The sequence below is a fragment of the Megalops cyprinoides genome, chromosome 10 (genome assembly GCF_013368585.1).
Source record: "Megalops cyprinoides isolate fMegCyp1 chromosome 10, fMegCyp1.pri, whole genome shotgun sequence".
In the NCBI taxonomy this organism is placed as follows: Eukaryota; Metazoa; Chordata; class Actinopteri; order Elopiformes; family Megalopidae; genus Megalops; species Megalops cyprinoides.
This window is the reverse complement of record NC_050592.1, coordinates 6,273,688-6,395,000: the sequence shown is the minus strand read 5'-3', so window position 1 is coordinate 6,395,000 and position 121,313 is coordinate 6,273,688. Positions and strand designations below refer to the sequence as shown.

At 46.3% G+C, this 121,313-nt stretch overlaps 3 protein-coding genes across 3 annotated transcripts in view; 2 read left to right on the top strand and 1 right to left on the bottom strand.

Moving 5' to 3' along the window:
* The window catches only part of zmp:0000001114 (suppressor of tumorigenicity 14 protein homolog), a 36,893-nt gene extending 32,113 nt beyond the window's left edge, over positions 1-4,780 (top strand). The window contains exons 17-19 of the mRNA XM_036538029.1: positions 1,282-1,550; positions 2,265-2,401; positions 2,775-4,780. Coding sequence (XP_036393922.1) covers positions 1,282-1,550; positions 2,265-2,401; positions 2,775-2,936 — 568 coding nt within the window. The 3' untranslated portion in view covers positions 2,937-4,780. The remainder of the gene's footprint in view (positions 1-1,281; positions 1,551-2,264; positions 2,402-2,774) is intronic.
* Positions 4,781-6,990: 2,210 nt separating this feature from the next.
* Positions 6,991-52,515, bottom strand: kirrel3l (kirre like nephrin family adhesion molecule 3, like). The gene is made up of 16 exons (XM_036538787.1): positions 52,498-52,515; positions 38,616-39,263; positions 18,185-18,334; positions 17,600-17,749; positions 15,542-15,699; positions 13,275-13,425; positions 12,821-12,926; positions 12,483-12,631; positions 12,152-12,279; positions 11,280-11,406; positions 10,753-10,853; positions 9,876-10,074; positions 9,030-9,137; positions 8,505-8,614; positions 7,948-8,037; positions 6,991-7,597 (listed from the first exon to the last, which is right to left on the bottom strand). The coding sequence occupies exons 2-16, from the start codon at positions 38,653-38,655 to the stop codon at positions 7,103-7,105; spliced, it is 2,262 nt and encodes a 753-aa protein (XP_036394680.1). The 5' UTR covers positions 38,656-39,263; positions 52,498-52,515; the 3' UTR covers positions 6,991-7,102.
* A 7,530-nt stretch (positions 52,516-60,045) lies between these two features.
* Positions 60,046-116,878, top strand: nphs1 (NPHS1 adhesion molecule, nephrin). The gene is made up of 28 exons (XM_036538578.1): positions 60,046-60,086; positions 89,352-89,356; positions 89,687-89,881; positions 90,540-90,662; positions 96,532-96,654; positions 97,502-97,583; positions 98,451-98,554; positions 99,286-99,407; positions 99,963-100,134; positions 101,078-101,235; positions 102,139-102,280; positions 102,895-103,019; positions 104,023-104,188; positions 105,221-105,350; positions 106,668-106,840; positions 107,645-107,785; positions 108,222-108,368; positions 109,319-109,440; positions 109,829-109,988; positions 110,656-110,812; positions 111,201-111,352; positions 113,302-113,413; positions 113,565-113,746; positions 114,515-114,686; positions 115,632-115,755; positions 116,000-116,078; positions 116,410-116,453; positions 116,744-116,878. The coding sequence occupies exons 1-28, from the start codon at positions 60,046-60,048 to the stop codon at positions 116,876-116,878; spliced, it is 3,588 nt and encodes a 1,195-aa protein (XP_036394471.1).
* Positions 116,879-121,313: the final 4,435 nt, after the last annotated feature.

Here is a 121,313-nt window from a genome sequence, read left to right as displayed (position 1 = left end):
CTGCCCTCCACCCTCCTCCCCCCCTACTCCTCCCCCATCCTGAGGGCTGCCAGTGCAGGACGATGGAATCCAGGAACATCCCATTTGGTCACAGCACTCCTAACCAAATGCTGAACATTTTACAAATGCTGCAGATGGTTTTTTTTTTTTTTTTTGGTCACCACACCCACAGGCCAAATGTGAGAACTCTTTATCAGGTGTGTTCGCATTTGCGTGTGCACCTGTGCGTGTGTGCGTGCGCACGTGTGTGTGTGTGTGTGTGTGCGTGTGCGCATGTGTGTATGTGTGTAGGTGTATGTGTGCGTGTGTGCCCCCTTTTCCACATACTGTCATGAAGGCAGCCTCTCTCCGATCTGCATACTTGCCTCTCTTGCAGGCTCTGCAGCTGCGTTGTCTGTTCTGGTTGTTCTTTCTGGTGGTAATGTGTCGGCATTTCTTCACCTTTTAGGCCCTGAATTTGGGCTTATCATTTCCTGATCAAATGAATTTGTTACAGTTTGATATCTATAGTCACTGGGCTTTTTCCCCCATTGTCATCATATAAAACGACCTGGATGACAATCAGGATTAAAGTCTTTTCTGTGGCATTTGTTGACATGAACCATCCAGTTGAGCATTTTACTGGAAAACGTGACTTATTTATTTACGTTTGCGGTCATGTTCAGCTCCAGCTTGCGGAACACAAAGCCGGAGCTGAACTGTCAGGGCTGACGTCTTCCTTGGCACGGTGTCCTCTCTGTGAGGATGTTCAGCCCTTGCCTTTAATGTGGGTGCTCGCGTTTCTAAGAGCGTGCCAGTAGGTGGAAGCACTTCCCCTGTAATTGAGGGAGATGCCCTTTCCATCTGCTTTGATGCCTCTCTCCTCCTTTGAGTGGTAATCAGTGCGGGTAGCACTGTGCAATATGGGTGTGAATGATGTGAATCCAGATATATAACAGATGCGCGTGAAGTACAAACGGCTGTTTGGACCTTGAATGATATGTACGAAGTATAAATGGCTGTTTAAGATGAAAGTAGATTAACTAAATTTTACATCTTTAATCTTTAGTCTTTAAATATGCTATGCAGCATTTGTGAAAGGTTATACTTGTGAATTTTTACCTTTGTTTCTGTCTTTTGTTTGCATCAGTAAGGTGATTCTGGGTTTATTTTCTTTGCACCCTATGCAGTTTAATACTATACAAACACAATTATGCAATTATGGTGCCTGTGGGTCCATCAAGGACTGTCATAAAGCAATAAACATGATAAACTCCTCCCTCTCGTGCCCCTTCATTTCAGCTACCACGATGCCAACAACTGGCAGACCTACAGTGGCATGCACGACCAGTACAACCTGGACGAAGTTCAGATGCGCAAGCTCAAGACTGTCATCACCCACCCGGACTACAACCAGATGACCTTCGACTACGACATATCCCTGCTGGAGCTGAGTGAGCCACTGGAGTTCACCAACACCATCCACCCCATTTGCCTGCCTGCCAGCACCCACGTCTTCCCCGCGGGCATGCCCTGCTGGGTTACCGGCTGGGGGACGCTCCGAGAGGGAGGTGGGTGGTCCCCCGGACGCCGGCCCGGACACACCCCTGGAGCTGTCCCAGAATGCACACTTTCATCCATGGCCGTTAATCCCTTACACTCTGCTGTGGCTTTTCATTATTGTTTTGATTGTTGGTGGCAGTGTAGCATAGTGGAACAGGGCAGAGCTCGTAGCCAAAAGGTTGCTGGTTCGATTCTCAGCTGGGGCACTGCTGCTGTACCCTTACGCAAGGGACTTAACCCAGAAGTGCCTCAGTAAATACCCAGCTGTACAAATGGATAACGTAAACATTGTTTAAAAAAAAAAATCATTCTGGATAAGTGTCTGCTAACTGACAATAATGTAATGTCATGTTTTCAGATCTCCTCATCTAGATTAGCCACGCTCCATGTCCTGATGTCTCTTTTACCAACCCCACATGGCTCCGCCTATATTCTTCCCTAAAACCACTCCACCACATGTGCCCTCAGCCCTGGCTCTCTCTGTGTAGATGAACTATGGGCGGTTAGCGATGGTGCCTCTTCAACTACACATAACATTAGCCTCTTTTTGTGTTTAAAAAAAAAAAAAAAACTCGCAGCCTAGTTATTTTTGAATTTTTAACTGTATGCATGATTGACACCTCTATAATCACTTTCTTTGATCTTTTCTGGAACAATTGCATTAAAAGCACAGTGTGATGCCTATCTCTCCCCCTCCTCCCCTCCCCCCCGTCCCCCCCCAGGTCGTACTGCCAGGATCCTGCAGAAGGCGGAGGTAAAGATCATCAACGACACCATTTGCAACGTGGTAACCGAGGGCCAGGTCACCTCCAGGATGCTCTGCAGTGGCTTCCTGGCCGGAGGAGTGGACGCTTGTCAGGTGAGACACGCCCATCTGAGTGTGCTTGAGATCTGTATGAAGGGACTGTGTGTTGGGGCTTTTCGGGTGTGATAGATTTTGGCTGTGATAAATTATTCTGTATTTTTGTCTCTCTCTTATTTTTCACCTGCAGGCAAGTGTCATTATTAGTATGCATTTCTCTGCTCACTTTCTCTCTTGGTTTTCTTTTTTTTCTCTCCTGTTTCTTTCTCTCCCTTCCCGCCCCCTCTTTCCTTCTCTTCCTTTTTCTCGGGCTGTCTGTGATCTGTTTCCTCCCTCTCCTCTCCTCCCCTCTCCAACTCTCGTTCCCTCCATTCCTCGGCCCGTCTCGTGTCACATCCTGTCTCTCTCCCTCTCTCTATCTCTCATACAGGGGGACTCTGGGGGGCCGCTGGTGTGCCGGGAGGAGAGCGGGAAGTGGTTCCAGTCGGGCATCGTGAGCTGGGGTGAGGGGTGCGCCCGCCGGAACAAGCCGGGCGTCTACACACGTGTCACCAAACTCCGACAATGGGTCAAGGACACCACGGGTATATAGAGGGGGATGCAGAGGAAGAGAAGACCAGCACAGGGGGGTTAGGTGTCGAATTATGAGGAATGGGGACTGACTCTTAGAGTGATTTACAAAGGGAAAGTGGGGCTGCCAGGCTACTGCCAACGTGAGATTTAACAGCAAGGGCTTGGAGAAAGGAGCTACGGTGTGACACAGGTTCACTTTCCAGCCCAAATTAGATTAAAACGGAGATTCAGCACTGCAAATATGCAGGACTTTTTAAATATGTCACTACTCCACAGCAGGTTCCAGAAGATAATCTGGAGTCTCAAAACTTATGCACATGTTGAGCTACCCGATACAGATGATACCTCTACTATACAAATGCAGTGTTTTACGTATTTGCACTGCTGGATCTCAGATATTCCAAACCAAAGACAATCAGGCTCTCAATGCAGAATATGAACGGATGAACTTGATTTTCATATTTTGGGGGGAAAAAAAAACAGATTTATGGGGAAAAACAAATTCAAGTTTCTTTATGTGGTCAAGCTTCCTGGAATAGCTGTTTAAATAGCTGTTTGTGTAAAGTGATGGATATAAAGTATTAAGATGAATTCAGAAGATTCCGATGTCCTATGACTAGTGACTGCAGAGCCAGTCTAAACAAACAAGGAGCATGGACTTTGAAGTACACAAAAGGCTTCGCATCAGTTTTCAAGTACCATGTTGGTAAACTTGAACAGGGATTTGGTGGGGTGATTGTAAAGATCCATGAAGGGGCCAGAGTATGAATATTTTTTGTTTGTTTCTCTCCCTGTTGTTTTAGATGTCTCTTGTGGCCTCTAAAATGTTGAGTCATGAACTGCGATATTGAATTATTTATGAGTGACCAAAGTATGTTTGGAGAAACGGGTTTGGGTCCAAACTTTTTAACCTGAGGGACTAGAGTGTCTCACTCGACACTGCTCTGCTGACTGGGATTTTGTGCAGAATTTTAAAAAATTATTTTTGGGATATTTTACACTTGAATCTACATCAGTTTCATCTTCAGTAAAGAGAAGTTGTGGATTTTTTTGACGGCATAAATCCAGAACCCAGTAGACATTTTTCCCCACATTGTTAAGATTTAATAGACACCACTGTGAACATAAAACCCAACTTGGAGATTTCTGTTGAGATGTGCTGCAACATTAGTCATTGTCAGGTTGCAATCGGTAACACACTCTTGCTGTGCAAAGCAGAAAGAAACCGTGGATCTTCCAGTCCAATAAGAGTTATGTTTTGCCTCTCGCTAGTCATCCCCCTAGCAGGTCAGTTTCCCCTTGGTGAATCAGTTAGCGGGAAACATCCAACAGAAAGTTATTCCCATCCATTCCCCTCATCCCAGGCTCTTTGTTATTAGAGAACAATGTAGAATTTGTCTGATTTTTTCTCCTCTTTAAACCTTTGTTCTTCTACTGTATTATTTAAAACATTATAAAAGTCTATCAGCGCCTGTTCTCAAATTGTGTGCTCAAATAGCACATTTGAGACGTCTCCGATGTATCCAGCTGCATTACAAATAATTGGCTGAATTGTGCCAGAACTAAATGGCTCCAAAGTACAGGTCCATGGTATTGACCCACACATACACTAAAGGCAGCTGGATACATCAAAGGCACCTATGTGTGCATTCCAGCAAATTATTTTTGAAAACAGCTGCTGATGGACTGGGTCTCTTGTAAATATTGATTTGTTGTATAAATATTTTAATGACGTGGACTGGTACAATGTGTTTATCGCATCGTGGACATAATTCTGATGTTTGCTTTTTATGTTTGTATGTGACATATTTTTTTTTAACAAAGATCTACGTATTGTACGCAATAAACTGAACTTTATTCTGACTGATGATGTTTTAAAGGTTTACCTCCCCGCCCATCACAGCAACGGTGAGTTTTGGATTATACGCCCATATGGTTTACCTAGCAACACTGTCCTTTTTTACGACATTTTGCCTTTTTCCCCCCTCCCCCTCCTAAACATGTCTAAATGAAGCTGTGTTGGGAATACCGAAATGACAGAGCTGACATGACAGGCTGACGCTGTCACGTAATACCTTCCTTTGTTAGAGCAATTTCTCAGTCACACAAGGGATAGCCGGTGACTGTTCTGTACTTAATTTGCCGACAGAGAAATATTCATATCTCATCTGTCTTCATCAAAATGAACGCAGTGCCTGGGGACGGCGTGCATCAAAATAGACAGCGCTGCTAATTTGTGTGCTCATCGGCTTGGGTGTGCATACGCTGCTTTGTTTTCTGTCAATCCCAGGCGTCATTCTCCGCAGCACACCTTGTGCTCGTCAAGTCAATCAAACCAGACAGAAAGTTTATCTGAAATGGATTTATTTAAATATAAATATGTGTACAAAGTTACAAGCAACAATAGCTCCTTTTTAGCAAATAAAATTCTTAATACATTATTTAAAAAAAAAAATTAAAGAAAATAAAAGAAAATGGCAATTAGTTGTGTTCCAGAAAAAGCATTTTCTTTCTGTTTCTCGGTGATGGACAAGTGGGGCAAGGGAGAAATGGTGTACTGATAAAATCAATTAAGTTTATATATATCTATATATGTATATGTAATAAAAAGATACTTTACAATAGAGCAGCTTACACGCTGTACATTAAGGCTTATATAAAATATAAAAATAAAGACAAGCAATGTTTTTTTTTTTTCACTTCTTACTTCATAACGTTCTTTTTCCAATCAGGCTGACTGGGAACAGCTCAGAGATAAATGGCAGTACAAAGTTCCTGTCCTTCGAAAACCTGTATCCAGTAGGGTCGGGTACACTAGCAATCTCTCACACCAGTAATGGAAATGGAAAAAGTTGAATTATTTCACTTCGACACATCATCTGCATGCAACAGATAGAAATTGTTTTTTTCCCCTTTGTACAGTTATCTAGTGTTTCTGGGTAGTATAGTGTCTGTAAACATATCGGAGCTACTGCATGTATAAAAATTGAAATCTCGAGGATCCTCCGGGAGAGGGCTCATTGATCGTATCGAGTTAATAATCTACCTACTTCATGAGGAAGCCTGGCTAAATCAAGGCCTCATCTCGAAAACATCTTCCCGCAGCCATATAGTGAATGACCCGGCCTGGGAATGGTAATACTCAATTCATTCGGAATTGATCTTGAGAAGGCCTGATTTTTATATATTTTTTTGGCTGCTAAACAGAACACTAAGCATATAGTGCTCCAAGGAAAGGGGCAGCCCCCCCTGTCCTTTACCCTTATACATGCCCCACCATCTTTGGGTGTTCATTTCCTTCACCATTGAAGAACAAAATGATTGATACAAAGTCTAATCTTTGCCCTAAAGATGCAGGCAGGTTCTTTCCACACCTCTTATCTTGTTTCCCTTCAAGTTGCCTGCACTGGTCCCTCAGGCCAACAGCATTTAAAAAAAAAAAAAAAACTTCTTAAAAGCATAAATATGTCATTAAAACTTCCCCCTCCAAATGGTTTGGGAAGGGCCCACTGATACAGCAATCCCACAAATCCTAGTGAATGGAGCACCTCCTGGCGGTTCCTCTCTTCACGGCTTCGTTTGTGAGTCTTTCTATGTGGCTCAGTCCTCTTGTAATGGAGAGACACGAATGTGCTTAGAATTCCTTTGCATGCCGACAAACACCAAATGACGACAATGTGTTTCTTTTTTTTTTTTTATGTCCGCATTTTGTTTTGCTGGATACAAGTCCTTCAATCCAGCTTGTCACCCAACCCAACCCAGGATAGAAGTCTGATGCTTTCCAAAGTAAACCCTCCCTCCCCACTGAACAATAGTCCAGATTGATGAGCAAATGGCGTCTATGGACATGATGCAACTTTTAATCAATTGCATTCCTTCCAAAAAATGAACATCTTGCAATGCACCTCATTGAGGACAATGATTGATTGGAATCTTAGTGATGTACCACAATTGGAAAGCTTCATGAGCACGCCAAGAACGCGTAAAAACCTATTCAATGACAACAAGACGAAACGAATTAAGAGCGGAACCCCCCCTAACTTAAGCCCCCCTCCCAAAATGTGTCTGTGGAAGGGGAGGTTTGACAAGGGAGACCACCTTCTGTCGTTCCTTTTTGGGATGGATGCCCGTTCAGGTCACAGAGGCTTTCCTTCGGCCTCCCTCGCTGGCGTCCGCCCCGCCTCGTCAAACGTGCGTCTGCATACGCTGGTGCGAGGGCCTCCCGTAGTCGGACTGCTGCGAGGACACTTGGGACGAGGCATAGGAGAAGCGCGAGGAGCTGGACACCTTGCTGGCCTGGTCCGAGTGGTCATAGGCATCCACCTTCTCGTAGGTGGCAGGCTTGACGTAGCTGGTGAAGGCGCGGCCGTATGTGGCGGGCAGGTAGGCGGAGCCCCCGTAGAGGGGCTCGGGAGGGTAGATGCCCTGGTGCTGCTGCTGCTGCTGCTGTTGCTGCTGCTGCTGCTGCTCGTAGCTGGAGCGGGCACCCGTGGTGGTGGCATAGCGGTGAGAGAAGTCGTAGATGCGCGGCTGGGCCGTGTGCTGGCCGTACAGGGGGCTGGGCGAGGGCAGCTGGGATGGGGTGTAGACAGGCCGCGGGTTGGGAACATACTCGGAGAAGCCGCTGCGGATGTGACGGTCCTCGTGGGCGCGCACGTTGTAGTAGCCATTGGTGGGGTCCTGGAATGAGAGGGTGGCAGTGTAGCATAGTGGTTAAGGAGCAGGACTCGTAACCAAAAGGTTGTTGGTTTGCTTCCCCACTGGGGTACTGCTGCTGTACTCTTGGGCAAGGTACTTAACCCACAATTTCCTCATTAAAATACCCAGCTGTATAAATGGGTAACATTGCAACAAAACTATAACCGATGCAAGTCATACTGGATAAGAACATCTGCTAAATGCCAATAATGTAATGTAATGAGGGCAGGTGAGTGGCCAAGTTTGCCTTTACATCAGGAACATCTTTTACCCAAACAGGCTTTCCATGGTGTGATAGGAGCGATGTTTGTTTCTTTGCTTTAAGGTCTTACCTTCAAGTCGGAACGTTCATCTTCCTCTTCCTCCAGAAGGTCGCTGTGCTCTGTACGGGATGTTCCAGGAGACTCGCTGCTATTTGGAGCCTGGGGGTTAAGACATTTCTTAACATAATGTCATCAAACGTATCCCATCTACCAGATAAAGTCCTGCCCCTCAGTTCTGTTTACAGATCTGAGCCTAATGCTCTGTTTTTCAGTTTGCCAATCGTATCAACTATTCTCTAAGCCAACTATCTTCCCTAAGCTGCCAAGAAAAAATGAACATATCAGGAAGATGTTAAGATCTGGCTTAAACTCTAAATGCTAAAGCCTGGATTCAATCAGCATTTGTCCTTGACTCAATTAAATTTTTATTCTTCCGAATCAGTTTGGGGAGATCAGCAGTCTCCGGAACTAATGAAAAAAAAAATGCCATCGGAAAAGTGTCACTTGCATAGATTTGTTTGTCAAAGTTTATGACAGATGTTGATAGACTCCAGGCTGAAGTCCACACATGGGGATCAGAAAATGCAGTATTCCTTTGGGTGGTGGGAAAGGAAGAATCATTTTACCATTGGCTCTTTCACGTCCTCTTCATCATCGTTGCCTCGGGCGGCATTGTGGTCACTGTGCACAATCTGTACCCTGATGTCACTTTTGGAGAGACGTGTGCCCTTTTTACCTAGAGAATGATAACAGAGAAGGGAGATCAGATAGGGAACACACATCAGAATGAGACTTGTATCTTGTGATGGCAGATATATTCTGCAAAATTGTCTGGTTTGTGGTGGATGATTTTTACTGGTAACAGCACTGACATATCTCCGTATTGAACTCATTTCTCTAATTGAGCATTGTATAAACTTTGTCTTTGGTAACCCAACAGTTGTAGCTCAGTCTTGTCTTATGACCCATCCTCAATAAATCCGGGATAATTGCACGATTACAGATGAGCGGTACAGTGGAGCGAAGAACAGTGTAATTGCTCTGCATTATGTTAGTCATAAATCACAATCACGACGCTGTCTGCACATTATCGCAACCCAATTTTTTTTTTTTTTTGGTTGGGGACCCGTGGTGGTGTAATCTGCACTCACCTTTCCCAGAATTCCTACAGCAGATGGAGACCAGGGTGATGACGCAGATGAGGAGGACACACCCGCCCCCTACCGAAGCTCCCACGATCACCAGCATGGGGAGGGCCTCTGTTTTCGGGGCAGAAAAGTTCAGATTCAGTTAGACGTTCGGGGCAGGGGTTGGGCAGCGTGGGCAGCTGTGACGGCAGGCTATCAGTTTGTTTGACTATAATCGGCTCTTCCGTAAACAGCGATACAATTAAAAATTCATCAGGAGCGCGCCGGGGCCTCAAACGCCTCTTTCTCTGTGTCCTCAGCCCCTGCGGTTGCGTCTAATCTCTCCCGGGGTAGGGTAACAAGGCCTGACACACAATGAAGCAACAGACAGCAATCTAATTAGAGATTCCAGGAGATAACCGCAGCCTGGGTCTCCAGGGACGACTCCGGCACATTGACGGAAATTGCCGGTGAGGACCTTATTTTTGGTGTCTCCTATAACAAAGGGGTAGCGTGAGCTTCGAGTTAGCCTTACTTAAGCGTGAGCCGAGGCATTAAAATGTGCCTTGCGTGCCACAGAGTGGAACGCCACTGAGTTTTTGAAACACCTGTATTTTCAAATTGATTTCAGCTTGCAATCAATATCAGTAATGTGCCATGTGTATTAATTAAGGCCACCATCTACTGATTAGATTATATTGATCGCAAATATATAATTAAGATTATGGCTGGATTTGAAAATTTGTTTGACCCAAACCCTGCCCTCCTCGGCAGCGCTGATTGAAATTATCCCTCTTGCCATTGTTTTTTTGTTGTTTGTGCAGAATTTGATGTGTTGTGAGATAAAAGACCCCCCACACACACACACACCTTGCTCCTTGAGGGTGACCAGCGCGGTGCCTGAGCCGAAGCGGTTCCAGGCGGTGCAGTTGTATCGCAGCTGGAAGTCCTGGGCCAGCGTCTCGGAGAGGACGAGGGAGGACAGGACCCCGCGATCACTGGTGACCGTCTGGACAGTGAAGCGGCCCGAGGTTCCGCTGGCCAGGCTCACGTCACCAAAGGTCCAAACCTGGGGGGGGGGGGGGGGGGGAATGAAGGAACGAGAGATGAGTCACGCTGGTAAGCGGATTCATGTCCCACAGCATTGCCCAGGCCACGACTGCATGTGACTCTGAGTCTCTGTCACTGGGGTACAAAACATCCAAAAGGGTCCCCCTCAGGAAATGTCTAAGATCTCAGATTCCACTGCCCTAAATATGCGAGACATTGCCTTCCTCATCCCAGCTTCTACAGCTCATACAGAACAGCGGTCACGTTGGATGAGGCATCCAGTGACCACCGGGGGGAGGTTCAAATAAGTTATTTTCTCAGTTTAAGGCCGTTCGAGTTTTCAAGGGCTGCGCAGACTGTCCGGCCAGCTCCCCTCCTCAGATCTTAATTATCTGCTTGCAGACCTCGCATGTACGGGAGGTCACAGTGGTCGTTATCCGGGGTCTCCATCAGGCGCTAATTGAAAGGCATCTTGGAGAACCTGCAGGAAGCGAGCCTCAGACGGCCGCGGCGGCCTTGCTCTGCCTTCGATTAAATAGCACGACTGGCCAAGGCAAGATGGGGGCGTGGGAGGGGGTGGAGGTTGGGGGGTGGGGGGGGGGGGCACGCTGTGGTGGATGCGCAGTCCCTCATGGGGAATTCAGAAAGCACACCCACGCTAGCCCACAGAGAAGTGAGGCATGAGTGGTTCACTCACAATCTTGTCAGGAGGGGGGCTGCTGCCCACCAGGCACTCCAGCTTGCCCTTGGAGTTCTTGACTGCGTGCTGCATGGCGTCTGCTGTGATGATGGGGGGCCCTGGAGTGACAGATCGAGAAGAGAGGGGGGAGGGGGGGGGGGGAGAGAGAGAGAGAGAGAGAAAAAGAGGAGCGAAGGCACAGTGAGTCAGGGATCAGAGGGCCAGAGAAGTAGACCGCAAGAGGCAGATGCACTGTGACAAAACAAGAGCACGCAAAGAAAAAAAAAAAACGAAGACAGAGCGCCGCACAGAAAACCGATAAAAACCGGAGAAATTAGGAGAGAGTGCTGGAAGTGGAGGCACAAGCTGAAAACCAGAGGAGGCAATTTTTCTACACAAGTAAGCAGACCCACAAAGACACTTAGGGACACTTAAGGCAGAGGAACGGACGAAGACTAAACCCAGATTAACTTCAAGAGATGCAGGCATTGCGGCTGGAAAGGACTGGAACACAGCCATGAAGCCGGACGGGGGCACGTGCTTACCATTGACAGTGAGGGTGACGTCCCTCTCAGCCACTCCGATTCTGGGGACGATGGCTTTGCAGGTGTAGGTGCCAGCGTCCTCTTGGGTGACCGCCTTCAACTGCAGAGTGTTCCCATTGCTCAGGACCTGAAGATGGAGGACACAATCTAGTCATCCATTGCATTGCATTCCATTATTGTCATTTAGCAGACGGTCTTTTCCAGAGCAACTTACATAGGTTATAGTTTCTACATGTTATCCATTTGTGTAAACATACTCTTTAAACAGAGGCAGAGGAAAAACAAAGGGTTTCCCGAACAAGAACACGTTGGGTCTTTGGATCCGGTGTGTTCGGTCACTTGTTAGCTCATTGATCCCGGAATTCCATCAAGCTGTGATTAATCCATTTAGCCCCCCGCCGAGACGCTTGTTGAATTACCCAATTAATCCATATCTTGTGGCGACGAGAGGCACCGTCAGTGGATTAGAATGGCCCCATTTTCCAGCGTGAGTCACACGGGGCTCATGGAAGAGCCAAAGGGCTCTCCCGCTCTGAAAACACGCAGCTGCTTTAACATCCCTGGGCCTTTGAAATAACATTCTGAAGCTCGGAACGAAATCTGCTTAAACGCCAGCCGAGAGTGCGACCCCCTCAGAGATTGACTGTTGATCGTGCTTAATACAATCGGGGGTGGGAGGGGGTTTAGTGCTAAAGATAATGACAGGGATCAGGGCTAGAGGTGAAGAGGACCGGCTTTACACATTAGACCCCGAGTTCAAAAGGGTACTTGATGCTATTCCTGGCTCTGCCGAGTTGCTTCAGATGGCTTTCTGTAGCGTCTCTGTGTCTTTGGCTCTTGGGGGAGGAGTTCGGACGAGACCTTGCACTTACCACGCTTGAACCCTGCTTGGTCCAGGCGAGAGTCAGAGGAGGGTTCCCAGTCCAGGCACAGGTGAAGGCAGCGTCCATCCCGATGTCCACCGCCATGGGCTTGGGCTCTGACAGTAACCTGGGGCCAACTGCCGGAGGAGACAACACACAACCCATCAACACAGTCCAGATATTCAATTAAAAATGCAATGTTTCAAGACATGGCACTTATATTCAGCAAAGTCATATGGCAGATGCACTCATCCAGAGCGACTTGCAGAACAAAGAAATATAAGTGGGACATGTGGGAGACTCGAAGCAGTTATAATGGCCCTGGATTTTCAGGACTTACACTGGACATCCACCAGGGTGCTGACGTTGGTGCTTCCCACTGAGTTGGACACCTCACAGGACACGGGGTCGGTGAAGTAGGAGTGATCAACCGTCACCTCCAAGCTGTCTCCATTGGCTTCTGAGATGGGGATCCCGCCTTTTGACCACCTGATTGGTTGAGGAGAACATCACATGACTTGGAGAAAAGCTAAGACAATTACATCATTGTTAACAAAGCCGTAACACATAACTGGGCTCCATGGTAGTGTGAGCCAAAGAAATGCTTAATTAAGTCGGAACACATGTGAGGTGTTATGAGCAAACAGCAGGTAACTGAGAAAATAAGCGTTTAACTACCTGTATCCTGTGATTTCGGGGTTTGCGGATGCTGAGCAGATGAACAGGACCTTGGCTCCCTCCATGACCGTCTGAGGCTGGACGGACAGCGTCACCGCAGGGGGGTCTGCAACCAAACCCATTTATTAACCCAAGGCGTCTGCACTCATTCAGCTCAGGCTCGGGGTTTTGATTAGTTCCTCTGCTATTCTGATTTCCCACTGCTTTTAAATCAGCTAATATCCTTTTCTCTAAGTGTGAATCACTCGTCTCTGTACTCTGCCCCACATCAAAGGCTACACGCAGTCCTCAGTGTTCCTCCTCCGTCAATTAAAATTCAGGCTCGCCTGTGAAGCAGACGCTTCCGAACGCGGGCTGAGCGCAGAAAGCCAGTCAGACGTCTCTACCGCGGGGCTGCTCTCTCCGGGACCACCCCCCACCCCCCAATGGGAGGGGCTCGGCGCTTTCCACTTACGCTGGACGTTGATGGTGACGGACGTCTGCCGGCCGGCGGGGGCGGCGGGGTTGACCACCCGGCAGGTGTAGGTACGCCCTGAATCCTTGTCTTCGGGGATCACCGGGAGCATGCTCACCGCCAGCTCCCGCTTCCCGTCCTCCATGAAAGTCTGGGGGTGCGAGGGAGAAATGACACCCTGTTAGCGACGCCTCCAGCTACACCTGCTGTCATGCTACGGTGAACCTTAAGCCTGACCTTGAAATGTATCACCTTGAAACAGAACAAAGGGCTGTTTCTGTTCAAAATTTTAGAACACAGCATGGTTTTAAAAAATAACCAAATCCAAGTCTGAAACACCTGCACGGAAAAAAGGGCATAGCTGTGAAGGCATACAGGGGGGTACTAATGGGTGAGTGAGGCTTCATGAACCCCAGAATATGCGTAGCTCCATGTCCATTTGTGCAGCTGTCAGTCACTGCCTCATATTAACCAATGAGGAGGCTGTGGTTGCAGTTGAAAAGCACTTGGAATGCAAATGATGGCTCCACCCATTTTAGGGTCTGTGAGGCACAGTAGACCCTGTCTGCTCAGACATAGCCAACGAGAAGTGCGAATTGCAAATAGCTCCCCAGACAAAAAAATAAATAAAATAATGCCTTCAGAAAAATATTGGTTTCCTGAATATGATGAATATTCCTGAATATGAATACAATCATTTCTTCTCCATCCATGAATTAAGTTGAAATACTTTTCTAACTTTTGAGGTCGCCTAGGGCTTTCAAATTTTGCTTGTGTTTTCTGTGTGGTGGTGGCATTTAAATTACTAGCATACTGAACACTGAATATTCAGTAGGACCTGGACTTCTTAATATCTTCCTGATTATTATCATAACCATGTTATTAGTCAGTAATAATGTTCATGCATTTCCTGTTATCCTCTGCACAATAAACTTGGAAGACCAAACAGAGAGCCATTAAATGGTACGGTATCTGCTGTTGCTTCTTCCTGCTGAGAGGGCCGGCAGGCAGTGGAGAGCTGTCCTTGTGTTTTTCCAGAGCTTTTTTTTAAAGCCACGGATGTCAATTTATTGTTGGCAGAAATCAATAGAGTTAAGTGAGGAAATGTGTAGATTTGAGAGGCATTGCTTGCTGTCACAGATGACAGTAAGCAGTGATGGCAGAGACAGTGCCCACGTTTTTCTGCACTGTCCAAAGGAAGGAGAGTTGCTGCGCGGTCCTCTGAACTGAAGGGTAAACCCGAACACGCTCCCAGAGTGGCTGAATCAATGCACAGGCCGCCCCGCTCCCTCGGTCGGACACAAAAAAGCGTTTTTACGGTAAATCGAGTCGCATCACTCCAGGACACCACGGCCCTCTCCCTCCCCACCAACCTCTCTGTATCTCTCTCTCTCTATCTCTCTCCCTCTCTCTCTGTGTCTCTCTCCCTCCCTCCCTCCCTCTCGCCTTCCTCTCGCTCTCCTCTCCTGGCTTTTACCCTTAAACGTGTCGTTTAGTGTCGTTTAGCGTGGTCAGGGAGCATGACAAATGTGGCACTTTGGCGGCGGCGGCGGATGCTTCACGCTCTGCCACATTCTCATTGTGTTTCTGCATTGTGTTGTTGGGTGATTTCTCCCTCTCTGCTCCTCCACGGCAATTCCAGTGTATCAGCAGCTCATGCCTGTCTGAGCATTGGCATGCTCCAGTTATGCCGCGCTGCCGGTGCATTAGAGATGGGGGTGGGGGTGGGGAGGGGGAGATAGGTGAGTGGAGGAGGGGAGGATCAAGAGGTGGGTACAGTGTGCAAAGTGCATACAGTAAAGTAGGGATGCTGGTGTAGGACGGACAGTGGACTGACTAATCACTGTTCTTTTCCAAAAGGAAAATTAGCTCCCTCTCCTCAGACTGATCTTGGACGGTTAGCTCCATCCCTCCCTGGGGCGGCAGTGTAGCATAGTGGTAAGGAGTGGGGCTTGTAACCGAAAGGTTGCCAGTTCAATTCTTGGCTGGGGCACTGTTGCTGTACCCTTGGTCAAGGTGTCTAACCCACAATTGCCTCATTGGATATCCAGCTGTATAAATGGTTAACAGGTGAAAACTGTAAGCTATGTAAGTCTCTCGCAGAGCATCTGCTAAATGACAATAATAATGCAATGTAATCCATTTGAAATGACGCAGAGAGCAGCAGCCTGCTGTCGATGCGGTGGGTCACATGATTTGGTCACATGTTTTGACTTGTGCAGTAGAACAACACAGGGCCTTAATCAGCGCTGTGTTGTCGCCCATACCTTGGAGTATATGGCGGTGTCTTGTATCTCTCCGTCTCTGTACCAGGTGATTTCGGCCGCTGGTTTGGCCCCCGATGCTCTGCAGGTGAGGTTGTGGGGTGTGTGGGCCTTCAGCTTCACAATGGGACCACCCTCAACCACGGGGTCGGTCGGGGGCACTGCAGAACAGGGTGGAAAAACATCTCAACATCAAGGGGCTCTCAAAACGGCTTTTGTCTCTTAAAGCAATATCCCACTGCTGCCCTTCATGACACAGCTACTGTCTATCGCCTTCTGTGACTATCTGCTTGGACTTCGCCCCTGACGGAATGCAAAAACTCTAATTATACACCTGTTTAAGCATTGCGGTTTGCCGCATACGGCACCGCGCAGTTCACAGTGCAGGCTAAAGTGGATTTGGGATTTGCCGAGGCGACACTCAATCTGTCCAAATTTTCTTTTTTTTTTTACACTTTCTTTTAAACTTCGGGACTCCGGCATTATCGCTCTATTTGCGACCCGCTGCTCGCGCGCTAATGTTTCGTCCGCCTCGCTTATTTGTTCATTTGTTTGTGTCGCTTGTTCGCACGTCTGGCAGGCAAGAGCGCGCCGCCACCCCTGATGAAGGCGTCCCGTCTCCCAAGCCGGCAAATGAAGAAATAAACAGCGCGCCTTCGCCGTCCTCCCCGAACCAATTTCTGTGTTTGTATCTGAATTGTCAGAGGTCCCTCCGCCGCCGCGCCCGGACGCTAATGGAATCCTAGCGCTGGGTGATTTTAATTTCCAAGCGGATTCCCTTGACTGCGCTCCCGTCGCCAAAACTTTTTCTTGGCTGCGGATTGCTTCGGTCTCATCCCAGCGCATTGATTTCCCCCACGCCTAACCCCCCCCCCCCCCCCCTTTCCCCTCCCCCAGCTCTTGCATGCTCCATGCTCCATGTGATTCTGTTCCTGCAGGTCGGGGGAATTTTATCCAAAGGAGAGGAGCGAGAGCCGAGGCCCTTATGTCCACGACGGATATTATTCTGGAGGAGGCTATCTCTCACCCTCCTTCTTTGCTGTCGTGCAGACGTCTTCGCTCAGCGTGGGAGTGAACTCTATTGGCCGTGCTCGTTTGAAACGAGACAGTTTGAAGGGAGGGATGGGGGGGAGAAAGATGGTGGCCTTACAGTAACTCTCCCTCATTAGAACTGTGTTACTCATTATAGCACCATAATAATGCTCAACTTGTATTGTTTTCCTCTCTCCTCTCCCCGTGCGCTGTACCGCAGAAGTGTGAAAACAGTAACGAGCTGGGTTATGAGGGGAGGCCGGGCCTCCTCTCGATGAATAAGCAGGTGATCAGCAAGCCTTCGGGGGATGCGCTTAATTCCATCAGATCCTCTTATTGTTCTCGCCTTCCTGAGTATCTTCAAGCCACTTTGGTCCTCAAAACGAATGCATAATTGCGCTAATAAAGGAGGAACTCTTGACACGCTCTTGCAATACCCGGAGTGCCCACAGGGTGGCAGCGGTGCTACGCTTCCCCCCGCAGCTCCGCTGTGACCCAGCACAGAAGGCCCGGTGAATATGTAGATCACTCGCATTGCGTTAATGTAAAAGCCGCCCGCGGTTGACAGATTGGGTGACTCACTGCGAAATGTGCTAACTGTGCAGAGCTTGAGTTTTCAGCGTCCACGCAAGTCATTTGTGACTGCGGCAATCACATTATCCTGGACTTTCACAGTCTTGATTATCGGTACAGAGGGAAAGGCTTCTGCCTCCGTCGGCTCATTTTTGCGAGGTTTCTGAAAAACGCCGTCAAGGTATGATTTAGAACTGAGAGGCGAGAATGCCAGATTGACACAGTTGCGGAGAAAATGGAGTAAGAAATTAAAAAGAGCCCGTTTAATACAGATGTTTTGCTGCAGCAATTCAGTTGTGAATATTGCGACAATACCGTGACATTGGGAAATATGATCTACGCCATCCCTCACCCCCCCCCCCCCCCCCCCAAGCCCCCATATGTTATCTTTCATTCAAAACTCGACATCGCTCGGTTGTGTCCCCCCCGGTTTGGGGATGGAGCGCTCCCTCTTACCCAGCACGGTGAGTTTGGCACGGTGCGAGCGCAGCGCCGCCTGCGTGGCCTGGCACTCGTACACGGCGTCGTCGGCCAGCTCCGCCGAATCGATCAGCAAGCTGTGCTCCCCTGATAGCGCGTCGCCCATTAAGGAGTACCGCGACCAACCTGCGTGAAGTTGCACAAGGAACATTGTCAAGGCGCAAAGCTGACAAAGGCAACAAAAAAAAAAAAACACCGACTGAAAGGCTCCAGAATGAATATTTCAATAGAGCGGCTCCACTGCATTCAAAATCCCCGCTGTGCTAATGGGGACTTTACCGCCAGCAAGCAGGCCTTCAAATTTGGTTAAACAGCACAAAGTATTAAAAGGCCACTGTGTGAGATTGCTTTTCTGTGGCGTCTGGGCTCAGGTCAGGCAAATACCTCATTGCAAACTTCAATATAGCTAACCACCACTTAAATATAAAGTATGGTCAGATTTCTCTCTTTGACATAAAGAGGGGGTAAATAAAAGAGGAAGAGGTGGAAAAACGAGGACAGATTCCCCACACATCACACAGGCCACTCTCGATTTGACACCTGCGGCTTTCCCCCTCTCACCTGGTAGGTCCCTTTCCCCTCCCAGGGCTAGGCCGTCTTTGGTCCACTGCACCATGCCACGGTATCCCACAATGACGCAGGGCAGCGTCACCGACTGGCCGGACACCACCACCTGGTCCTGGGGCTGCTGGGAGAAGTAGGCCGCTTCAGCTGCTTTTTTTTGGGGGGGGGGGGGGGGGGGGGGGGGGGGGAGAGAGATGGAGGAGAGGGAGTGAGTGAGGTGACCACACAACAGACATCGCCATCCCTTCACCTGATGTGGGTTCGAATAGGCTTTGCTGTGCATCAGGACCAATGCAGTTCAACCACTTGCATCTACAAAGTATGCGGTGTATTATATACAGTATGTATATGGTTGGTTGGTCAAATAATATACATAACATATCTGTATGTGCATTTACACATGTATGCATGGCCACCATCTTGCTCTCTCTCCCTCTCTCTAAAAAAGAACAGTGAGACTACAATCATTGTCTTTGCTGTTTATACTGTGTCTCTTCACTGTGTTCAAAAAAACCTGGTGTTGGACATAATTTGAAGCATTGTACATTTCACCAAACATGAGATAAAACATCAACTGATGATCATTTATTTAACACTTCCTTTCTCAAGACCATATGGCAGCCAGTATACAGACACGAGATGCGACTTGCAAGTGAAAACCTGCCACTCTCTCTTCCGTTTATGGGGGGAAAATGGATGTTAAACACTCAAAACACCATTAGCTCTCTCCAGGGACCCATCGTTCTGGCTCGTGGATGGCAGTGGAGGCGCTTGGCAGGGCTTCGCTGTTGTTGTAAGGAACAGCTCGGACCTGCAACTGCTGCAGCACACGGGGGACCAACATGGATGCCTCCACCTGACAGCAAGACCCACACAATTCAACCCAAGCCGCTGCAAGCTTTTACCCCAGTAGGAGAATATGGCAAACGTCTGGAGGTAAGTAATCCTTGTGTTGATGGGGGAGAGAGAGTAGCATGAAGGAGGGGTTGGGGGGGGGGGGGGGTGGTGGTTACTCCTTTCAAAGAAAAAAACCTTCCCTCGTTTTTTTTTTTTTCCCTCTCCCTTTCTTTGTGGTTAAATAGGAGAATGGGGGCCAGGGAAAGATAAAGAGGGGCCTATTCAGCCGGCGCTAAACCCCCCGAAATTATTCTCTGGGCGAAGAGTGCTTAAACAGAGCGCGTAGGGGGCCTCCCCGGGAAGAAAGCTGGTGAAAGAAGGACAACATACGGCGGCCAGAGATGCCCCATTGTCCCCTTGTCCCTCTCTTTTAATAGGCCTCTTCATTTCCAATCAATCCTGCTAAATGCGAGTTTAATAGCTTTTCAATAGCGGCCTTTTCCCCAGAGGGGAACGAGGATTTTCTCTCTCTCTCTCACTCTCTCTCTTCTGTTTTTTCTTTCAAAGGTGCTCCATTGAAAAGGCGCTTCCGAGCTCAGTTGGCACCGTTTGTTCCATACTCAATTATCCACTTCATCTGGGGTACATGGCTCAACCCCCCCCCCAACCCTCCCACCCCCGCCCTCGCTCAGCCTTTCTCTGGTTTAATCTACCCGCCAAACGGTCCCAATCACAAACGTGAGCTCTCCGCGGCTCAGGCCGGTCCAGCTCTCGGCTCTATTAAAAACCCATTTCTGCCCAATATATATTTCCCTGCTCTCCTTTCGCCCCTGCGCTCTGGGAGATTGTTCTATCTCATCGCGCTTAAACACTGAGTGCTCCCCCCTTCCAGCCCCCCCCCGCAAACCCCACACACACACACACACACACACACACACACCAGAACTGCCACTACCCTCTCCCCACTCTCGCCTATGCTAAAAAACCTTTTCATGTTCCAGGCGCAAGGTGTGTGTATGCGTGCGTGTGTATGCGTGTGTGTGTGTGTCATGCATGGCGGATCAAACGAAGTTGAATTTGATTGTGCCAATGAGAGCCGAAACTCTCTTGCCTAGGCTATTAGGTATTCAGCGGTGGGGTTTTCAAGTGGTGCCTTAAACCTCACTTTTATTGGTTGGCCATCACTAATGTTCCAGTTTTATGAGGTATTGAAGTTTTCATAGGCCTTTTAATTGTACTATCCTTTGAAATTTTCTTTTATGTAAGGTACTGCATAAACATCCATTATAATAAAGTATCTTTCCCCAGTATCTAAATGTTTACAGCAGACATTAAGTCATGCATTGGTGATTATTGAAAGGGATGATATGCATGCATTCGTTATGCTTGTTTGTTTTTTCTTGCTTGCTCTCTCTCTCCCTCTCTCTCTCTCTCTCTCTCTCTCTCTCTCTCTCTCTCTCTCTCTCTCTCTCTCTCTCTCTCTCTCTCTCTCTCTCTCTCCCCCTCTCTCCATCTCACTTTCATACACACACATGCACGCACGCATACATGTACACGCACACACACACACAGAAACACACAGAAACACACACATACACATCCACACACATCTGCACGCGCCCTCACACAAGCCTGTGTGCTGTAGACTGAAAAATGAGTTCACACCATCAGAGATTCAGTGCACTCCAATTCTTATTGAAAATGCTCAACAAAACATCTCAGCTGGCTAATGAGTCATTTAAAATTCTTTTAATTCCTCCTTGCTGAATTAGCCAATTCTTTGACGGTGTATTAGCAGCTTAATTACATGAATACATTTCTAATGGGGAAAAAAATATATTAAAAAACCCAGGAAATCCAGACAAGCCAGCGCAAAGGGGTGTACATAAGGGGTGCTGTGACTCGTCCTTTCTTGTCGCAGTGTTCCAGAGGTTTCTGCAGAGAGGCTGTTGTCACTCCTGCCAGCCTCAAGACACCAGAGGCAGGGAGGCAGGGGGGCGGAGAGAGAGGGCCGCTGCCGCCTATCCATCCCCCCCGTTTTAATTTAGCAATCCGCGCAGAAATGAAAGTTATGCGCGCCGCGCCACGGTGGGCGATGTCGGCGCTCTCGGAGACGGCAGCATTCACTCTGTGTTTTTTCCTCCCCTAGTAACAAGGTCAAAACACACTTGGCCTGATATGCTTTAATCCGGATTTCATAAAATGGAATATCATTTCACGGCGCTAGATGCGGGGAGGGGGGGGCTTATATAGGGCAGGCAAGTTGTCGGGGATTGTGCCGCACATTTACCAGTTACTTTAGCACAGTGACTTTGCTTTTTGCGGCGTGCGGTCAGAGTTAAGTGCAGCGAGATGGGCTGCCTCTTCCTGAGCATCATATATTAAAGAGCTTTTTCCCCTGTCATGTTTTTTTTTTTGGTTTTCTGCATTGATATGGATGTGTTTGCATCGCTTGGAAATGGATGGACAGATGTTTTCAATGATCCGGGCCTGGGCATCTGCACAGGGGACTAAAGTAAGCATTAATGGCATTATGGGGGGGTTGGGGTTGGGGTGGGGGGGGGGGGTGAAAAATGTTGTCACCCACTACTCCAGCACCAGCCTACTGTGCCCTCCTGCACAAACGCTACCCCCTTGAACACACTTCAGTGTTTGTGTAGGTATCAGGCTGCTTGGCTGATCTCACCGAAGCAGCACTACCGAACACCAACGGAGCACACCACATAAACAGTTTCCGCTTGCAGTTCCTGAACGCACTAAAGCGCGTCACTGAATCACTAGCTTTCCGCACAAAAGAAGCGCGTTACAAACACGGTGCTGCTGAACTCTCTCTAGGCACAATTTTTGAATGGCTGTCTTTGCTTCAGTCACAGAGTGCCAACATTCAATTCAATCACAATTCAGAAATGCTGTTTTTATTCTGTGGCATAGACGGGCACTATTTTAAGGCCAACGGAGCACCATTATTTCTTCCACTCACTCAAGGGCAATTTTAGAGCACTCGCAAGGTCCCTTAGCATGAGGACTTGAGAGTTGACTGGGCAATTTAGTACATGCAGTAATAATTCAAAATGTTAAAAAATAGAAACTAGTATCTGGACACATTTTCCCTGCTGGCTGTGCTCCCTGCTGTGCTGCTTGGGTTTTTCTTGTGCAGATTTTTCCCTGTATGTTGAACAAGCCCACAGTACGCGACACAAAATAAGAAATAAGAAAACTGGCAAAGTGCACTGCCCAAAATAAACAACCGCGCTCCCCGAATGCCATCCATTGTGCCACGTCTAGATAAGGCCGGTAAATCAGGTTGGCAATGGCAGCTATATTTCTCTGTGCGGAATTATTATCCTTTTGTTTCGTGTGGGCTCTTTGTCTTGCTCTCATTGTGGGTGTCTGTATGTGAGAACGTGTGTGTGTGAGTGTGTTGAGCTCAAAGCGTTTGTTATAAAGAGGCCGGGCGCCCATCTTGGGCCCGATTTTGGAGAGCTCCTGTCTAATCTCATTACTGCAACTCCTGGAGGAGTTCTGTGGGTTTGGGGAACGAGGGAGTGTGTGAGAGAGAGAGAGCGAGAGAGAGCGAGAGAGAGAGAGTGAGAGAGTTCAACACACCTCTGAATAAGAAGGATCTGAGGGAATACCAGAAGTATTGAACCCGCAACCACCTGCGCTTGGCACTGCAGTCAAGAGGCCTGGTGTTATTGGGCTGGCTTTAGTCTTGCCATTCATCCCCATCCTCCCTCGGATTCCAGTCGATCGCGCTCCCACTATCCCATTCTCTTTTTTTGTCTCTAAATTGCAGCCTAACAGCTTTTTAAGAGCTGTTTAATCCTCCTAGCCTCGCCTTTCCCTCTTTCTTCCTTTGTGAGAAACTTGGCTCGGACCAAGACCCTTTTATTGGGAAGGGCAGCTCACCCAACCCCAGCCCCCCACTACCCTCAACCATCCTCCTTCTTCTCCTCCTCCACCACTCTCAACACTCTACCCTCTCCACCTCCACCCCCCACCCCCACACCCACCCACCTCATCCTCCTCTCCCCCCGTCTCCCTATCACTCATACTTTGGGAGTCAGTCAGCCATGATCCTTGAAATCAATGCCTTGCAGCCCCTTTCAGAGTTATATAAGGTGTTACTAATTGTTGATTTTCCTTTACCATGGCTGTTTGGCTGCTTCACTCCTCACTCCCCAGCAGCCGCTGATGTCATCAGCTCTTCGGCTTCCTCCATCCTACCCGTGACAATCGGAGGGGTTTGTGTCAGCTTGTCAACACGCGCAAAAAGCAGAAAGGCTGCAGCAAAAAATATATATAATAGAGCAAAGCTTTGGGGTGGGGGGAGTGGGGGGGGGGGACGAGGCAGTCTGTGCCCAGAAAAAGCCGGACTCTGTCAGATTGTGGCTGAGGATGGGAGGGGCCTGTGATGGGTACCGATAGGAGACAGTAATCAGGCCGTCTGGTTGTGCTGTCACTGGGAGTTTTGAACAAGCTGTGAATTTCCATCACGCTCTGGTGTCAGAGAGCTGATCACATCAGGGCTCAGTGCTCATTTCATTTCCAGCACCTGCCACGGATACGGTAGATAAAGTTCTACAGAGGTGTGTGTGTACGTGTGAGCATGCTCGTGTGCATGAGTGTGTGCAAGCACGCGCCTGTATGTGTGTGGGGGTGGAGTGTAAGTGAAATGCTGTCAGTCTCCGTGGACTCCATGCACGGACAATCCAGTGTGCTGCAGTGGCTGTCACTGTGGTCTCTGGAGTTTCTCAGAGCGTTAGAACTTTTCCAAGCGCTGTTCCAGAACTCCCATTTCCCCCTCCCTTCAGTGTCTGTGAGCTACTGTTCTTATAAGGATAGGAAGCAACTTGAGGAGAAAAAAAGGCCCGAAAAAGGAAAAAACAGTTGTCTGTACACATCAGCCAACTGTCTTGACAAGATGTTGATTGAGCCAATGTTGTCATTTCGTTCTTGCTTGCCCCCTGGTGTTTTATGTACAAGATGGTTGCTTGCTGGCTCTGATTGCCCCCCCCCCCCCCCACACACACACACACACACACACACACACACAAACACCCCCTTTCTTCTTCTCTCTCTCTCACTCTCTCTCTCATGCTTGGCAGGGCTTTCAGTATAATTTACTGTGCTTTTAAATCATTAACTTCTTGTGCCGTTTGCAAAAGCCAGGGTTTAGTGTATGCACAGCAGCTGACATGCTGGATAAAGCACTGCTGGTGTTCAACATGCAACGGGGTTTCTGTTTAGAGATGCGACAAAATAAATAAATAAGGCGGGGTGTAAATATATCCCCGCTCAGTCCCAAGCCGCAACAACAAGTAAACAAAATCCAGCAAATAAATAAAAAATAGATTAAAAATCCATAAAGACAATGAAAAGATAATGTTAAAAAGTGCTCCCCCCCCTCTCGCTTTCTCTCAGAGGGAAAGGAAATGAAAACAAAGGAATTCTCCACTTAGACTGCACCAGTGGGATTCTGGGCCCAATGCCCTGGGGCCTCAATTAATTTAGTCTGGGGATTTGCGGCCTACACTTCCTAATTGAGCCCAGTGGAGGCCCCTGTGGCTCAGCTCGATAGGAAGCAGCGCGTTTCATAATTAATACTTTTTTCTTTATTATTATTATTTTTTAATGAGGGTAGTAATGTTGTAAATGTATGCATCTCATTAGAACAGAGGCGGCCTTCAATGGTATTGTTCTCTATAGCTGCCTGTGTTGGTACAAACGTTTAAAAGAGAGGCAGCCCCTGTTGGTTGCAGTGTATTGAGGCTGAAGCTATTTATGTTTTTTGTGGGAATAAAGAAAGACGGGTTCAATGAGTGTCTCATTAGTGCTGCTTAATGTGTATGCTTTTTAAAGCTTAGAGGTTAATGTGGAATTGGCATCAATTCCATTGAAGCTCTCTCTAATTTGATACATTTTTTGTTTTACATTTGACTGCGTTCTACACGGTGGAGTTGAGTGCTAGAGTGTGAGGTTGTTTTCAAGTGACTACAAATGAGAAAATGAAATTTTCTTTTAATCCTGCTTCCCTAACAGTATTACTCTTCATTTAGCTATTCATATTGCGGAATTTTTTTTGCGCTTACCTCTGTGACAATCAAATGCTCTGCACGGAACTCCCAGCGATTAAACAAATTGCTTCTGAACCTCCCGAGAGGGCCATGGATCAGGCAGAAACAATGGCCAACTTCTCAACAATCGAGGCCTGTCTGCTCCTACAAATGGCCTTCAAACCACCATTTATTAATCAATGTCCAAGGTTTCGGCAGTAGAATTTCTATTCCCTTTTAGAAGCAAAAAAAGAGCTAAGTTTTAATTAACGGCAAACTTTATTCTGTTCATCAGATTACCCCTGACTTGAAACGCTCTTTAAAATTACTGATGACTAAGACCTTCCAGAACAAAAAAAAAGGAAAAAATGTTACCTGCCGACCTCAATACATCCTGCTTTGTGTTGAGGAAAAGAAGTGGAGGGGAAAAAAACCTCATTTCCTGAAACTCCATTTCTTTACCGTTGATTAGCAAAGGAACGTAATTAGAGTGAAATGTAAAGTCAGGGCTTTTTTCGGATTCCGCTGCTTCCTCTAGAAAAATCAGGCCGTGATTAATGAATAAATGATTAATGAGCGAACTAATTAATCAATTAATTATTAAGCAAGCACTCTGAATGAGGGGGGAAGAATAGAATAAAGAAAAGAGAGAAGGGATGGCCCGGATTTATAATAATAAAGGGATATTGAAAAAACTGCGAAGGTGTTTGTTCAATCCGCCTTCCCTCTGTTGTATCTAGGGGGGGTGGGGGGGGGGGGGGGGGGGTGTTGGGGGGAAATTCCTTCCTCCATTAATGTTTATTCAGTTCGTACTCAATTTCAAACACAAAGTCATGAGTCAGCCGGCTTTGTTTTTAGCGTGATGAAAGCAATTCGTCTCGAAACCTGGCATTTACTGCTTTCGAATCGCGTGGGGTCACATGGTTATGAGACAGAACACTGAGGCTGAACCCCCGACTGTCTCCTTTGACCAGCCTATCACCAGGGTTTTTTTATTTATTATTTTTTTTATTTTTCCTGGTCACCGTTAGAGTTCCACAGCTCCGGTGTGTGTGTGTGTGTGTGTGTGTGTGGAGCTGCAAGCCACCTTAACTAGGACAACCATCAATCATTTATAATGTGCCACAGAGACCGATACAGCGTGACCACGTTTGATGAGACATCGCACCTGATGTATGAAATGTGGGCCGTGACTGTAACTGTGATATAGTATTACATTCCTAGTCAAGTTTGACCTTTTTTCCCCAATATTAATCGCTGCAGTGAAAGAATATATATGCGATCTATTCCTCCCCCAGGATCACTCTGCACTTTACTTAGCAGTAGGGGGGGTGTGTGTGTGTGGAGGGGGGGAGAGATGTTTTATACCTTAAGGTTGGTTTTCGGCCTCAAATGGTAGCCACAGCTCAGCTACACAGCAGGATAACAACATTCAGAATGTTATTTAATAGCTGGGGCGGTTTATCGAGCCCATTAAAATGCAAAAATGTTCCCTTATATGTCTCCCATATAAACAGCTCCGAGCTTGCTCTTGAAAGGACTTGTTTCATCCTTCGATATATTGCTTGGCAGTTTACCTCTGGCATCGGCAGCGCACCCTTAAGCGAGAGAAACAAGGAGCCGAATTCTCCAGGGCTCTTCAAAAGGGTTGCCTGTTGAACGGCGGTCAACGCAACAGGAAACTCCTAACTTGCGCACGTCTGTCTCGGGTTTCTTTTTTTCGCGCGTCACATGTTGTGTGCGGGTCTGGTGTCTTTCCCAGATGCCTAACTGGTGCCGTGTTCTGTCTCGGGTGGTGGCGTGGAATCAGTGATTTCCTCAGACTTCAGTGGGCTTGAATGGGGCATTGTCCCCCCGGTGAGGCTGGCCCATTGACTCCCGCACCCCGGACATATGGTGCCTGTAAGGCAGGCCGTACTCCCGACAGAATGCCATGGGCCGGTCCCTTGACCCCGGCCCTTTCTTAACACCTCGCCTGCCTGAACCGGGCTTGTGGCTTGATGAACTTAAACACTTCAGTGTGGGACTATTCTGCGCTTTATTAAAAAGGGAGGGGGGTGGGTGGTGGGGGGCAGATGGAAATGAACCCCCCCCCCCCAACACACACACATGGACACATGCCCACGTCCCATCTACGTTCCGATCATTATGCTGACCAAGACACTGCTATATGGGAGGCCCTACCCCGATCACCCACTTTGTTGCAGTTGGGAGGCCCTCAACCCAAGAGCGTGTGCTGTCCGACTCCCGAACTGAGCACCTCGGTGTGATAAGACTTTTAATCGACTGCGTAACAGGGAGCATCTGCTGCAGTGACCGAGCCCATCATTTATCACCCAATCAGCACGTCAGCGTTTCCCCGCCTATCCAGCCTGCGTGTCTGTGTCTGCAAGCAAGGAGTTTCCCGGCTACCGGTAGCAACGCCCGCCACCTCCACCAAATAAACTTTTCCGAGACGCTTTTGTCGCGCTGAGGCCTCGGTTTGAACCAGATAAACAAGTGAGGCATTATGGCCTCTTAAACCCATTCGGCAAGATTATCGATCATTAGATGGAGCGTAGAGATAACCCCTTCAGATTGCCTGCCGGCTGGCGCTGATCCGATATCGTCTTCACAGGATATGGTATGAATCACAGGAAGTGAGATCAATCTGTATAGATTGCGCGCTGATTACGGAAAAATCCCATTTAGCTTGCCCACCCCGATGCCCACAAGTCACGCTGTGAGCCTCGATTCTATCCGTTTTATTTCGTTATTCGGTGACTTAGTGCATTTCTTTTTTTTCCCCCCCTGCGCAATCTGTCCCATCCCACCTCTACTCATTTGCTTTCCCTGACTCTGTCCTGCAGATAGTCTTCGCCTTAAACTACTCAATCTCCTTTCTTGAGGGACGCTTCTTTTAAATCTTAATTAAAACGGACTCCAAACCCCCTCTTCCCATGGGCCGGCTGAAAGCGGCTTAGAACAATCAGGCGGATGGATTAGAAGAGAGAGAAGAAAAGAGGAGGAGGAAAAAAAACAGAGGGAATCAAGTAGAGGAGAAAATATTGAGAGCAAAATACCCCCCCTTCTCCTTCTCCTCCTCCTCCTCCTCCTCTCCGCTTGGTCCAAAGTCTTGAATGACCTATTGACATTAAGCTTCTCGCAAGATTAAGCTGAGAATGGAGCCTCTAGACTGGGTAAATACAGAGTGAGAACAATGGAAAACAGGCATGAACCTTATTGGATTTTAATTAAGCGCGGGGGTGAGCCTGTTGGGGGGGTGTGTGTGTGTTAAAAAGTGCAGTGGGACAGGATTGGAGCTGTTAGCACTTATGTGGCCAAGATGCTCCCCCCCCCCCCCCCCCCCACCAGTACCATTCCATCTCTCCCTCACCATCTCTCTCTTTCCGTTTCTCAATCTGTTTGCAGAGCCTTCACATACGGGCTGTGAGAACTGCAAACAGTTCTCTCCATGCGCTCCTCTGAGAGCTATTTGTCATCCCCCTTTCTTGGGTTATCTCTCTTTTCCCCTTCTCTTTTAACAAGGTGGAACTCGACTCATCCCTCAGGGGAAGGTGTCTGAGCGATAAGGTTAAAATCGGCTGAAAAATAGGGGAAGATTATTTGATATTGGACAGATTGAATTATGCCAGGGAGAGGAGGAATCATTTTTTTTCTGCTGCGTCCCAGTAAAAGGCCTTGCTCGTGCTAATGGCTGCTGAGCTCAAGGTACGTCATACTGTGGAAAAACAAAAGAAATAAGTTCATGAAAGCCTGGCCAATCAACAAACTGCTAATTTGATAAAGGAGCCTTTTTGAGCTTGACTGCTTCCGTGTGAACTTTCACACTTTGCGCAGCCCCCTCTCGGACCATCCCTCCAAATAAACTTTGGTCTTTGCAGCTTTCCTTTCCTTACGCCATTCCCTGGCCCTTGGCGCTAATTAATGTGTAAAGTAATTAATGGAAAGTGTCATAGCGAGCCGTTACATCACAAGAGCCCAATCTGAAGAGAGCCATCAACACCCCAGTAAGCTCAGAGAGCCGTTCATTAATTGGTGTGAAAACATCCATGCACTCTCATGTTCTCAAGCAAACACACACACATACACACGGGGGGGGTCTTGGTATTCAAAATGGCTATCGCTTGTTAACACACTGCCGATGATCAGAGGGAGAGGGTGTCTGCTTGGAGGAGGAAAATCGCAGCTTGATGTTGTCTCCATCCTTTGGTCCCAAGCCTCTTCGCAGGCACACGTTGTTCCGCAGAAAATGGCAGGGCCCCCTTCTTCCACCGTCTTTGTAAAGGGGGGGTGTGTAAAGCATGATGCCTTTGATCAAGGCTGGAGGAGAAAATTACAGCTGTGGCGTCTTCAGAGCCAGGCCCCGAGGACTGACATGACCGGAACACTTTCTCCACGCCATAATAGCCGAGTTGTAGTGCGATGTTCAAAACTTTCCGGTCTACTTTTTTTTTTCTTCCTTTCCCCACCCATGAAAAAAAAAGAAATGCATTCCACATTCCACATGCCTCAGCTCATTAATACAATAAAAAGGCTTGACTTTGTCACCATTTGGGTTTTGGAGGGAACTAAACAACAGAATGACTTTGGTGGCCTTTTGAAGAGTGTCCAGACAATTGGGCCCTTTTTAAATACAGTTCAGATCTCATGCCTTTGGACAGCTCTTTTAAATGGCCAGTCAATACGAGTTAGCCAGTGGCCTGCAGTAACTGAATGACTAATCCCTAACCGTGAAAATGTTCCCTGTGCCTCCTCCGGGCCAGCTGAATGGACCCTTGAGCCTGCCTGATTGCTCCAAGGCTTTAGCCAGCTTTATAAGTAGCCTGTGATTGAGTGGGTCCATTAAGGTCCTATTCATCTTCCTTCTGACCAGTGTAGTGGAGGACCCATGACGGACACACACACACACACACACACACACACAGAAATTGTGACTGGAAGAGTGGGCCCCTTGGATGTGGAAACCAGTGTCTGGTTTCTCGGCGGCTGCAGCATTGCCGCCTGTGTATCTGCAGCATGAAACAGGCTACCACGACAGGCCCGAGGAGCGTCCACTTTGAAAAGCAGACCAAAGAGGAACCTCAAGCCAGGGTTCGCCCAGGTGGGGAAACTATCAAGAGAGGGGGAGGCCCCCCGTTCGGGAAGCGTGGCAGCCATCTGACAACCCCACGCATGGCGCCTGCCTTCAGTCCCTCGGTCGCACGCGCACACACACACACACACACATACTTTTGGTAGGCGCGCTTTCATCCTCGCATTTGTTATTCTTTCTGTTTCTCCGTTTCGCAGCCACCGCACGTGCCCCCCCTGGCAGCCCTGGATGTAAAATTGAGGAGGTCCTGTCGATCTTGATCTATGCATCTGTATCTATCTCTCTATGTATCTCTGCCTTTGTCTGTTTATCTATATGTCTAATTATCCTGTCCCTCCGCGTAATTAGCCCAGAAATAAATGGCTCTCCTTCGCAACCTCCCTCCCTTTCGCGAGTCCTGAAAAAACAAATTAGGGAGAACAATGGCTACAAATGGCTTCCGCGAGGAACCGCATGATGGATGTATGCTGGTGCTCTCAGCATTCTTTTCCCCCTCTCCACCATTATCTCCCGCTCAATCTGTCTGCGTCTGGAAAGTACTGTAACCCCGAGGATTCTTGCCTCCCCCAAACCCCCCCCCCCCCCCCCCCCCCCCCCGCTACCCCCATCGTCCGCCCAGTTTCTGCCGTTCGTCTTTCCCCTTCCTGAGTCAGATACCGGGGCCTTGCTGAAGTCCACCTCAGCTGGGATCCGACAGGGTACTGTTTTTGTGTTTGACGCAGATTCCCTGCCCTCCCCCTCCACCCCGCACCCCCTGCCATTCCCCGGATCATTTCACGCGCTGCAGCGGTAAAACAAGCGCCTGGGACTCAAAAGCAAACAGCCCGCCGTCCTGTGGAGCGCTGCTGCTGGCCCCATCTGCGGAGCTTCTGTAAACAATGGCCTCCCTTTGTCCCCGGAGACCGGCGGGGCATCGGGGTCCTCTGAAACGGACAAGTGCAACACGGTGGAAGGAGGTCTGTGGCGGGCCGGCTTCTCGCCCTAATAACGTTAACGTTCAGCTTTGCGTGTTCTTGTGTTCCGATGGAACGCTTTGAGAAGACCCTGGTGTTGCGTGACTGCGTTAGCTGACAGGCCAAAAGGTTCTAAACGGGGATCAGATGTTACAACCTCCCCCACCCCCACCCCTCTCCCGCCCCCCCAACACACACACACACACACACACACGCAAGCCCACATATGCCCCATCTCACCCTGACACAGCTCAAATCCGTCTAAAAGCGATACCTCCGTTTGCGCCTGGAGCCTTGAAACTGACCCCCCTATTCACGCGCCTTTGATTTCTGACATTTCTCCGCTACCTCTTCCCTTTACATTGTCTCACCCACAGTAAAACAGTCAAAAAAAAGGGAGTTTCTCCCACACCAGTACAAGGATATCCATTACCTTTACTGCTAAGCTTCTGAAAGTTAATCCCCTGACCTGGCCCCCCCCTGCCTCCCCTCACAGTAATATGCTGTTCCGTCATGCTGCATAGCTATGCTATTGTCAGGATTTTCAAACGTTTCCTACAGTTCTTGTTTTGTTTCTTCCCACCAACTGATTTTGAAGCTACACCTTGCCCCCCAACCCCTTTGCTTTACATCTCAAAGCCGTTTGATGAAATGACCATGTTTGGACACTGAAGGAACTGTAGTTAAAGGAAAGATCAATACACTTTGACTGACATCCCTTCTCTTGATGGCAAATCGGTCTGCTTCACTCTCAGAGTCTCCCAGGGTGAATTTCAAAGCATCATTCCGAACTCCCACAGAAAAGAAAACCTGCAACACTTTTCCTCAACCGCGAATCCTCTCTGTCTGTCTTAAAAACAAAACAAAGCTGCCATTCACTGCAATGCCTCCCCCAAGTTTGAGTATCGCTTACTCTGCCACAGTGCTCATTATTATGGTTAACGGTTGAGTCATAAGCACAATATTTGCACTTGCGTTCCAGTTGGTTTAGAGTAGCAGGAGGTGGTCCCCGTTTAAAATAAAGGGGTTCTTCAGGCGCAGGGGAAAGAACAGAATTTTCCAGTTCTGGATGCACGGCCCCTTTAAGTGTTGCCAAGTGAGCCCTGGTTTCCTTGAACGCGTCCCTTTCTTGTTGAGTAAGTACATGACATGTCCTGTGAGATGGTGCATCATTAATTAGACAGTTCTGCTTTGACTAATCACTTGGTAAAGGGCACATAGCCTGGAAGACAGAAAACGTTCATCTCAACTCATCAGCCTCAGCCGAACTGTGCGACCTTGACCCTGTGTGCGCAAGCAGTGCCGAAGATAAGTGCGTTGCTGGGTTAAGCTTTGCTCTCTGAGACTCATACGCGTGTGCAGAACACACACACACACACACTCATACAAAAAGCACAGATGTGCAGAAATACACAACATGCTCAAACACACAAAATGTATACTGCATATTCTGCATGTATAATTCATATATATGGCACTGACAGAGACGCCAGCCATGCTTAAGATTGACTTACGCTTGACCGGAGCCTCTGAATGCTTGACAGAATTTGTAGACACCAGATAGAAAAAAATAACACTCAGAGGAAAAAAATAATGATGGTAATAATAACCATAATCACAGTAATAATCATAATGGTGGCTAATGCGTTTCATAACTGGCTGGGGTGTTTCCTCTCCTGTCTGCATGCTCCTGCCAGAGACTTCCTGTTGCAAAGCCATCTTTAATGTAAGGTTGAGGAAGCTAGACTTGGGAAGATACCAGGGGCAGAAATATTGCTCCAATGCAGAAGATAAATTTCAATTTGCTGTTGGTTTCACTGTCCTGGCTTTAGATATGAAATTCTTGTCTTGGGAGGACAAGAATTGATTGGAAAATAGAAACGACAGTGGTCTACCACAGTGGTGCCTTTCATTGTATGTGGTTTTGGGCTTGCGGTCTGGGCAAATTGTCATCCATCTCTTTCAGTGCAGGTGACATTTTGCATTTGGTCAGGGAAAAATAAAAAGAATTCCATTTATCTAAAAATAGCAGTTGTGGTTTTAAGCACACATCTCTTTCCGGGGGGGGGGTTGTTTTGCTAATTTCCATAGAATTAACCCCACTGGGGGACAAAACAAAACAAAATTGTTAACACCAACTGCATTCAAAATTGAGTCAATACACCCATACAATGCACTTGCAGTTGATGGATGTGGCAAACACAATTCTCCATTGTCCTGCTATCTCTTTGCCATGTCCCCTGAAAGCCATCTCCCCAGGAAGATTGGAGGTGGGTTGATGTAGATAAAAAAAAACAGTGGTGGAAGCGGCCAACCGTTCTATGCAGGATCCCACAGCAGGCTTCCCTTATTTACTTATGCCATAAACCCCACATCCACTGAGGTCTACAACAGATGATAACAAGGCACAAGACTCAGTGCCAAGTTCTTTATCTCTGTTTACCCGAATGGCAAAGCTGATTAGAGACAAATTTAACCCCATTGTCTTTTTTTTTTCTCCCCCTCTGCCTTAGCTCGTGTACCAGATCACATGCAGAAAAGCAAAGTTTGGAGGGCCAAGTGGGGCACAGACAAACACGGAGGCCCCCGGGGGAATAAGACAATGTAAGACTGCTTGGTCTGTCTTGAAGGAGCACAGAGGACCCCATTGTTGTAAGCGCTTGCCCTGCCCCTGTCCCTCTCTCTGTCTTATCATGGGCACGTTTTTGAAATTTCGGGAGGGAAAATCAGAGCGCGGGAAAAAAAGATTGAAAGCGGTCCCATGAAAGGAGGTTAACTGTCCAGTTGGCAGGGAAGGATTATAAAAAGAAATTGGGAATTACAGACTTGATTTTGATGTGATGCATCATGCATTAGTAGTGTGGCAACTACAAATTGATGCTTTGACAGTTTAAGTAGAGCTGTGATGTCTGAGTGCAGTTTTCTCAATGAAAAATGAAAATGCACATTTCCAGATGATGAACAACCTTTTTGCAACACGGACCTGTCTCAAGGTCGAAGCCTTCCCATCCACTTTCTGCCACAGACTAAACCAACCTCTCACTTTGATTTGGTTTTCCTCGCCCTTGCCTTTTCCCTGTCGAGTTTGGGAGAATATATTTACTCAAATACTTAAGTCAATTGCATTCTGAATTTGGAGTGCGAGAATCAAAGTAGGGCAATATCCTTCCACATCTATGCCATGAGTATCAGGCTTGTAAATAATGCACAAGACTTGCCCAGATTCTGCTGTGTCTGCGCTATTGTCTGCCTGGTGGAGTGTCAAAAGCCCATCAACCCTGGATCATCTATGGGTAAGTTATGTTCTCATGCCAACTTCCCTGCATCTTCTGGGGCTGGGAGGAAGGAGGGGGAGCACTTAACATAATACCATAAGTAAGATCATGCTGGTCATTACTGGATCTTGTCTTGTCTCCCAAACCAGGTCTTCATAAATTCAAAGGCACTGACTTATGAAATATGTAAGAAGCCTAAAACACAACCCCCCCCCCCCCCCCCCCCCAACTCGCTACTCAGGCGTGGGGCCTCGGTGTTGTGAAATACTTCCTACATTAAGCATGGATTGAGCCTTGGACAAATTTCCACTAATGGTGAAAAGTGGTAAAGATATCTGTTTGGCGATGGAAGAACCATGTATAAAAGGACCAGGAAGAGGAGGATGCATGTGTTTGTCATCCCCGATGCTCATTAGCTGGATTCCCCCACATTTGGAGCTGGGGGAGGTTAAGAAGCCAGAAAGAAGACAGTGATGATTTTTAGGGTACTTAGTTTGCGGTGACACAGACTAGAGTGGCAACAGGACTTAGTGAAAAAAAAAAAAACCTGTGATCTTGGCACACTCCCTTTGAACTTGGCCCTATGAGACTCGGCTACCCAAAGCTAAAGGTTCCAGAAAGAGCTCATTGAAGATTACTCAGAATTTTGATGTGGGTGCAATCGAAATCTGCTGGGAACCTCAGGACATTCAGAGAAAGCAAATTATGGATGGAAGCCGCAGAACGGAGCATAAATATGGATATGTGCGAGTGGAGCGTGCGGATGCGCCCGTCCGCAGGTCGGTCTGTCTGGCGGTTCTGTCGCCGGGTGCCACACTCCATCATTTTCCCACCTCTTTGTTTGTGCCTGCGTGTATGTCAATCAGCGCCCACCTGCCTCCGTCTATGACTGTCAACCGCCCAATGAGTTTCTGACTCGGCTCCCGGCTTTCATGGCTTTCATTGGTCAGAGCGAGAAGGAGAGAGAGAGAGAGAGAGGGAGCACATCGGTAGATTCTGGGTAAATGAGTAGGGGGGGAGCCATCTGGAGAAGTCTGGGAGCTATCGTTTCCTCACACAGTACCTCCCAAACCAGCTGCTATCAGTCTGTCAAAGAATGATTGTGGCAGTGTGCAACACCCCCCCCCCCCCCCCCCCCACCACCACCACTACCACTACCCCTCCTCCTCTGTTGTAGATTGTCCACTGAAATATTATACACCTCACACGAATCTACCATAATGGCAACCTTACTGTGGATTACCTTCCACGGTTTCTTATTAATTAGTCATCTCAGCAAACGTGGCTGTGCTGGATAGAGGCTAGTTTTAAGGACCCAAGTGATAAAAACGGATATCGTCTCTGAGACAGACAGACAGGATACACACAGATGATGGAGCTGCTGCTAATACACAAAACAATGGGCAAAGGAAGACAGAGGAAAATCAGAAGGAGGAGAAAAAAAAAGTTTGCTGACGGAAATTTGCTTTCCGCTGTGTTCGCAAACAGTCCCAATAGGACGACGTGTCGTTTCCCTTAGAGAATTGTCGCCTTGGCTTTTTTTCCCTTAACTGCATTTCCAATTTAGTTCCAGCAGGCATTTCATTAACATTTCCTCTTTTCTCTTCTCCGTGGAAGTGTGGGTGTTGGTGTGACGGCGTTGTGTATTCTGATTTAACATTTAAATTTAATTACTGCCTCTCTACGTGTCAATACCCTGTTCTCATTTATCAACGAGTGAGAGAGAGAGCAGAAGAAGAAGAAAAAAAAACACTGCTTAACAGCCAATAAACATTTGTTTTTAATTCATTTACTGAAGCGTTGACCGAAAGCGCTTTGCTTTACTCCTGGTTGCTCAATGTTAATTGGAAGAAAAAGAAGCGCTTTTTGAGTCTGAAGGGTCGGGGGATTTGAAGCCTTCATCTACAGCCGAATTAAAGCCGCCGTTAATAACAAACCAAATATAAAACATCAGTTTAAAGGGGTGGAAAACACGCGCACGCGTGAATAGGGTTTAATGATTTGAACACGCGGGCGTAGCGCAGTGCGTTCGTTAACCTGGTGAAACAGACGACGAAATAAAAGGGACGTGAGGGGTTGATACTGCAAAACCTCCAGCAAATGCTTTACTTAAGTCGCCTCTGTCTGTCGTGATGAAAATGTTCTGGAGGCCTGTACAGTTCGTGGGGTGCAAATAATCCCAAATATTTTTCGAAGTCGCCTCCCTCAGATATTAATTCCGTGTGACTGGCGAACATCTTTTAACGTCAGGTTGCCGTGTGCTCCCCATGAGAACATGTTCACGCAACAGCTTATAGTTTTGTTTTTTTTTTTCCCCGATGATAAACTATTTACGTAAGGACAGTGTTTCTTCACGCAGAATATTACTGAAACCGTGCTTTCCCATCTCCCATCGCATACACTGAAAGTGTCGCACAGTAACCTTGCTTGTACTGCAGTATGCTTCGCTCCTGTTGGTAAAAGCTAGATATCAGCTTTGCAAGTTACCACTGATGCGCAAAACAGTTACTAACAAGGAAAGCTCCAACTGACAGCCTTAATGCATATGCTGAACACGTCGAAATATCGTGAGAAACATATACGTGATATAGTAAACTGAATGAACAAACAGATACTGGTATAAGCAAGTCGATAAGATATTGCGGATACTTTTTTTTCTTCACAGGCGGGTCAACCTACGCTGCCGGTCCTCAGAATGAAACGATAGCGGCACCTTGGGCGCTGACAACATCTTAACCAGTGATTCAGTCCGCCCAAACAAAAATATCATCGCGCTGTACGATTTTGTGTAACCCTTAAACGTTTATATTTATTTTATGCGATGATCTATTCGTTTGGTTACATCACGGAGCGGCAAGAACCAGAGCCTACCTATCTGACTGCAGTGACTGTAAAACAACGATATTGTAGTGGGGAATATTCTTTTTAGACATTGTACACTAAGCGAATTTGTCACATTTATCCCATGGCTCTTAATGCGCTTAAATGACTCCCCCATCGCTCTCGTTCTAGATTAGGTGTACCGAATGGGGGGTGTAGAATAAACTAGTGGCTGTGTAAACATTTGCCCTTAGTTGCTTTAACTACACAGATGAAAAAACTGATACAAATTACACATTGAACTAATAGTGTTCAGTTTAGTTCGTTCGTTCCAGTGGAGTGAACTACAGCCCCCTTGAAAGTTCACAAATTTTTGGAAGTCGGGGAGTGCAACATCAGTCACACTTGTGAAATTATGTGTGTGAGCGTGTGTGTGCGCGCGTGTTTGCGCGGGGGGGTGTAGGGGGGTAGGGGTTGGGGTGGAGAGTTGTGCCATAGTGCACCTCAGAGCTGCCTCGCTGCGTGAACTAGCGAGCAACTGTTCCACAGCTTATCTCCCGGGCTCCGCGTGCCGTTCGTTTCAGCAGAAATGACAGGAGTTTTTCTGCGTTTTAGTAGCAATTGTGCCGTGAACCGTGAAACCTGCGCGGTCAACTTCTTAAAAAAAACCCCATGGCTGGTGGATTTAAAAAACCGATAGCCACTGTCATAATAGCGTGTATATATGATGTGTCCCGCGCCTGAAAAATGCCACCAAAGACCCAAGTGTTGCGAAAGTGTTCTGGTACACTGCCAACTGCATTCACTCCGTTATTACACGCCCAATGCCAGCATATAGGGGCTATTGCCCTTTGCCACTGGCCATCCTAGAAGTGCGTGGACTTGTAGAATGACAACGTTTAAAAGCACCAACTGGAACAACAGCACATATCATCCGATTGGATATTATGATATCATAGCGCCAACAACACAAAAATATTACCGTTATTTATAATGTCAGCGTCGTACCACTGAGTCGAAGGACGATAAATGCGAAGGAAACACCAATACACGACATTTAAATAACACATGGCAACAGCACCCTCCCTGCTTTTCAGTCGTCTTTGGCGCAGTGCCACTCAACATATAAGTACTTCTCTGTAACCTTTTGGTGCCTATGCAAGCCCGTAACTTTTCTTCGACAGACATGTAAGCACTTAATAAAATTATTGGTCGTATAGCTTAAGTGCACCTGAGATCCATGGGTATCATCCCATAATATCTGTTCAACACGTCGCAACTGGTTTGACGCAGCGCGTTTTGTAATGAAAACCCAGCATCTACTGCCTTTTAGCGTTAACAACTTCGCACACTACTACATTTAAAGAGCGATAAAACTGTTTTTTTTCTTACCTGCTCCAATAAGGCAAAGGACAGCATAAAGCGCGAACATTTTCTCCAGCTCCTGGTCCCGTTGGTTTCGGTCTCCGCGAAAGTACGACAGATTGACTTGCTCTTGCGATGCGGCTGGTGTGAAAGTAAGCTTGCTAGTTATCGCACAGCACGGTGCATAAAAATTACCCCGAGAGTAATCTAAAACGGCAGTTCTTGAAATGCAGTATTTTTTCTACAGTTAACGCACAGGACCATTAAAGGGGGTGTTTTGGGGAATTTGATAAATGCCGGTTCCCTTCGTTCTTACTGGAGTTGACAACTTTTTAAAATGACTCTAACACCGTCCGTTGTAGGCTATTCCCTAGTCAGTCTGTCCGTTTTGGACAAGGTTCTGTCTTTGACCGTTTCTGGACGCTGAATATCTCAGTCCCCGTCAAGGTATATTTCTGCTTCCGTGGAAGTAAGTCCTCATCCCCTCGTGATTGGAATAGCCAGGGGATTTCGCTTTTTTTGTAGATTTTCCTCGCAGCAGTTCAACCTGTTCCGTCGGCAATAATGCTCGGCACTGAACTGTGCTCAGCCTCGCTCCACCTCACTTGCGCTGTTTCAGTGTAAATCTCTCCGAAGTTGATCCTTGCGGTCCTCTCTCTCTCTCTCTCTCTCTCTCTCTCTCTCTCTCTCTCTCACACACACACACACTCCCTCGCTCCGGCAGAAACACTCGCTCCCTCTTTCGCTCTCTCACTCTCGCTTGCGCTCTCGTTGCGTCCTGCTAAGGGAGATAATCCTCACTGGCAATCATCTCCTTTGAATCCTTAGGATGTAGACATGTCAGAAAACCGAAAGGGGGAGGTGGCCTTTAGTGGGGAGTAAAGAACTCCACTTTCTCATTCAGAAGAAGGCAAACTCCTGATAGGGGTCCGTTGGACGCCGCCCCTAGGGGACAACTATTGGTCAAAATAAAAAAAGCTGATGGGGGGGGGGGGGGGGGGGGGGGTTGGGGTAGACGGACGGACGGACCCCGATGTGTAATAAAGAGAGCGCCGGTATTTGTTCTTTTTCTCCTTACTTTTTTTTCTGGGGGCGGGCTCATTCAGAAGCTGTAGGCAATACCTATTTATGTCACTGGTGGTACGGAAAAATCCCTGTATTACTTTATTTAGTAAGTATAAAAAACAAGTTGCTCATACTTGTATACATACTGTAAGTACGTATACAAGTATGACATCATAAATGCAAAATTTGTTCGTGTTATCTTGAAAAAGTGTCGTAGTCTCTGGGGTGTGATTTTACTTTAGCTGGTCTTTTATTCAGGAAATGGAATATCTTCATTTTTTCATATTATTGCCACTTAAACATCTGCAATAAATCTTTAAGATTCGCATTGTGATTTATGGCAAAACATTGAATATTTCAGTTTGTTTCATCTTCACTTCATAAAACGTTGAGTAGTCAAGGAACAGTGACACGTTGGGTTGTTGCAATCATTAATATTTTCGATTAGCAAGTGGCCAAGTGGTTTCGACTGCCGTATATTTTTTTACATGTTAAACCTCTCTTTTGCAAAAATATCGTTACGCTATGACTTTCTTCACTGTTAGATGTAGGCTAACCTAAACAAGGCTCTAAAGTGACGCGTCGCTTTATTACACCTCATGCGTTTTATTGCGGTTTCAACAGGGCAAAACTACTCTTTCTCTTGTCCAAACACATGCTGATGTCAGAAACAGATTGCGCACATGCCCGCGTGGAACGGCGCAAATTATAGCGTCCCTTACCTACTAGCCGGGGTGCCGGGCAGAGAAGAGAGCGGAGCTGGAAGGTGGGTGGGGGGGCGGAGATGGACCCCGACATGGGGGTGGGGGACACCAGCTGTGCCAACACAGTAAACATCAACACCGTTTGTGTGAAGTCTGTCACATCTTGACAGGTTGTGTTGGACATGTTTGGATGTGCCTTTCTTTCAGACGTGGAAATGCACTCGCCTGAGAAGAAAGTGGAAGCGTTTCCTAATTAGACTAATATTCAACGCGTTTTAATTACATTGGCGCCTCGATATCAAACGAGGGGTGCCCACTTCCCCAAAGCTTTTGAGTGCCTAAATTATTTATATATAAAAAAGAGGGTATTTCGGCTGTAGGTTTATTAATAATGAATACAGTTTGATATTTACTAAACTGTTCCACGGGAGGAAACGGGTGACAGTTAAGACGTCGTTTGCATGGTAATTGTAAGAAGGGTTATAAATAAGGCATGAAGTGAAGTTTTATGGAAATGCGATTCCCGGGGAAATGAGAATAATATAACAAAATATTATCTCAGTCCTCGTTTGACCTGAGGTCAATTAAAAAAGAAAACGTCACTGTCTGGGAATGCTTGGAAGGATTTAGTATAAATTACAATTAGGGCTTTCTTTCTAGTTGTAGTTGAAAAAAGATTTATGCATCATATTTATAGTGAAGCAAACAATAGCTACACGTGAATGGATAATGAATTCATATGAGTGGATTGTGATGTAGGCCTAGGACTCTGAATTATTGACCAATATGGTAGAAATAAACAAGGCAGTCCTTCAAAAAGGCCTTATTTTAAAAACTATTTCATCTTTTGTTAAACATTTTCTTAGTGTTCCTGCACTCACACAGCAATGGTGTCCATCTATTCATTTCCCAATTAAGGCAGTATGTATCCTATATATTTACTCTATAGGAGGTATATAACATTCTTTCAGACCATTGGGTGATTGTTAGAATTCAATTCATAACTGGAATGTAATCATTGGATTGGAGTGAACTGCAGCACAGCTTTTGCAACCTGCACATGGCTTCATGTTTAGGATTCTGCTCAAATGGAAGCCTAGAAATGTGAAATTAGGGACGTAATTAGGGTAAGCGGCCTGCCTGTTTGGGGGTTCACCGCCTATTGTGATGGACAGATGTGGTTGGGGACTGGTTTGGACATAATGGCTATGGGTCTCAGTGCTAAACATGTGGAAAAGATTACAACAGCTCTTAGTGTAATTGTGATATTGAGTGCAATGTTGATCTGTGTCAACCATAACTCCGCTACAGGGTAATAATTCACCTTGCCTCACTTTTATCAGGCAATACATGCCACTGAATCCACCTCACATTGTCATGCATGTTCTTTTAATTTGTTCCCCTGTGCAAGTTCCAGGGACATGATGTCACTCCAAAGCATAGGCACAGACTCCCATTAAATCACCGCATTGCAGTTTTTAATCAATAAGCAAAATATGGTTGTGCAGTGCACCACGGACCTTGAATAGATTTCTCGACTATTTGTGGACTTCTGTCAATGATGCGTTCTCCATCTTAATATCAAAACGCAATTTTGTACCACCCCTGAAACCTCTTACTCTGTAACTGTACACTCCCGCGGGATGTGGTTGAGGGATAATCTTCCGATGGGTCAAGGTGAGGTTGAGAATTCTGGTTCCATCTGTGCTTTTGATAGCGTGTGGATTACGGATATCTGACCAAGATGGAGTAGATTTTCATAGATTTATGAATCAGAGTTTGCTGCAGTGTATTAATTATCGGCTGCCTCTGTAGTTGGTCAGGTATATGGCATTTCTTCTATGATGGGATGAAGTGAACGGCCCACTCAACCACAAGGTAAACGGCACTATCAGTGACGTTTGACCATGCCCTTCAAAGGGCCAACATCTCTGATTTAGGTGTCTCAGAAGCTGCAAAAGGGGTGAAGTGGACTTTTTTCCTGGACCTACATTCCAAAGGAACCCCTTTGCTCCTTGGGTCAGAGCACCCCCAACCTTGATTACTTTCATTAATGAGCAGCCACTGTATACCAGCAGAATCTCTCTGCAGTGCCTCTGTCAAACTGAGAGCATGCTCACAGTTATTGGATTTGAAGTGCGCATTAAAGATAGACACTGCTTCCACATTCCTCTCAGATCAGAGAGGGACGGCTGCCGGGAGACGTCGGTGGGCAGCGTAGTTACCGGCATGGCTACGGCCCGGCGAACTTCCTCGGGAATCGGCCGTGACTAGCTGTTTGTCTTGTGCCATGATCCTTCACTGCACACGGCAGAGAAAAATAAATAACCCAGCGATGTGGCCATGAATAATGGATGACTTGTCCGCTGTCACTTCCCATCCCGTGTCAAGCCGGGGCCCGATCATTATTAGGGTCTTTCCTTCCCCCCCCCCCCCTCTCTCCCGCTCTCTCCGGTTTCGGTTTTGTTATGGTCGGCTTGTCCGCTCACCTCCGTTGCGAGCCACCTGTCAGTCCCTCTCGGGGGCCCTGAGGTTTGAAGGTTGCACCTGTGAAATAAATGCTGCTTTGGGTTCTTATGTGAAGATGTTTGAGCTCCGTGAAAAGAGAAAAAAAATTTCCAATCTGGGTAGGCAAGCAGTTTCAGCGAAAAGGTCATCTCTCCGCCTGCGTCAGATAACCTGCACCGAAGGCTTGGGGAGTGGAAGGATGAGTCAGGTCGACCCTATCAGCTTGAAACATTTCGCAGGTTGTTTTCACATTTGTATTGAATCCATTCAACTATGATTTGAACCACTGGGTGAGTTTGATGAGGCGATATCGCTGGCACTGGAGGAGAGTCACACACATAGCTCGCAGACAATATGCCCAGATCTACCCATCAACAGGAGAGTTCATGGATTATTTAGACACGCAGCTGCACTTGAGAAAAATTAATGAAGAACAGCTGTCTGCAAAGGGATGTGCGGATGTTAGGGTTTGCTTTCCAGTGAAGAAACAGGAAGGCTTGCTGAGAAATTAGAGGATGTTTTCGAGTTATAGGGATGCTGAAAAAAAATTAGGCTGATTGCGGATGAAAACATTTAGGTGGATTTGAAGCTTCCCTCCAAAAACTTGTATTGTAAGAGCTTGTAAGAGCTCCTCACTGCCTTGATGGCAGCCTCAAGGCGAGCTAGCTGAAGTTCCGAGCGGCGGGGGTGATCGCTCCGACACAAGCTAGCGGGTACGTAATCTGCAAAATAATAGTGTCAAATCAAGTCGCGGGAAAATAAACCCTGACAGATCCTTTCATTAGGAATTCACGGCGGGATGGTTGTGGCGCGGTCCAGGAGGGGGACGAGAGGGGCGGACGCGGGTGTCCGTAATGTATGCGGTATGCCTGCGTGTCCTCTGTGACAGCGACACGAGTGCTTGTCACAGGAGACATCAGTTCTACTTAGTCACAGTGCTGCAAGGCAATCCAAATGACTGCTATGCCTGTGCGAACTCTATTAATAGTTAGCTACCTTTCAGGGGGCATTATGCTGAGCCGGGAACAGCAGAACAATAGAACAGAATAGAAGTGGTTCGGATGGGGACTTGGGCTGGGGAAAGGTGGCTTCCAAACCCCCCCCCCCCCTTGTATCCGTACCCCTGCTTTGTAGAACCCCAGGTTCTCCCTCATTTTTCCCTGTGGCCTGCCCCTGTTGGCGATTCGGGCGGTCGGCACAGGAGATTTATGTGAGAGGCATAATAAAAATTTGTTGAGGAAAGGGTGAGGCCGGTTTAAATCAAGGTCTTGCGTTGTGGCGCTTAATTTTTCATCAGCCTCCTAAATTAAAAATGTGAACGGTCATCACTTATTTGTCAAGCCGTCTCACCGCAAAAGGCGAATGTCACAGCGGGTTTACGTAAGGCTGAGGGAGCCAGAGAGGAGGCGAAAGATGTCTGTGGATCGCAGAGTGCTGATCCCAGTCAAAATTTACACTCATGCCCCCATGGTGTGCTTGTGTGACAGGGAGGGTTATCATGGGAAACAATTCCTGGATTACTATCATCTACAGGACAAGCAAAGGTCAAAAATCCCTGATGTATGTGTTAAAGTTAGTCCTCCAAATACATCCTCTCAATTTGATAGCTTAATGCAAATTCCACAGCTAATCCCAAATGTTAAAGCGAAATCAGTGCCGTTCCTCAGTTTAACCACAAATTTAAACCTTTCCCTCATTCATCCCTGTCCTTCATCTTTCCTGTTACTATCCAACCCAAACTTGACTTTAGTCATACATATATATATATATATACAATGCCTCAATGAAGGAATGTGCCAATATGTACATTTCATTTTCCATTTTCCATTTCATTGCCATTTTAAAGGAAGACTAAGTACTAAAACCGTTGAAATTATTTAAATTGCCAATACTATGGAATCGATTATAGATCCATCTCATCTGATTATACTTTGAACAATAAATACTAGCAAAAAGTAAAAAGTACGAAATATATTACCTTTTAGGTGAAATATAATTATAATAGCTGCAAAGCTCAGACTCCTAATTTGTCCAACTAAAAGTTCCACAGCCAACCTCAAGCTTGAAAGAAACTAATTCAACCATCCTATTTAGAATGAAAACTGAGGAGATGATCTTCCATTTAAAATGATGGACAATGTTATCAGTTAAATGATACTTGTCAGAACCTACTTATCTGTGCCAAATGTCGATAACAACCATTACACTTTTTCCTTATTTTTCATATTTGTGTGGTGACTCCCATTTCTAATGGATCCACCCAGGAGCGGAGGGATGTGTGTTTCTGTCTACGTGTTCGCACCAGGAGTGTGAAATGTGCACAGGCATACACTCAGTCCCGTCACACACTCCCCAGGCAACAGAAACACCTCTTAACAGGTGCAATGACGCATGTGTGGATGCTGCAGAATGGACATTGCATGAGAGGAAAACCTCGCCGTCACCTCAAAATGGTTTTGAGTCTCTCTCCCTCCCCACCACCTCACCCCCAAGTGACCAGTCACCCTCACAGCTGCCAGTGAGAGAGAGAGGGAGGGAAGGTTTCTTACAAAAGCCCCCCTGTGTACCAGCAGACAGAAGGGAGAAAGGAGGGGGACAAGAAAAGCTTGGCTATTTTTAGTCGGCTCTTTCAAGGGTCAAGGGCCGCTTTCCCTTTTACCAAACCTCTAGCCACGGCAGTCACGGTAGGGGCACACGTGTTGTTTGGAGCTCCAGAGTGCCAGGCCGTGCACTTATTGACTCCCCGCACTCCCTGGCCCCCTCGCCTCCGCCGAAGACGCCTGTCTCCACTTCTCCCCTGGAAAACACAGCCCTTGTTTTCGGGGCCGTGTTGTTTCCTGCTTGAAGCCTTGCTGGGAATAAAAGGCAGGTTGGAGTCGTTTAAGGTTGACAGAAGCCCAGGAGTTGGAGGCGGACGCCCTTCAAGACTTGACTTTCAAATTATGCTCTTGTTTTATTTTTAACATCTGGAGGAGTGGTTTCCTTCATTGAGTCATTGCCGCTCCGTTTTTTTTTTTTTCTATTCTATTACCATGCCCAAGAAGAGCATCTGCTATTCCTGGACATCTTAGGTGAGAGGGCAGCAAAACAGATTGTGTTTGAGGATGAGGTAGAGGTTGTTTTTTAAAAGAGAGGTACAATACATCACGCACACTTCCTTTTGGCTCTGTGACCCTTTGCTTTGAAGACACAGGAACAGATTGTACATTTGAAAGCGGATAACAAGCCCAGATTTAAGAAGATCAAAGTCAATCTTTGGGATTTTGAGCGCCTGTCTTGTTCAATATGTTGTAGTGACACGTTGTTATGTAGAATTTTGACAAAGATCCGAATGTTTTCCTGCTTCTAAGGATGTTATGCATTTTTTCTGCACGTTGAACCATTTGGTTTTAGTCTAATTTTGAAGTTTCTTCCAGAAAACAATTTAAATACGCTCAAGATGAGGAGTGGGCTAAATAAGAAAGCGTCTTGAAATAGTTTCCTTCCTGACCAAAAGTAGAGCAGGCACCGGTGACGAGCAAAAGGCCCTTGGAAATCATTCCACAAAACGTCAAAAATGCTGGCTCCCGTATTTTTGTTTTGGCACTGCAGATGATGATGCTATTTTCCTTGCTCTCTTATCGGTAGCCTATTTATAGCGGGCCCACGTCTTGACAGCATCTTCCTTCCTGCGTTTCCCCATCGCGTTTTTCATCCTCTCCGGCACGCGGGTCGCCTCGTCTCGCCGAGCTTTCCCCCCCCCCCTCCCCACACCCCTCCCACACAACTCCCCCAATCCCCTCCACCCCCCATCCACCCTTCCAACTCTACATCCTCCTCGCCGTGGTTTCCTTCAGAGAATACGGTCCCTGATTAGACAGAGTGACCCGCAGGAACTCCCCTGTTTTCGTCACACCGTGGAGCAGAGCCTCCTGGTTTCCTCCAGGACTCGCTCCACTTACTCCTGTGACTTAATTACATTTTACACCGCTGAGGTATGTCGCATACCCGCAGTAAAAAAAAAAAAAAGGCACGCAGCCGTAATAGAACGGCTCATTGCTGCTTTCGCCCGGTCAAAGCCATTTTTCCTCTGCACAAGTCGTCCCTTGTACGGCACAGTGGAAGGAAAAAGAGGAGTTGAGCCCTTATATAAATATTAGTATTATTCATTCTTTTGGCTCCGGCTCTCATCCCAAGTGGCTTACGAATTCTGGAACCCATTTGTACGGCTGGGTATTCCACTGGAGCAATGCAGGTAAAGTACATGGCTGAAGGGTACAACCGTTCCACCAAATATGCACTGTATTAAGTGTGGCGTGCACAAATTAAGGGCCCCGTGAATTAAAATGAGAACGGCACTGACATTGAATGTGAAATAGATGTTATCTGATAAACAATCCACACAAATGTTTATGTGACATGAATAAATGAATATTAACTAGCTATTCTATAGCAGGGGTTCTCTATTAGGGCCTGTAGAAGTCCCCTGAGAGGTAGGAATGGGGGTCCTAAAAATGAAATAAATAAAGTGATTGCTTGCCTTTTAACTATTGGCAATATTTCAGTGAATTTATGATATCATCATAGCTGTGTAATTTCTGATTATGGCATTACAAAATATAACTGTATTGTATTGTATATATAATTGTACATTTTATGCCACAATAAAACAAACCAATTTCTTAAATGTAATAGAGATTATGGAATTACATGCAGCAAGTAGCTGGAGCTTTAATGGTGAGGGTAGTGGGGTGTACTGTCCCTTCATCCTTTTCTTTCCCTTAGTCTGATTCACAGTAACGAATTTGGTCCCCGCTCTTGTAATGAGCATCTAACTCCATAAAGGTCAAAGACTCCTGTTCTAAACAATTAACGTTCATGTTTTGTGAAAAACAGCCTGTACATGTTTAGAAAACTCAGTAAGATTAAACCTACAAAGTTTGACATTGTTAAACTAAAGCCAGTGCAGTTATGGACAAGGGTGTGCTGTGCTGGTGTGTGCTTCATCTCAACCCAAACCGGCTAATTAGCGTTCACCCTCCGCTTCATCCATGTGCTTCCTGCATCAACAGCTCATTTGCTTTATTTATTTTGCGTAGCAGCGTTTGCCCTCTGAGACCAGGGCACGTTTGGGGAGCCTGGGGGTGGGGGTGGGGGGGTCGTTCCTGTATAAAATGAAAAATGATTGATTAGCGCTCCGCAGAGATGACTTGCCTGAAACTGCAGCTGAAACTGGTTAACTCGGCGCGCGCTGCCAGGCCAAGACGTGGAAATAAACCTGCTGTGACTGCGGCCTGTAAATATTATGGCTCGTGAACTGGGCCGAAGCTTCTCGGAAAGGACACGAGACTCTACAGGGGGGGGGGGGGGGCAGGTCGGGGACGATAAAATGATGTACTGTGACAGACTTGGAGCATGCCTAACCATTGGTTTGCGTTCTTTAAATTAATACGGCCTGGTTGTATTCAGCTGTGGAGGGAGCCAGGCAGAATTGTCATGCGTGGTGGCGCGTCTATGGAGCGCGGATGGTTACACAGGCAGGCTCACGCTGGCGCTGGCGCACCTTAATGAATTTACTTCTGTATTCGCGTATCCCGCGTGTCGTTAATCTTTGACTGGCTAATGTGGATTTAGCTAAACTCCCCCGAGGGTCAGATTAAATCATACCCAGGGACGCTGGTGGGTTTTCCTCTTGGCTGGAGCAGCGAGCTCTCTGATAAGTGGGAAGCGTCGCCATCAGGACCCTGTCTGTCATCTCTGATCAGCGGACACATCAAAGCTCTGACATAATCCCGGCCCAGAGATCACCATTATTATCAGACCCTTTGAAACCAGCCCCTAGGATTTTTGTCAGACCAAGGATCACTACTGATCTCAGATCTCCGGGCTGACGACTGTCTCTGGAAGCAGATGACAGCTCTGTATTCAAGCCACCTGGCTGGGATCACACCTGTTCCTGTCACTAATGAGAGAACAATACTGAAAGAGTGTACCCTCGGAATTCAAATGTACAAATCCAATCAAAGAGGTTTTTATTCTCTGCCATCTTGACCCTAGCTGGCTCTGCCTCGCTCAGACATCTTGTTGATAAATGTAATCTTTGTAATCTTGTCAGGAGCTGATTGCGCTGATTGAGCTTTGTCACACTAGACAATTACCACCAACGCCGCTTCTTGTTGCGTGCCAATACAGGTCAGTCAGAACGAGCGTGCAGCCTCCGCGCCTAGTTTAATTTGACCTGTAAAGATTTGCTTACAATTAAATTCTTTCCTTTAATCAAAATCTGTTTACTGAATCCAGGAGAAATGACAGCCATGCGTGACCATTGTTATTCCTCCAGCAAACACAGCCTGTCCCACTAATGACAGGTGTCAGTGCAGTGTAGGGTGGCACGGACAGTAGTATATGTAGCAGTAGCATAATGGTAAAAAGCAGGACTCCTAACCAAAAGGTTGCGGGTTCAATTCCCTGCTGGTACACTTCTGCTGTACCCTTGGGAAAGGTACTTAACCCAGAAATGCCTCAGTAATTGCCACCAGAATTGCTGCAGTATCCAGCTGCATAAATGTATAACATGTAAAAATGGTGAGCTATATAAGTCCCTCTGGATAAGAACATTTGCTAAATGAGAATAATGTAATATAACGCCAGAGACGGGCTTGCGTCGATAGCTGTCCTCCATGAAGATGAGGGCGCCAGAGAGTAGTTTACGTCGAGAGCCATCCCCCGTCTCTCCGTGCCGCAGAGACGTCCCGCGCGGGATCCGTGCCGGCGAAGACGGTGATTATTGTAATCTGCGGCCTGACAGGGGACAGCGCGGCTTACCCTGGGTGTGACATCGCTGTCACAGGATGCCATGCTTGGGAGCGCTCAGCGCTTGACAAGTCCAGAGTCCCGAGTCCCTCTGAGCGACTCGCATTCCCCCGTCCCCCACTCTCCCCCCTCCCATCCCCTCGTCCGTCACGGAATACTTTGCGGCAACAACTGTCTCCCTTGGCCACCTCTGTTCCGTGCTCGCTCCGGAAGATGACAGGGCTTGATGGCCGAAATCCCAGGCCTGCCCTACCTTCCTCTCTTCTGCATGACCACGGGGGCCAATGGAGGGACACTTGCATCGCGCTGTGCATTCCAATAAGACTCACAGTGCAGGCCTGTTGTTATTGTTTTTTTTTTTATTATTATTATTATTTTTTTTAATTTTCCTGCGAATATTTCTCATGAGTCTCGCTTCGTTAGTTAAATCGTGATGGAAACTTCCTGTGTTTTCCCCACAGCTAATGAACTCGATTATGAATGCGTATCTGGTGAAAGCTGAAAAACGGAGCAAATGACACTGACCTCAATATGTCAGTGGGGGCTGAATTTCTTAATGTCTGTGCAGCTTTATTCTGGACGGACCGTCACAAAGTGGTTTCTAATTTGTTTTTTTTTTTTCTCTACTGATTCCCAACCTACCAACCCCTCCCCCCTCTTTGCCCCACTGAGCTTTCGCGCCAAAAAGGACAGGGTGTCAGAGAGAAACGGCAGACCTCAGTTCGTTACGTCTGAGCCTGCTGAACCATGCGCCCATCCTAGCAGCTGACTCCAGGATCGACTCGAGTCGTTACCCTCGCCAAACACAAGCACCCGTGCCTCGCCTCCTGGGTTTTTTTCTGCGGCGTTCATGCAGCAGAACCCGCACGAGACGGGCTGCACCCGGGTGCCGCGGTGCAGCTCATCTGTAAGCAAATCACCGAGCTGTCAGGGCCCCAACGCTGACAGCGCTCACCCAAAACACAGCCGAGTGATTGATGGCTGCGTTTGAGTTCGCCCGGTGTGTCGGAGTGGGCGTCACTGTCGGCGCCATTATTGAAGTATTCTTCTCCCGCTTGTCACTACCCTGTTATCTCCTTCAGCTTCAGAAATGAAGTCCAGCGGGCGCGGGGGGCTTTTTTGGAAAAAAAAGCGAGCGCATCGGTTATCAAACCCGTAATTACTGTCGAACGTGGAATGGGCGATCAATAGAGCAAATCAATAGCCTAACAGCGGGCCCTCGGTCGGGGCCTCCGCATCGGCATCGGCATTGCCGGCGGGGTCTGATGCAGATGCTCATAAGCAGCGCTGATAAGGGGAACAAAGCCGAACATCCTGCGACTCGTCTGCCCAGGACGAGGAGGGGGGGGGGGGGGGTGGTAGGGGGGGAGGAGATTCCTGTCGGAGTTGGTGAATCATCAACAGCAAAGCAAGTGGAACAAACGGTCAGCCTGCCCCCTGGCCGAGGCGATTTGTCCGTGGCGTGGCCGGGTTTGGGTGGGGGTGGAGGGCGGTGAGGTGGCGGGGGGGGGGGGGGGTGGTGGGTTGGAGGCTCTGATAGAATGCCCCGCAGCTCAGAGGGATCAGGCCTGGCTGCGCCTGTCTCAGGCAGTTTGGCTTTAATTGAGTTGCTCACTCAGCCACTGCCCTGGGGGACACCCTCCGTGTCACATCTTATGATCAACCTAAATTTCATCTATAGTCTAGGACTGCTGCCAGATCTTGTAAGACAAAAAAGTATCCGTTCAGACATTCATACAAACCAGGGAGGTGGGGGGTGGGGGAGAGGTACTGAAACAAATCGGCAACCTGATGTTCAGATCTGGGCCAAAAAAAAGAGAATCATATATCAGGAGAACCTCCATCCTAAAAAATGCAAGTCATGCGCCGTCTATTTTTTTTGAAAAGTGTTTCCTCTTGTGCCGGGTGATTCCATCAAACGGTCGAGACGTACACCATCCTCCAATTTTGCTGTCTGCAGCTTTGAAATATTCACAAAACAAAGGCCCTAAACGCTTCCCTCTGTGTGAATTTTTGTTGAAAGAATGGTTCATCAGTTCCTACATAACTTCCATTAGATCAAAGGGAAAAACTGCAAAGCCATCCTTTCCATTTCTGGCCTGGCAAATCAGTCCTTGGAGTTATTGGCACCCCCGAAAGCCGTATAAATCACGTCAACCAGCATCGACCCGGGTCTTAGTCATGATCACTAGCTCAGAACAACACATGGATTTGCTGTTTTCTTTGATCAATGTGAAGTTATTTAAGAACTTTGACGCGGAACTGTTTGTACAAAGCATTGTATTCTGCTCCTGAATGTTTTTTTCCGTGCCTTTTGTTTCCAAAACAGTTGCGACTTTGCCCGGCACACGCAGGGAGGTGATAGGCTCGAGGAGGCTTGGGGCCAACCGCCATAAAATAAATATGGACGGTCATGAGCGAGATGAGCGAGGATCATCTGTTTTGCCATCTGCTCGTGTAAATACGTGGATGTAACGACTCCAGTTGCACATTGCCCAACGAGGCCGCTGTTGCCGAGGAGGGCTCTCACATCCCACGCTGTTGTCACCACACACAAGGTACTGCCTTCATAACACGCACATGCATGCACACACAAACACAGGCACGCACACACACAGACACAGATCTAAATATACACCCGACTGCTGACCAAACGCCGCAGATCGAAATGCATTTTAACGAGCGCGCACACAGTCAGTTACACGCGCGTAAACCCAAACATAGGAGCAGTGCACCTGTGGACTAACACCAACAGATACAGATACACGAACACAGTTACATATGCATTCACACTGTCACAGAGATACACCGCACTCACAAACAGGCAGGAATGAACACACACACACACACACACACACAAGACTCAGAACACACAAGCACAAAACCCTAGGAATTCTCAAGTGGGCGCGGGTACAAAGACCAGTGTGCTTTGTGTGTTTCCCTGCCCTGCATAATTTTTGAGCATCTGGGCTGCTACGGACATTAGAAACGATGTGGTGAAAATTGGCAGCCGGAAAGCGCGTTGGGTGATTGTTCAGCTGGCAATGCCCCCAACTCGCGCCAGTGTGGGGCTGCTATTTTTCCAGAAGAAAACATCCAGTCCGAAGAACGGAGGGGTGCGCAACGCCTGCTCTGTATGTGGTGGGGAACATAAAAACCTGCCATCACCCAATCCCTAACCCCCCCTCCCACCTCCCAAAAACCAAGGACCTTGTCTTTCTAATATAATTCTGCTGTTGACAGCGGGTAATAGTACAAGAGTACGTTTATTAAAAAAAAAAAAAACATGCTGTTGAATTATACATATTCCTTATGGAGGGTGACACAGTGGGAGCTCTCAGAATCAATCTTGATGCATGGATAGAATCATACAGTGGAGAGAAAATGGCAAACATTGCTGGGGCTGGATGGCTTGATGCTCTCATAAATATATTTTTATGGCTTTGTGTGAGTCAGGGGGGCGCAGGACTTTTTCTGTGTATTCATAAACCCATGTGTGTTGGACCATAAACTCTAATGCTTCATATTGGGAGTCATGAAATGGTTTTAATTTAATTAGCTCATACATTTGAAGATCAATAGCTTGTCAATCGCAATTTAGTGGGCAATATATCAGAAATAAGTAATTCACAGTAAAATAAGTCTGATAAGCTAGCATTTTCAGCTCGGTAGGGAAAGAAGAAAAAAAAAAAGAGTATTGTCTATCGGCTGTTTATGCTTTCAATTTGTGAGTTAATTTAATGTCAAACCTGTATTTACGACTCAAAGCTGTGAATGGCTTGGGCAGAAATGACACATCCCACTCCCTCTCCTTCCAGACCTTTCAATGGTTCTGGATTTTTCTCTGGTTCTGGAACTTTCTCCGTCTCTCCAGCTTCCCCTGGGCAAGGCGTTGTCTTGGGAGTTCAAGGGAGGAGAGGAAGGCGGAAGGCTAGTGAAGAGCCATCGCCCGCTGTCAGTGGAGAGTTTTGAATGACGAAACCCCCTCGAGGAGAGACGGCCGGAGCGGAAGTGGGAGAGAATTGGCGGTGTGATGTTTTCGCGTGTCTGCAACCCCAGAGACATTGGGCTCCACCATCAATGAACCAAATTCAGATGAACCCAAATGGAATTCCACTAAATCGAAAAAGCCTGCAGATCCTGCCAGGGCCGGGTATTAAGGAGATTCAGTTTCCTCATAACCACCACCATCCCCCTGCCAAATTGAAATGCATTGATTTGCCTTCGAAATGCCTCCTTTTTTCCCCTCGCTTCACTGTACTCCTGATTTTTGTTTTTCTGCCCTGTTTGAAGTACAAATTCCTAACATTCCCTATTCATATCAAGTTAAACTTCTCACAGGAATGCACGGACGCTTCCATTTTCATCTAGTTGAGATTTTTTTTATGCCGCTCTTATTCGGTTTGATGCTGTACCAGTTGGCGCCGGGTGCCATGTTTTTTTGAAGTTGTTCTGGCATGCAGTTACAATGGAGGGATGCTTTGAAAAACATCCTGGAAAGAAAAAAAATCATTATTTTCAACACCGTTTATCTGTACAGTCGCAGAGTAGAAGTATGCGGCCCTCTTTTTGAAACAGTTTAATTTGCTGATTAATGTGGTCTTCTCCAGCCATACGTTACCCACTGTTTTATTGAATGCTCCCCCCCCAGAGGGAAAAAGGAAGGATTGTGGCTGATTGAGCGGGAGTTTAAAACGAGGGATGCTGATAACAGGGTGCGAGCCCGGGAGTTGCCTGCGCCCATATCGGCGTAGACCTCTCCGGACTTCCAGTGATTCACTTTGAGATCTTTACCAGCACTTCAGCGGAATGAAGTGGCTGTCCTATAAATTGCGGAAACACAACAGTTGGTGATTAAACTCCAAGCCAGAGCTCCGCGCGGCCCATAAATAGCCGTGCTGACTTGGGGGGGGGTGGGGGGGGGTTCGGCATCATGGAGACAGTGGGATTAAGTCAGGCACGCTTCCTCTTCCGTGCAGCCTATGTGGGTCGCGGGAGAATCGGTTTCAAGGGGGGTGCAGCGGTTTTAGCGTCAGAGGGGTGATCTCTCTTTTTTTTTTTTTTTTTTTTTTGCTCGAGACCCATCTCCCGCTCCGATAAGCGCTAATCCGTGCTCGCATTAAACTGTGACCAAGATCAATTAAAACCCAGCCTCGCCCCAGATAACAATCTTTACCCCGGGCGCAGAACTGAGGCGATGCGCTGAATCCTCTGCCTCCTCTTGGGCCGGCTCTGCAGTGTGCACTGGGGCTTAGCGGAGGGTGAATGATCAATTGTCATTGCCTCTTCGCCACCGTGGAGATGATAATGTCATTACAGTGATGATGATGGTGATTCTTGAAGCAATAACAATAATAGTAAAGTGAGTATCATAATTTACCTTTCCTCTTTTTTTTTTTTACTTTAACACTCTGTACGTGAGGTCTGGCTCCATCTGCCTCAGGTGTTGTTCTATCCAACCTGTCTCCTCCAGACATAAAGCATCTGGGCCCGCTGTTTTCCTCCAAGCTGCTGATTTTCATCACACTTGCCATCCACCACTTTCGTCTTTGGGTCAAGTGCTCTCTGCTGAGGGCTGCTTATTTATTTTTTTTTGGGAGGGGGGGATTGGCACACTCAGACAGGCCTCTCTTATTTGTGCAGTTTTTTGCCGTTGTTGTTGCATTTGCCGCCGCTGTTGTTGTTCTCTCAGAGTGAAGTGTTAGCGGACGGCGCTTTCTGCCACGCAGCGGTGTGCCAGTTTCAAAGAGCGGGCCCATGCCAGGTCGCTGGCGGAGCTGCGGGAGTGGTTGGCAGCGTGGTGCAGGGTTTGATCCCGGAATGCGGGCGGGAGCGCTGGCACACAGGCGGCCACAGAGGACGGTCCTACCGGCCAGGGGGACGCCGTGGCAGAGAGGGTGGCAGAGTACTGGCAGCCGGGACCTGGCTGCCTGTCGGTTGCCCTGGCAAAGCCTGGCAAGGAATGGCACCAGACCCTCTGTGTGTGGCGGTTTGCAGAACCCCAACGGCATCTCCCCTGGTGTCTGCTCCATCCGGCGCTCCATCCTCTTTCTCCACCTCCCCCACCCACCCTTCCCTCTCAGGTCTTTGCCTCCTGAGATGTACGTTAAAGGTGTTGAGGAACAGGTGCACTGAAAAAGAGAAAAAGACAATGCCTCAGACCCACGGGATTGCTGTGACTTTGAGAGGGAGAAATGGCAGGCTTTAAGAAGAGATGAAATGACAGAGCGCTTTTTTTTTTTTTTTTTCTCCCAGAGAACCGCCGGCAAAATGGATTGCCGGCGTCTTCGAGAGAACAAGTGACCCGGGGAGGCTCAACACGAGCCCCTCGCCGTGTAAAACCACAGGAAATGAACCATCTGCCAGCGTCCCTCCATCCCCTTCAATTTTCAATCTCGTGTTTTCACTCCTGTCGAGCTGCTTCAATTACATCCCCAGCTTATGTCTTATGTGGATTACACTGGCTCACGGTTTTGGAGGGCCATGGCGACTTGTATGTAGGCTAGCAGGGGCTTTCTTCTTAAACTCCTTGCCCCAAAGACAATGCCTTTCTCGGCCCCTGAGAGGAGATTCCGCCGCACGGATCAGGTCGGCGGTATTTAATCGTGACTTACCCGGCATCAAAACAAAGAGACGGGAATTTCCATTTTCCTTCAATGTGTTTTTTTGTTGTTGTTTTTGTTGTTGGTTTTTTTTCGTCCCCTGGTTTTGTTGTTTATTTTTAGTTTGCGCCTTTTTAAGACGGGCTTCGCTTGACTCTGACCCAGTTTGTTAAGAGGGGAACGCGGCCAAGCCGGGGAAGTCAGGGGCAGATTTCCCTCCAACACTCGCATCCCACACCGAGCTTCATCGCGCCGGCCTCCCAGGCACTTTGATTCCGTTGGCTGGTGTGTCGGCCATCGTTCCGTGATCCAATGTCCTACATTGCGGCCATTTTTAACTTTGGTGCCACAGTTCAGGATTGGCCCAACAGTTGCTCATCTTCTGTCATGGGTTACACTGTTGTTCCAAGTCCAAAGGAAAGGACACATCAGCTGGAATACACCAGTTGAGTCCATTTAAGAAAATGTTTCATTTTTTGTTTTCAGAGGAGTTGAATAATGCAAATAACCTGTGCGGCCAAAACCTATTTGTGTTTTCTTAACTACATTTTCAATTATTACAGCAGATTTGTTTTTGATTTTTTAACAGATCTATCTTGGATGTATATACTCCAATAAGCATTAAATGAACCACTAAGAATTGAGCGTTTTTGTTGTATGGGCGCCGTTTATACTGCAGTTGCAGCATAACCAACACGTATAAGGGTGAATAATACCTCCTTAAAGTAGAGCTCTTATTTTGGACACACTATGCATTTTGGAGGGAATTTAGTTGATGCTGCACTTGATACACATTATTGGTGTTGTGTGTGAAATTATGACGTATGGATGCCTCTCTGTGTTTGCTCTCCCCTGCTAATTTTTTTTCTTTCATGTGTAAACAGTATTCTTTTTTTCTTTTTTCACCGGCTTTTAATTACTTTTAGTTCCATAGGTGGGCAGTTGAATAACAAGACGCTCCACGTAATCTGAGTCCACAGGCTTATGAGGTGAAGAGATCAGGGAGAGATGAGATGGGGGAACATGCTATTAAGACAACAAACAGTAATGTGCTACCTCCTGGGTGCCTTTATGATTAACGCTGCCCACTGATTCTGGCCCCTCTGTGAGCCAATATGCGGCCTGTCTCAGCATGTGGCCTCTGAGATTACCCTCCAAGTCTCTCTGTTCCCCCGATTGGTGACAGATAAACACATTACTTAATATCACCAGGATGTCCTCTGTGGCAATCCTAATTAATTTGTGTCTCTTTCTAACCCCCCTTGCCATCCCCTCCCTCTCGCCACCATTTCCTCTCACTTCCTTTAACAAGGCCATCAGTAATCCCCAAAAAAAACATCCTGATTATTTTACCTATTCAGCAACTGTTCCCCAAGTTGGAGAAATAACACTACTGTAACATATGGCGCTGTGACTTATAAACCAGCTGGTCTGAGGGTGGAATACTAGAGGGGAATTGGGAGGGTTGGAGACGTGGGTAAAGAAAGTATATTAGTGAGATAATCTCTAGGTGGCTTGTTTGTGAGAGAAACAGAGCTTGTGATGGATACACAGCATGCAGGTCATGCTGAGGTTGCGGAGATGCGAATAGCTTGGACACAGACTCACACAATTAAAAAAGACACAGCTAAAAGTTTTTGGCGAGCCAGGCAATGCTGGTACAGGTATGAGTGGCAGGTATCTGCATCTGGCCCAGCCTAACAGACCCCCCCCCCCCGCCGCCCCTCGCGCCCTACACAAGCTGAGGTTGCTGGCCTGTTGTTTTGCATATGCAGCACCTCGCACCTCTAGCCATTCTAGACCGGTGATAGGCCTCAGATTCAATACACATTTACAGATGCATAGGTGCGTGTAAGCACACACACACACACACACACACACACACACACACACACACACACAGAGCCACAGCACCAGCCTGCCCGATTCTCCAAATGCTTGACGCATGAAAAGTTGTTTTGTGAAATGAAAAAAAAAACACCAACAACAACAACAAAACAAACCCATAAAACAAAAGAGATAAAAGCTCGGCTGCACAGCAAAGAGATTCCTGGTTTGCAAGCGCTTCCAGTTACCCCCCCCCCCTACCCACCCCAACACACAAAAGTGAAGCAGCAAGCAGTCAAGCATAATTCCATTTTAATGCAGTATGTTGGATACAGACGGGACAGATTTACACAGCTTTGCCCTGGGAATAACACTGGCTTCCCAATTTTCTCTCTCTCTCTCAAAAGGGATTTTTAAAAATAATACTGCCCATTTTATCTTCTCAGTTGTCCAAACTGCAGCAAAGTCTTAATTAAAGGTTTTATGGCTTTCCTACTTTTATTTTTTTTTCCTTGCTCCTCAATTATCTAGTTTAAACGTTATAATGGCACCCAATATCCAGAATATGAAAAAGAGACCTAACAATTGCAAAAAAAAGAAGGATGACGCTATAAAGGGATTTGTTCAGGCTGCGTGTGGAAAATACAGAGATTGCACTGTTTCTTTCATTGAGTTCTAATCAACAACAAACATGTGGGATATTAATGATATTTTTTCCCTCTCAGTGCCAAGTTCACCTAAGTGCAAGGCAATGTGGCGGATTGAGCAGATTATGGAGCCTATTGTATTTTGCAGCAGGTCAAACGTACAAAATGTGTGTCTTTTATATTTAATGGATTATGAATATTTAACTGGGAGGGTCAACTGAAAAAAAATTCAGCTGTAAAAATCAATAAATTGGATTTTTAAATGGAGGCCTGTGTAAAATGAGTGGTTTTCATGAAGATATGTACAAATTTAATGGTGTTTAATCGTTTAAGATCCATGGTGGAGAGAATTTGTGGCAGCAGTGGCAACAGTCTGGCTTGTGAGCATGCATGTGTGTGTGTGTGTGTGTGTGTGCTTGTGTGTGTGTGAAAGCATTTTATGTCACACCCATAAATTAAATTCTGAAGTGAAGAAACATGAAACACAACTAGAAAAAAAAGGACCAAAAGGGAAAAAAAACCCAGCCCCACCGTGACTGGATGTGTGTCGGTGCATGCATAGCCACTGGTGCGTTTCCAACAGCAAAGCCGTCGAGCCGGGGGATCGGACGGACCTATCTCCAAACAGCTAGGACAACCTATAGCGATTCTGTGCGCTTTTTTCTCCTCTGTGTGCTGTGAACAGGGGGAAGCCTGCCGCGATGGGGTGATTCGGCATGCAGCTAGAGGAGAAGAGAGAGAGAGAGAGAGAGAGCGCTGGGGGGCTTTGAATCATATTTCAGCACCAGTGCCTGCAGGGCCGCTGTTGGAAGCCGGTCCGCAGACAGCGATGCGCGGGAGAGAGATAGCAGAGAGGGTTAAATGCTTTCAAGGTATTCCACTCTAACATATTTACTCCGCAGCTTAAAATAATCTGAAACATTTGCTCTTCTGTGCCTGGGGGTCTTGAGGTGGTGTTGGCAAAGCAGGATGGGAAATGGGGAGAGGGTGGGATAGGGGGGTTGAACAACAAAATGCCCCACTGCAAAACAAAAAGCAGGATTGCAACGCGTTATATTTTGGGGCATTGTGTTTTTCTTGACAACTGTATTTTGACAACTGAGAGTAACCTGATGTTTTCTCATTTCTGCCGTAATTCTATTTTGACACCAATCCCCTCTTTGCATTACTACACCACACCCCCCCCCCCCCCCCCCCGCACCTCCATCCCCCCACCTTTAAAAAGAAAAACAACAGCCCCCCCCCACACACACACACACACACACATTTTTTTTCCACACAGGGCATTTGATGAGCATGATGGGTAATCAGAATGGCGCAGAGCTTGATATTTCTGGAGGATGAGCGGCTCAGGTGAGCAGTTACAGCGCGCGGAGTCTGTGTCTTATCAGCCCCGCAGATTTGAGCTGGAGCTCTTTATCAGCCATCTAACCTGGAACGGGGAGATAAAGCGTCTCTTACTTTTCCATAAACGCACTTATCTCCACCATACGTGCTCTCCAATAGCGGCCTGATTGACAGCCGGCTCGCTTAATATTCCGCGCACGCTCTTACCTGCTCCACACGGCGCTCCGCATACGCGCGCCCCTCGCATTGTTGCGCGCCGCGCGGCCTGCCCCGCCATGGTCCCTCTCCGCAGACTCTCTCCCGTCTCCCGTCCACTGTGACAAGTGCATCTGCCAGGCAGCGGAGGAGTAATGAAATTAAACAGTGGAAATTAAAGCCCGGAGAGGCTTTTTTTTTTTATTACTGTTTTTTTGCATGGACACAACTTGTGGCATGAATTTTCATCATTTCATCTGTGACATTATCTCATTAGACTACTCCCATTCAATAGTAACTGCCATTTTTTTTTGGGGGGGGGGGGGGGTGTTTGGGGGGCTCGATTTTATCAGTGGCTTAATTTCTATTGGATCACTAACCAGCCCCCCCATCAGGGATCTTAAGGCCCATAATCCACTTGGGATCAAATGTATCGGAAAAGGGGATATCCCCAGGGGGTGGCAACTGACAAATGAAGAACTGAAATGTAGTTACAGATATTATCCTAAATGGGTTTTAGAGGTCTGATTAACAGGGAACTCTACCAGCCATCATTTCAGCTGCATCTGCCCTGACGCTGAGCATCAGACAACAGCTGTTGTACCTTTGGTGGGACGAGCTTTGGCTCTTCTGGAGCATTAAAAAAACCACAACATTTTTACCTGGTTTAATTTATTTTTAGATGAAAACATCACAGGTTGGAGCACAGAATTCCCCAGGATTGAGCAGGTGTTCGGTGCGTGTGTTGGAAAGGAGTTTGCTTGGGAAAATATTTACATATGTATGGTGTGGTCCTTGTAGACCTATTTAGTATCTCACCCTCTTTGGCTTTCCAAATTAAATTCCTGCAAATTCCCTTCGGACAATCTTAAATATTTCATTTTCCTTAAGTAATGCAGGTGGAGTTTTTATTGTTATATTTCGATTTTTTTTTTTTTTTTTTTTTGCTTTTTAAAGAATCGTGTTTCTAAATCAAAGTCATTCTCAGTGGATAGGGAAAATAAAACTGTAAACAAAATTAATCAGACTCATGTGGCTAAATCCTGAAAATATGTTGTTTGTGTGCACCTGCTCAAATGGCAAACCTGCATCTGAAGTGATTATGTGCAGCTACATCCATGAAAATAAGTATGAATGGACAAAGGAATGTTATGTTTCTGGTCATCTTGCCCTGGTATATATTATCTTTGACCTTACATGAGTGTGTGTGTTTCATGTCATTACGCCTCATTGTAAATTATTTGTGGTAGCTGCAAATCTTATGTTATTGTGCCTGCTGTGGGGTAATGTACATGCTTTGGCAACACGAGCGCATGCTTGACATAGCGATCAGGCGAGATTGGAATTGGTGAGGAGTGGACATGTGTGTGTGTGTGTCTGCAGGAGCGGCAGCTGTAGCTCTTTATGCAACGCTAAATGTGAAATGGAAGGGATTTGGGTGGAAGCTGAGAGCAAAGCCATGCTAAATGAGCAGGAGGTGACGTAGTCAAGAGAGGACACAGATTACACAGAGGACGGCGATGGCCGGGTGTGTGTGTGTGTGTGGGGGGGGGGGTTTGGGGGGGGGAGAAGGGATTCTCGACCTTGATTTGGTGTCATTCCTGGGTCTGTCCTGAGCATGAGTGAGGATTTGGTTGGGAAGCCTGGCCCAATCTGTTCCAGTGGGACAAATATCTATATGTATTTCAACAGGTCTTAATCCACATTACTGGGATTTAACATGAGATACACAGGGATTTGAGGAGATCAACGTCTGTTCACTGACAGAGAAACTAAAATCTCCGTCTTTTTTCCCTTGTTTTCTTTTTCTTGATACACGGAGATGGGGGGAGGGAGTCCCTGATTGTTTTGTTATGTATTAAATTTCGTCTACATTTCCTAGACATTTTTGTATAACCTATAAGATTATACAAGCAACTCAATAGTGTAAATTTCTTGTAGTTCCCTCCCCTTTGATTAAAAATGAATGCAACCTGCCATGCATATACATTGATTGTTTTGTAGGGGATATGTTGCCAAAGTGTTGACTTTGTCTGACAGGGTTCTGCAGTGGTAGTACTCAATTTCCCCTTACTTGTGAATGAAGAGCATAAATGACTCGGTGTGCTCTGACTAGAGGAGCAGAATGCACGGAGTGGTTTCTGGAAAGCCATATGTGAGCGTAACTGTCACAGAATAAAAATTGACTACTGCAGAATCAGTGGAGTCGGGACTTGATATATTGCGTGAGCTTTGAAACCAAGAAGTAGCGGTGTGTGTCACCACCTCAGGATTGAGCTAGGGAGTACTTCCAAACTTGCGATTTTCTTGCTCCTTCCCTCAAGAGGGTTTTACGTACACGACACGACTATGGAATGTACAAATTCATCTACTGTTTTGAGCAAGCTACCTGGATATTTCTTTTGACTTATTGTGCTTCTGTTGTTTGTCATAGTACGACTCTTGGTGGGTTTGGTAAACACCCATGGGCTTGGCACGGCTTAAACAGCTCCACCTTAATCTACTTCTGTCCAGTGCCCCCCCCCGCCCCGATGCTTGTGTCCTGTTGACATTGTGTCTTTCCTCTTCCACGGCACTCCACGCCACTGCTGTTCCTTCTTCTTGTGGCTCTTCAGCAAAGAGCTTCCAGGGGACCCACTCCTGGAACGTGACACCCTTGATGTGTGAATTTTCATTTGCTCTTGGCAGTCCCTCTCATATGCAAATTTCTGAAACCCAACACACTCAACACGATTCTACCAAAAACGTTAAACATAAAGACTGTGAATGAATTATCTGGCGAGCACCAGGCACAACCTGAGTCGCGCAACGTTAAGCTGCCTTACGATTTCAGGAGAGCCGTTGAGTTTTAACCACAACGAGCACGGAAACTTGTATGGGTTGTTACACGAGCTAAAATCATCTATGAGTAAAAATCAACTATAAGTAAACACTGTTATGTTGCTTTCCTCAGTAGACTATGGTTTTTGTTTGACCTTCTTTAGTTGTCTCCATAATGTCAGCCTTCTTCAGTCGGTTTTAACTATTGCTGGAAGGCCACTAGAGGACCATTTCTGCAACAGAGCCAGTAATGTAGTTGTGCCAAATAAGAGAAGTGACTGTTCTGTCCTGGCCATCTCTCATTTTTATTGCATAGCACTACTTGCCCCTTGTTTAAGTGTGCCATTATTACTGCACCAGGCACAAATCTGGTCTTTGACAATAGTAAGCCCAGCATCTTTATGTAATATAACATCAATGAAACAATTTTGTCAAATCTTCAAAAAAAAACCAATCAGTGATCCCCCTCTCAAAATACTCAATTTTTTGCTATCAGCCGAGATGTGTGAATTAGGAGCAGCAAGGTGTGCTAGCCATATGCTGGACTCGGTACACGGTGTCCTGTGACACAAAAGCCGACGTCAGCATTGCACCAGAAGGAACGATTTGTGAAGGGATTGTTTCAGACGGCCATGCCTCCGTGTTTTTGGTCTGCCTTGACCCCATCACTTTCCTCCCATTTTCTGCTGCCTCTCTGCTCCAATATGATAAGATTTACGGGAATGTCCGAGTCAGTAATCTTATTTATTCGCTGTAGCCATTTGGAACCAACATTGCTGGGAGAATTAAAACATCGAAATCTCAACGGAGGGTCAGAAGAAAAATGAAAAATGTGTTCTTTTATTGCTTTCATAGCTTGTCCGTGGTCACTTTTCCGTTATTCCATTCTTGTTCTTTTTCTTCATAGATACAGTATATTGTAGATATGTTCTCTTGAGTGGAGTATGTATGTATAATATATATATCTACGTAGGTCTATATATATGTATACATACATACATATGTGGAAAATGTTGAAGGAAATGGCACTTAATGAATGCACTTAGGTCAACCTACGTAACAACTTACATTGGTTTTCAAGACACACATAAACTCTCTAACTCTAGAACCTGCCTTGACTCTTTCAATCCATACCATTGATTCAACCATCGCTTCGCTAACGAAATTGCCACTAAATTGCTTAATTGATCTGTTGAAATAAGTGAGAAGCAGCTGGACCAGAGAGAGTGCGACGCCTCTTAGGTCTAGTGGCACCCGGTCGCTCACACCAGCTGACGTGTGAGAGTTTGCCAATATGAGTGGGCCTCTAATGCTGGCTGTATCACTTCTGCTAAGCCCACATTTATTGGAAAAGAGATCTGAGGGGCGTGCCCTCTCAGGGCGCAAGAGTTGATTGTGTTTTTTTTTTTTTTTTACTTTTCTTGCAAATCCTCTTAATGTGTCTCTCTTTCTGATACCTCTGACATGGTTTTATCTGCCACACTTTTGCTGCCCTCCAAGCCCCGGATAGATTACCCAGCGCTACACGTGATTGAGTCCCCCTGCTTCTCACGATCTCGCCCGAGCCCGTGTAGCGGGGCTGACCTTAATCGTCTCCTGCCTTTGAACTGGAGGCATCCTTGCTATGTGCGGGGCTGGGGTGGACGTTCACAAGGAACTTTTTTTTTTTTTTTTTTGCATAGCACGTCCCCCCGTTCTACAGAAGCCGGGACGAAACAACTATCTACTGCACCAGCAGGAGCTGTTTTGCTTTAACTAGCCCGTCTCTCTGTGGTGGCTTAGTCGCCAGGCTTTATACCGCTTGACCTCGCTCTGAAATCGATATGAAGAACAGATTCCTATGACATCAGGCGCCCAGTCCGTACAATATGCGCGCTGTGTAACCTGTGATAGGCTTAATCCATTGAGCTCAATGTGGCAGCGGGATAAAAGGCAAGCATGTCTCTAAAAATCAGGGCTTTGTTTTTTTTTTTTACTGTGCATTGTATTGTCTACCAGATTGGATGTCAGGATACATGTAGAAGGCTGATGCAGGGAAAGAAAAGCTCTTGCTCCTTTGTTTTGTATTGATCGCGTCATAGAGCCGTAAGTTGCTGGAGCCCATTCACGTAGCCCCTGGAAATGAAACAGGTGGTCCTGGAGGGGGTGGGGAGAGCATTGTAATTAATGCTGCAGATGTCTGTGTCTCAGCGCATCTGGGCTGCGTTTTAATTTCCAGAAATCTTCCCAAATTCTTTTCAAATCCCCCCGGCTTTCAAAATCCTTTTAAATCTCTCTGCGCCTTCACTTTTCCTTTTTTTTTATTTTTCAGTTTTTTTTTTTTTAAAACCGTCCCTCACTCCCCCCCCCATGCCTGTCTCCCCCCTCCTGTCTTCCCATCCCCTTGGTTTCTCTTCTTCTCCCTCCTTCCTCCTCTTCTCTCCCCTGTTTTTTTTGGACCCATCCCTCACACCTCTCACTCTCCTATCCATCCATCCTTTTCCCCTTCCCACACTCCTGCCTTTTCCCTCTCTCTCTCCCTTCTTCTCCCTCTCTCCCTCTCCCTCTCCCTCTCTCTCTCTCTCTCTCTCTCTCTCTCACTCTCTCTCTCCCTCTCCCTCTGCTCCCCGGGTCCCCTGGTGCGACTGTGTACTCGTTCTGACAGAGGCGTAAGAACCTCAGTCTCCTCCGATTACACCGTGCCTGGGATTAGAGAGAATATGCTTTAGCGTTTTCAGCCTGGTATTACGCTGATATCCCCCCCCCCAAACAATATTTCACAGGAGGGCGGAAGCGAGCCCCTCATAAAGCCCAGTCGGATTGTATGCACAAGCCCAGCCAAAAGAGGCATCCTTTAGTTTTTATTTCCACGACAAATAGAACACCACTCTCTTTTATGGATATGGAAAGTGGCAAGAGGGTTTTTTCCCAATACAAAGGCAATTCAGATGAATGTGATGAAAATGAAGGAAATTACATACATAATGCCTGCTTTTTTCCTACCAATAATTTTGCAAAATTGCAATATCACAAAAAATGCACAGCAGAAACATATTTTGATTTGCATTTATATAGACATCAAGGACACATTAACATAGAGGGCAAAGTGTTCAACGATCTTCAGAATTTTCTTATCTTCCGCAACTCGGCTTGCGCGGGTGAGCGCTTTGCATAAAATGGCAAGCGAGTGAAATCTAAAACAGTCGCGGCGAAGCTAAAATAATCACGGCGCTTTTGGAAATGAATGCATTAACATAATTTAGTGCGGGGAAGTAATCGTGTCTAGGGGTGCGAAAAGCTCATGGCTCTTCCTGATACAGCTTTTTGAGGTTGTGTTTTTTTATTTTTTTATTTATTTTTTTTTGAACTGACCCCCTGAGACAGGAAAAAGCAGGGAAGTTAATTTCTAGAAGGAAGAGGTTAGGACCTCTTTGGGCCTGTAGAAAGTGCTCATAGCTACCGATAACACATAAAAAAATTAAACACACAGAGAAATACAGGTAACACAGGTTATGGCTTTGCACAGAGGACAACCATATACACCACTCAGGAGCCACTGCACATTGGAGCGCTTGAACTGACTTTTCAACAGGGCCTTGCTGCGGTTCTCCGCTTCACCAATGCGTTCACCGCAACACTATGAAAATACCGCATAGCAGGATGGGGAGGGAGTGTGGTAGCCTGATGTGACGAAAGTAGCCTCCAGCATTTGTATTCCTACACCACCCTTCATCTTCATTTAGGTTTCAGAAATCAGCAGGATGCTAAAAGAAACTATCTCAACTGGAACACGAGCTAGTGCAGAAACTGCGAAATGGCGGGGCTCATTTGGAATTGACAGTGGGGCTGTATACTTAAAGTGTTTTTTCCATAAAATTCTACATTAGCATATTTCTTCTTAACTTCATAAAACTCTGCATATGGCCCTCGCCATACAAATGGGTGTTTTTAATGAACACTGTGCCGGGTCTTTGATATCAGCAGCGAGTGCCACTGGTGACATATTGCACTGAACTCGCTTTTGTATTGCGGGCTAACTGTTTCATTAAAAGTGTATCACTACATTTGAATGTGTCTATAAAGTCAAGTGTGCATTGCTTTTATATTCCGTCCACAAAATATTGGCCTTCTTGTCTGAGGCTTAAGCGTGCTTTTGCAGATATGGCTGTCTGAAAGCCGCATTCTCCCTTTTTAGCCCGGAAACACAGATTGCATTTGAATGCAGCATGATATTGCAGGCTGGTTTAGAGATGTGTCAGCCCTTTAATGCATTGCTTTGACAACATGAGGCAATACACACGGTGTTGTACTCGCTCCCTGATGTTTAGGAGTAAAAACTCATCTGCTAACACAAAAAAATTCAGGATTTATTCTGAATCCCAGTTCATAACTTTAGAAGGATATGACTGGCAAGAGAAATATCAAATTCTTTTGTGAATACCACTATTACTACTACTACTACTGCTACTACTACTACTACTACTACTACTACTACTACTACTAATAATAATAATAATAATTAATACACATTTTGCATGTTTCTTAAACTGTAATTAATGCCCATCATACACAAGCTTATGTTGCAATGCATGAGTAACATCACCAGCTCAGCGTTTCGTGAGTCTCTAGTCAGTCCAAAGGACCCATTCTAATGGTCTCTGGGCCAGTGAGGTCTGTGTAATACCGAGAGACAGACAGTGTCAGGCAAAGGCCACACTGGATTGTTATCTATCTGCCCGGATCAGAATGAGAAAGAGATGAGCAAATCGGCGGCGCGGATGAAGAATGGCTCTGAGGGAGATAGCCGTGGGGATGTACGGCCCAGCTGCCCAGCTGTCTCCCGGTGTGGGATCTCGCCCTTCTGACGCTACAGGTGCGGTGGCCTCCCTCCCCTCCCCTCTCTCTCTGTCCCTGCCTGCTCTCCTTCCCTTCCATCTCTCCCGGCTCCCTCGGCCTCTGTAAATGTCAGAACAAGCTGCAGCTTTCCCAGACCCCACAGCGGGAGACAGACCAAACTCATCGCCTTGGCAACCCCTCTTTTCTTTTGCGAAAAGAAAAAGGGAGGGAAGGAAAGAATGGAGCCTTTATGCCTGTCCCTCCTCTATTCTGGCACGCTGCACAGCAGTTCTGAAACATGTGGAAGAACTCCCATGCTTGAGAGAGAGTGTGTGTGTGTGAGTGTGTGCGAGCGTTTGTGTGTGTGTGTGTGTGTGTGTGTGTGTGTGAGAGAGAGAAGACTGCAATGAAGACATGAGAGAAAGGGTGGACCTATGGGATGGTGGTTGTGATGGAATTGTGGGATTGTAACTGTAGGGAACGTGCCCAATAAATCCAGGTCTTAGTATTGCATGATTCTATTAAAGTAATCCCATTTAAAACGTGTTATATTTCTTGATCAGCTGGTGGATATAAATTGCTAATGGATACAAATTATTATAATTCATGTGGGGTTGATAGATATAAATCATTTAATTTTCTCTCAATGTCCGTTCCGCACGAGCCTTGCATTTTTCTGTGGGTACTTTGTGTACTCCTCTGAGAAGCAGTCATCTTGAAACAATTCCAGCTCCCCTTGCCTTTTGCACAAGCAAAATGATGCTAATAAAAAACAAACAGCTATGACAGGCACTATCTTTAGTTTTAAAAAGGTTGACTGCTTGGTTTCACTCACACCCTTTCATATTGCTCCCATCTCACCTTTCCAATCGTCTTAGCACATTCTCATCTTCTATCATCATTTCTCAATAGGCTTTATGGGATTTTTTTATTTTTATGAGTCTATATCCAATATGCTTTGAACTTATGTTTCAAAGTCCAATATTGGAATTTATTAAATATTTAAATAAATATTCTTCAGTAAATACATTTTCCCTTAAGGGAAGGATGTTAAAAGTGTTACCCCCTTAAATCTGTTGGTGGAAGTGAAGGCCAATCTGAGCTAAATTGCTCCTGAGTAACCCTGAATGTCAGTGGATGTCCTGTATGTTTCTGAAGTGCTGGATATACATTACATTACATTATTGGCATTTAGCAGATGCTCTTATCCAGAGTGACTTACATCAATTACAGGTTTTTACAAAGTTATCCATTTATACAGCTGGATAATTGCTGAGTCAAATGTGGGTTAAGTACCTTGCCCAAGAGTACAGCAGCAGCAGTGCCCCTGTGGGGAATCAAACCAGCAACCTTTCAGTTACGAGTCCCACTCCTATGCTATACTGCTGCCCCACATATACACGCTGCATATACACGCTGCTACAGCAGTAGCCCATAGACAGGTAAAAACCCTGGATATGACTCAGTCCCAGTGAGATGCAGTATCATCAGTACCACAACGCCACACCCTTGATCATCACGACACCTGTACCGCGCAGCATGCTTCCCGTTGGGACTGCTGCCTCTCCCCTTCAGGTAACCCGAGCCCTTCCCTTCCACGGCCGGCAGCGGCGGCGGCGCGGCCGTTTCCAGAAGGCTGCGTTTTCGGCGGTTGTTTCCAGGAGGCTGTGTGGCGGTGCTCCATCAGGCCGGTGCAGGGGTGTGTCAGGAACAGCATGTCTGCAGCGTTTAGTATCCCCCGCAGGGAGAGGGGAGCAGACTGTGGGGGAGCGCGGCTGAGCGATGGCAGCAGGTCAGGTCTGAATAACCATCTGGCTGCAGGTGAGGGACCATATTTAACACTGGCGTGAGCCCAGCAGTGAATCAACAAAGGGAGCAGCCCTCCCGCCCCTCTTTCTGCTCCAACTTTCTCTCTTTCCATCTCACGTTTTCTCTTTCCTTCAGCTTCTGTCTCTGTCTTTCTCTATTTTTCTGTTTTTCTTGACCCCTTAGTCACTCTCTCTTTTGTCCTCTCTCTGTCTCTCTCCTCTGCTACACCTCTTTTCATTTGCTCTTTTGCTTTGAGTCTATTTCTTTCTTTTTTCATTTCTTTTATTCTCTTTGGTGCGTCATTCACCACCAGCCCCCCCAGGTGAACTCTGGTTCCTTCCCCTCTCAACCCCCATTATAACTCCTCTACAGTGTAGCTATGCACCAGTCCTGTGGCACTGACGCCATCACTGCCAGCTCTGAGTGTGTCTGTGTGTGCACTCACGTGTGTGCGGTATGCGCATGTCTGCGTGTGTGCGCATATGCGCGTGTATTCCCTCTCCATGTGCCATTGCTCTTTTGGGACACCCGTGTCTTTCATGTCTTCTCTGCTGATTTACCCCAAATGTGGATCACAATATAAAAGCGAAAAAAAAAAAAAACACCCACACGCGCGCACACAGCACACTTTAAAGAAGGCATCGGGAGCGTTCTAACGCGGAGAGGTAGCCGTGCGGGGATGCAGATGGCAAAAGCTTGAAAACACCACCTGAGGTGAGGTGGACAGAAAAACGGCCAAAACTCATTCATTTCCAAACCTGGCACCAACAGCACATTATCCCTGCCTGAGTGCTGTGAGCCGAGCTGAACCGAATCTGAAGGGGGCTCTCCTGCCTCTCTCCCCCACAGCAAAATACTGTGAGAAAAGTTCGTTCTCTAAAACTTTTTTTTTTTTTCACAATTGAAACATTTTTTTTTTGCACAAAGCCTTGTTTTACTTTTGACTCTTCGCGCGCATTGCGGACACGGATCGTGTCACCGTGAAACGCAAATGCGTTCGTTTATCCGCTGCGGAAACGGCGGAGCTTGATTAGAATTGCGATGCTGTGCTGATGCTGTCGTGTGTTACAATGCAAGGCCGTCCAAATCACAGCGCTTTGGACCGGATGCGCGACTCAAAGGGGTGCCATGCAGCGCTCTCTGGCACGGAGCAGTGTTTGTCAGGGCCCAGGCTGCGGGCTCCTCAGCACTGCTGTTCCCCTCCGCATTGTAGCTTCATAGCTGCAGGAAAACGGAGCCAAGGGATCTGAAGAAACACTGTCCCTCTCATAACTCTGCCACATGGGATACCCCCCCCCCCCCCCCACACACACACACACACACACACACACACACACACCCACCCCCAAACACACACACACAACCGTGTCATTGTGCCTTTTATCCCGGAAGGCCATTGAGGAACAGTGACACCAGAGATAAAGAGACCGGAGGCTTCCAGCCGACTCTGGGACACAACCATCTGGATGGCTCCTGACGGACCACGCTGGGCCAAGGGGGTCCCTGTCACAGTGATGGAGATGCCCTCCTGGCACACTTTTTGTGCAGTCACCCCCACCCAACCACCCCACCACCACCACCCCCCCTGCCCCCCCACGCCCCTGCCCCCCCACGCCCCTGCCCTCCCTCTCCCCCTCTCCCCCCTGCACCATTCACAGTTTCTTCTCTCACTGCCCAGTATCAGGTATTGTTAGCAGGCCCCAGGGTGTGGCTTGCCACCGTTCATCAGCGGTCCATGTCAGACGACATCACTGCCGAGGCCATTCAGCCAGAGCTCCTTCTCATTGGACGGTTGCCAGGGAGACCCGGTGAGGCAAGGCGTGGTGGGGGAGGGGGGCGAGATCCAGGTTACGTGCCGGCGTTTCTCCTCCTGCTGCCACGGGCCGCGATGTGTGCGGTCAGGTACTCGCCGTCACATCCAATTGGTTATGATCGGCGGCAGCCTCTGCCCGGTCAGAGCTGAAAGGCCGCCGAGGGAAATCACCGGGGGGGTGAGAGGTTGGAGGCAGGCGTACGGGCTGAGGTGCTCATTACTGGAGACCGTGTGCCGTCATCCGCCCGTCATGATCTGGGGGGGGGGGGGGGGGGCTTTTCCCCGACCGAGGGGTAAACAGAGCAGATCAGACGCCTCATGTGTGGGCCGTGGCCTCGGTGGGCGCTGCAGAACTTAACAATGCCCCGTGCCGAAATCCGGGCCTGTTGAAACGGATTTCCGAGCTAATCCTCCATGACGATGGAAGCCTTCAGAATTCTCGCTGTGGGGGGAACGGACTGTACACAGGAGCAGCCGTCTAACTCAGTACCATGCCTGACTAGGAAGTCCTGCTGAGGCCAGTGCGTCCGGGGGGAGCTGGAGAGAAAACAGGCAAAACAGTTAGTTAGGCTACGCAGACCTCTTTAATGCTGTCTTCTCCCCCTGTTTCTTAAGCTCTTTAAGCAAACATGCAAGTCTTTGTAATTCTGGACACAAGACGCAACCAGTCAGCAAAATGGCTAATGGCTTCTTTCTGCGACTTTTTGAGGTCTTTTGTTCTGTAATTGATAATTGAATTGACCGCTGCCACATCTGAGCTGTGGGTAGATGCAGTTAACTTTGCCTATTGCCACGTAATCAATTATTGAGTTCAACACAGCAGCTGAATGGATGGTAAGACCCGTTGGCCGGCTAAATTAAACTTTGGTTGATTTCTCTTCAGAAAAAATGGATTACAGAAGTATTTTCATGGGCACGCGCATGAATTATTGATGGCATTCCATGCACATCGTGTGTCCACAGTGTATTCTTCTCCCTTTGTGTTTATGTGAAAACATTTTTTTTCGAAGATGTAAGGATGACAAAACTGACGCATTCCGCACGTGAATCGCTCCCATTTCTCCGCTTTGAAACGGGTCCTCAGAGGCCGCACAACCAGGTTCGCCCTTTCATGGCTCCTTCGTCGCTTTGAACCATTTTCCAGCACAAAATTCTTTGCCACCTGCAGCTGGCGTTGCTTTGTACCTGAGAATTTTGAGTAACGTGCGGAGAAAATAATTGTGTGGATCCATCCTGTTCCTTTTCTTTCTTTTTTCTTCCTTCTCTGAAAACGTCTTTTCACTCACTTGACTCCTATTCAAACCTGGCCAGTATGACTTCCCTTGGTAGTGTATGCTTGACTAGGTTCCATTGCCCTGGCAACCCCAAAAGGCCTACCCGTGCTACAGAAGCCTGGGGGGGGGGGGGGGGGTGGAAGTGGAGCAGTAGGTCCAGCCAGGCAGGGGGCTAATGGGCCTTGATAGAATTTGATAAAGGAAGGAGGGGGTGAAAAAGGGATGAAACCAGGGGTACACCATCTGCTTTTGTAGTGGAGGGTATCAAAGCTTGAAGGAGCCCTGTTGGGACACTCCTTTCACCCAGGACACCCCACATATGGGACTCATATTTCATCAGGGAAGTCCCATGCGGGCTTTTTGGGGGCTGTTTTACCCTCCATTCTTTCGTTCCCTGCATGGCTCCAAGCTTTTGAGTCACGGGGATGGGGGAGACTCAGAAACTCCCATTTGTTGACTTGGGAATGCCAATAATAAATGGCATTGTGTGACCCAAAAAAAACCCCTTGCAACCCCCCCCCCCAAAAAAAAACTTATTTTTGTCTGGTGAGTGGAATTAGAAAATGGGTCACTGCATGGCTCAAAAAACATGCTCACAGGGTGATTAATTATTAAAGTGACTAATACTACACTCGCCTCTGAGCACTAGTGGCTTTAATCCATGGCTATGGTACAAGTACCCAGATTCAGCCCTGGCTTTTAATAAGGCTGTTAGATTCGCCTTGTTTACTGGGGTCTGGAAGGGTTGTCAGAAATTTAAAAAAAAAAAAACAGGAGGCAAATGCGTAACACACGCATGGTAACACGCATGTGGTATGTTGGAGCTTTTCGCAGGGCGCCAATTTTTGTACCGTGACGCGGACCAACTGCATGTAATTAAGGCTGGGGAAGCCGACTCCCCCCAAGGTAGCACGCAGCATCCCTCCAGACCGCTGCCAGCTCAGCCTCGGTATCGATCTCTCTCAGCCTCTCCCCTCCGAGGCATTACCCCTTCATTGTTATTTTTTCACTCACTTGGTTTCTCTCCTTCACCTTGTCCTTTCTGTCTCTCTTCATATCCTGTACTTACTTCCCATAATCCTCTCTTCTGATTTTACAGCGTCCACCCAAACCCCCCCCCCCCCCACCCCCAGGCCCCGTTCTTGTGTCACGGCTTGAGTAAAAATGGCGCAATCTGGTGACCTGTGGGCATAGGGATACCAGTGAAAAGGGGCTGGCGGGGGGAGGTGGGGATGGTGGTAACAAGAGGAGGGGTCACTGGTTAAATATTAGCCAGGCTCTTGCGGCGTGCCTTAGGGGTGCTCTTTATTGTGTAAAACAGTGAAGCATGTGGAAGACACTGGATGGCACCCCTCCACCCCCTTCCCCTTCCCCTCTGTGTTTCTGCAGGGCTCTCCACTGTGGATTACCGCTACAGATGGTTATCCCCTCATAACACCTAATGACATGAATACCGCTCACCTGCTTAATCCCAGGAAGGGAACATTGCACTCCCATGGCACACAGCGGGAGGCCTCAGACCTTATCTGATTCTGCATTCCCGTGTAGGGACAGTGTGGTGAAGACCTGCATGGCCATTTGATGCGTGACAGGGTGGCCGCATTATTTTTTGTACCACGTGGTGACTGAATGTTTGGGGGGCCATTAGGAGGTTTGCAAATTGAGCTGGGTTCTGATGATCATCAGTGTTTTTCCCTGAAAAACTGAAAACCTCAAGGGTTCTTGCGGGGCTATGGAGCAGATTTATATGCAGATTCAGATGTTGCAGATAGTGGTTACATCATTTGGGGTATTAGAAGCGGAGAAACATTTGGAATCATTGAGATTATCAGCAGCTGCTATGATCTGAAAATAAGCGACCTTTAATTTCAGATTGGCATTCTTTGACAGATGAAGATTAGATGGTGAAAGGTGATCACATACTTTGGGGGTATGAGACGATCAAACGTGATAGGATTTTGCAGCTTTCGCTACATGTCCACAATTGTTGCCATACACTCCTGGACCTGATGATCTCAGGATTACTGAATCGCAGGCTCAGATGTGCGCTTGTATTATTTAGTTTGGAGAGAGCTGGAGAACTGTGGTATTACCGGGATACATGAGTACTACTGCACCGAGAATGGTAAAATGAGAGTGAGTAGAAGTTGGATGTGTTATCAGATGGTGCGGGCAAAGTCTGAGCTTGGATGGCCCACAGGGTCAGAGCGAATTAGCACCTGCTGAGGATGCTAGTCAATTGCAGTGTGGTTTGGTAGTCATGGAATTGGGCTTTGAATCATGAGTCAGGTTCTTCTGAACAAGAATTGAAGGTGAATTTTTAAAACTGCTGAATTGCTTAGTTAATGCCCCACGGTATAAATGGATAACATGTAGAAAAAGACATAACTCACCCTTGATAAGTGGATCTGCAAAGATGAGGGAGATGATGATGATGAAGAAGAAGAAATATAACCCTAATCCATCACCAGGTGCCAAGGTGAGAGGTTATTGGTTTCATTTTTCAAGAACAGACAGACATAATTAGGACTGACTGTCTAACCCTAAGGCCTCTCAAGTTGGTTAGGTTCTGTAGCATGAGGTATTGATCAACTTCAGTTTAATAGAAATAGGAAATAAGTTATCATCACGATGTAACTACTGTAAGCATATCATCACTATGTAACTACTATAAGCAATACCAGTAATAGACAGCTCACCTCCTCCCTGGATTCTCCACATTTCTCTTGGCTAGGACACCATTCAAGATGCACAATGAAGTTGGCAATAATCCAGACCAGGGATAATTTCCCAGTTTTTCCCAGTTGGATCAGAGCTTTCTGGTTTTTCCATTCTATGCTCCTCACTTTGTAACAATTAAATTTTTAAAATGTGCTACTAAAATTTTATTGATTGATCAATAACTATTTGTCTGTAATTATTTGTAGTGTAACAAATCATCAGGAAGTAATCCTCGGGTTTATTGAGACCTTAGCTTTAACTACCACTGTCTCACTTTATGAGGGAGTTTAATGCCACAGGCTAAAAATTATGAGCTATTCAAGTCTTACTTGTTTTAGGTCTATGTTTTAATGCCAATTTTACATCCGACCCTCACAGTTAGTTTTGCATAGCTTCATAGCTTTGCATAGCTTCATAGTTGTTAAAAAAAAGCAATCGTTCAGGCAGGTGTTATGCACTTAAGGGTTTCAGCAGATTTGTCTTGTCACACTGGTTTTGTTTTAGCTTACACTGCATCGACATACAAGACACAGCTAATGCAGTCAGTTAATTGCATTGCAAGTTTCTCAGTTGCAAGAAAGTACAATTTGATTGTGCTGAGGCTTTGTTGCTGCTATTTTGTTTGGTTAAGGCCCTCCTCACACCAGCCAGGCAGCCCCAGACGAACCAGGACCGGTGATTCCTGGAGGACTAATTACCATTCTATTCCAGTACGAGACACACTGGGACTGATGTGTCCGTTCCTGAATCCGATATGTGCCGGAGAGAATAAAATCAACTCCTCCTGAGGCAGTAAAGCAGGTTTTTCATTCTAATCTTTCACAATCCAGAGTAAATAGGTTCAGGTCAAACTTTTCATCCGTACTTCTCACTCTGCAAACAACAGGTGTGGTACACAGCAGGGGAAGCAGAGTGAGGGGTTTATTCGTGTTTACCTTGAACAGAGTTAAAACGCAGTATTAACCACTCAATAGTGTCATCCAACCATGTGCATGTGTTTTATTTTAGTGTCTGTGCAGAAGCCCTCTGGTTGCTTTGGTTGATTTTGGGAATAGTTAACAGTTGCCTCCTCTCATTTTTGAGAAGTGAATGCACACAATATTAAATATGCTTTTTTTCTGCTACAATGATTACTTCCTGTGAAAGCTTGAGTGAACATCAGGTCACACCCTCCTGTGCTCTGATTGGCTACTGAGCCAACTGAAGGCTGTTTGTGGATGGCCAACCAACTGCTAGCTGTACAGTTAAACATGACATGTTAAAAATGAACTGGTCAGTTTTTTCTTTATTGTTAAATAATATATAGAGCAAACAAACACATGAAAAGGAAATTAAATTTAATGCAAAATACAACTAATGGCATGCCAATTTCTCAAAATAAAAGTGTATCTTCGTTTGATTATTTTAGCCTGTCTCTTGGAATTAAATTGAGGCATCCAAAACATAGTAGTTGGCAATCCAGAAGGCTGGCTTGTCTGTAAGCGGGTCATGGTTTGTAGGGAGCACACAGTGCTACACTACATGTGTGTGTTATAGAGAGAACACTAGAATGTCACTTGGTCTATGAAGCTTCATTTAAATAAGTACTATGATTAGTCTGCTGAAGGCTGTTTTTTAGTCAATTATCCAGAGACTAATCTAAGTTTAATATATGTTCTTTGGGAAAAAAAAATTGTAATTATTTGAAAGAGTACCCAAGGGAAAGTCCACACTTGTGGTGTGTTTTTTGAATTAATTTCTATTCATGCTTATTCGTTCCCTTGCCATTTGGGTAACTAATAGCACTATTCTACCAGTGGAATCACTCGTCCCAGCTCTCCATGAGAGCTCTAGTGCTAAGATGGTATTTTGATTCTACAGTCTTGAAACCTTTGACCACACCATCATGTCCCACTCATTTTGAAAGTGAAAGCATGCATGAATGTTAAAAAAATATATATATAATGATGTTAAACAAAGAAACAACCACCAAAAGGAAGTGTTCCATAGTCAAATCAGTGGCAGCAGACTGAAACCATATTTACGCAAATCCACAACACAGAAAAATACACAGTGGAGGATTTGATGCTAATCCTAGCTAAATTGTGATTTTCTGTCACAGAATGGAAGCGAACAACTCACAAAAGATAGGACTGCCAGTCCGTGTCTTCAAAATGATGTGGAATCATTAATATTCTGAAAATTATGCCATGAGCTAGACGTGTTTGTTGTGACTGTCCGTTTGGTACAATATGGATTCATTCTTCCTGAATTCAAATGTGTTGCATGCTGTCGGTAACTGTAAGATATAAACCACATATTACATACATAATGCAAAATTGTATTGAAAATCATAATTTGAAGATGACATGGACGTATGCAGTGTATTTCTCTTTGAGAACATTCATATTTTTGCATGCATAACTTGAAATATCTTAGAGTTGGACAAACTTTGATTGATCCTGACTATTTTTTCATAATACTACATGTGTGTTCTTGAGCAGTCAGATTAGAATCATGCATAAGCAATGTTATTCAGCTTGGAAGGAGGAATGTGTGAGGACTTACAAAATATCTCCTGGTTGTAAGAGATGACAGTGTTTGTAGTTAAACTTATGCCAAAAAGGTACCAATGCACTATGTCACATTCCGAACTAATTTCATTTAGAAACAAAAGGATGGTCTATACACTGGGTGTTATCGATTTCAAAGGTCCTGATAAATAATTATGAAAATGAGGAAATAATTCCATCCCTAATAATTATTCAACTCCAAAACCAAAGGTTTGAATATTTATAAAAGCTAGTGATCCAATTTAGACTTAGAGGAGATATCAAGGAATATTTACATTCATTTGAATATTAATGGCTTGAATGAAGATAGACTTTCAGGATTATCAGTGTATCTCCATGGTTACTAAACTCTACAATATTCAGGGGTCCTTTTTGGGTGGCACGAAGAATCTCCGACCCTCCACTTTTATAATTAGTTTTCGTTCTTGAGGGTGGCTTTGGTTGAATAAAAAAAAAAAATCTCTACTCTCAGTATATCACAAAGGGCACCTCCACACAATCAGGCTTAGCAACACAACAATGTCCCCAATGGAGACACTGGGGGGTTTTGTGTGCACTTGGCAGACTGCAGCGGCATGCGCCAAAGTTGCATCAGACACCCCTATCCCTGCACCCCCCCCCCCTCAAAAAAAAAAAAATCTTGACCCCACACATCATGTGATGGCCAGTGGGAGAGACAGAGACAGAGGGAGCCCATTCACACGAGTCAAACTGCAATCCTGCAACCATCTGGCACACATTCACACACACACACACACACGCGTGCGCGTGCACACCGGCGCCCCGGCCCTCCAATCAATTAGTCTCGAGATTGCGGAGGAATGTGGACTGGTTAGCACTTGTCGACCTCACCCCCCCCCCCCCCTTCCACCCCCACCAGCCACCCCCCCCTCCCACCCACCCTTCCCCTCCATCTCCCCATCTCTCACCCAGCATTCTCGCTGGTTTCCTGTGTGTGCGTGAGCCCCCTAGATCCACCAGCACTAATGACCACAGCTGCCACGGTGAGCGGCAAGGCTAACCCCCCCACCATCCCCACCCCCCCCCGCCATCAGCAATGCACAGGCACGCCCGCCTCCGAAACGTTCTGCACCGTTTGCAGTGTTTGTGCAGCTTGCAGAGTCATTTGAATAACCTTGATTGCTTTATTTCTTTTTGGGCATGCAGGCATTCAGCGGTGGGGCAACTGTTTGTTTCCGCGGTTTTAATTTCGGCAAATGATGGCTCTCTGTGCGGGCCTGTCTGTTTATTATAATAGCCACAGTAATGAATGCCACCATTAGACCGTTGAGCTCAGGACTGCTCACTTGTGGAACAACACTGATTACCTATTGAAGTTTCCCCCATGGTAGTTTTTTTTTTTTGGATGTAGAATCTCTAATTATTTCTCTTGACTTTCCGTCTAATTTAAGGATGTCAATCACCCTAGTGCAAATCTCTGCTGAGAGCTGCTGTTGTTTCTAACATTTACAGGACTGGAGTGGGCCCCTGGAATGTACTATCTCAAATTGTCCGGCTGCTGTTGTCATTTAAAACCTAGAACATGCGCTGCCCATCCAATTGATTGTGTGATCACAGTCAGTGTCACGATGATCACACAATGCATTCTGGGAAACCCCAAACAAGCACGCCGGTAGAGTGCTTTGATCACTCTCCTTGCAACAGGCATAGCAATTAATTTTTGTGGTTCAAACACATTAAGATAGCATCTCCCAATCATTTTTAAGGGAATGGCAGATATTTTCACAGATAAATGTGAATTAAATGAAAGCAGAAAATTTTTGTCCTAAACTCTGTTTTGGTTATTTGGTGTTTGGCAAGCTAATAAGATGGGCAGGTAATTTGAAGGTAGGGTGAGTGTTCAGGTCAGCTCTACAATGAATGAATAAAAAGTGGAAATTTTCCAGGATGTTCCTGGAATCATTTAAGAACACAAAGACACGTATGCTTCAGTTTTATGTCAAAGCGGAATTTTCCTGCAGGTACACCCGGGACACCAGCTGTGAAGCTGATTCACTGTTCACAAAGCTGATATAAATAGCACCTTAATCAATAACAGAAATGTGTATTGCAATATGTGTCGCATTTATGTTTTGAAACTTCCAGGGAAACACAGCAAATGACAATTGTAAGCTTTTTTCAGGGCGGCTTACTTAGTTTCTTTTTCCTGTCTCATTTAGTAGTTAGTTTAGATCCTTTGGAAGTCACTGCCTTTACCAGTGTTGGCTTACGACGGAAGTGGTTGAGCTGAGGTTATAGGCCAGCTGGCTGGATGGGCCACTGTTTATCTGCTTGCACCTTAGTGGATGTAGTGGTCTTTTTGCAACAAGTTTTTCTTTTTTTTCAGCCAGTGGCGTTAGATCTGAGGTAAGTCTGCAAGTGAGCTCAGATGAGCCAGCAGTGAAGCCAAAAGCTACAAGATCATTTAATGGGCTGTAGATACAAGAAGTTCCTTCTTAAGCAAAAAAAAAAAAAAGAATAATGCTGCTGTCTTAATTTGGCAGTTAGGCTGGAATCCTGTTTGAAGTTGAGAACCTCCCTCCCTTCCTTTGTTTTTCTTATGTAAATGCATGAATACCATCCGCACATTCCATACCATATTGAGCCCTCTGAGTTTACACTGCGCCATAGAATGTAAACAAAAGCTGGTTAATTAGAAGCTTGGCAGTTTATTAGTCTTTAACTCGCACACTCCTGTCTCTTTGTCTGTGTGGAGGCTTGGGTTGTTTAATGGTGAGGCCGTGCTTGCACAAAGGACACTTAAACTGCCTTGGGTAACAGAGTGTGTGTGTGTGTGTGTGTGTGTGTGTGGGGGGGGGGGGGGGGGGGGGGGTTGGTTAAATGGACTGGTTTTTTGTCAGGACACCAGTCTTCTCCAACCGCCCCCTTTTGTTTGGGTTGACAAAGAAGAAAAGGAATATGCAAAAAAAGAGACAGTAGCCACCCCCGCCCCAACACATGCGTGCAGATACACAGAGCCAACACATGCACACACACACACACGCACACACACAACCAACACACACAAACACAAACACACACACACACAAACACACAACCAACACATGCAAACACAAACACACACAGAGCCAACACATGCACACACACACACACACACCCAAACCATATTCTACTATTTTAGCTTCTGAAACTTGCCATGGAAGACCCCTTATTTTTTCTAGCATTCTTTTTTTCTGCCAAACAACTTTGGCACACACCATTGGAGTCCCACCCCAGTCGCTATGGATACCCCGGAAGAGTGGGAGCGGTGTGGATTGCCAGGGTCAAGGGGGGGGGGGGTGAGGGGGGTGCATGTTTTGGCAAGGGGAGTACGGTTCATTAAGCCTTTGGTGCAGGGTTCATTAAAAGCGAGGATCAGACATTCCAAGGGACTCTATTAAGCTTCCCCCTCCTCCAACTCCCTGTCAAGCAAGCAGACTTTACATGATCTGCACTCCCTCCTCACTGCCACCCCTTTTCTCTTCTCTGTCCCCTGACAATAGCCCCCATCTGTTTCCCTGCTCAACTTTCCCTGGCTCCCCCTTTTCACTGCTCTGACTCCGTGCAAGTGTAGGGACATTCGGCCAGCCTGTCGGGGCTCTGTGGACACCAACATCAGGAAAGGGTGGGGCGCGTCTGAGGCCACAAGACACACCAGGACACTAACGAACAGCTTTTTTTTCTTCCCCCCACTGATATTGAACGCATGGATCTGACTGGTGAAGAAGAGAGGTGCATTGCACAAGCACGGCTTTGATTTGTGGGTTCCAGGCTAACAGACGCTCAACACATCTGAGGAAAAAAAATGTAGCATGCAAACCTCAGATAGTTATCTTTTTTTCCCATTTCAGTCAATGAGGGCATATCTGTCACTGTATTCATCTGTGGGTTCCATTTTTTTTTTTTTTTTTTTTGCATGTCGTGGAATCAACGCTGTGGGATTTTTTTTTTTTAAAGCAAGAGATGGCAGGGGCGTTGAGGGAGGATTTAGCCTGAATTTTTATCCCTTATATGTTAATTAAAATTGATTCTAAGAGGACAGATTGATAGCCCCACCTCGACAGGCCTTAAAATCCATCTGTTGTGTGAGGTGTGTGTGTGTGTGTGTGGGTGGTGGAAGAGAGATAATAGATGGCAAGGCTTATGTTATTAAACTGCCATTTTACCACTTAATCGCTTTTTGTTTTAAGGTTTCATCGGAACACGTTAGATATTATTTTTAGTCTAGTTTCCTTTTTTCTTTTTTATAGAGATTTTTGTGGATTTAGCTTGGTGGATTTTCTAATCTGTCTGTTTCATCGCTGTAAAAAGTCCTTTCTTGCATAGGTTTTTTTTTAGCCAGGACTGTGTGGACTCTGGGCTGTGTTTCTGCTTCCCTCTTCAATGCTCCTAACTTTAAAATAAAAATATGTAAAAATATTTGCAAGAAAATCAATTTCATGTTGAGCAAGTTTTCTTCATCCAAAAACAAGGCTCTCTTGAGACGAGGAGGCAAAGATCAAAAAACACATTTATTATAAAGACATAGTGCATAGTTAAACTCTTTCGCAAATGCGCCTGGCACAACGATGTTTCTGGCTATATGTAGTGGCCAAGGCTACCTTCATCAACAAAATATATTTATCTATCTATCTAGCTATCTATCTCTCTCTCTCTATGCATATAAACATATGTATATATATATATATATATAAGGTTTTCATTCACTTTGGTTTTCATTTTTTCTTATTTTCCCATTTCTCCTGGTTGTATGACTATGCCTGATGCATGTGAACCTCTAGCATGTATTTTGCGTGTAGAGACAGAACGCTGGTGTCAGACGAGTAAGGGCGAGGCATAAGGCATGTCTTGTTTGACCTCAGATTTCCGAACGTCCCCGTCCTCGCCCCCGAACGTCCCTGTCCTCGCCCCCGAACGTCCCCGTCCTTGCCCCTGGACGTCCCCGTGCTCACCCCCGGAGCCTTATCCTGATAAATGGGGGGGCTGCGTGGGGGAGAGTGAAACTTTGTGGGCCGAAGATGTCGTGCATGAAAAACACCCGAGTAAAAATAAGCAGCTGAAATTGGATGAACGGGAAAGGAAAGAAAAAATCAGGCCTGTCAGCAGTTTTCCACATTTCACTCGGCTGAATTGAAACTTATTATGTGACACGTTCCCGCAGTAACGAAATGCCTTTTCCGCCCAGAGACGCCCGCGCAGGCCCCTCAATGCCATCACCGGCTATGATGCAATTTCTGAATCCATTTATGCGATGAACAAAGTTTCGCTCCCTCAAAAACCGTACCTCTGGCAATGCGGGTCCTCTGTGGATTCTGCATGCTGCAGCACGGTATGATGGTTCACGGGACCTCCAGAGGGGCCGAGTTCATGTCCTCCCTCTGCCTGATCCAAGGACGGATTGGGACAGGACCGCCAAGACTGAATGCCAGTACAGTAAATAGCCGCTATTGTGACTCTGGTAAGGAACGGGTCGAACGGAGCGGATCTGGGATTAAAACCACCCAATCTGGTAACCGCAGCTGGTGCCCCCTGTGCCCTGGTGTGCCGTCTGTGCCAGGCGGGACTGGGTGGGCAGTGGGTATGGCGTGCATGGGCTCTGGTGCCCAAAGCCGTCTTAACCTAGATAGAAAGGCCACCCACCTGCTCCGGCATTCACGCTCAGCCGCCTTAACTGGGGGAAATACAGCAAATCCCTGACCAGGCCGTCAGAGGAGAACGGTCACTGGGACAAGTTAATGCACTCCAAGGAATGTATCAGAGGGTGTTAAAACGTACCGCTTTATGAGAACAATGAAGAATCCCATAGCTGCTTGCAGGCGCCAGATGTTACTGGGCAGCAGGGCAAGTCGGAGATGGTTATAGTTATCCGGATTTGGACAGCAGACTTTTGTTGTACATCAGAGCTATATCAGAGCTCTGGCATCTCAGAGCTCTTTTTCATTCTATTGTATCTGTGAGCCTGAAGAAGAGAAAAAAAAAAAAAACCTTTGACCGGCCCACTAATGAAAAATGACAGACCCAAACAGACAGGGCAAGGCTCAGGTTAGGGCAGAACCAACAGTCTCCTGACAAATTAAAATGGCAGGTTTGATAGCTGTGGTCAGTGGCTGACTGGGCGGGTGGCGGGGTGGGGGGAGGTAATCTAATACTCGCCCTCAGTATGTGTGGGAGAACAGAATCATCCCAGCTAGGCCCTTTGACGTCTGTCTGAGGTCGGATGCAGGGTGTTTTGCTTTAATTAAATGTAGTCCCCTAAGACCCGGGCTGTGAAAGAGTTAAATCCTCTGTTGGCGTAGATCGCGTATCGGATGAGAACATATCTCTCTGCAGTGCCTGGCGCTCTTTAAGCCGCTAACCACAAGCTGCCGTTTGCATTTCATAATTAAACTTTTTTTTTTTTTTTGACAAGTAGCACACGGCGTTGTCACATTTTTAGACGCTGATCCAGACCCCAAAGCCTCCCCTCCTTCCCTCCCTCCCTCCCTCCACACATGCCCCGCCTCTCCTCTGACCCTCTTCCACTTACTGCCCCTCTTTTTTATTGCACTGCTTATTGCTTTCTTTGACCACTTTTCCTCCCTCTATTCCTTGTTGCCCATCTTTGTCTTCTGTTATTTTCCTTTGGGCTTTTTTGGTACTCGTCTCAGCACTTGTTCTTATTGCCGCCTTCTTCCTTTTATGTCCATCTTCTCTTGTTCCCTTTCCCTTTCTCTTTTCTGTCATACCACTCTTCTTTTCCATCCCTCCATCCTCTGTCCTCCTCCTCCTTCCCCCTTGCAATCCCTCCTTCTGCCTCTTTATCCCTCTCCTTCCATCCCTCACCCTCTCTTCCTTTCCATCCCTCCCTCCTTCTTTTCGTGCATGTTCTCCATCTCTTCTTCCCGAGTTGCTGACGTTGTCATTTGTTAAGCGGCGTGGCCCCCTCCTGACACACACACACACACACTTGCTCGCTATCCACTCCCACTGTTGAAGGAGAATTAACCTTTTAGCCTTGGGCTGCCGTATTTTAATGACTATCCGTGGTCCAGCTAGAATAACACCACCCAGCTGTTAACATCTGCCTCCTCCGCTTACGCTGTCCTCCGAAAGAGGGCATGTGATGAGGCCCAGCTTATCTACACATCTGTCCCGCCAACGAGAGCCCATGCATGGAGTGGATATCCTGCACCGGCCTGCTATCTACACATGTACAGTACATGTGCGTGGGTTGAGTGTAATATGTACACTGTAACATGCTATTTGAACAATAAGGCAAGTCAATCTGTGCCAAATGAAACTTACATGGAAGTGAGATCGGGTTGTGAATTAAAGATCCCGACAACGTATCTCTCGTCTGGACACGGCAGGAGGCGAATCAGTGTGTGTCCGCGTGCAAATACCTGCATTCGCTATCCGGTTAGAGGCGTATAATTGGAAAAATGTTGGATATTCTGTGAAAATCAAACATTCTGCAGGGGAAAATGAATTCTGTATAAAGTCTGCGCTGCTCAGTAGTACAAAATCCCCCCTGGAGTATTCAGTCTATAAATTAAAGCAAAGAGGATACTCTCTACCCAATTCATAATGCATGAACATAAATGTTACAAAACTGGTAGCTGAAGTAGCCTCAAAGTGGCTTCTGTATTTTGAAGGTCATTGAACTTCAACCTTTAGAGGATCGCAGGCAAATGGTACCGCTTCCAGGAGTTTAACCACAGGAAACTGCACTTCAGTCAAACTGCAGAACTGTATAAGAACATGGCTCTTTGATTTTCAATATGGATAAGTTAATAGACATGGAAAGTAAGGACTGGAAACACCGCATCATAGAAATGATCTTCCCTCCCGGAGCGCCTTCTGAATGCCGCATTTTACGTAGGGGGTGTAATTTTTTTGTCATCGGCTGTTTTCTGTCAACTGTTTTCTGAAGATGACTCCCTCCTGAGCTGAAAAGGGAGTGAGAGAGGGGACTCCCACTGGTATTCCTACATCCTTGCCGCACAGTCTTTCTAAACGGGTTCTGAGGACAGGGGAGACAAACGTCCTCTCCAAAATACTGCTCAACAGGTAAGCTCATCTCTCTCTCTTTCTACCTCATGCAAAACTTCCAACGTGTTCACTGTGGTTGAGAACAGCACTCTCTGTTTTTTTTAACTTATGAGCTGCAGTTGACATCTGCGGGGGGGAGCAGTGCCGGGTTATGTGTGTGTCTGTGCATGAGTCAGGGAGACCTGATTGAAACGGGTTCCATGTTGGGACAGAACTAAACTAAAGCTTGGTCCTTTTGGCGAAAAGCCTTACACAGTCGGACTGTTTGGGCTGAAAAGAAGAGATTCAAAGATCAGAATTAACACAGCTGTTGTGTCTTGGAGCCAAAGAATTTAATCAAGTAACGGCGGAAATCATGGTGTGCTTCTTAGCCTTTTTTCACTCACCATGATCTTCTGTTTCTAACAGTCCCGTACGGTGACACCTGTAACACTAGGCATCAAACATAACAGAATACTACACTGGTCCTCACACTCCTTTTTGTTTGTGTTTGTGGAGATTTGGACTGAGATGGTCTGTTTGGCCTGCGTGATATCAATCAGACAATGTTCAAAGAGCAAATTGCACTCCTGCATAATTAAAGATCTGGATTCATTTAGACTCTGCAGATGACTCGATCAACAACTTTTGGCTGAAGCTGAGTAAAAACTTCTGATCTTTTCTCTAGGGTGCTTTGTTAAAAAAAAAAAAAGAATCTAATTGGGCCCACAGGCCAATGGTAGGGTTTACCAAGATAGTGAGAAATATTAAGATGTAGAACCGCATCCGAGCTGCAGGAAGTTAAAGGATCATGTCCAGTAGTTTCCACGTCCAGTTGAGTTAGCTGATTGCAAAGCAAAGGAAAGCGAAGCTAAGACAGTCTATGGAGCCATCTGATGATGCAGAGAGAGAGAGAGAGAGTCTATTAAAATTCACCCAGCATGGTTATGCTGACTGATTTTTCCTCTCCTGAAAGATCTATTGGGGGAAAGGTGGGTGAACTCTTTGATATCATCAAAAACCATTTCAAGGTTTGTAATACACATTTGTAGAAGACGTTTACAGAGGCAAAGTAGACACCATAACATAGATTATCATTTTTGCAATGAAATCTTTATTGATTTGTTTTTGGTTCGATATGGTAAACAATGTTGTAACTTACGTCACAGAGAGATAAATAGAATTCTGCGTTGCTCTAAACACAAAAGATGTTGGGAAAAATCTGATGGTAGGCATGAACTTTCCATAAATCAATAAAACAATGGAACTAACAATGTATTTATGCATATGTAGACATGTATGTCACTGTCTGTTATTGCCTGCAGTCCATGTCTGTGTGCTGGAATATTGTTTCATGTGTGCACCTGTATGTTTTAATGTCAGTGTTAGTCTGTGTATATGTACATGCGAGTCCATCTTTGTGTGCTGGTTGTGTGTGATGTGTAAATGTGAATCTGTCTCCCTCCATATGCATTTGTATTTGCACAGTTGTGTTTGATTGTGCATCTGTAATGGGAAGGGTGTGTGTGTGTGTGTGTGTGGGGGGGGGGGGGTGTATGACTCCAGTGGCCAAGAAGCAAGAAATGAAACAAAATGCAACCAAAAAAAATCCTAATTAATGTTCGACTCTGAGCCTACAATATTTTTCCAGCAATTAAGGAGACTGTTTGCCTTTCGCTCTTCGGACGAGGGAGGTCAGAGGAGGCAGCCCCTCTCTCATTAAGCGACTGAAAGAATTGCTGAGTCATGCTGCCGGTAGCCCTCTCTCTACCATATTCCACCAATCTCTCGTGCAGTCAGGGTCTCTCAGATACAAGGCCAAATGCTTGCCATTCAAGGGCTGGAGCCCGGGTTTTATGCAGGCAGGAAAAAAAAAAGAAATAAACGCAATGTTGTGCTCTTCGCCTAGATCTTAGATGGGAGGGACTTGCAAAGTAAGGTGAAAGTGAATTGTTGAACATGGGAGGGTGAAAAGTCAAAAAAAAAGCATGGGTACAGATGATGGGCTGATGTTTCGACAAGGTTTCTTAATGCAGGAGAGAGGATAAGGGAAATTGCTATTGGTGGGTGTGATGTATATGCTTTGCTCTGGAAAGAAGCAAATATGTGCATGGAATATCAGAATGTGAGTTATTTTTTTTTTATCAAAGCCTATTGAACTGAAACTAATCAAGTAATAAAGAGAGAGTTGTTGCATTTCATTTATTTTACAGAAAATCTGTTTGGTTTTCAATTAAGTGAATTACTCTTATTGGTCCCACAGCAGGAGCTGATGTTTTTCCTGGAATACCTCTTATCACTTCTTGTTTCTAAGACCAACACTATTGCCCGTCCACTGAGTCCATTGTCCAACTGCTTTGTGATTGGTTGTTTCAGCGGTGCCCGTCCATGATTGGTGAACTCTCAGTCAGATGGTGAGATGGTCAAGTTGCATGCTTCTTGCTGTTGGTTTCTCCTGGTCCCTCTTCTTGTGGGTAAGATTTAATCAGCACAATGACAATATTGTTGTTACAGAGTTACAACAGCAACAACCCAGTATTTGTACACAATACAATGACAATATTTTTCAGGTTTTTGTACACGTGAGTCATCACTGGACTATTGTGATGGGACAGAGAGCTGAAATCAAGGTCGCTAGTTCTTGTATGATCATATTTTTCCTGAAAATTGCAAGGTACTGGCTGACAAAGCCGTTAAAATTCCATTCAAGGCAAAGAACACCACATAGTGAAATAGTTCAACCTTTTTTTTCTTCCTAAAGCTTTTGCTGCATGCATTGTAACTCACATGCTCCAGTAAGAGCATGGTTTTACCTTACCACCGGCATGCAATCCCCTATAATGCAATAATACAATTCCACCGATTGGTTCCCTTTTTTTTATTTTGTCTGATGGCTACAAGGGCTATGCTCTTCTTCAGCATAGTTAACCTAAAACTGCAACACAATGAGCATGCTGAAGAGTATGCTTACTATCCACATTCCTCTGGCTGTGGTAGATAGTTATGTGCAAATTAAAGACGAGAGGCACATTAGGAAAGGAGGACAACAGCCTTTCCGATGGCGATCAGGCCACTGCGTTTCCAAGGTGTCGGTCACATGTTTTTATGCTCCCACTGTTTAGATCCTTTTACTTCCTCCACAGGTTTTCATTCACTGTAATTACTTTATTGACTCATTTTGCAGGGCTGAATTGGTCCAATTTCCCATTAATAAAAACACACCGTGATTAATGATGTGGGGAGACTCTCTGTGTCTTTACAGAGAAGGTGTGGGCAGCGTGTGGGCAATGGTGCGTCTCCGTGATCTCCCCCCACCCTAACCTCACACCCCCTCACCCTTCCCACACACACACACACACGCACACACACATGCGTGCGCATACACACACACGTGTGCACACGCACACACACACACGCACAAACACACACACACACGCACAAACACACACACACACACACACACACACGTGCACATGTATACACACACACGCACGCACGCGCGCACACACACATAAACACACACAAATACACACACATACGCGCACACACATACACGTGTGTATGTATACATACACACACACACACGCACACACACAGGTGTGCGGTCCCAGCAGGCCTTCAGGACCCAGCCAAAGAACGTGACGGCGAAGGCGGGCGCCACGGTGGTTCTGAAGTGTGAGGTGCTGCGGCCCTCAGGGGTCGTCCAGTGGGCCAAAGACGGGTTTCTCCTGGGACCCCAGCGGGACCTGCCCGGCTTCCCCAGATACCGAATGATCGGGAACGAGAAGAGAGGTGAGGAGTGGAGAAGGCCAGAGAGGGAGCGAGGCCTTAATGATATCCCAGCATTCCTTGTGCCCTTTAGCCCACGAAACGTCAACGCCGATGATCAAGAGGATGGTCTTTGTTGGTAGCGCTGCAGCGTTTGTGGTTGAAGGAATGGGAAGGTTGTAGGATCATATCCTGGATGGCTGCAACTATTTTACCCTTGAGCGAGATGCATATCTCTCGTGAGCAAAGCAAATTAATAATGAAGTCTTTGCCAGCTTGTCCGGCCCAACGTTATATCCTGCTGCAGGCATGATGTGGAGAAATGGAGGCTTTGAGATGTGGGCAAGGGATGGGGGTAGAGGGATGTAAGGCACAGTTCTACTGTTTTATTGAACAATAATAAAACTTAACTCAGATCATCTTATAGTTCAGCCTTCTTATGGATCCGCTTTCAACAGATGAGCGGCTACAGAACCAAAAAGTTACCCCTTAAAAGTTATGGCGGAGTGACATTTAATCGAAATGCAAGTGTTAGTGTTACGCTTATGTCTCTGATTATCAATCAAGAGCCAAATTCACTCAGAAACTAGTTCCCGCTTTGCTCATCATTCACTGTTTCATTCTGTGAACAGGCTCTGACACATTAAAGTTTAACGTGCCACTCTCTGTGTGCCCACTGTAGGACAGTACCATCTGCAGATTGAGAAGGTGGCGCTTGAAGATGACTCCCCCTATGAATGCCAAGTGGGTCGGTCCGAGAGCAGCAGCGCAATGGTCTCCCATACCGCATGGATCACTGTGCTGAGTGAGCTAAACCATGGGCCTATTTTGGGGGGGGGGGGGTTTCAAGGTAGGGTCAGGATTACCATCTACAAAAAGCATTTTTGGTAGTTTAAGTATCAACAGATAAATCCAGTGACTCAGATTCAAAGGAACTTTTTTCTCTCCAGTCTGCTAAGGGCAAAATGTTAAATACCATAATATGGGTGTATTCAATATAACATTGCTTGAGTATCTATATGATGATGAATTATCCTGGTACAGATTAACACCACATAAGGCTCTCGTGAATTGATTCAGATCTAACAGCGATCTTTTCAATAAAGCAGACCTCAGAGTTTTCAGCCTTCCATTGTTGATCTTACTGGAAAATAGATGGAAATTATCATTTTTTTTCCCCCGACTACTTTTCTATTGACATGGGTAATTTAAAGAGCAGAACAAATAAATCCAAAAGACTTTCAAAATGCAATACTTTCATGCACTTATGTAATTTCATTGTTTGTAGCGCCATTGGAGACGATCCCTTTGTGTTTGGCTCTGGATGTGTGATTACCCGCGATGCTGAAACAGCGTTGGAAATCATTTTAAAGAAAAAGCAGAACTCTATGCTTTGTGTGTTAGCGACCAGGATCAGGCTTGAACCAGTGCTTAAAGGCGTCATCTGTGATCGAGGAAAGTTGGAAAGAACAGTCTTACCCCTGCTGCTTGCATTTTTCTAAACAGAGGTGCATCTTGGAAGAAATTTTCTGAAACAGCCACTTTGCATGCACAAGGGATGCCCTTACGAAAGAAGTGTTGCATAGCCTGACAATCTGAATAAAAAAGTATACTCACACACTTTAAATGATCCCACGTGATCCATTGTGGAAAAGAACAATGTTTTCAGCTACAAGGTCTTTGTCAGATTATTTTTCTCTCCATAGCTGACAACCGATGTGGAGAGACATTTTAAATTTCAGGAGAAAAGAAATTTGATTACCAGTCCATGCCATTTTGTCTCAGTTCAGTAAGTTAATAGGAACAATAACCAAGTCTTTATAATATACATTTATCAGAGTATTCATAAATGCACCAAGGGGTGTAGATGGATAGAAAACTTCAACACACAAACACAAGTTAAGTACCTAATACATCTCTAAAACCCATAACCCTTACAATAAACATAAATACAACAACAATATAACCTTAACCATCATTCTAATGCAATTACATAACATTATTGGGAAAAGGGAAATATAATCCATTGTGTGTGTGTGTGTGTGTGTGTGTGTGTGTGTGTGTGTGTGTGTGTTATTCTCATAGCAAGGTCCCAGTTCTCATGTCCCCTCCTGTTGGCAGTGTGTAGATGTCCTCCATTTGAAGATGACCATCATAGGCAGGTCTCTCTCTCCACTGGAATTGGAGGAATGTTTTTCTTGGTTCATCTCATTGTTGTTGGGTCATGGAGCACTGAATGAAAACACAATGGATGTGAGTCCATATACAGGCAGTTGCAAGATTGTGTATTACGCTGTCTGTTGTCATGCTACAAAGAGCAGCACACTCCCAGACTCTCTTTCACTCTCCTCCCTCTCGCTTTCTCATAGGTTGGTCCCTTAAAGCCCTGGCTGTCTCACTCTCTCTCTTTCCATCTCTCTTTCTTACTGGCAGTAGAGAAGTGTTTGTGTTTGTGTTGGGGGAGGTGGGGTGGGGTTGCTGTGGCGACACAGACTGCCGCTCTTTCTCCTTTCTCAGAGAGTCTGGGAACAGAACAGGTTTTCCTGACATCTTAAGAGGAGGAAAGAGAGGGAGGGAGAGAGCGAGGAAGGGGATGGGGGGGGGGGGGGGGGGGGGGGTTTGACAGAAGCCCCAAAATACACCTGCAGCATCAGGGCTCAGTCCCACGCTTCTCGAAGCCAACACTGAGACGGCACTGCAGAATTGGGCTTGTGAAGAGAAACCACAGAAATGCCAATGCAGCACCAGTTATACTGCACGGAAGTCCAGAGGGGTGGGCGTAGCAATGTTTGGGGGGTGTGTGTGTGTGTGTGTCTGGAGGCGGGGGGCGGGGGGTGATGATCCCAGTCCCTTCCCACACTTCTCAGATGGACCAGGCTTCCTGGGAACGGCCCACAATGTCAGACACCTGTGCATTGCAGTTGGCAGTGCCTTTTGTCAAGCTCTCACGTGATGCTCGAAGCCCAGAATTCAGCAGGGTCCCACCAGTTGCAGCTCCATGTGGGACTGCCTTGGCTTTCGCAGTGCCAAAGGCCATGTCTTTGCATCACATTACATTACTGTCATTTAGCGGATGCTCTTATCCAGAGCGACTTACATAGGCTACGGGTTTTGCATGTTATCCATTCATACAGCTGGATATTTACTGAGGCAATTGTGGGTTAAGCTCCCTGCCCAAGAGTACAGTAGCTGTGCCCCAGCAGGGGAATCAAACCTTTAACCTTTAGGTTAGGAGCCCTGCTTCTTACCATTATGTTACACTGCTGCCCTGTGTCTCATATTCAGCCTCTACAGATCTGGCATCGTTCTGCAAATCTAACGGTATAAAAAAAAAAGAGTGAAAGGACTGAAAATGTGAAAATGTGGAAAAATAAACTCTGGTGCCTCTTAATTGGGTTCCCCTGTCGACACGTGATGTGTGATGACGTGATAACCACAGACCCGTCCCTGGACGGACAAGGCCAACGGGGAGGAGAGGGCAGATGTCAATACTCTTCTTCTGCAGGCCAACAAAGAGAGCTGAAGACATTTTTTTCATTATCAAGGAGGCATTACGTCCACACCGTTTACTGGGTCTGTAGAGGTTTGCCAGGGGATTATTACAATAGCCAGGTCAAGCGTAACCTAATCCATCACAACATCAGCCTCATGGACACTATTTCTATGAGCCCAAAACTCATATGGCACATGTCACCTCTTAGGCATCCAGTCTCATCCAAGTGACACTGTAGTGAATGGGACTCGGGTATTTTAAAGCACTGTATGCACTATTTCCTCAGCCAGAGACGATAACCTATTAATAGGCCTAAGTGTCATAAGTACATAAGAAATACTCTTAAAAATATGTAATGAGCCTTACTTTCCAGGCAATATGTTATGAACTGTTCATTAATTAGTCTCAAATAACTACATACTGAACACAAATGCCCCATTACAAATAGTAGTATCCATGATCTATCCATCTGACTTGCAATAAGTCATTTCATGGTGGAGCTGCACCCATGGAGATAGGGATTGTTGAGCACTAGTGTTGGTAATAGCATTTGTGCACTTTCATACCATTGCAGATGTATTAGCAGTCACAGCGCCTTGCTCAGCATTTGTGTCACCTTAGATTTACAGGTTATCAGACGGGAGAATCCAGCTCCTAATTCAAACAAAACAGAAAATAATAATCTCCAATTGTTTAAATCTCACAGGCGAGCATGCCAAATATGTGCTGTATTCTAATATTTCTCAACCGCTGCGAGCTTTCCAATAACTTTAAAATAAGATACGGTACATTTGCCGAAGCTAAAGGGTTATAAACATCTGCCATAGCCTTGATGGTGATAGCCATTGCGATCCTCCCTATCTGAATGGAGGCTGTTATATTCAGTAAAATATTTAGCCTCGTGTAGCGTGCCCCACTGCCTGGCTTTGCACAGGAGAAGAAGGGAAGGAGGGAGAGAGAGGGAGAGAGGGAGGATGGGGGGGGCTGCTTCAATGGCTTTCAGCTTCACAAATCACACCTGAGACCTTAATATCATGCGTGTGTGCATGCTTGTACGCTTGTGTGGGCACGTGTTCTTAACATAGGATATTCTGTGTTGATGAAGTCTGCATTAATCTGTGAGTCCTGGTGTTTGAAACTAGGTGGTCATGCAAGCTTGTCATCATCTTTGTGTGTGTGTGTGTGTGTGGGTCTGTGGGTTTGCATGTATGGATTGCTGCTATTTTGACTAATTGCCAACTTTCAGTCTGTTTGGACTTTGAGTTTATTGTTTCTGTCTGTGGATACATGTCTGTCTCTCTGTTGTCCCTCACCTAATTGCATGTTTGAAGGAGGCTGTATGTGTTGTGTATGTGCTACCTAAATATCTGCTCTCTCTCTGGAAATGTTTTTGTGCATGAACTGCCATTTTGTGCATGGTTCTTTGTTGTTTTTTTATTATCTTTTGGCAGGTTGAAAATGTCAGTGTTTGGTTTTCCACACACAGCACATTGTAGCTTTTTTTTTCAGTGTGTCACCATCTGCATGTATTGTACACATTGGCCACCCGGTGTGTGCGTGTGTGTGAGTGTGTGCGTGCTAATTTGTCTGCTGTCTCTTTTCTGCCCTGCTCATCCATCCATCTGTATTTGTCTAATGAATTGAATCATGCAGCTCTCTGTCTCTCACCTGCACAGCAGCAGCGGGGGAGTTTGTGTGTGTGTGTGTATGTGTGTGTGTGTGTGTGTGTGTTAGAGAGAGAGAGAGGGAGAGAGAGAGACTGCGTGTATGTTACAGAGTGTCTTGCGTGTGTGTGCATATGAGAGAAAATGTGTGTGTGTGTGTGTGTGTGTGTGTGTGTGTGTGTGTGTGTGTGTGTGTGTGTGTGGTGGGGGGGGCGATGGGCTGGAGAACTCAGGTGAGTCTCATTTGGGTCACATGCCTCGCCTGAATGGCTTGGTTCTGGGGCTCAGATTTTCAGTTCACACTCTGCACTGCTCTGCAGAGAGAGAGAGGGAGAGAGAGAGAGAGAGAGAGAGAGGGAAAGAGAGAGAGAGAGAGAGAGAGAGAGAAGGAGAAAGGGTGAGAGGTAGAGTGAGAGAGAGAGAGAGAGGTAGAGTGAGAGAGAGAGAGAGAGAGAGAGAGAGAGAGAGAGGGAGAAAGGGAGAGAGGTAGAGTGAGAGAGAGAGAGGTAGAGTGAGAGAGAGAGAGAGAGAGAGAGAGAGAGGAGAGAGAGAGGGAAAGAGAGAGAGAGAGAGAGAGAGAGAGGAGAGAGAGCATGGAGAGGAAGAAATGGAGAGGGAGGAGTGAAAGAGAGGTAGAGAAAGAGAGAAGAGATTAGATGGGTAGAGGGAAAAGGAGGAGAGAGAGAGAAAGAAAAAGGAGGGTGGGAGAGCTGGTCTGATATTTATGTTGTTACTGTATCACTATGGCTCATTTTAAGAGGTTTGTTTGGCTGGGACGCAATTCTAGTACAACAAGTGATACACTCCTCAGTTTCATGTAGTGAAAGTATTGTGAATTTACCAGGCTTAGAGTGCGCTGACTGTCAGTAGATGCACAGCAAAGCCAACATTTCGAAAACAAATGCATCTCATTATTTCTCTCTTGGTCTCTGCAGTGCTCACTGTAACCCATCACAGTCCAGATAGATCCAATTGCTTCCTTTAAATCAGTTTGAAGCCACAGCCACATCTCATCTATCTCAATGCAAGGAAGCAGTCAAATCCGCAAGCTCAATATAGCAAGAGCTCCCCCTAGTGGTGCCGTGTGGGCACTCTGAACCCGTAGTGGGAAACCGGGTCTATCTCTCTCGTAACAAGCTTTTTAAAACCGTTGCTTGGATTATTTAAACTTATTACACCCCTGGGTACTACAAAAGCACCCTCAGCGTTCAGAACCTTGATAGCCACATTAAATTTCAGTCAGACTGGAAGACAAAGGAGGCCTTTGTGCACATTGGTTGCTAGTTCAGGGGCATAAGTTCGGAGCCGGCGCTGTGCAGATCACTAATATTACACTATATGGCTGCATTAATCTAATCATCTGTGTCCACTATCAGCCCATCCAAATGATATACAGATCTGTAGATGTGCTGTGAACTGCAGCCTGAGAAAAAAAAAATAAGACAAACATAGGGGTTTAAATGTAGCTGTGTAAATGTCCCCAACGACCAACGTGATGTCTGTCTGCCAACCAACAGTTCCCCCCTCGACCCCCGCTATTACAGCCGAGATGGAGGAGCCCTGGGTGGCGGGACAGGAGTACACCGTCACCTGCACGGCCCCCGATGCAAAACCAGCTGCCGAAGTCACCCTGTTCCGGAGTAGGTGCCCCTGCGATCCCGCGATCCCGCTCCACACGAGATCCGGCAAAGTCCCACTCTCTGATAAGGGAGAGATTAGTATAGCTGTGAAAACCGGGAATGAGGACTTCTGAACTTTTACAGCATGCAATGTACACTGCATGTGTACACATATAATATGAAGCGCATTAAGAATACATAACGTTTGCGTCATAGTGCCCCATATTCGCAGTTACCCTGGAGGTAGGATGCATTAAAATTGATGGCAGTCTGTAGTCCTACACACTGCTTTGCTTTCATGTGCATGTTAGCTCTCTGATCTCTATCGACCGCCTTATTGCATTGATGTGTGGAACAGTCCTTAGATCTGACTGAATGAAGATCCTTTTAGAGGTAGTTTGTCTAGACTCCAGGCTTCGAGTGAGCAAGAGATGCGGAATGATCCCTATTTTACTGTTTAATCTGCGAGATTGACATTTTATTCTCTCATCATCTTTTTTTCCTTATCCCTCCTTTCTTTCGGTACTCTCTTCTTTTTCTCCGCTCCCTCCATGACCTCCTTTTGCTCCCTTTCTTTCCCTCTCTCACCCCCTCCCTCTTTATCTTCCTCTCACTCTCTCACATATTCTTCCTCTCTCTGTCTTTCCCTGTCTCGCCCCCACCCTCCTTATCTACCTCTTCCTCTCTCACAAATACTTTACCTCTTTCTGTCCTTCCCCCCTGCTTCCTCTCTTTCATTCTTCTCTCTGTCTCTCTTCCCTTGGCTGTCTCTTTCCATATCTTCCCTCTCTCCCCCTCCTTACGCCTCACCCTCTTCTCTCTCTGTCTCTCTCTCACACTCGCTCTCTCTCTCTCTCTCTCTGCGCAGATGGAGTGGAGCTGACCGACATTGACTCTTTCACCATGTCTGGCTCAGAGGAAAAGCTCCTGAACACGGAGGCCGTGGTGAAGTATGTGTGTATTTATCAGCGGTTGAAATAGAGTTCTCCTGGAGGAGACAGTGCGGCAGCTCAGTTGTGTAATACGGCACCCTCTTAGCAGCTGCTATCATGGAACAAAATCTACAATTCAGATTCCGTTGGCTGTAAACACTGAATGGAAATGCAGAAACTGGATTTCTCCATCGATCTGGACACGGGCTTAGCAGCTGATACATTTTTTTCCTCTCATTGGTCACCCCCAAGTGTCGCTAATAATAGATTTATAAACACGCTACTAAAATGGAAAGTTCAAGTTTATCTGTTCATATGACTGTTCTATCCCAAACTGACTTCTGAAAGCTAGTTGACAGTTTAGAATGACAACACCATCTGTCACAAAAAGAAAAAAGACATCTAAATTTGAAGACAGATTCTAGTTAGATTTCATTCTAGTTGTAAGAGATGTTTAACCATTGCTAGTAAAGACTGAAAACCGCTATCATTCTTTCAATGTGGTTCTCTTATGTTCTGACCTATTGTAAGATCAGACTTTACACTTGGAGATTTATCTTCAGAGAAGCCAGATCCCTCTTTTCTGCTGAGTGAAATTGTGTGGGTTGACTCATTTTTTTTCATGAACAGCTTTCTTATCCCTTCTATTGTATTACAGCCGTATTCAGTTGTAATACCCCCTAAAAGTGTGTCAGAGAGAAATTTCTGGGGATTTTCCTCACCAACAGGAACCCAAGACAATCGTTCTGGCTGCAACAGCAAATGTGTAACTTGCATATGGAATGTACATAGCTGTCAGCATAAAAAAAAAAATCTCTTCGATGAGGATGTCTGCTAAGCCAATAAATACAGTGACAGGTACTGTGACTCCCCCACTCTTTGCAGGTTTACAGCCCACAGCTCGGATAACGGTCAGAAGCTGGTATGTCGTGTTAAGAACCCCGCCAGTCCCCGGCCCTTGGATGCTAGCCTGGTCATGAATGTGTACTGTAAGGGCCCTTCTTGAATCTTTACAACCCCCTCTCTCCTTCAGCATCAAAGCTGGTCCCCCCCCCCCCCCCCCCCCCCCAACACTGCCCGGCTCAGAGCCTCTCAGCCTTAATCTAGCAGAACCAGGGCCTCTGTTGCTGCCTCGCTCCGTAAAGCCGGTCCGTCGAATCAGACTTTCGGTGGCCATCCTAATTCAAGGGGATCGTAAAAGATGGCAATTTGTTACGCTGGCCTCAGCTCCTCGGCTGCTCCCTCTAACTGATTGCAGCAATAACAAAGGCCAGGCCGTCGTAATTTATTTTACGGCGCATATTTTATTCAGGGGGCTGTAATTTATTCATATTCTACGTTGCCTTATTACTGTTTAAACATCTGTTATTTTGCCTTATGGACTCGAGCCAAAGTGCGATTCCCCTGAATGCTTAATGCTTTGATCAGAGGCGGGCCCCCGTTCTGCAGTCATGTTAAATGTCTGCAATTTATTGGCGCTATCTTAACAAATAGAGCTGTTTCTCTTCAAGCGAGGCACAATTCATTCCACACGTCCTCCCTCTTACACCTCCTCCTTCCCTTTCCCTCCATCCCCTGGCCTCTACCTTTATTAGAGGACAAGCTGCACTGAGGGCAATGCGTAAAATCACCTTTTCTTCTTCGTTCACCTGTCTGCACTTGTCTTTTCCTCCCCCTGTCATCCCCGACACCCACCTGTCTCCGGCCCTCCCTCTCCCAGACCCACCGACGGCCCCCGTGATCGAGGGGCTGGACAGTGATGAGGTGAAGGCCGGGACGCTTCTCAAGCTGGTGTGTTTATCATACGGGGGCAACCCGCTGGCCACTCTGCACTGGACCAAGGTCAGTGAGCAGCACACACTGTAGACTGGTTTACAGTTTCCAGGTGTGGGTCATCACTGTAACATGGTGAAAGCCTATGGGCCAGCTCTTCACAGTTTCCAGCCGTGGGTCATCACTGTAATATGGTTAAAGTGTATGTACTAGCTCTTCAGTTTCTAGTTATGGATCATCACTGTAATACAGTGAAAGTCTCTGGGCCAGCTCTTCATAGTTTCCAGGTGTGTATCATTGCTGTAACATGGTGAAAGTCTATGGGCCAGCTCTTCACAATTTCCAGGTGTGGGTCATCACTGTAATATGGTTAAAGTGTATGGATTAGCTCCTCAGTTTCCAGCTGTGGGTTGTGACTGTAGTATCTGCCATTGTTTTTAGAAGTATGATGAAGGAATATTGTAGATTACCCCTTGCATTTAAATTAGAAAAAGTACAGAGTGTGAGTTCTCCCTCTGGTGCTTTTTCTGTCTTCCCCTCTCTCTCTCTCTCTCTCTCTCTCTCTCTCTCTCTCTCTCTCTCTCTCTTTCTCCCCCTCTCCCCACCTCCCTCTCTCTGTCCCAGAATAAGGAGGTGCTGTCCACCAGCTGGGAGATGGACATGGAATCCCAGAAGTCCAGCAGTGCCCTGACCCTGCAGGTGACGCCGGAGGACAACCATGCTGTGTTGTGCTGCGAGAGCGTCAACCAGGTGTCCCCCCAGCCTCTGTCCCTCAGCCGGACACTGCATGTCCTGTGTAAGTTGCCCTCTTACATCCTCTGCACAGAAACACCCACCCCCAGTGGTCTCCATAAATATATATATATATATATATATGTGTGTGTGTGTGTGTGTGTGTGTGTGTGTGTGTGTTTGCGTCTATGTCTGGTTCTGTGTCTGTGTGTATGTATGTGTGTCTCTATAATGATCATATGGCAACTGGTGATGGCATAGTGAATTGATGATTAATTAATGAGTCATTTTCAATTAATACCACATGAAAGTTAATTAGTCCATGTTTTCATCTGTTCGCTGGTGAGAACGACTTGCAAGTAAACTTTTCAGCTTTACCGTGACTTTGTGCTATCAGATGAAGTTGTCCCGCGCTGCTCCCACACCACCCATTCCCGCATTTAGTCAAACACCGTCATGTCATCATCCCTGTTAATCTACTGTTACCTTCTTAGCTTCCCTTGCAAATGCACATCTCACATTTGAAATCCGCTGAAGTCATTTCCTCTTATATGTTTTACATGTGCTGGAGGCCAAAGTGCTGTTCCTGTGTCATGTAATGGGTCTGTCTTCACCTCATTGGCTTGTGTCTCTAGGTGATTTTAATCTGTCTCATTCTTTTATGCATAGTGATCCCTGAGCCCTTCTCTTCAAGCCTGTTAAATTACATATCTAGCCAGTGCTTAATGTTTGCATTCAGCAAAGCACCTACGTGTGTTTGTAAGCCTGTCCATGCGATCACGTGTCTGTGCATACCTGTCAGCGCTTTTTTTTGTCTGTGGGTGAGCTGTCTGCGAGTTTTTGCAGTTGTGTGTCTCTGCTCATGCTTGACTGCACAGTCATGGGTCTGTGTATTTGCCCATCTTCACAGCTGTGTTTGCAAGGCTGTCTGTGCAGTTCTGCGTCCTTGAACATGCACCAGTCCAAGACCGCATGCGTGGCACTGTCTCTGTGTGTTATTCTGCCAGTTGAGCCCACAGAGGTGAAGGTTCTGGGGTCCTTTGAGGCGGTGGAGGGGAAGGAGGTGAATCTGTGCTGCTACACGACCTCCAGCAACCCGCCCGTCCAAATCCGCTGGTGGCTGGGCTTCAGAGAGCTCAACGACACTGTGGTCACTGTCAGCGAGGTGCGTGCGTGCGTGCGTGCCTGCGTGCGTGCGTGCGTGTGTGTGTGAGGAGAGGAAAGGTAGGTGTTCTTAACACAAAACCGGGCTCACTTTACATACATATATTTCAAAACTGATCTGAATAAGACTAAATGACAATGATAATGCAATTATACACACACACACACACACCTTTTTTTTTTTAATTATTGTCATTTAGCAGATGCTCTTATCCACAGCAACTTACATAGGTTACAGTTATGCATATCCATTTCTACAGCAGGATTTTTACTGAGGCAACTTTAGGTTAAGTACTCTGCCCAGGGGTACAACAGTACTGCCCCAGCAGGGAATTGAACTGGAAACCTTTCAGTTATGGGCCCAACTCATTACCACTACACCACAACATATATATATATATATATAGCGTGAACCTCTGGTGGGTGACAGCCATCATTGTTGCACACCTTGATATAATCTAAAAAGCAGATAAAGAGATACTGTGCTCATTTAAGAAGATTATGGCAGTGAGATATGAAGGAGATTAAAGTATTAGGGATAGCATATCAAGTGGATATCTGTGCTCATTTCTGCATGGAGTGATTTTTTTTACTGTGGATTTGTCTACACTGTGCTCCTTCTTACATGTATTTTTGCAGGAAATGTCAGCGCTTTACTTATGTGTATGTTTTTCAGTATAGCCTGTGCCACATTTAGCCACTCTGTCAGTCAAGCGTGGGATGCATACGTTACTTTTGCAAGTATGGTACCAATATTTAGATAAAAGAAAAACAGCAACAAAACATAAGCTCACATGTTTCCTCATTGCCTGTGGTTGTTGGAATATTTTCAGTTGGTTGGTTTTCAGAACTGGTATTCTGCACACCAGCCTCAGCTGATTGGTGGCATGTGACCTGTCACCAGGGTAACAACGGAGGGATGGCCACCATGTCCAACCTGACTCACCGAGTGTCCCAGGAGGAGAACGGTCTGCCCCTCACCTGTGAGGCCTTCAACAAGGGGACACGCTTCTCCAAAACACAGTCCTCTCCTCTACAGGTGTTCTGTGAGTAGCTGCCCTCTGAGCCTCCACCCCTCTCTGCATCCTTCACTCTCCACCACCTCTTTGTTTCTCAGTATCCCTCTACCTTCTCTCTGTCTTTTCCCTCCCTCTCTGTTTCTTCCCTCTCATTCCTGATTCCTGTCTCTCTCCCATTGCTCTCTCTGTCCCTCCATCTCTCTGTCACTCTCCTTTCTCTTCTCTCCTTCAGCCTTCTATCTGTCTCTTTGTCATCCCCCATCACTCTATCCCTCTGCCTCTCTCTCCAATCTCTCCACCCAACCCTAACCCATCTGTTCTCCAGCCCTCTATCTGTCATCCCTCCATCCTTCTCTTCCTCTGCTTCTCTCTCCAATCTCTCCACCCCCACCCGACCCCCCCCCCCCCCCCCCCCCCCCCCCCCCCCCCCCCCCGATTAGCACCATCAGCTGTCATTTCTACTCCATGCCAGTGTGCTGTATATGCCCTTCGGGACAGCTCACTTCCTGATTCCACGCATGACCATGCTATGCCCTCTAATTCTAATTCTAATTATTCTGGAAGATTCCGTGTAGTGTTCCAAGACACTTTCACTAATGCCTAGCTCTGACCTCTCCGGCCCCGTACCCTGTCTCTCTCAGACCCCCCTCAGAAAGTGTGGATGGATGCCCCGCCCCCGGGGGTCGCCCTGCGCTCTGGAAACACAGTTCGGCTGGTGTGTTTCTCCAGTGGTGGAAACCCCACTGGACGTCTCACCTGGTTTAAGGTCAGAGGGTCAGCCCTGAGCATGAGATGGAATTTACCTGAGTGATCTATTAGCTAGTTTAGGGTCTAAACCTTTGCTGTTTCTCTGTGAGCGTGTGTGTGTGTGTGTGTGTGTGTGTATGTATGTATCTTTTTGTGTGTGTGTTTGTGTTTGTTTGTGTGTGTGTGTGTGTGTGCGTGTGAGTGTGTGCACATGCGTATGTGCATCCATGCGTGCGTGCGTGCGAGTGTGTGTGCATGTGTGCGTGTGTGCATGTGTGGGTGTTTCAGTACAGCTTGCTTGTGTACTGGTGTGAGCTTAGTACTCTTTCAGTGAGTGTTTCTGTTTCAGTAAAGTGTGTGTGATTGGGTGCAGTGTGATTGCCTGTTCTTAAGTCAGGTGGTGTTCCTGTCTTAAATATGCTGTGCTTTTTCACACAGTGTGCGTGTTCACACATAGCTTAATGCAGTATGTCCCAGAGTTGTGGTTCTTTCAGGATATGAAGACATAAGCCTGAGTATAATGAGTGGTGCTGTTGTTTTCCTCTGCTGTCTACTGTCATTGCTTATCAGCCTGTTAGTGAGTGAGTGTGTGTGTGTGCGCGCACGTGTGTGTATGTGTGTGTGTGTGTGTGTGTGTGTGTGTGTGTGTGTGCACGCGTGTGTGTGCGTGCGTGTACTTGTGTGTGTGTGTGTATGTGTGTGTATGCGTGCGTGTACGTGTGTGTGTGTGTGAGTGTGTGCATGTGTGCGTGTGTGTGTGAGTGTGTGCATGTGTGTGTGTGCCCATGTGTATGTGTGCGTGTGCGTGTGTGAGTATGCATGTGTGTGTGTGCATGTGTGTGTGTGTATGTGTGTGTGTGTGTGTGTGTGCATGTGTGTGTGTGTGTGTGTGTGTGTGTGTGCATGTGTTGCAGACTCAAGGCATGGGAGCATATGCACCACACCATGTTCTGCATAAATCTCCACCACTTTCAATGGTAATAACAAATGTCCTCTATGTCCGCATCATGTCCCCTTTCCAGGGTAAAACCCCATGTGACAACCAGAGGGCAGTTTCCTCACAGAAGAGTGTCTCTCGAGAGCTGGTCCTTGTCCTCCAGCCCAGTGACAATATGGCCACCTACCGCTGCGAGGCCACCAACCAGGCCAAGAAGGTCCTGTCTGTCCAGACTCAGCTGCGGGTCCAGTGTGAGTCTCAACTGAGGGGGAGACCATACAGAGAAACTCGGTGAAAGTGTCTGGTTAGATATGTAAAGCATTCATCAGCTAGTCTTATGAGGGTCATCCACATAGTGTATCTTGTGTGTGTGTGGGCACGTCCAACCGAAACCTTTGTCTGGGTTTTCACAGGCATAGGGATCTCTCCAGGAAACAGAAACTGACTATCAAATTCTGATTCCATGTTAAGATATTTGTGTTAAAAAAGTATTTTTGTGATAATGGTACACATGTAACTATACAGATCAGCTACAGAAGGAAACCAGAGATATTCGCATGATAACTGCAATGTTAAGGCCAAAGTCAGCTTCATCTTCTCTTGCCCTTAACAATCTGACCTGGGTCAGAATGGAGAAATCAAAGTTGAGGCTGGCCTCAGTTCCAGCTGCAGGCTTTGGAAATAACTGGGCTAATTGGCTATCTCAGTTCCATCGACTCAATATCTTCCCGTAATTGAATTTTCAAATGTATGTTTATTATACATGTTTTTTTTTATCTTTATTTCATTTCACTCTTTCGTTTTGTCATAATGGGCTCTTAGTTTTCTTTTTACGGTTTTCAATTAGCTCAATTATAATCTTCAAGATTGTTTTTTTTCACATTTCATAGTTTAATTATTTCAAGTTCTAATTAAATTGATAGTGCTTTATTGACTTTAATAGGATTTTGCCTTATACCTTGCTCATACTCTTCACTCTGTCTCTGTCAATTCTAAAAGTTGGAATTGTTCTGATCTGTAATTATTCCCGTGTCTGTTTTGCATCAGCCTTTTCCATCTTACTGAGTCAGTGTTATCGTGTAGCTTTATTTACATTATCTTCAGCTCCTCTCTGTTTTGCACCTTACATTTGCAATGCTATTTCCAGAGGTGCCATCCAAGTAGCTCCTGATAAGAGCACCTGCCAAATGAATAAATGTGAATTTTAAATGGCTTTACAGACCTCGGTCTGATCGATCGATTGGCTGGCTGACTTCCGCCGCAATCTGTGTGTGTGTGTCTAGTCCCGGCGATAAATGTGAAGATTACGACCAATCAGAAGGAGACGCGGAGAGGGGAGACTCTGCGGTTGGAGTGCATCTCGGGAAGCAGCAACCCCAAAGCCAACATCTCGTGGAGCCTGGGTGCGGAGAGGTATGGGGGGAGGGAGCGGCCTCAGCTAAACTCGCCATTTTAGAGAGCCACGAGGGTCTGCTCAAAGGGTGCCATGTGTAATACATGGAAATTAAGCAATGCAAGTAGTGTGAGTTGGCAAGTTATAACCTGCAAGCAAGACTTATAACCTGTTACATTCCATCACGTTATTGTAATTTGGGTGATGCTCTTATCCAGAGCAACTTACACAGGTTATAGTTTTATCCGTGTTATCCATTTATTCACCTGCATATTTACTGAGGCAACTGTTGGTTAAGCACCTTGCCAAAGGGTACAACAGCAGTGCCCCAGCAGGGAATCAAACCAGCAATCTGCTCCTTACCTGCTATCCTACACTGCTGCAGTGTTGGTTTCAGGTTTGAATCCAGTGTAGGATTCTGAGGAAAGGACTCATACTGTCCTTACTCCAGCTGTAAGGAGAAAATGTTTGAAATGGGCTCTGTGTGGGTGACCGTGTATACCCATTTTCCTTACAAAAAAATCAAATCTATGGTTTCATGCACTCATATCTCTACCAGCTAGCTTGTACCTTGTCTGGCTATCTGTTGAAACTTGGTCATGCAGCACTTCCAGTATTATTGACTCCTTACATGGCTTTTTGTTTGTGTTGGATAAAATAAATGTAAATGCAATGTACCAGTCTGCTGTGCATGTATATTTAGATGACGCTCAGGTTTCAAGCTTTACATTTTAACATACAAATTGCCATTAAACCGGCGGATCAAAATGAAACAATCTGCTCAAAATAACCCAGTATAATGTGCTCTCATAGGAAGAATGCAATGATAGAGTTTGTGATTCCACAGGGAAAAAAGGCAATACAAATGGAAGCTAATTTAAACGGTTACAGAAAATGCCCTTTTTTCTTAGAACACAAACGTGAAGTTTGTGTTTCCTTTTATGGACGCAAAAACTGCAAATGAAAGGCAGCTTTGATTGGTGGAAATGTCCAAACCCTCCAGACTGAGACGTGAGGTTCAGTTACATTACATTAGCAAACACTCTTATCCAGAGCGACTTGCATAGATTACAATTTTTACATGTTATGCGTTTATGCAGCTGGGTATTTACTTAGACAACTGTAGGTTAAGCGCCTTGCCCGAGGGTACCACAGCAGTGTCCCAGTGGGGGAACAAAGCAGCAACCTTTCAATTACAAGCCTGGCTCCTTACCACTATGCTACACTGCAGTAGTGGCATCACTTCTCTAGATTGATTGATTCGGTTTATTTGGGCTGAAGGGCTGGTTGAGAGGTAATCAGCACTCTGCTTCTGTCTCTCTCTCCTCCCCTGCCAGGCTGAAGGGAGTCGACCAGGCCCCTAAGAAGGCCGAGTATGGGGGGGTGTCAGTTCGCAGCGTGCTCTCCCTTCCCCTCTACTCACAACACAATGGCCGTAGGGTCACCTGCCAGGCCTTCAGCTCCCTGCTGTCAGAGGGCGTCAACACCTTTTATAAGCTCAACGTGCTCTGTGAGTGTGTGTGTGTGTATGCGTGTGTGTGTGTGTGTGTGTGTATGGTGGTGGTGGGGGTTGTATGTATGTGTGTGCAAGAGTGTCAACACCTTCTACGATCTCAACATGCTCTGTGAGTATCTGTGTGTGTGTGTGTGTGTGTGTGTGTTTGTGTGTGTGTGTGTACTGTATGTGTCTGCAGGGGTTTGTATGTATGTGTTTGCTAGAGTGTCAACACCTAGTGTCATTCACCTAACATGTGTGAATGTGTCTTACATGAGTTTCTATAGGTTCATTGTGCTCTGAGAGTTTGCATGTCTATCTGTGAAGGCGTGTGTGTGGGTGTGTATGCAAGTATTTGTGCTGGAAGTCACTCTGGATAAAAGTGTCTGCTAAGTGAACATAATGTAATGTAAGGGAATGTGACTGCTCGAGAGTCAACACCTTCTACACGGTCAGGGTGCTCTGTATGTATGCCTTTCACTGTGAGTGTATATGTGTCTGTGTGTGTGTATTAAAGTGCGGTCCTGTGTATCCCTAAGTTTTTGTGATGGAGTCAGCTCCCTTTCAAGCACAGTATTCTCTGTGTGCAGACATATCACTGTCTATTTTTCAGCGTATGCCTGTTGAAATGGTGTTGCTCGTTCTTGTATTTCTGTGTATGTGCCTGCCAGAGTGATTGAATCTATAATGTCTGATTTTGACCTTGTGTATCTTTCACCGTATTTGTAAAGGTAAGTGTCTGTGAGTAGTCAGCATGTTTGTTTTTCCTCATATCTGCATCACTATTTTTCATGTTCTAACTATATGATGCAACTTCAGATCCTCCTGAATTCGGCCCAGACCAATCAAAAGTGGTCCAAGCAGTTGAGGATGACATCGCCCACCTCCCGTTGAAAGTCTCAGCCAATCCAGACGAGATCTCCTGTGAATGGATCTATCGAGGCCAAACACTAATTAAAGGTAAGAGGGCAGATCCCTGCCGATCAAAATAACATCTTGACACCCCTGCCACTGGGACGGCTCAGCAGACCACATCATCACCGGGTGAGCTCTTAATAAAACATACCAAAGCTTTGTGGCAGGAAAGCTTGCCAGATGTGATCCTCATTATACCCTAATGTATGCAACCTAAATGAGGGTTTCTGTCTTCTTAAATAGAGCACAATGTCTCAGCATTTCCATTACTGTCCTCCCCATCGCTTTAACCAGCCAAGAACAGAGTCCTCTGGCTTCCCCCTTAAGTGTACCTTGAGCTCGGGAGGTTTGTTGCACAAAGCAGCTTCACACATTAAAACTCCATTCCCCTGTTAGGGGGGGCAGTTAAATAATTCAGAGTCTAATGTACTTTACGGAGGCGGAGACGGGGAGCCATTGATGGAAATGTGTCCCAAGACAGAGAGGGACGAGAGGTACCACTGGAGGGGGGATCTGGAGTTGGAGCTGGAGATCTGGAATGTGACCAGGAGGGACTCCGGGAACTACACCGTCGTCTGTAAGAACGACGAGGGGGAGAACCGCACCACCGTCAACCTGGATGTTCACTGTAAGGGTCACGCGCGGTGCAAAGGGCTGGGACAGACTGGTCTCCCCCCCCCCACTCCCCCAATCAGAGTGCCAGCTAAAACAACATTTCCCATCTACTGCAGGCCTTAATGTTCCATTTCCGCATCATTGGGCACCACTGATCTTGACAACTGAGTGTATCCATAATGCATGCAGACTGCAATGCCAACAGCACTGAGGTCTGTGCAGCCCCGTTCAGTATACATTTAACAGTGTCGATACGTGTCAGTGTAATCTTTGATTCTCCAGCGTCTTCCACCAACGTCTTTATCATGCTATGGCATTGACTAGCAGTTGCCCTGACTGGAGAAAGGGTGTCTCTAATGGCTTGATAAAGTCTTGCATGCATAGATTCTAGCATCATTTAGCCCGTTCCTGTCCATGAATAAAAGAAGGGCTTGAAGGCCATTTGAAGGGTAATGATAGCCATAAACCATGCTGATAACAATCTTCTGTTGGTTAGTAGTCTCAATGGAGAACGTCTCTTTGTTCATCACACCTGTCAATCAATTTTCAAGTACTCCATCTCTGTCAGGAGATGCTGCATGTTTTTTTGGATTTAAATAGCACTGATGGTGCTCACTGGAGTTCTGCATTAACAAAAAACACTTGAAAAGCGATCCCAGTCATAGCCATCGCTATCATTCCAGCTCATTTTTTTTTTTTTTTTTTTTGTCGTCGTCGTGTGTCCATCTCCATTAATTTGAATTTGAATTTGAGCGATTTCCATAAATTTCTTATCTTCCGGTGACCGCTCTCGTTATCGTTCTCAGAGTTACGGGGGCCTTAATGATGCTGTTTATTCCGGAATGTCAAGCAGCTTCCTTCCTTGTGTACACATGTTCTTTCATATTGGAAAGAACAGAGTAATGAAACTGTTGCTGGAAGCAGTATAGTAATTCTGCATCTGTGCTGGTTTGGCCCTGTCAGATGCCCCTAGCGTGAAAGCGCGCACAGACCCAACCCGCGTAGACCTGGGCCAGACGGCAGACCTCGAGTGTGTCGCCGAAGCCAACCCCGTCGTAACCGGAATGTTCTCCTGGGAGTGGCTGGTGAGAGCTCAAGCCATCCGGAGTGGTCTCTTTTTTTTCCCCCTTTTTTTTCTCCTCTTTTTCTTCTTCGCTGTTTATCATTCACCCGCTTAAAGCACAATTGGCCAATATATCAGCCGTCTAACAGCCTACTCCCACCTCCTCCTCACCTCTGCATAAATCGAGAAAAATAGGTTTCATTAAAGCGGTGTTACTAAAGGGTGCATTTGTCAATGTTAGCTCGGGTTATTCCGCGCCTCCACTCTTACGGGTGCAGCTCTTCCTCCTGGCACCATTCCCCGCCCGATTTTTCAGGCGGGAAAATCCGCCTCTTCCTCATGTTTGTCACTCAGTGTGTGTTTGTTTGTGTGTGTGTGTGTGTCTGTGTGTGTGTGTGTGTGTGTCGCAGGGTGTCGATGATGACCTGCCTGGGTCTCAGAAAGAAGACGGGGACGTTGGGTGGCTGACCATCCCCGAGGTCACCCGCTTTCACAGCGGGCGCTACAGATGCACAGTGAAAAACGGCATAGCGCCCCCTGCCAGCGCGGATATTGAACTCATCGTACGTTGTGAGTGTCCATGATTTTACTTTGTGACACACTGATACGTAGCACTGTCGTATCCAGAGGGTCATGCCTTGATTACAAACGCTGTTGGTGTTATTACCATGGCTAGTTAGTAGTCATGCATAGGTTTGCATGGCATTTTTGATATGACAAGCTTTAAAATTTAAGATTTCTAATAATAATGATGTGGTGTATGTAAAATGTGGAACACAGGCCCTAATGTTTGCTATTGACATAATCAGTCAGTATGCATTGCCCGATAAGACTGAGCTGTACTTGTGAGCCTCAGAAGATGGAATAGTTTAGCATCAATATTTGACAACAACCCTGGATCCAATGTGCAAATAGTGATCATTATATTACAGTTTTGTAATTTGGCAGACACTCTTAACCAGAGTGACTTACATACAGTAGGTTACAATTGTATGCATTTATGCAGCTGGGTATTTACCGAGGCAGTTGTGGGTTATGTAACCTGCCCAAGGGTACAACAGCAGCGCCCTGGCAGGGAACTGAACCGGAAAGCTTTGGGTTATGAGCTCTGCTCCTTAACACTACACCACATTACTGTTCCATCAGCATCAATTGATGATCAATGGATTGTAATCAATGGATCAGATCCACTATTTTCCCACAACACAGAAAACACAGATGTTTTTCCCTTGTGCAGTTAAGCCAGAGATCAAGAAGGGGCCGCAGTGGAGCAAGGTGGCGAGTCGGGGGGACGGAACCAGCACCGCTGAGGTGATCTGTCAGGCTGAGGGGATCCCAAAGGTGGACTTCACCTGGGCGAAGAACAACATCACCATGGATTTCACCAACCCCAGGTCTGCTTAATGAGAGCGATGTGTCCCTGCATATAGGTGCACATTGTGTTACAGTACAAAAATATGCGAAAAATTATGACAAGTGTGATCCCTGATAATGAAACCATCGCTTGACTAAATTTATTTGCACTATAAATAAATTTGATGTTGATAGCAATAACGTTTGTAATGTTAATTAAATGCAGAGTCACACTATTGGCATCACACTGCACACACTGTTTTATAATGAAAGAGTGAAGAAGGTAACAAGTTTCACAGCATCTGTTAGAGGTTTGGAGAGACTATTTTGCCAAGTGTCTCTCTGCAGCAGAGTCATGGTGTGTTTGGCTCCACCAATCTCTAGTGAAAGGTGTTGACCTCACGTTTGGTGTGCTACCCTGTGTTGCAGGTATTTGGAGAGGACGCTGAGAGAGGGTTTGGTTCACACCAGCACGGTGACCATTGTGAATGTGAGCGCAGCTCTGGACTATGCCGTGTTCACCTGCACTGCAAGGAACACCCTGGGGGAGGACAGACTGGACATCCAACTGCTCAGCACCAGTACGAGAAAGGGGATTGGAGAAGTGGAAGGAAAGAGAGAGTAATGGAGAGAGTTGAGGGGGAAAGAGAGAAAGAGGAAAGGAAAAGAGGAGAGGGAGACAAAAAAACAAAGGAGAGAGGAAAGGGAAAAGGGTTTATGAGGAACAGAGAGGAAGAGATAGGAGTAGGAGAGAGGCATTGAGAAAGAGGGCATAGGGAAAGAGAGATCAGCGAGAAAGATTTCCAGAGGAAGGGAGACTAGGAGCATGGAAAAAAGACAGAGAGGAGAGAAAGGAGAGAGTGGAAGAGGGGACAGGGAAAGGGGGTGAAAGAGGGAGGAAGAGAAGGAGTGACTGAGATGAATGAAGAGAGAGAGAAAAGGTAAAGGCAGGGAGAGAGAAGACAGGATAGATGGATAAAAGAGACATTGGGTAGGGGAAGTGAGAAGAAAGAAGAGTAGAGAGAGAGGGGGAAAGGAACAGAGAGAGGACTTGGGTGGCTTTGAGGAAGGAAATTAGTAGAGAGAGAGAAAGGGTGGAAAGGAAACCAGACTGTTTCACACACAGCACGTTTATTCAAAATAATAACAGATATTAAATCCGAAAGTGAGACACTAATCAATTGATCGTGTTGATAATGTCAGCTTTGCTTTCACTCAGCCACCAGGCTGCTGTTGGAGGAAGGAAAGAGATGCTAATTTGGAGATAGGCCAGGGCTCAATATAGAAAAGAGAACTGTCCCAATTTCCATGACAACACGTCTGAGTTCTTCTTTGTTTGCCATATTCGGCTTGTTTAGCCTGTCTGCAGATTAAACCATACAGAGAGCAAAGAGAATCTGTCTGGACTGAAGCAGCCAGCCTTCCTCATAGTGCCACACTCCATCAAAAGCAACAGCAACGGCAACAAAAAAACACAACCGCGGCAATGGCTTCCAGCCTCTCGTTTCTCTCCGCCAACGTCACCCATGGCGGTGGACACTGTTGTTTCTCTTCATCTGTTCCCACATCCGCAGCAGAAGACGCCGATAGATGCCACAGTAAAGACAGCTAATAAAGAGTAGGTGGGCTCTGAGACACACAGTCACCACGCCCGAACGCGCTCGCATCCCTGCAACAACGGCGAGAGGAAAAAGAGCTGATACGCTTCGCCTATGTATCTCTCCCTCGCCTTGTGTCTGTTGCACTGGTACCATTTGGCGGATAATGATGCTGTAAAAATGCTTCTCTGCGAGTTGCCCTCGCTGCGTTGCCCTCTGGCTGTGAAATTAGTATCCCTCTGCCATCGCTGAGCTCCCTCTCCCAGCATGCCCTGCAGCCCCTGGCAGACACGTTTAGTGTTTACCATAAAAACCATGAAATACAATCCAATATTCTTGCTGTTTTTACCGCTGCGAATATTCATAATTAATCTGACGCAGTAATAATAAATTATATATGCTTCTTATCATCAGAAGGCTGGAGAAAATGCACTTTCCTCGCCACGGTTTCTGTTCGGATTTAAAGGTACAGGCAATCGAAGTAAGACTAATCCTAAGTCTTGCCGTGAAGTGTTCCAGCCCCATTCCCGCATCTTTATCAGGGGCGCCCGCTGATGGTTTTGTTAGGGGTGTCTTGAAGAGAACAAAACTGGAGACTTTAAAGTTGGTTTGTTCTTCACCTTCTCCCCCACAGCTTTCATTGACCCAATGAAATTCAGAGGTCATACGTTTATGAGCTGTATGTGTACTCCTTTTCCTCCATGGCTGATTCCAGCCCTGACTGTTACACACACCTTTGACCTCCATGGGTTCTGCCTGGTTTTTAGAATAATCAGGTATGGAGCGTACCAAGAAGAGTTAAAACCCGCTGCCTCGGTTACAAGTGCAAATTGCTCTCTGCCTCTACTCCACATTGATGCTCGTACATGTCTACTCTTCTTACTGCCACCCCCCCACTCCTGCCTCTTTCTCTCTTCCTCCCCTCCCTTCAGACCACCCCGACCCTCCCTCAGATCTGAAACTGGTCAGCATCACCCAGCACACCGTCACACTGCAGTGGACCGCTGGGTTCGACGGGGGCTTGGAGCAGAAGTTTCGTGTCAGGTGGGAAGAAGTACCCATCAGAGAATGTGGTCACACGTTGTCGAGCAGTGCAGTTAAAGCTGATAATTATCTCTACAGGAAATTGGGCATCTCTCGCTGGGGCAGAGCCTAAAGCACTCTCACAAATGGTCTCGGGTTTTGTGCTTGGCAGGTACCGCTGGCCAGACTCTGTTAGTTACCTGTACATGGATGTCTTCCCGCCCAAAGACACTTCCTTCACTGTCACTGGCCTTTACCCTGGTACTACCTACAACTTCTCCGTTAATGCCATCAACGCCATTGGGGAGAGCCAGTATGCCGATGACAACGCAGTACTCACAGTCACCACCAGGGGTCAGTGTAAAGCAGGATTTTTTTGTGTTTTTTTTTCATCAACAAGCTACAGTTCAGCAATAATGGATGGATTCCATCAGCCCTGTTTGATAAAACACGTTCATCATTGTCAGCTTTTATGTATTTTAAGCATTTTCTTTAATGAACTAAGCTGAATGAAAATGACGGATAAAGAGTCCATCTGTCCCTAGACTCTCAGTGTGGGAAGATTGATCTCTCAGTGTCCGCGCCCATGAGTCTAACAGCAGAATATGGTTTTCGAGGAGTGTTTGTGTACCTGCACGCAATGCATTCTAAACTGACACCTGCATCTCCCCAAACTGCCCTCATCCCCACCTCACCGTACCCCCTCCCGTCCACCCCCTATCCCACAAAAGAACCGGATGTGACAGAAGTGCCGCAAGTTCCGGAACCAGGCCCCAGAGGTAAAGTTGCTGAGTTGCTGGAAATTATCCTTAGGCACTGTAAAAGAGGGCACGTGCGCAGCATCTTAACTCAGCCAAATCACCTCAGAATCCTTCTTAAAGCACCATATGTTCGCACACTTGAGTAATGATGATAACGGCATCTGGTAATGAGTTAGGTATTTTAATGCACATTCATTTTGCTGTTTTTTTTTTTCACAAACCATGGAAATGATGAAAATTACTTGCTCTGTAGTTTCTTATTTTACTGTAATTGTGTTAGCCGTCCTTATGTTCCTCTTGTATCTCTGGTAATGTCATTGAGGTGTGCCTGAGTCGTGCTCTTGATCCGCTCACGTCCCAGATCCCTCGAGAATGCCACTATCTCTGGTGGTGACTTTGGCAGTGGTGGGTGGAGTCTTGCTGCTCCTGAACCCATTGGGCTGCTTTTTGGGGTTGAGGTGGTGGAGGAGGAGGCGGGGTCTGACAGGTAACCGCGAAGGCGCTAGCCCTGATGTGTCATCTTTTGACGCCGTGTCAGATGCGGTTTCTCAAACCTATCGCCAGGCGGCTGCTTATAGCACAAGGGGAAAGCTGTCTGAATTTTAATGCAACTGTCACTTCTGCCTTCCATGGCTCTCCCCTTATCTCCCTTCATCCCTCTTTCTCCTCTCCATATCTCCATCTGTGTCTCCCTCCTTTCCAATGCCACTGTCACTTCTTCCCTTCGCCTCCCCTCTTATCTCACGCCATCCCTTTTGTCTTCCCTCTCTCCATCTGTCTCTTTCTCTCCGTTCTCTTTCTGTTAAACTGTCATGTCTCCCTCCCATCTTTTCACTTCTCATCTCCCATCTTCTTTTTTTTTTGCCTCTTTCTATCCGAATATCCTTCCATGCTCTATCATTCCTGCCTTTCTTCCTCCTCTCTCTCGCTTGCTGTTTTATGTTGTCCTCCTCCCTTCCTCTTAATCCCCATCTCTCTCCCCCTCTCTCTCTCTCTCTCTCTTTCCCAGAGGGTAAAAGCAGTAGCTTGGAGGAGAAAACGAGTGATGAAGAGAGGTGAGTCAGCCCTAATCTGCTGTCTGAGTCAACGCGCCTCTGTAGGTAAACAGCAACCGCAAAAAATCCACATTAAAGATCTAAACACGACTTTTCGCCTGAAGACAGGCACACAGCCAAAAGAGCAGGGCATACAGTGCTATGGAGACTCACTGGGGACACAAGACACCAAGCAGTTTGTTCAGTGGTTGTCTATCAGGATATTGGCATTAACCCTCCTTTACTTTGTATTTTGCCTTCAGCAAGTGGTGTTTGCGGTTGCAGCATGACTGGGAAGGCGGAGATGTAGTTTTTAATCAGTAACGTTTAGTGTTTCAAGGTAATGGAGGACTAGAGCAATCCTCTGTAATGATCTGGCGTGAGTGTAACACAGGTTGGTGGAGTAGGAGTGCTGTTGTCTGTACCTGTACCACCTGTCTGTAGGTCCACAGTGACAGAGCTGAACCGATACGAGGGAGGGGAGCTGATTAACTTGGCTGCCCGGCGCACCCTGCTGGCAGACAGCGGTTCAGAGCCAGGGAGCAGCGTCTACGAGAGCTACGGAGGGGTGAGAGGCCTGGAGAGGGGGATTGAGGGTGGAGTTGGGCTGAAAGAATGAAATACAGAGACATGGGAGGGTAGTGAGAGCAGTGATGACATGGCGAGGGTGGGGAAACCTAAATTAAGAATGACAAATGAACTTCGATGACTGGCTGGAGAAGATGGGAGAGGTGTGGTGTCACAGAGCTGCCTGACACCCGCTCCAGTTTACAAGCCTGATATTAAGGGGCCTCTCTGTTCTCATGTGCCAGGAGAGCGGCCACTACTACTACCCCACCAGTGACTTCCGCCCGACACTCTACCCTCACACAGAGGGACCAGACGGACGAGGTGAGGGCAGAAGTGAAAACAGTTCCAATAGCCATCAGCCAATAATCAGTCTCAAAAAATGGAGTGGTGGTGCAGCATAGTGGCAAGGAGCAGGACTTGTAGCCGAAAGGTTGCCGGTTTGATTCCCCAGTAGAGCACTGCTGTTGTACTCTTGGGCTAAGTACTTAACCCACAATTGCCTTAGTAAATATCCAGCTGTATAAATGTACAAAAATTGTAACTTATGCAAGTTGCTCTGGATAAGGGCGTCTGCTAAATGCCAATATTGTAATGTAATGTAAAATGATGACTGTCAGTCACCTGACATGGTCTTTATGGGCGTCTCTTTAAGATGGTGGCTACAGCACAAGCCTTGGGGCTCACATCTATGAGGATGTGATGGACTGGGGGATGTATGAAGATTTGGGAGGGTTGTCCCTCCCACCCCCATCTTTGTTTCACCCGAGCCAGACAGAGCCGCATATAGGTTGGGAGAGACAAGAAATTCACCAACAGGTCTGTATGACGTCACTGTATGTTCGTTATAGATGTAATAATACTTAAATAGTTATGATTCCCCCCTGCACATGCAGAGATTTCCTTAATAAACAGACCTTTATACAGTACTGATAATACTTGTCTTAGCTTAACATCGCAATCTTCGATTGCCCTCCCATTTTCCACAGGGAGCCTATCAAAGAAGAAGAAGGGAGCTGCCTGATCAGGATCCACCAATTAGAGTGTATGGTAGTCTGACTGATCACCGCCTTCCCCTGAGTGACTCTGAGCTTCCTTTTGAGCTGCGAGGAGAGTTAGTCTGACAGAATGTGTGTCGCTTCCCTCTTGAATGTATTCTGACTTCAGACGCCCGCCCTTTCTAAACTTCCTGCAGGACTCGGAGATCTCAGGCTCTGTCCTATAAATCTCATGCTGTCCTAATGGAATATCAATAAAGATTTTTGCTGCCGGTGGCTTTACTTTGTAATCTGTTATGATCTCCTTTGTCTGTGAGACATGCTGCAGAACAGAGGTTAGGTTCACCCGGTGCTGAGCACATCAATGAGCTCCATCAGTGATTCACGCCACGCAGTGGTGTCTCACGCATTCACAACACATGAACTGAGTGCGAAACATGTACATCTTTTAAACATTTAAAAGGTGACCTTGTACAAGGCGTGCTGTTATTATCGTATTATTCTGCTATGCACTTTTGTCTTTCTTTTTTGGTGAAAGCATCTTGGATGTAGCCAACACCTTCGTGGAGAACAGATACTCTCCGCGAGGTTGATACTGTGAGTCAGAGTTTCCTGTTCTGCAGTTTTTGAGAAGTTGGAGGTCATTTGCTCCCCCCCACCACCCCCCCCCCCCCACCGCCCAAAGCAAACCACACCCAGCATGCCCCAGTTAGCCTCTCTCGCCAGCAGTGTGTGGAATGACCTTGGGCCACGGATGGCAGGCTCGCATCACCCATGTGTCTGGTCTCTCTCTCACGAACTGTCCCGCTCACACGCACATGAGCGTGAGGCAGGCACACGCGACAACCCCCGAGCCAGATACCCTACAGCAGGAAAAGGGGCTGCCCCTTTTAAACCAGTTGCTGGCAAAGCACATCGTGGCTGAATTTGGGATTAGAGCCAACCACCCCCCTCCACTCCGTGTCAGGAGACAAGAGTGCCTGTGGGTGGCATTTCAAGCCCTGGGGGAGAATGTTAATATAGCCAAATATTTGTCACTAATTGAGCATGGTGCTCTGTGTTTGAAGGTGCAACTGTAGCCAGGGCGCATTTTTAATCCTCCCTGTTTACTTTTGGGTTTAGTGTTAATTTTCGAGCATCCCGTGGAATTTTGGGAAGATCCCAAAGCGATTAGTCACGCTCAGCGGGTTTACGGTGAGAAATAAATCGAGCGCGGGGCAGAAGAACAGTGTCAGCGAGGATTCCAAGATGAAAGACGAATAGACGGAGCGATGGGAGACACAGGGCAGTAAGCAGAAGTTGTGGGTTTGGGTGGAGGACAGGGAACATCATGGTCTGATTCTACTTCCTCCTTCTGCATCATGTACCTTCTGCCTTTTCAGTAATATGCGTGAGCACATACACTCACGCACTCGAACATACTCACGCAAACACTTACACACACTGTCACACACACACTCACACACTGTCAAACATACATTACAACACACACCCACAGATACACATACTCGCACTTACACACACCTGCTGTCACACACATGCACACACACTTACGCATGCACACACATACACACACACACACACACACACAAAACACACACAGTGTACACACGTACACATACACTCACACACTCACACACATATGGTACACTCACACATACACCCACACACAATCTCTAACACACACAGTCCCTCTCACTTTTTCTCACATGCACACACACACACACACACACACACACACACACACACACACACACACACATACACACACAGACACACACACATACACACACAGACACACACACACACAACCTCTCTCTCTCACACACACAGTCTCTCTCATAAGCACACAGACACATGCACTCAATGTGCTTGCACTCCTATGAATGACAAATACTGCATGTCCCTGGTTCCTTTTGAATAAGGATCAATCTAATCCTTCTTGCGGGACAAATTAGCCATAGGATTAGGGCAAAGTACTTTGCGTTTCTGGAGCAGCATCCTTGTAGACTTCCGAGGTGAAACGTACACTGGATTTACTGATCATTATAGTTCATATAGTAAGGCACAGGTTGAGATCTTGTGGACTAGGGGCCCAAAAAATGACCCCTGAGAGCCCTTTATGATTATTAATATAGATTATTATGATTATTAATATAAAAGATATATAAAGATATATATAGAAATAACATAAAGAAAATCCCTTTTATATGAGATACACAAAAGCATGTAAGATTTTTTTCTAGCATACGTTGGAAGAATTATTCAAAATGTCATTAGATTGAGATATTGCTTTCCCATTGCACACTCTGTCTGTCTGATGTTACAATGCGGTGTGTGGGTTTAAGCAGTTACAAATGAAAGTGCTTTTTTGTTGTACACAGTGGCTGATTGGAGGAGGAAGGAAAAACATTTGCCTTTTCATCTTCTTTCACTCCCAATGAAAAATATAATGTTTCAGCTGTCTACTGAAGAATGACTTATGTTATAGTGTGAGCGCTGATTCTGAGGCCATGGGTGTCCATAGTAACCCGTCACCTGCTACATAAAACAGATTTAGAAAATGAAAACAGTGTGGCCTTTGTTAAAATAAGTGGAATAAGTGGTGGGTAAATCTGTGAAATCCAGCAGGAGCACAGGGTCTGGCCCTCAGGGCACATGTTTGCTTTTTCACCATTACTGTTACTAAGCCCTACTGCTAATTTCCTCACACCTCCTGAAGGTCCCATGCAGCATTACATTACATTATTGTCATTATCAGACACTCTTATCCAGAGAAATGTATATACTGCAGGTGACAATTTTTATCTGTTTAGACAGCTGGATATTTACTTAGATAACTGTGGGTTAAGTGCCTTGCCCAAGGATCCAACACCAGTACCTCAGTGGGGAATCAAACCAGCAGCCGTTCAGTTACGAGCCCTGCTCCTTACCACTACACCACAGAAGAAGATGACTCACATGTGTAGGCTGACCGAAACACAGTGAACTAAAATATAGCAAGTTATTGCCCTCTGTTACCACCAGAGATTCGGTGCTCCTGAATTCAGCTTTTTTTGTTTTGCTTGTAATAAATATGTTTCATGTGTTTAAATATGAATGAAACTGTAGCTACAATACAGTCGTTCTGGGGTCTGGGAAGTTGCTGGGCTGAGGTATATGGGTGGTGTGAAGAATGGTTTGACCAGGCCTCTACACAATCACCCTCTGGCCCATAACTCATTCTAGCTGCAGACCAAGTAGTGGTTCTGTTAAAGCATATGCTTGAATCAGCGTGAATTTGTGTGTTACTTTATACCCTGCTAGCAGTATCTGAAAGTAATGTGAGTCTCCATGCTGTGCAGCTGACAGTTCTGAAGACCTTGACACGGAGCATGTTAGTTCTCATATTTGCGTTTTTTTTTTTTTCATACACTTGTCTTTCCTTCTCTAAGACAGCGACCTTGCACTGTTTGAAGAATTCCTTGATGGTAAATGGCACACTGTTGCGTGTTAACATCCATGCTGCCTTTAATACAGATGCGTGGTTTGTTGTGGTGCCACGTATTTTCTCTCTGATCAATGTGGTCGCTGTGCCATTTGACCTTGTGAGTGTGGATGCACATGTAAGGGAAGTTTTGTTTTAAACCTGTTTTCAGGATGGGAAGATTATACAAGTGACAGAAAAAAAAGAAATGACTTCAGGGCATATGCAGTGTTACAGATCATTGCTGCTCTTTGTGTTCATTAATAATAAGGTGGTTTTTCTTATGGATCACTTTAGAGGCTCTCTATATCTACAAAATGTGAATGCAGTGTTTACTTTTATGACGACTGTAAGCACAATATGCATATAACATATAATAATACCACAATCACTTTGTTTCCTGAAGTGATGTTAGTAGCTATTCCGTATGTATACCCCTGTACATATTGCTTTTATACCATAGACCTTGCCATGACTGCATTGTAAGTCAATTTGCATGAAAGAAATAATAACATAAACATATATTTACCAAAATGGAATGTAGTTTTGTACAATTCATGAGGCTTCATGAACCTTCCTGCAATATCATGTTTGAAGTCCTTCAGACTTCCCTATGTCTAGGTTGTTCTGCTTGGTAATAGGAGGTGCCTTTTCTGTATGCACCCGTGTGATTGCTTTCAATCATGTCTTTGGTAACAACCCTTAATAAAAAAATGTGACACCACAAGCAAAGAAGGGTGACTGACACACACATAGCTTCAGCATAGAGAAGGAAGGGAAACAGAAAAAAACAGGCTTTCACTGCCTACAATTCAGAAGCCTCAACAGACCTATGAAAAGAATTAGGAAACTTCATAATGTGAGTGAAGTCGTCTTGCTGACAGGTGAGCAAAAATCGTAGAACAAGTGGAGCCTTGGGTGCCGTGAAACACTGGCGGTTTTTGGAGAGAAGTAGGCTAAAAAATAAAAAAAAATAAAAAAACGTGACAGGGGACAGGCTGTTCCAGACCTCCCCCACTCCTTTTGTGAAGACTGTGCTCTCTGTTTCCGCTGAATATCTGTCATTGTCCATTGTGATAAGCCGGGGCCTGAGAT

Coding starts and splice junctions, on each gene's coding strand:
- kirrel3l (XM_036538787.1), bottom strand. CDS start 38,655: ATGTTCGCGCTTTATGCTGTCCTTTGCCTTATTGGAGCAG. Junction 15,700..17,599: donor TGCCAAACTCACCGTGCTGG/GTAAGAGGGAGC, acceptor CCTGTTCTGCAG/TGCCCCCGACCGACCCCGTG. Junction 12,927..13,274: donor CGTCACCATCAACGTCCAGC/GTAAGTGGAAAG, acceptor GTTTGGTTGCAG/ACCCCCCTGCGGTGACGCTG.
- nphs1 (XM_036538578.1), top strand. CDS start 60,046: ATGGCGCAGAGCTTGATATTTCTGGAGGATGAGCGGCTCAG. Junction 109,441..109,828: donor TGTTCTCCTGGGAGTGGCTG/GTGAGAGCTCAA, acceptor TGTGTGTCGCAG/GGTGTCGATGATGACCTGCC. Junction 109,989..110,655: donor TATTGAACTCATCGTACGTT/GTGAGTGTCCAT, acceptor TCCCTTGTGCAG/TTAAGCCAGAGATCAAGAAG.